This window comes from Myodes glareolus, chromosome 4, assembly GCF_982192425.1.
Source record: "Myodes glareolus chromosome 4, mMyoGla1.1, whole genome shotgun sequence".
NCBI classification, from domain to species: domain Eukaryota; kingdom Metazoa; phylum Chordata; class Mammalia; order Rodentia; family Cricetidae; genus Myodes; species Myodes glareolus.
This window is the reverse complement of record NC_142029.1, coordinates 14758950-14880246: the sequence shown is the minus strand read 5'-3', so window position 1 is coordinate 14880246 and position 121297 is coordinate 14758950. Positions and strand designations below refer to the sequence as shown.

At 49.2% G+C, this 121297-nt stretch overlaps 5 protein-coding genes and 1 long non-coding RNA gene across 13 annotated transcripts; 5 read left to right on the top strand and 1 right to left on the bottom strand.

The window, feature by feature from the left end:
• Nucleotides 1-19076: 19076 nt before the first annotated feature.
• LOC146894505 (uncharacterized) lies at nt 19077-24868 on the bottom strand. The gene is made up of 2 exons (XR_015001662.2): nt 24098-24868; nt 19077-21205 (listed from the first exon to the last, which is right to left on the bottom strand). It is a non-coding gene; the product is annotated as an uncharacterized LOC146894505 (long non-coding RNA).
• An 89-nt stretch (nt 24869-24957) lies between these two features.
• Nucleotides 24958-48463, top strand: Ip6k2 (inositol hexakisphosphate kinase 2). Of its 2 annotated transcripts, none has more exons than XM_048422999.2 (6): nt 24958-25111; nt 38866-39201; nt 41073-41295; nt 41937-42112; nt 46835-47010; nt 47693-48463. In XM_048422999.2, exons 2-6 carry the CDS (start codon nt 39000-39002, stop codon nt 48191-48193), a joined length of 1278 nt encoding a protein of 425 aa, XP_048278956.1. In that variant the 5' UTR covers nt 24958-25111; nt 38866-38999; the 3' UTR covers nt 48194-48463. The 2 variants fall into 2 exon arrangements, with proteins under 2 accessions (XP_048278956.1, XP_087761363.1); XM_087905237.1 differs by lacking the exon at nt 24958-25111 and adding an exon at nt 36061-36102.
• Nucleotides 48464-50649: 2186 nt separating this feature from the next.
• Nucleotides 50650-60617, top strand: Nckipsd (NCK interacting protein with SH3 domain). The gene is made up of 13 exons (XM_048423650.3): nt 50650-50918; nt 53327-53436; nt 53655-53859; nt 53993-54083; nt 54349-54839; nt 56068-56238; nt 56373-56459; nt 56539-56677; nt 56790-56870; nt 57058-57186; nt 57293-57385; nt 57529-57701; nt 59720-60617. Exons 1-13 carry the CDS (start codon nt 50748-50750, stop codon nt 59921-59923), a joined length of 2145 nt encoding a protein of 714 aa, XP_048279607.2. The 5' UTR covers nt 50650-50747; the 3' UTR covers nt 59924-60617.
• Nucleotides 60618-75518: 14901 nt separating this feature from the next.
• Celsr3 (cadherin EGF LAG seven-pass G-type receptor 3) lies at nt 75519-102515 on the top strand. 3 transcript variants are annotated; one of them, XM_048423154.3, is made up of 36 exons: nt 75519-79251; nt 81376-82026; nt 82379-82604; nt 82835-82950; nt 83325-83413; nt 83526-83683; nt 84265-84428; nt 84700-84825; nt 84920-85089; nt 85492-85677; nt 86799-86915; nt 87262-87433; nt 87586-87727; nt 87821-87941; nt 88268-88451; nt 88760-88861; nt 89083-89097; nt 90186-90280; nt 90464-90673; nt 90944-91139; nt 91343-91498; nt 91846-92017; nt 92546-92713; nt 92939-93065; nt 93159-93365; nt 93590-93764; nt 93981-94093; nt 94508-94587; nt 95065-95188; nt 95694-95810; nt 95905-96053; nt 96456-96565; nt 96889-97047; nt 97729-97932; nt 98772-99663; nt 100885-102515. In XM_048423154.3, exons 1-36 carry the CDS (start codon nt 75519-75521, stop codon nt 100910-100912), a joined length of 9954 nt encoding a protein of 3317 aa, XP_048279111.3. In that variant the 3' UTR covers nt 100913-102515. The 3 variants fall into 3 exon arrangements, with proteins under 3 accessions (XP_048279111.3, XP_048279110.3, XP_048279113.2); XM_048423153.3 differs by having other exon boundaries at nt 95062-95188; XM_048423156.3 differs by lacking the exons at nt 96456-96565; nt 96889-97047; nt 97729-97932; nt 98772-99663; nt 100885-102515 and adding an exon at nt 94873-94960 and having other exon boundaries at nt 95062-95188; nt 95905-96044.
• Nucleotides 102516-103593: 1078 nt separating this feature from the next.
• On the top strand, nt 103594-113832 carry Slc26a6 (solute carrier family 26 member 6). 5 transcript variants are annotated; one of them, XM_087905235.1, is made up of 23 exons: nt 103765-104377; nt 104701-104781; nt 104883-105124; nt 105307-105472; nt 105551-105690; nt 105860-105970; nt 106503-106651; nt 106774-106938; nt 107021-107173; nt 107486-107568; nt 107656-107803; nt 108039-108152; nt 108274-108351; nt 108627-108722; nt 108805-108911; nt 109083-109152; nt 110343-110435; nt 110531-110635; nt 111054-111146; nt 111882-112058; nt 112218-112272; nt 113178-113314; nt 113566-113832. In XM_087905235.1, exons 4-23 carry the CDS (start codon nt 105354-105356, stop codon nt 113578-113580), a joined length of 2208 nt encoding a protein of 735 aa, XP_087761361.1. In that variant the 5' UTR covers nt 103765-104377; nt 104701-104781; nt 104883-105124; nt 105307-105353; the 3' UTR covers nt 113581-113832. The 5 variants fall into 5 exon arrangements, with proteins under 5 accessions (XP_087761357.1, XP_087761359.1, XP_087761361.1 ...); XM_087905233.1 differs by lacking the exons at nt 104701-104781; nt 104883-105124 and adding an exon at nt 103651-103741 and having other exon boundaries at nt 103897-104377; XM_087905236.1 differs by having other exon boundaries at nt 104701-105212.
• Nucleotides 113833-115372: 1540 nt separating this feature from the next.
• Tmem89 (transmembrane protein 89) lies at nt 115373-116402 on the top strand. Its single transcript, XM_048424214.2, has 2 exons — nt 115373-115893; nt 116212-116402. The coding sequence occupies exons 1-2, from the start codon at nt 115600-115602 to the stop codon at nt 116395-116397; spliced, it is 480 nt and encodes a 159-aa protein (XP_048280171.1). The 5' UTR covers nt 115373-115599; the 3' UTR covers nt 116398-116402.
• The last annotated feature ends 4895 nt before the right edge of the window (nt 116403-121297 follow it).

Here is a 121297-nt window from a genome sequence, read left to right as displayed (position 1 = left end):
ATACCCTTACCGGAAAGAACAGTGATAATAGAAATTCTTTCCTATCTGCCAGGATCTCACTTCTTTGTGTTACTGTAATAACACAGAGGCTAGTAAGGGTGACAGCCTACTGTATTTCCAGGGTCTTTCCTAGAGAACAAAGGAAGCTAACAATATCATCTTCATTGGACAGAGATGCCTGACCAAAAGGCTGAGTAATAGGAACACCTATCACTCGAATCACCTATGTAGGTCCTGAGAAACGGATAGCTGACCCTCTACAAGCCAAAATGCCATGTTTCAGGCCTTTAAAGGGTAAATGGTAAGGCCAAGCAGTGGTGACGCACACCTTTAATCCCAGCACTTGGGTGGCAGAGACAGGCAGATCTTTGTGAGTTTGAGGCCAGCCTGGTCTACAAGAGCTAGTTCCAGGACAGCCAGGGCTGTTACACAGAGATACACTTGTCTCAAAAGGAAAAAAAAAAAAAGAAAAGTAAATGGTAGTGCATGCCCCTAATCGTAATGTTTGGGAGGCAGAGGCAGAGGCAGGTGGAGTTTGAGGCCAGCCTGGTCTATAGAGCTAGTTCCAGAATAGCCAGGGCTACACAACGAAACTGTCTTAAAACTTTTTTTTTTTTAATTTTGGGGGTCACTAAGGTAGGGGGTAGACCTGGGAGGATACGGAGGCGTGATCGAAGTTCATGATGTAAAATTCCCAAATAATCAATAAAAATCTTTTGACAAATAAATGTTTTATCTTTGTGGTTTGGGTGGTGATGTCGGTGTCTCATCAGTCTCAGTCCTGAAGGGGACAGGCCATGTGAAGACGGCTTTCTGTGTTAGGATATTGAACCAAGAGGTTAAAAATTTATCCCATAAAATTTCACCATCTTCTCAGTAATCATTAATGAGTTACTTAGTTTTATAACATTTTCAAATATGAAGATAAAAAAGGACTGTTAGGGACATAATGAATATTCAGGTCTGAATTGCCAAAATCTGGGTTGAAATGTCTTGTTTGTGTGACACCATCCATTGGTTAATAGGACAAATCCTGATGACCAGTAGTGAATTCCCTAACCCTTTCAGCCCTTGGGATTCCAGCAACAGTACTGTCTGCACCAGGGGATTGTAGCCCTTTCTACCAGTGCTGATGGAGCTCACGGCTTGTATTTTTGGGTCCCTGAGGACAGCAACTGTGGCCTTCCACTTTAAGGATGCTGCTTTTAGTGTCTACTGCCTTGGGCCATGAAGCAAGTGTGTGCTTGCTTTCTCTTTCTCTGTCTCTCTCTCCTCTTGCCTCTTTTTAAACAAAGGATGTAAACACATATGCATACAGCGCCTCTTCTTCTCCGCCTCTTCTCCCTCATGTCACATGACTCTGGCTACAGATGCCTCCTGGGGGAGGAAAAAGAAAAGGTTATATATTGGTGAGAGACTGGGACTCCTTAGAAATGTTCCTCTTTGCCGGGTGACTGTGGCACACACCTTTAATCCCAGCACTCAGGAGGCAGAGGCAGGCAGATCTCTGTGAGTTTGAGGCCAGCCTGGTCTACAGAAGGAGTTCCAGGACAGGCTCCAAAGCTACAGCGAAACCCTGTCTCGAAAAACAAACAAACAAACAAAAAATACTCATCTTCATTTCATGTCCCTTGAAAGGTGAGAAAAGTTGGCCAGAGATGTATTTTTGGCCTTGGTTGCCTTCTGTTAGGACGGTGGCAAGAATCAATTTTCCTGCTGGTATCTGCTTTTATGACCTTGATCCCATTAGGGAAGTCAGCAACAGTGCTGCAGTTTTCCACTTCGGTCAGCAGGGGCCAGGCTATCCCTGGGCTGCCTTGGGCTCTGGCCTCCAACCCAAGAACTCCAGTTAGTCTGAGAAATCTCATTCAAGATCCAAGTCTCCATCAGCCTCCAGACTCCGCCCAAGTCCCAAATGAAGGCCAGTTTTCCAAGCAACCACAGCCTTGGCGGTGCACCGCTGAGTGAGGGCAGACCTGAGTGTCCCCAGACCTTGGCGTTTAAGGCATCATCCCATTCTTGGGACTCAAGATGGTTCTGTTATGCTGAGAGATCCTGGTTGGAAGCTATCCAGAGAGCAGATTGAAATTCTTGTGCTGGGCCGCAGGTTGTCCCTCTGTGGAAGCAACAGATTATGAGAGAGCATACATCCACTCTGTTCCTGACTTTGCCTGAAGACCCTCCCCTACCAGCCAGGGGCTAAAGCCCAACTCTAGTAAGGGTAGGGAGGGTCCAGGGGCTGATACGTTTTTTCTAGTGCTCAGTTCAAGACTGGAATGTTTTGTCCCCACTTCCTGGCATAGAGTAGGCCTTAGAACTGGAAACCAAATAAAGCTAGTCTCACTAAACCTAACAGGGAGCGCCAGGCTCAGGCCCAGCAAGGTAATGCAGTGGGTGAAGAAGGCACTTGCCGTCAGACCTGATGAACTGAATTCGATCCTCAAAAAACACATGGCAGAGGGGAAGAACCTTTTCCTAGGGATTGTCATCTGACCTTTACTCCTTCATTCCGGGTTGTGTGTGTATGTGTGTGTGTGTGTCTGCTGTCACCAGCTCATGAACTTCCCCACCCCCTATACAAAATTAGAAATTTTAAACATTTATTTAAAAAGCCACAGAAGCCTGGCTCCCAATGTGAAATTAAGGGCGCACTAAGAGTGTGGGTGGGAGGCAGGCTCACCAGCTGGGCAGCTATCCAGCACAATGGGAGTCTTTCAGCTGGCCTCTCGGGGCTCTTTGCTGCCGAGAAGCAGTGGGGACAGAGTGTGCATGTCCTGGACGTGCTGGGAACCGCCTCCACCCTGGCCCTGTGGAATCCTTCTCTTGGTAATTTTCCTGTGTTTTGTTCTGGGAGAATATCCTAGCAATGATTTGTAGCAGCCAGCTCCCTTCCTGGACGACCCGTGATCTGTGGCTGTGAATAGGGATGGGGTCACAGGAGACGTGAATCCTGCTTTCAGTCCTGATGAGAACGTCATGTTTCAGCGTTGAGTTGTGTGTCTAATCTCAGACACCAGGGTCCCAGGGCGGACTTGAAGCTCTGGGAACCGGGAGGAAAGGGAACAGCTAGCAACTTTAGAAGCATAAAGGGAAGCGGATTCTGATATGTGCCTGGTCCCAAATCAACTTCACCTGCTTCCAGTCCCAGATACTAGCAAAGAGGACTTCCTACATCCCCAGCTATAGCCAGAGCAGGCAGGAAGCATTGGCCTAGCACACTCTAGTACAGAAACCAGATCTGACCCCACCAGGCTCTGGAGGGTCTGTCTCAGTATACCCCATCCATCCTTCTCCAAGGTCTTTACAGTATTTGCTGCCTTGCCTGGAGGCCATGAGTAATGTCGTGTACCCTTACAGTGACCCCACGAAGACCTTATCACATTTGCAGAGAGGAAAACAAGCCACAGGGTACCAGTGTCAGAATCCTTCCTACCCTCAACCATCCTCAGCTGCCCCATGATCTGCCCCCTCCTCTGCACAGCCTGGAGGCATGCTTGTGGACGCCATGCCCACACTGCCTCTCACTCTTGCTGCCTCTCATCCCTCCCTTCCCAGAGACTGCTGGTGACAACCAGTGCCTGTGCCTGCTCAGCAGAAGCCACCACGTCGACTCCCAGCCACTGCTTCAAAGGCGAGCTGCTTTTTTTATCTCTAAAGCTTTTTATTATGTTTTATTTTATTAAATTTGTCATTTTAATTTCATATATATGTACTATATGACACATCTCTGCTTCCACCAATCACTCCCAAACCTCTTCCCACTCCCTCTCAAATTCATAGCTGCTTTTTCTTTAAGTTCATATATATATACATATACATAAATACATTCATATATATGCACATACATATAAATATATAAGTACAACCTGCTGAATCCGTTTACTGTTGCTTATACGTGTATGTTTTCAGGGCTGACAACTTGGTGTTAGTTGGTACTGGATAAAGGCTACCTCTTTAATGATGCCTGTCTCTCCTGGTTTTCTGCCACCTCACGATCCTTCGCATCTTAAGCAGTTGTGACAGATAAATGCTGCGATCGCCCAGGGCTGTGCCCTTGGGCTCTCCTCCCTCCCTCCCTTAGAACAGTGATGGCTTTTATTACCATGCCGATATCTCTGCACCTGGGTGTACCACTGCCTGTTTGACATCACCGGGCTGCAGAGTGCAGAGGCTGGCTTGCCGTCACCGGGCTGCAGAGTGCAGAGGCTGGCTTGCCGTCACTGGGCTGCAGAGGTTGGCTTGCCGTCACCAGGCTGCAGAGTGCAGAGGCTGGCTTGCCGTCACCGGGCTGCAGAGGCTGGCTTGGGCATAAGTGCTCCTCAGTCATATCATGCTTTCTGTCCTGGTAACTTTCTGTCTTCCTCCCGCTCTGCCATGAGCCTCCAGTAGTCCACAGTGGGTCCCATCAGCTCTGTTGCTCTCTCTTGCTTGACTTTCATACTGGAGCCTGGCCCCAGCTTTAATTACTCTTCAGGTCAATAGCTAGGGTGAGTCATTCAGTCTATATATGTATATCTATAACTATCATCTGTATCTATATATCTATTTGAATGGAATGTCATGTTGTCCAGGATGGTCTTGAACTCACAATCATCCAAATCATCCAACCACAGCCTCCTGAGTCTGTTGTTCCCATTTAACTTGCCCTTCCTCTCCTTCCCCTTCTCCTTTTCTTCCTCCTCTTCCTCCCTCTCTTTCCATCCTTCCCCACCCTTTCTGTTGAGACAGGGTCTTGGCTGTGCAACTCTGGCTGTCCTGGAATTCACTCTGTAGACCAGGCTGGCCTAGACTTAGAGAACCGCTTCTATCTGCCTTCTGAGTACTGGGATTAAAGAACTGTGTTACCATGAACCTGCAAAACTGTGATGCAGAGAGATCTTGTACCTACTCAATATTATGGGATGAGAGATTTGGGTTGGTTGTTTTTTGTTTGTATTGTTGTTTTGTTTGTTTGGTTTGGTTGTTCTTTTTAAAATTTACATTTACTTATTTTGGCATGAAGAGACACTAAGATTTATTTTTAAGATTTTTTAAGATTTATTTTTATTGTATGTCTGTGTGTACTTTGTCCAAAAGTCTATGGATAACATGTGTGCAGTGGTCTGTGGAGAGTAAAAGAGGGTGCCTTGAAACTGGCATTACAGATGGTTGGAAGCCATCATATGGGTGTTGGGAATTAACTCTGGTCACCTGGAAGGGCAGTAAGTGATCTTAACCACTGAGTCATCTCTCCAGCCCCCAAGGCCGGCTTTTCTTGGACAGATGGTCTCAAGTATCTTACTAGCCTCAAATTCCATCTGTAACTGATATTGTCTTCAAACGCCTTATTTCTCCTACCTCTGCATCTCGAGTGCTGAGATTTGTAGCCACCCCAACTCAAATTGCAGTTTTGTAAGAAGAACAAATACTGTCTTGGACTCGGTTTAGCACACACAAATGCCTAGGTTTGACTGCCAGCACCCATAAAATACATTGCTGGGACATGCTTTTAATACCAGCACCCAAGAGGTAGAGGCAAGAGGATCAGGAGGTCGAGCCCACCCTTTGCTGCATGTGGAGTTGAAGGCTGACAAATATAAATGAAACTTTTCCTCAAAAATAAAAAATTAAAGACCAGGACCAGATATATAGCTCAGCTGTTGGGGATGTTTGCTATTAGCTCTAATGATCTGAGTGCAGTTTCCAGATCTGATTGGTGGGAGCACTAACTCTGGTGGATGTACTCCAGCACATATATGCCATGCCAATACGCATATACAAAATAAATCTAATTTAAAACAATTTTTTGGTTTGTTTTTGTTTTTTCAAGGCAGCATTTCTTTGTGTCGCCTCAGCCTCGGAGATGCCTTTCAGCCTAATGTAGCCTGAAACTCACTATGTAGACCAGGCTGGCCTTGAATTCACAGAGATATACCTGCCTTTGCTTTCCAAGTGTGTGTGTGTGTTTGCGCACATGCACATGTGTATAGTTGCCTATGAAGGTTGGAGGTGTCAGATCCTCCTAGTGCTGGAGTTTCAGACAGGTGTGAACCACCTGGCACAGGTGTTGGGAATGGAACAACAGTCTTCTGCAAGAGCAGTATGTGCTCTTGGCCTCGGAGACGCCTCTCCAGCCCCAGGGGCTTTATGAGTTTTAACTGAGTATGTCAAATTCCTGTAGGCAATTTCTTTCATCCCTGCCCAACACGCATTTCCTCACATCCCTGAAAACAAAAGCTGGTGTGAATTTTTTTTTTTTTTTTTAAAGACAGGGTTTCTTTATGTAGTCCTGGCCGTCCTAGAACTCAATATGTAGACCAGCCTGGCCTCAGACTCACAGAGGTCCGCCTGCTTCTGGCTCCCAAGTACTGAGTTTAAAGGCGTGCGCCACCACACCTGGCCCAGTGACTATGTTTGCTTGTTGGCTGCTGAGTTGCCAAGTGGCTTTCCATTATTATCCATTTCTTCTCAGATTATTTTTATCTCTGTGTCTAGATCTGTATGAATACAGGCCGTGTGTGCATCAGTGCCCACAGAGGTCAAAAGAGGGTGTTACATCCCCTGGACCTGGAGTTCCTGGCAGCTGTGAGTTTCCAGATGTAGACAGTGAGAACCAAAGTCAGTCCCTCTTCAAGAGCAGCAAGCACTCTTAGCCACCCATCTGTTTAGTGGTTTTTTATTTTTGTTTTTATTGAGTTCTACATTTTTTTTGCTCCTCTCCCTGCCTCTCCCCTCCCCCCTTCAACCCTCCCCCAAGGTCCCCATGCTCCCAATTTACTCAGGAGATCTTGTCTTTTTATACTTTCTACTTCCCATGTAGATTTTATCTATGTAAGTCTCTCTCAGTGTTCGCATTGTTGTCTAAACTCTCTGGGATTGTGGGTTATAGGTTGGCTTTCTTTGCTATATGTTTAAAAACCACCTATGAGTGAGTACCTGTGATAATTGTCTTTCTGGGTCTGGGTTACCTCATTCAAATAATGTTTTCTAGCTCCCTCTATTTTCCTGCAAAATTCAAGTTGTTATTTTTTTTCTGCTATGTAGTACTCCATTGTGTAAATGTACCACATTTTTCTTATCCATTCTTTGATCAAGGGGCATTTAGGTTGTTTCCAGGCTCTGGCTATGACAAACAATGCTGCTATGAACATAATTGAGCACATGTCCTTATGCTATGAACATAATCATGGCACGATTGAGCATCCTTTGGATATATACCCAAAAGTGGTATTACTGGGTCTTGAGAAAAGTTGTTTCCTAATTTTCTGAGAAATCGCCACACTGACATCCAAAGGGGCTGTACCAGCTTGCATTCCCACCAGCAATGCAGAAGTGTTCCCTTTTCCCCACAACCTCTCCAGAATACGTTGTTATCAGTGTTTTTGATCTTGGCCATTCTTACAGGTGTAAGATGGAATCTCAGAGTTGTTTTGATTTGCATTTCTTTGATGACTAAGGATGTTGAACATTTCCTTAAGTGTCTTTCAGCCATTTTAGATTCCTCTGTTGAGAATTCTCTGTTTAGGTCTGTACTTTATTTTTTTATTGGATTCTGTGATCTTTTGGTGTCCAATTTCTTGAGTTCTTTGTATATTTTGGAGATCAGACCTCTGTCTGATGTGGGGTGAAGATCTTTTCCCATTCTGTAGGCTGTCATTTATCTTGTTGACCATGTCCTTTGCTTTACAGAAGATTTTCAGTTTCAGGAGGTCCCATTTATTAATTGTTTCTCTCAGTGTCTGTGCTGCTGGGGTTATATTTAGGAAGTGGTTTCCTGTGCTAATGCGTTCAAGTGTACTTCCCACTTTCTCTTCTATAAGGTTCAGTGTGGCTGGCTTTATGTTGAGGTCTTTGATCCATTTGGATTTGAGTTTTGTGCATGGTGATAACTATGGTGGGTCTATTTTCATTCTTCTACATGTTGATATCCAGTTATGCTAGCACCACTTGTTAAATATGCTTTCTTTTTTCCATTCAATATTTTTTGCTTCTTTATCAAATATCAGGTGTCCGAAGATGTGTGGATTGATATCTGGGTCTTCTATTCGGTTTCATTGGACCTTCTGTCTGTTCTTATGCCAGTACCAGGCTGTTTTCAGTACTGTAGCTCTGTAGTAGAGTTTGAAGTCAGGGATTGTGATGCCTCCAGGAGTTCTTTTATTGCCCAGGATTGTTTTGGCTATCCTGGGTTTTTTGCTTTTCCAAATGAAGTTGAGTGTCATTCTTTCGAGGTCTTTGAAGAATTTTCTGGGATTTTGATGGGCACTGTTTAGTGTTTTTATGGCCTTTATTTTCACTATGTATTTGGTTTTTCCTGCATGTATGTCTATGCACCAATCGCTTGCCCCCAGAGGCCAGAAGAAGGCATAGATATCCTGGGGCTGAAGTTACAGGTGATTGAGTGCTGTCACGTGGATGCTGGTATCAAACCCAGATCCTGAGTGACCCTAAACACTGAGCCATCTCTGCAGCTCCCTGTTATACACTTTTTGTTGTTGTTTTGTTTTGCTGTTTGGTTTTTGTTTTTCAAGACAAGGTTTCTCTGTGTAGCTTTGGAGCCTGTCCTGGCTCTTGCTTTGTAGACTAGGCTGGCCTCAAACTCACAGAGATATTTCTACCTCTGCTTCCCAAGTGCTGGGATTAAAGGCATGTGCCACTATGGCCTGACCCCTCTACACACTTTTATTTTGGTTTTTCGAGACATGGTTTCTCTGCATAGCTGCAGCTGTCCTAGAACTCATTCTGTAGACCAGGCTGGCCTCGAACTCACAGAGATCCGTCTGCCTCTGCTTCTTGAGAGATGAGATTAAAGAAGGCAACACCATACTTGGCTACTGTTATTTTCTGTTTGTTTGAATAACTTCTACTGATAGAGAATTCTACTAAAGTGTATTGCGGCGTGAGTGCAGGCACACGTGCCTGTGCTCTCAGGAAGCAGTGGAGCGCATCTCCTTTGATTACTGTCAGCTTTCTTCCTTTGAGGCAGTCTCTCGATGAACCTGGAGCTCACAGTTTTAGCTGATATTTCAGGCTGTGCCACCACACCCAACCCAAATGGCAGCTTTGTAAGTGAAACGAGTATTGTCTTGTCTTGGGCTGCTGTAGCTCACCGATTAGCCAGAATCCAACAGTCATCGAGCTCCAGCGATCCTCCTGTTTCTGCTGCCCTGACATTTGGGTACAGGCATGTGCTGACTCACGCTGAACTCTTTCCTGGGCACTAGGAGCAGAACTCCAGTCTCTTGTCGCTGCTAAATCGTGCCTCCAGCCCCAAGAAACTTTAGGCATACAGCAAAATGAACTGGAAAGCAGAGTTCTCAGCCAGTAGTGGTGGCTGAAGTCAGCTTGGGAAATGTAGGTGGGAGGATCTTGAATCCAAGGCCAGCCTCAGAGACGTGGTGAGTTGGAGGCCTAGGCTTTGTGAGACTCAAAAACAAAAAAGCAAAGCAGAAAGTACAGAGCTCCATAGTTTGCTTGTGGTTCTCTGGGTTGTCCAGTGTGTCTCTTCAGGCTGCTGAATATCATGGCCATAGTAGCTTTGAAAGCAAACCAAAAATAGGACTCCTCACAATTGAGAAGGCTGAGAAATCCAAGATCAAGGTATTGGAAGATGTGGTGCCTGAGGAGGGCCCAGTTCCTGGTCATAGATGACACTTTCACACTTCAGCTCCACATGACTGAAGGTTGCAGCAGCTCCCCAGGCCTTTTGTTTAAGGGCACCTACCCTGGGCATGAGGAAGAGTTCTCATGTGATTACCCTTGAAGTTCCTACCTCCAAATACTATCGCATAGGTAATTAGGTTTCAACATAGGGATTTGTATGGAGAAATAAACATTCAACAACAGTGTATGAGTCCTGCAGACGTATAACGGTAGGTGTGGTCATGACACACCACATATATAATCTGAGTTCTGCAGATGTGTACTGGCAGGTGTGGTCATGACACAGCGTTTATATAATCTATGAATCCTGCAGACGTGTACTGACAGGTGTGGTCATGACACAGCGTATATAGAACCTATGAGTCCTGCAGATGTGCCCTGATAGGTGTGGTCATGACGGCATTGTACGGGACAGTTTCACTGCCCACACTCCTCGATCTTACCTATTCTTTTTTTTAAAAAAAATATTTATTTATTTATTATGTATACAATATTCTGTCTGTGTGTATGTCTGCAGGCCGGAAGAGGGCACCAGACCTCATTACAGATGGTTGTGAGCCACCATGTAGTTGGTGGGAATTGAACTCAGGACCTTTGGAAGAGCAGGCAATGTTCTTAACCACTGAGCCATCTCTCCAGCTCCAGCCTTATCTATTCTTATGCCCTCTCACACCTACTTTTTTCTCTTCCCTTTTTCCCCTCTAATTAGCAAACCCAGATTTTGTTCCGAATAGGAAACATTCTATATCGAGTCACAGACCCCTCCTGAAGCCATTCCTGTCTTCTCAGCCTTCTTGCATTTCAGGGCAGCCACGTTTATTCCGTGAGAACACATGAATCTCAGGAGGTTCTGGGATGTTTGCTTACCCAATAAAAGGGCCAGGCATGGCTAGTGTTAGCCTGCGCTGTGATTTAGATGCTGATGTAATATGTGGAAAGGATGCAGCCGTCCTGCAGTACTGGACCCTTGAACATGAGGACAGAAGCCAATAATATTAAGGAGGGTGGAGGAAAGGCACAGAGACTGGATCCTATTTGGTGAAAACAGGTGGTGTGTCCACCAAAGACTTGTAAGAGAGCATCCATTGCAGCCATATTCACAACAGCCAGAATCAGAAATCAACCTAGATGCCCACTAACGAATGCCCGGACGAATAACTGAACAGCTTATGTTATAATCATATGATAGAATATTGTAATACACTGCAACTAAAAGAGAAGTCTATCAGTATATACGTACAAAAGACAAAAACATGAATAGATTCGACAGATGCAATGCTGAACCGAAAAAGCTAGATGTGGGGCTGGGAAGATGACTCTGCAGGTGAAAATGCCCCCCCCACACCGCCTGATGACCTGAGTTTGATCCCCGAAGCCCGCATGGTGGAAGGAGAGAGCTGACTTCAAAGGTTGTCCACTATCTCTCTACTTGTGTGTTCATGCATATACACACAGTAAATAAATTTTAAGCTAAATGTGCTAGGCCTGGTAGCACACGTCCATGGTCCCAGGTACGTGGGGAACAGGAAAGAAGGATCCCATGAGTTCAGGAGTTTGGATCAGCCTGGCAATGCAATTTCCCATCTCTTTGAAAAAGAAAAAAGTGGAGGAGGGAAAGCCACATTTCTTTGTGGGCGTGGCCACTGATGGGCTGCCATGTCACCCTGGAAGTCCGCACACACCTCTGCATGTTGGCAGCACTGCTGACTGGACTAAGGGCTGGAGAGACGGCTCAGCAGCTAAGAGCACATTCCGCTCTTAGCAAGGAGTCCAGTGCAGTGCTCAGCACAAGGTCCTGTGTTTACAACTGTCTGAACTCCACTTCTTTTTTCTTTAAATTTTTTATTGTTTTTATTGAGCTATATACTTTCCTCCACTCCTTTCCCTTCCTCTCCTTTCCCCTTCTACACTCTCCCACGGTGCCCATGCTCCCAATTTACTCAGGACATCTTCTCTTTTTCTACTTCCCATGTATATTAGATCCATGTAAGTCTCTCTTAGGGTCCTCACTGTTGTCTAGGTTCTCTGGGATTGTGATTTGTAGGCTGGTTTTCTTTGCTTTATGTCTAAAAGCCACTCATGAGTACATGCAGTGCACAAAGCCTGTCTGTGCTCTATGTGCTACCAATACAGTTCCAAGTTTCGGGCAAGGGGCTGGAGATTGAAACACACAAAGACACACAGACAGAGAGAGACACAGACCTCTAGTCACTGGTAAGAAGCCCTTTATTCAATAGCACCACCCAACAGTCAGGTGGGCCAACAGATGAAAACCTTATCCTCTGATCAAGGCCAAGGCAACACGTGCTCGTGAAGCAGAGCTGGTAAATAACTTTGACACAGCTTTCAGTAGCTCAAATCAGAAGGAAAGTAAAGATCTCTAGCAGGGAAGAGCAGCTGGAGGCCAGGACTCCAAATGGTCCCAACAAGTACATATGATATTTGTCTTTCTGAGTCTGGGTTACCTTACTCAATATGATGTTTTCTAGATCCATCCATTTGCCTGCAATTTTAAAGACATCATTATTTTTTTCTGCTGAGTAGTACTCCATTGTGTAAATGTACCGCATTTTCCTTATCCATTCTTCAGTTGAGGGGAATTTAGGTTGTTTCCAGGTTCTGGCTATGACAAACAATGTTGCTATGATCATGGTTGAGCACACGTCCTTGTGGCACGATTGAGCATCCTTTGGATATATACCCAAAAGTGGTATTACTGGGTCTTGAGAAAAGTTGTTTCCTAATTTTCTGAGAAATCGCCACACTGACATCCAAAGGGGCTGTACCAGCTTGCATTCCCACCAGCAACGCAGAAGAGTTCCCTTTTCCCCACAACCTCTCCAGCATAAGTTGTCATCAGTGTTTTTGATCTTGGCCATTCTTTCAGGTGTAAGATGGAATCTCAGATTTGTTTTGATTTGTATTTCTCTGATGACTAAGGATGTTGAGCATTTCCTTAAGTGTCTTTCAGCCATTTTAGATTCATCTGTTGAGAGTTTTCTGTTTAGGTTTGTACTCCATTTTTCTTTCTTTCTTTCTTTCTTTTTTTTAATGAAAAGAAGACATTGCGGACAGACCAAGAGTATCTTTCTTTTCCTTTTTTAAAGATTTATCTATCATGTATACAGTGTTCTGCCTGAATATATGTATGCCTGCATACCAGAAGTGGGCTTCAGATCTCATTACAGATGGTCGTGAGCCACCATGTGGTTGCTGGGAACTGAACCCAGGACCTCTGGAAGAGCAGCCAGTGCTCTTAACCTCTGAGTCATCTCTCCAGCCACCCACCCCCCATTTTTTATTTGATTATTTGTTCTTTTGATGACCAATTTCTTGAGTTCTTTGTGTATTTTGGAGATCAGCCCTCTGTCTCATGTGGGATTGGTAAAGATCTTTTCCCATTTTGTCGACTGCCTCAATAACTCCACTTCTAGGTATCTTATGCCTCTGGCTTCCACAGGCACCTATACCTCTCCCTCTTTCTCTTTTAATAAAGTACATATTTTTAAAAAATACACAAAGTTGAGAGGGGAGTGCTGGGGAGAGGGGAGATGGATATGACCAAGATGTGTTACATATATGTATGAAAATTCAAAAGAATATCAAAATAATTTCAAAAAAGCATACTGTACGATTCCACACAAATTAATTTTAAAATAGGACTTTAAACCTCTTATTTATGACATCGGGATTAGGATTAGGTTAGGATTGCAGCAACCTCTTCAGGATAGGGGATGCTGAACGCTCTGTAAGGTGAAGACTCTGCCCAGAAAAGACTCTGAGAGCCGCTCCCGGGACCACTCTCCACCTCCATTCGCTTCACATTTGCTTTCTGTCATATTTCACTTCATGGTTTTATGTTTTCGTTCATTTACTTGTGTGAAGCTACCAATTTTACCGAAATAGATGAATATTCACAATTTTATAGGGTCAACTCAATATTTTCCCACAACCCTGTGTTGTCACCCTGCAGTTGTTTAGAAAGTTCCATTGATCTGTTGGGTAATTCAGCTTTGGTAAAACCAGATCTTTGGCTTTGACTCAGGAAATAATTTCATAACAAGCCAGTATGAGGCAGAGCTGAAGTTCATTGAAAATAGAAAGAAAGGTACTCAAGAAAGGGAAAGGCACAGTTGAGAGTGCAGTCACGGGCACTTCAAAATAGAATCCAATCAAATGTTCTTGTTTGCTTGCTTGTTTGTTTGTTGAGACAGAGTAGTCCCAACTGACCTGCAATTCACCATGCAAACCAGACTGGTGTTGAATTCATGGAGTGCTCCTTGAATCTATTTCCCGGTTTCCAGAGTACTGGATGTACCTAGACTGAATTTTTTTTTTTTTTTTTTTTTTGCTTTTCAAGACATGGTTTTTCTGTAGCTTTGGAACCTGTCCTGGAACTAGCTCTTGTAGACCAGGCTGGTCTTGAAATCACAGAGATCCGCCTGCCTCTGCCTCCCGAGTTCTGGGATTAAAGGCGTGTGCCACCACCGCCCGGCTGCCTAGACAGAACTTTGCCAACTCCAGCAGGAGTTATGTATTACGGGCAGCAGAGCAGAGGGAGCAGGGTACCTAGGGCCCAGAGGCTGGGGGCCACCTGAGCTCCAGATGCCTGACTAGAGCTGTGGCTTCTATAGTCTTTGTCCTGCTGGGTTTCAGTCTTGTTCAAGATTTCCTTCTATGCCTCCATTCTTCCCTTTGGAGTGCAAAGCTTCCCTCCATGTCATTGGGTTTTGGAAATATGTAATCTATATTTTGATTTTACCAAATGCTCCCCTGGATCCGTGGGAGTGACTGCTGAGCATCTGGCACCTCTCTAGTGTCCTTGGAAATGGAGGAACCCCCAGCCACAGTTGACCTTCATCATTGATTCTCTCCTCCAGTCACTTCCCATTCTTCCCATGAGTGAGGCCTACTCTCTCAAATGTGGTTTCTCGCCTTTGGGCCCTGCCCATAAATCCTGGTACCAGGCAACCACAGCTCTCTTGGGCTCAGAGTCCTTTGCCCCTGTTCTTTGCATGAAGGTGCAACGCACAGGACAGCCCGTGCTTACTTAACTCGATCCTCTCTGAATTCCTGGGACGCTAGGAATCACAGACCCTTGGATCTTATTTCTCTGCCTCCCTTGTGGGAGGAATTGTGTCCACCTTTGCAGTCACACCTGGTCTCAATACCCCTTGAGTATCAATCCAAATGGCTGCTTTCTGGAACCCTATAGCCCAATATTTTACGGAACCTTTGCAACATTCTGCCAGTGGTTCAATAATTGGAAGGTGGTACCCTATTTTCAACCTTTATCTTAGCTTCACTCCAATGTTAGCTTCCTCAGCAACAGTCTGCCTCTGCTACCAAGGCTGTTGCATGTAGCCAGGTCCTTTTCTGCCGTCAGCTATGTGACATCGCACCCTTTAAAAGTGCCTGCCAGGAAGAACTCATTCTCCCTGCCTCCTCTCTTGCCTCTTACTCCTTTGTCTCTCATTTCCTCTTGTACTAAGTCTGTTGTGTGTGGTATGTTTGTTTAGGTGCCCACTTCATGCAGGGACCCTACCCACACGCTCCACCTGCGGCAAATCTGCTTTCTAGTTCACTGGCGGCTTTGCCTTCCATTCAGTACTGGGGCTACCTGTCTCTGACCATTCCCCTGGTGCAGACACTGTGTGGGAATAGGCCATAGCCTAACAAACACTAGAACTCCCCACAAAGCACAAGACACTCCGGTCTGACCTATCATTTCACTCCGCCTGTCGCTTGCTGCGTAATTTCCCCTCTCATTGTAAGGAGGCTCATATGGAGGCACTCAAATCGCTTTTAACCAGCTGAGGACATCGGGCCAAAACTACAGACCTAGAGAGCTTTTGGACAGAGACCATGGTGTTAGCAACATGGATTTCCCCAGCAAATATGTGGAAGCCTGAGTTCTGGATATGGGTTTTACTTCTGGCTAGGAAAAGAGAGGTAGCCTTGGGAGGGACCTCTTAATTATCTTTTATTAATATCTTGTTGGCGATAATCGTCAGTTTGAAATCCTGCCTGGCAGAGGTGATCAAGACCCACAATCAGCACTACCAGCCACAATGCAATGCCAACTGATCTCTCACCTTCGTTCCATCCATGTCCGATATTTTCTCAAAATCCGATGATGAAGAAGAGGCCGAAGAGAGAGGAAAAAAAAGGAGAGAAAAGGAGGAAAGGAAGGAAAAGGAGATAGAGAGGGGAAAGGGGAGAGAAAAGGGGAAAACAGAAGTTTCCAGGTCCACACCCGTTTTCCCCTCTGCCCCCTGGGACCTGGCCTCACTGAAGCTAATAATGACCCTAGACAAAAATCCAACGTCACCCCATTTGTCAGTAGAGACCCCATAAAATGTGGGTGTGACCCCACTACAGGCAACTGGAATTTGTGTGGCCCCTCCAACTGTCTTGATACGTGTGTGCCCTTCGACCCCCATAAAGTGAGGCAGCCTCTTTAGTGCAACTGACTTCTATAAAAGTTACACTAAGCAACAAAGAATGTACAGTAAATGTGTCACAAGCCCACAAAGTTGACTGGAAGGCCACCCTGTCCTGTGTCCAACCCCCTGATGTAGGAGGCTGTTTGTTTGTTCCTGGCCGCCCAGACTCCTGAAATAATCACACAGAAACTATATTATTTGCAATACTGTTTGGCCAATAGCTTAAGCATATTTCTGGCTAACTCATATCTTAAATTAACCCATCTACATTAATCTGTGTATCACCACGAGGCTGTGGATTACAGAGTAAAGTTTCTGCATCTGTCTCCAGTGGGGCTACATGGCTTCTCCTGACTCTGCCTTCTCCCAACATTGTTTAGTTTTCCCCGCCTACCTCTGTACTGCCCTGCTATAGGCCAAAGCAGTTTCTTTACTCATTAACCAATAAAAGCAACACATAGACAGAAGGACCTTCCACACCAGTCCCCCATCTTTTTTTTTTTTTTTTTTTTGTAACCAATGCTTCTGACACATAGATACCCTCAATTGTACCCACAAAACGTGCTTTCTGACAGCCTGCTGGCTGGTGTATTTACTTACACACAGCCATTCTAATGAGAGAACCAGCAGTCATTTAGGTCCCTGCTGTCAAGGCTACCCACTTCCACGTCATTACCATTATAGCCCAAACTCAATTAGAGGAGGTAGGTAGGACAAACAGAGGCTTTGGGATTATAGCCACTACCATCATGGCCATTGTGCTGTGAGTGGGAGGGGCTGTGGCTGGAGTGGTATCACTAACACACAGGGCCAATCAGCAACACCTTTATCAGCTATACATATACAACAACAAACTGACCTCTCGGCTGAGGAATTGACTTTGGCACGGGTCATGTCACTGCTAGCATGTGACCCTAAATATCAGGTGTTTTGCTTCACACTACAAGGTTTCTAAAACCTCTTTAGAAAGACTTCAACTGACACAATATATATTAGGGTACCTGGTCGGATAAGTTCCTTAGCTATTCTATATTACTTTGGGAGCAAATTCATCATTTAAATGTAACTAGAGTCCCAGCCACATCCTTGGAATCTGACTTTTTGACTAAGGTTTGGAACAATTTAAAGGGACTTTTTAAAAAAAAAAATTATGACTTATTTATCTTTATTTTATGTGCATAGGTGTGAAGGTGTCAGATGCCCTGGAACTGGATTTTCAGACAGTTGTGAGCTGCCATGTGGGTGCTGGGAATTGAACCTGGGTCCTCTGGAAGAGCAGTCAATGCTCTTAACTGCCGAGCCATTTCTCCAGCCCCCTAAAGGGACTTTTTGATCCCTCCTGGATCCTTCCTTACATATGCACTGCTCAGCAGGGTGATACTGCTAATTCTTCTCTTGTTTAAGTGTCTCCACAGCATACTCATCAACAAAAAGTGGCTATCAGGGCGACCATCCAGGTACGAACAGCCCTTTATCCAGAACGAAGCCCTCCTAGAAAGTAAGGCATGCATGGCTTACTAAGATACAAATGGCTACTGCCTGACCCACCACCCTGACAACTTGCCAGAACTGATGCTCTTTGAGGGATGGTAGCCAAGTATGCGTAAGAGTCTGTTCAGCAGGTCAATCTAAGCACAGTTCATTATGCTGAGCGCTCCTGAGGTGGGGTCAACAAAGCCGGGGCAAGGCATCCTAGCTCCCACTGAGCATGCCCTATAAAAATAATAAAAGGGGTGGGCATGTGGGATGACTAAGCCCTGACGGGCCTGAGGGCCAGCCAACCTAGATTGGTCCTGACCGATATTAGGAGCATGTGCAGGAAATACTTTCTGAAAGCCAGCCTGGGTCTGCCTGAGGGCCCTGACAACAGCAACCGAGCCAAGGCGAGAGATGACGTGGGCCAAGGAAAAGCAGCCTAGTCACATCTAAAGATGTCAGGACAACAGCTCCTTCCCCTGGCGTGGGGCGGGTATATAAGGCATACCCCTTCCTTGATAAATCTAGCTTGTTGCTTTTACCTGCTCCTAGCGTCTGCGTCGTCGTTGACTGTGCCTACTTGCCCTTGCCCCCCTTTCCAAGGGAGGCCCGTGGTACCCCGAAACACGTAAACTGAACTTTATCCTCTGCTCTGCCAGTATCTTACCAGGTCCTAGAGGTACCGGACAGTTCCACAGAGCCTGGACAGCAATGAAACAACCAGCAACCCCAGGATGTGGTCAGCACCCCAGCTTTCTCAGGTCCCCAATATGCAACAACCCAGGTCAGCAGGAAGCAGTCTTGAGAACTCAGTACCCTCATCCCGCCTCACCTGCTACCCCTTTCTAACTCCTCACCCTTTTAATAATAAACAAAAGGGAGGAATGTTAGCATTCGGACATCTGCACTGCCTGTCCTTGGGGACCTGGCAGGATGTGCCCATGCACTTGCCAGTACTCAGGCAGTTCTCTGGCCTGCTCAGGGTCCTGACTACTCGCTCTCTGTGCACCTGCGCAATGCTCCAATTTAAGAGACATGCTCCAAGTCAGGCAGTGGTGGTTTATGCCTTTAATCCCAGCACTGGAGAGGCAGAGGCAGGGTGGATCTCTGTGAGTTTGAGGCCAGCCTGGTCTACAGAGCGAGTTCCAGGACAGGCTCCAAAACGACACAGAGAAACCCTGTCTTGGAAAAAAAGAGAGAGAGAAGTTCCACCCTCTTTTCCACAGCTCCTCTGAAGAGGCAGGCAAGCTGGCCTCTGTGCTTCTCTCTCCCACTTTCCATTCCCCTTCCCCAGTAAGCTCTCCACGCTGATGCCCTCGTCAGTCATCTCGCGCACGTTCACACCGTTTTTTGTTTTGTTTTGTTTTTGTTTTAATTATTACACCATGGTTAGATTGTCTCGAGTCTCAGAAGACGTTTGGAATTTTAAAACAATTTTGGCTTTTAAAAATGATGGGGACTTTTTTTTTTTAAATGGAAACTTTTAAAAATCAGAACAAACGAGCCAGGCAGTTGTGGTGCACGCCTTTAATCCCAGCACTTGGGAGGCAGAGGCAGGTGGATCTCTGGTCTACAGAGTTCCAGGACAGCCAGGACGACTACACAGAGAAACCCTGTCTTGAAAAAACGAAACAAAATGATTGGAACAAGTGAAGTTTATGTCATGAGATGGCCATAGCCTGAGGCGTGTGCAAGAGCAGCACGGTGTGCCCGCTGTAAAATGTTGAACACTTGTTCCCTGGATGGAGGTACTGTTTGGGAAGTGTATATTACTGGTGACTGTATAAAGGGTTTGGAAGTTTTTTAGAATTTGAACATTAACAGTTTCCAAGGGACTCTCTCTTCCCCCGTCTCTAGTTCCGTTTCCAGTAATTGAGGTTGTAAGCTGGCCCTGGATGAGCCGGGATAGGATTACCATCTGAAAGATTAAACCAGGAGCCGGTAAATTGGCACAAAGAGGTTAGGATAGTTCCTTTTGCCATAAAAGGGATTTATGGTGAGGTTCCTCGAGGTTTATGGGGGGAGGGGGAGAAAGGCAAATGTAGGTACTTGACTCTCAGCTCGGGAGGCGCTTCCTCTTCTCATGGTACCATAACTTTCTCTCCTTCCATCCAAGTTCTACACAGGCTGACCTCGCCCAGCTTCTGAGTTCAGATGAGTTCTGTCGGCCTGGCCCCAGACTCCCCCTCTTTTTATCCAGACTGAGTTACTGTCCCCTTCTAGATGGGAGGACTATCCCTCGGCTGCGTGTAGAAGGACCCATATTGTGCCTGTGGTATAGAGAAGGGTTTAGGGTTGCCTGGCCCTCTTCCTTGAATCGTGACTTGTTTTATATAACCTAAAACTTTATTATTCTTTATCCTTGGAATTTGAGAACTTTACTGAGGGCTGGAGAGAGGGCTCATCCAGTAAGCGGACTTGCTGCTCTTGCAGAGACCTGGATTCCCAGCACCCATGATCCTCTTCTTGCTTCGTGGGTACTGCACACACGTGGTGTACACGCTGACAAGCAGGCACACACATAAATAAAAATAAAATTTAAAACATTTAAAAGAGTTTCTCTTTCCTTTCCCCTTTGCGGGGGCAGGGGGCAGCCTTCCTTCTGTTTGCCTCTGTAGTTTGACTCTGTTTTGACAGCCCTTGCTTGCCTCTGTTTTGACAGCCCCCCCTTTTTTTTCTCCCCTGGAATTCCTGTGGTTTGCCTGGGCCTGACCTTGAGGTCTCTGATGCCTAATGCTTTTGAGCAATGAGCCTCCTTCCCTGGAGTGTGGGGCTATTTTCTCCATTAGATCACATTCCTTCTCCCAGCCAAACTTGCTCTTTCCTCAGCATCTTTACACCTGCCACATCTTCTGTTAGGTTCCCCTGGGTCATCACCTGCCTTGTCTCCTAATAGGTTCCCCTGGGCCATTCCCTGTGCAGCAGGACGCCTCAGGGTTAATCAGCTCAGACGTAATCTGCACAGAGGCATCTTTCCCTGCCTTGGGACTAAGGTTTGTTCTGTTATGGTCTATTGTATCCAGCCCTTGTCTTCTAGCCTTTGTCTTCCATTCCGTCACCTCACAGGGCACAAGTCCCATCATTCAATAAAACTCTTGCTAAATCCATCCCTGCCACATTCCCAGGGTCTAGTCCATGTTAGCCAATAGTAGGCACTTGGCAGAAGAAATGAGAATGAATTCACTACGCTAGGGTTACTTGTGCAGCTTTCTGCTCCACATGTAGGAGCCCTGGAATGGAAGCTTGGCTAAGAGAAGGTGGGACGATGGCCTGTAAGGACCTGAACCTGGTGCCTGTTGGGCCTCTACTCAGCAGTCATAGGTGCTGATACCACTGTCTGGTATTAGGGACAGAAACTGGGCTAGGCTTCCCAGCAATCTAGCTAGGATTTGTGGAGGCTTCTGAGACCAACCCTGGGGCTAGTCTTTGCTGCACTAGGGAAAGTACTGACAGCTGGCGGTACTGACAGCTGGCGGCTGTATAGGTTGTGAAAGAACTTAGAATTCACCAAAGACAGAAGAAGGCAGAAGATCGACGTCATTGCAGTGGCTCCTGCTTGGGATCCCAGCGATCAGAAGGCGAAGACCAGAGGAGTGGCTCTACTTTGAGGTCAGCCTGTGCTGTGTGGTGAGTTGCCTGAGCTGCAGAATAAGATCCCGACTCAAATCAAACAAAGAACTAGCAAAGAATGCCCCCCTACAAAAGAAAACAACAATGACAAAAAACAGAGCCATAAATCAGGCCCAAGCCTTCAAGAAATCCACTGCTCTTGGGTTCCCTTAAAGCCGTTACCACCATCACACACCATGGAGCCCGCAATTGCAGGCAATCTGCTTGTCTCCTGCCCCGCAGTTTCAAAAAACTGTTTACACTAAAAGTAGTTTCTGGGCCTGACTTTGTAAGTCCATCCTGCTCCCTTCTCTCAACTATGCAAACTGATTCTCAGGCTGGCTCATTCTCTTGTAACCTTGACTACTAAGCCACAGGGTTTGGGGCCACCAGCCTCTCAGACCAATCAAAGTTTGCTCGTGCTGTTTGAGGGCAAACTGAGTCTGCTGACTTTTCAGAGAATGGGAAGGAGGAGGAAGAGGAGGGGGAAGGAGAGGGAGGAAGAGGAGAAAGAGACAGCTGTATTGACAGAAATAAAAATTTATCCGATACACTGCTACTGTACAAGCATGGTAGTGAAGGAGAAATTCTGCACACACACACACTGGAAAGTCTTGTTTTTATGTTGGGATTTCTATGTAGGCCATCAAGCGGGCTTTCTTCTTTCTTTGGCAAAGATACCTTCTGTTGCCTAGGCCTCAAACCTGCTGTATAGAGCAGGATGACCCTGAACTTCAACCTCTAATCCCCCTGCCTCACTTCTTGAGTGCTGGGGTTACAGGTATGTGGAACCACATTCAGATCATAGATGCTGGCGAATGAACCAGGCACGCTAGGCAAGCACTCTGCCAACAGCTCAGCATGGGCAGTGTTCTAATGGTGCAGTGCCTGGTGGTTAGGTCTTATCAGGAAAGACAGCTGTGAAGGGCTCCTATCTGCGTAGATTGGCAGTTATCTTATTATTTTGTTGAGGAATATGCTATACCTTGTGGATTAGCTCTTCTCGGAAATGGCTGTCTACGCAAGGTGGGTGTGGGTCTCCAGTGGGTTGTACTTCTCTTAAGTGTCTGAGTGTTCATTAAAGAGAGGCCTAGAGAGAGAACTTAGTAGTTAAGAGCACTGGCTGCTCTTCCAGACAGCTCAGCACCCACATGGCAGCTCACAACTGTCTGTAACTCCCGTTCTAGAGTATCTGACACCCTCATACAGATATACATGCAGGCAAAACACCAATGCACATAAATAAATAAAATTTTTAAAGAGTGAAATTGCCTACAGGGTGTACATGAGACTGCTCTAAGGGAGACCGCAACCAGGACGTTTAGGACTGACTAGCCAATTCTGGTCCTGCTCAGAGAAGAAAAGGCCTTGCTCAGAGACCAGCCTAGCCTGAGGCAAAAACAGTCTTGAGATTGAGCTAGCACAGCACAGCCATCGGTCCCAGGATAGCATCTACAGTCCCCCCTTGCTCTAACCTCTCACTGTCAGTTTTCCCCCTCTATAGCATTTATCACTGAATACCCTGTGGCTTCTTTAAGGTAAATCAATTTGCAGGTATTTCTGGAACTTAGTTGGTCTTTGAGGTACTCAGGACATGTCTCTAAAGAAAACAAAGACACACCCAACCCCCACAATACTGTGTAAGGATCATAAACACCTACTTTAGAAAGGATGCACGGGCTGTAGATAGAGTCCCAGTGACAGAGTGCCTACCTAGGATACAGGCAGCCCTGAAGACACAGACAAAAAAGCCAGGGAGTGTACACCTGTAATGCCAGCCTTGGGAGCTGGAGGCAGGAGAAGACCATCGAGGGATGCGTGAGACCGTGTATGAGAAAGGAATGTAAAACACATTCAGTAAGATGATAGTTGCTATGGGGGGAAAGTAGAGTAGGAGAGACGAGAAAGGCAATGCCCAGTGCATGGGGGAGAGGGACAAAGAGGGAAGTCACCGTCTGAAGTGAGAGCATGTGTGAGTGCTGGGGCTTTCAGGCGTGGAGAGCAGCAGGAGCGCCATCCCTGAGCCAGAGGCTGCACAGGGCAGGAACGCCAAGAATGCTCAGAGGCTGACCTGGAGGCCAGCAATGGAGACCCAGGTAAGCGTGTGTAGGGAGTCCAGAGGATCTAGTTGGCTCTGGAGCATCTTTGGGGAGTGGCTACTAAATCATAAGCTGATGTGTGGAGAGTGGATTGAAGGCAGTGAGGGGAACAACAAGGGACTGGGCGAGAACTGTGGAGAGACGTGTAGGGCTTTAGATATGGAAGTCGAGGTCACATCAAACAGTGACCTTATTCTTGAGACAGACAACTTCCTGGCATAACAGATAAAGGCAAAACAAACAAAAATAGTCAAGGGGCACGCAAAGCCAGAGTGCAGGTTGTCTATCAACAGCTGAATCTCAGGAAGAGACTGAACTGCGCAAACATGTTTAGGGTTGGTTAACATGAAGCTGGTATTTGAAGTCATGAGCCTGACAACTGGGCCTGTTGCTTTATGTCTATAAATCCTGGCCTGTGGAAGGTTGGAGCAGGAAGACTGCTTAATTTTGATGTCAGCCTGAGCTACAGAGCGGGATCACTACTCAAATCAATCAATATTTTAAAAGCAAAACCATGAGCCTGGGTAAGTGGGTATAGACAGAGGGAAAGGTGTAAAAATAAAAAATCAGAAGAAGTCTAGTAAGCATAGAGCCATGAAAGCCTCGCAGAAGGAGATTCGCCAAGGAAGGAGAGTCCAAGAGGAATCTGCTGATGATATAAGTCTCTCTTGTCCACCTCTAAGAGATCAGGGAGTTTAAAAAAATACACATTTTTGTTTACTGTATTTCCTGCAAAGTGTAAGTACTTAACAATAAACACTTGAGTTTCAAAATGTGTGAGCTACACCTTTGCAAATGCCCAGGATGCAGAGTTGCAACACTGACCTTCTTTAGGGAAAGGCTAGTGGCCAAGTAGGAGGTTCGTCCCGGTGTCAGTGGTACCTGTCACGTACCTGACCTCACACTTACTCGTTCAGGCCAGAGTCCTCCTGAATAACTCAGGCTCCAGGACAAAGCAGTCTTATGTAACTTGTATGCTTCGGAGAGTAATAGACCTGTCTTCAGACCCACCAGTTTACAGAGGACTTTAAATCCACTCTTCTTTCCGGCACCCTATGGCTTTTGTTTTGTCCACCTGTCCAATCAACTGTTCATCTGTCAAATAACCATTTTTAAAAATTATTATAGTGTGTGTGTAGGTGGGGGCGAGCATAAGTCTGTCACAATGCTTTTGCAGAGATCAAAGGACAACCCGCGAGAGTTGGTTCTCTCCTTCCACCATGAGTCCCAAAGATTGCGTCATCTCAGTGCCCTTAACTCGCTGAGCCATCATTATAGTCATTTATTTCTCCATCGTCTGTAGTCATTCTTCTGTCCGCTCTGTATCGCTATCCCTGTATCCATCTTAGCGACTGTTCACGTGCAGTTTTGTCCATCCATCTGCTAGGGTGACCAGCTTTGCAGTTTGTCACAGAATGAATATTGATTGGCCTTGACATTCCTGTATCCTAGGAAGCTTCCCAGTGCAGGGCAAACCAGGACTGCCTGTTCATCTACACGTATCCTGGGCATTCGGCAATGGACCCGTTGGCACACAGCCCATCAGTTACTTCAACTACGCCACAGACTGGCCACCCTCCTCACCAGGACAACGCTCCGCCCCCTGCCTGCACGGGCCCCTCCCCCCCGCCCATTCCGGAAGCCCCCGAAGCGAATCCCAGCGCCCTAGCAACAGAGTCTTTCAGGCTGCCCAGTCCGCTTGCGCGGCTTCGGGTGCGAGCCAATAGCGAGGGGCGCCGGGAGCGAGGCTCGGGGGGCGGGGCTGAGCGCAGCCGCAGCCATTTTGGTGGAAGAGAAACAATAGGACGGAAGCGTCGCGGGACTGGGCTGTGGCCGCAGGTAACGCCCGCCCCACCGGGCCCGTGACCCTGTCTGCCCGGGTCTTTAGGAAGGAGGTTTTCGGTGCTGTTAGCGGACGGGCTTGCTGATCGCTGGGGGCTTGCAGATTGTTTGGAGAAGGGGTTCTCTAGCTGTCATTGTGAAGCGGTCTCCTCCGGTTTGCAGGGGGCATTGTGTCATCTGGTCGTGGGAGATGCTAGTGTCCGCAGTGAGCGGATGGCACTGGAGAGGGTCTGCTGGAACGGGGGAGTAGGAACAACGACAGTATCTTTCTCTGTTTTTGAAGCGGTCACCGGGAGGCAGGATCTTTTGTTTCATTGAGGTCCCCCGGCCGCCACCTCCCAGATCACTGAGGATGGGGTCTCTATCTTTGGATGAAGGGGTCATCCCTGATCCTCAGGTACTGTTACCTGGGCCCGCAGACGTGCAGCCATTTTGGGTATTGAACGTCAGTTGTGCCAGTCACTTCATCTTGGATTGGGGGGCAGGGAGATCTGCGCATCCAACCTTACTTTTTTTTTTAAGACATTAAAACGGATCCGAAGATGCCTTTTTTTATATACTGATGTTTCTGCCACGAGTGGGATATTCTTTCACATTTGATAACAAGGCTGCATCTGTCTTCTGCATTCTTCCTGATGACTTGTCTCGTGTTAGGATTTTAAATCAAGAAAGCTATACTAGCAGAAAAATGAGTGAAAATGTAGGAACTAGTGAAATCTAGTGCTCTTACATGCCAAAGGAAATAGAGCTAGTCATCGCTTGTAAATAAACATTGTTAACAAAATGTTCATAGAGCAAGGACAAAATAATTTCGAATAGTTTTGGGGAAAAGTACTGGAGGGTTCTAGAGGAAGTGGAAAGAGGGTAAGAGGTGGTCAAGGAATGAATATGATCAAAATATGCTGTATACATGTTTGAAATTGTCAAAAAAAATAAGTATTTATCAAAATAGAAAAACCCAAAAGGAAAAAAAATACTGAAAGTTTTTAACATGTCAAAAATGTTGCAGACAAAAGGGTTTTCTCCCGGCATGACATCTTAGGAGAAGGAAAATGCTTATTCACTAAGTTGTTGCCATGGAAAATGTATAATTGCAGGGTTTTGTTTTAATTTCAACCACTGTCACAGATAGAAATATAAAATGAATAGTTACACTTGACATGATTGCCTCTTAAATTGGGGGGGGTGAGTCAAGTTGATTAAACCATTGGCTGTTACTCAGACTGGTTTGCCTTTGCCTACATTCTGATTTTTTTAAGAGTAAAATTCAAGTGTGTAAGTAGACTAGACCTGTTACAATTTTAGAAACCAGTTTATTATATGTAATAGACTTGTGTTGTGTTTTGGAGCTTACTGGGGAGAGACAGATTCTGGTCTATACAACCAAGTATCTGAACACTGGACTATGCCAGAGGGAGTAATCGCTGACTGATGAATCTTAGGCTCCTTTGCTGGGAAGGTCAGGGCCTCCTGTAAGCCCCAGAGATGTCACTGGTATCTAGGCAACAAGGATGGGCTGAAGCGTCTCGGGCCAGCTTGTTAAGGTGAAAATTTTCCACTGTTGGCTCATAAAGAGATGCACTGGGGAAGAATTTACCTTTAAGGGAAGAGTTGTTTGTTTGTTTATTTGAGGCAGGGTCTCTTTACCTAGCCCTGGCTGGCTTGGAACTCACTGTGTAGAGCAGGCTGACCTTGAGTTCATAGATTCACTTTGCCCCTACCCTCCAGTGTGCCAGGGTAAGAGGCGTTTGCCCCACCGTGGGCAAAGGCAATTAGTTTATGTCATGGGATGATTATCTTTTAAACTCACCACGTTTTTTTACAGTAGAAAGCAATTAGAAAATTACTTTAATATTCCCAAATGCTGGAATTAAAGACTTGCACCACCACTGCCCGGCAACGCTTTAGTTTCTTAATTTATATGTGCGTGTTCCATTTTTCTATTGATTTATTTATGAAGCACCTGTGTTGTAGACTTTCTGGTTTTTGTTGATCATTCCTTGTTTGAGACCTTAGGCTGTGGTAAGTAGCTGGATTTGAAGTCACTCTTATTAATCCTCCCTGTGAAGAAGCTGGAAAGAATCACCAAGGTGTATTGAGAAATGAGCTCTGTGCCTAGCAGTGTCGCAGACTTGTAATTCCGGAAAGGACTGTAAGTTCAAGCACAGCCTGGGCGGTATAGGGAGATCTCCATCTTTAAAACCGTTAAAAATCTATTATTATTGTGTGTATATGTGAGGGGGGAGGGAGGGAGTACTTATGGAGGCCAGAGAACAATTCTGGAATTGGTTCTCTTTCTCTTGGTTTACATGGGTTTTGAGGATCGACTTCCAGTTGCCAGGCTTGTGCAGCAAGCACCTTTACCCCCTGAGCCATCTCACTAATGCCCAAGTTTTGTTCTTTTGCCACCAATATGAAACTTAGTTCAGGCTGAAATGGTAGGGATGATTATATGTCCGAAATCCAGTTTCTAGGTCAGAACAGGTAGTAAAATGTGAATTACAATAGAGAAAGCCCTGCCTTGCTATTAAATGCTCACCAAAAATAACTACTGCCGAAGTGATGAGCACCTCAGAAACTTGCTCACAAAAACCCAGAATGCTAACAGCTCCAGTTGCTGTCACTGTCACTGTACTGGGTCTCCGTGGTGCATGCCTCAGTCCTGTTTTCCATTTTGTTCCTGTCAAGTGTCTCCTCCCAATCATCTTACTCTGGGCTGGTGAATGTCAGGCTTCAGGTTTCTTGAATCTGTGTGTCTGGAGATTGCGCTCCAGTGTCTGCTGTCAGAGCTCCTGTGGGTAGTTGAAGTCAGCCAAGGTTTCTTCCTCCTGTTTTCTTCATTCCTTTTTAGGGATGGCTCCAGGGCCTGGTGCATGCTAAACAAGTGTGCTGACCTGAGCTACTTGTCCATTCCCCCCTCCCCACCCCCTTGAGTAAAGAGGCTGCAAATTCCGCTAACTGGTCTTGAACTTGCCGACATTCCTTGAGTTTGCCGACCTCTTGCCTCAGCCTCCCAAGGATCTGGGATTACATGACTGTGCCATCAGGGCCATCTTTTTCTGTCTGCTGTCTGTCATGGAAGGTTTACAAAATTTTTCATTCACTTTTTTTTAATACTTAGAAATTCACAGTTCAGCAAATGAGAAAATGTTTTTATACATTTATACATAGTGTTTTATACATTATACATAGTGTTTATGTATCCATTAATCTTACCACTCATTTAAAATGGTCTAAAGCCAGATATAACACCCCTATAATCTCTATACTTGGGAGACTGAGACAGGAGGATTGCCTTGAGTTCAAGGCCAACCTGTGTTATATAACAAGACTCTATCAGATATAAAGGGACAAGGAAAGGAAGAAAAAGAAATTGTTGACTAAAGCTCGTGTATTGATGGAATAAAATGTGTTATAGACCAGAAAGCAAACCCCCTGGCCTGGTGATTGCATCTTCATTTTGTGGACAGAAACGTCTATCGTTAGTCTGGGCTAGCTCTTACAAGGCAGGGGTTATGAGCGAGCAGACTCTCCCTTCCCACTGCTGACCCTTACAGCACCAGCTCTCTGGGCCATTTCACTCTATCTTAAACCCCTCCATTCATACTAGCTCACAGTACCAGGCCTTGTCTTGAGCTTTGCATTTCTCTTCTAGCTGGGGCTGCTTTGGGGCCAACAGCCTTTCCAATCTATAGCTGCACACACAAAAAAGTGCTGCCCCGTGGGCTGCAGGCACTTGTCTCAGCTCCCTTGGGAAATGCAAAAATATTACATCACCCTTTCCTGCTTCTTTTATAAGAGCAATAGACTGTTGTTTTGCAAGTATAAAGTGAACATTAGATAGCAATGTTTTCTCTAACTGTCCTCCCTACTCACATTTTAAGTTTTATTTTATTTTTCGAAGTAGTTTGCTCAAGACAATAGTTTTCTAACAGAGCTGAACAAAGAACTTTAGTTTTTTGCAACAGGATCTCACTGTGCCACCATGACTGGCCTGGAACTCGAGGCCAGACAGGGTACACGTCGATCTGCCTGCCATGTGCCACCGCACCCAACACTTCAGTTTCTGAGATGGAGTCTCACGTAAGAGATCGGCAGCCTTTTGGTGCTGGAACTACAGGCATGTGCCACTGTACTGCCTACCACTAAGTTCTTCTCTGCCCTAGTCTTGGATCATCTTTACACAGATGTTTGCGCTAAGACTGCAGCGATGTTTACCTTAAATTAATGTAATTCTAAGCCTGCCAGTCTCCATTCTGATGTCCACTTGTTTAGATGCGTTTTAAACTTAGTGCCTTTGTGCTGTGCTATGGTACCTTCTTGCCGTTTCCTAAGTAGGCACTTATCCTGAGTCTCACCCGATTAGAGAGTGCTATTAGAGCTCTTAGGTTTTGGTTTTTGTTGTTGTTGTTTTGTGTTGTTATGTTTCTTTGGGACAGGGTTTCTCCGTGTAGTTTTGGAGCCTGTCCTGAGACTCGCTCTGTAGACCAGGCTGGCCTTGAACTCACAGAGATCCGTCTGCTTCTGTCTCCCCAGTACTGGGCTTAAAGGAGTGCACCATCACCGCCCAGCAAGAGCTCACAGTTTTATCTTATGGTACACACTGGGGATTTGCAGGCTCAGCCTCTGTTCCATTCTAATGCAGGACAATGCCACCAACTCTTGAACTTGTCCACGTGTCCAGTGAGGGAAGGGGCAGGGGGTGGATGTCCTGTACTCCACCAGAGCGTCTTTTTTGTGAGGAGGTTTGCACGGCCATCCTCTAGCTTCCATGTGTAGGCGCAGACACTTGTGTGTACATATGTACACATTTTTTTAACAAAGAAATAAACTTGTATAAAATGTTTTTGATGCTAAAAATGAATGCCCTATGTTGGAGTCCAGAGATGAAGTCTGTACAGGGCTCTTGTGCCTGGTCTCTGTGCCTGCTGCTCTGGGAGGTGCAGTACCTCCGTCTACTGCTCTTAGAGATCCAGGTACCTGTTTTTCTGTAATGAGGCCTGGATGATAAGTGCCTCTTGTCCACACCTGTAAGGACAGTAATCAGTACCTGTCTGAGAGGGCTGTAAGAATGCAGGAGCCGTGTAAACATTAAGTGCTTGATAAACAGGCGTTCACCGTGGTTCATGCCTGTAATCTCAGCCCTCAGGTGGTCAAAGCAGGAGGATGGTGGGGTTTTTTTTTTCTCATGGGTGGGGCGGGGTGGGGGGGTGGTTCAAGACAGGGTTTCTCTGTGTAACAGCCCTGGCTGTCCTGGAACTCACTCTGTAGCCCAGTCTGGCCTTGAACTCACAGAGAGATCCGCTTGCCTCTGCCTCCGGAGCACTAAGACTAAAGGCTCACCACCGCTCAGCAAGAGAATGGTGATTTGAACGCCAGCCTGGGTGATATAGGGAGACTCTTGTTTCAAAAACAAAAAATGGCTGGGAATGTAGCTCTACTAGAAGTGTGCTAATCCCTGAATTGAGTCCCCGGCTTTACCTAACCTGAGTGTGGTAGTGCTCACCTACAATCACAGCATTTAGGAGGTTGACTTAGGAGGCTTAGATAGTCAGAGTCATCCTCAGCTACTTAGCAAGTGCAGGGTCAGTCTGGGCTACGTGAGATCCTGTTTCAAAGAAAGGAAACCCCCCAGTACCTCTCATTGCTGTTAAAGTCATGCCCCATTATTATTGGGCGTTGAGAAGTTGTTTTTGTTTTTCTCTGACCACTCTTGCCTTACATACACTTTAGGGGCTGTGTGTTGGGCCATAATCTTCACTTGCGAATGTGTGGGTCATTTCTCCAGGGCTCCAACATGGAGGGAAGTTCTTAGGCCCAGAGTATGTGCCATGCCACTGTTGGTTGTGGGTGGGTTAAAAGCCTTCAGGAGCTGATAAACAGCCGTCTTTGGTTATGTGTCAGCTTTGGAAATACTCCATCACTGTTTCTCTCTAGGTGCTAAAAGTGACATGTACTCAAAATTGGAGGATGTTTCAAGGAGTTTGAAATATTTATTCCACACATGTGGAGGTCAGAAGACAACTTATGGGGGTCAGTTCTCTCCACTGTGGGTTTCAGGGAGCTGAACCTAGGTAGTCACATTCAGCTGCGAGCACCTTTACCCACTGGACTGTCTTTTATTTATTTTTTTTAAAAGAATTTTTATGTGTATGGGTGCTCTGCCTGCATGTTTATCTGTGCACCACATGCATATATGATGCCTGAGGAAGCCAGAAGAGTGTGTCAATCCCTTGAGACTGGGGTTACAAACAGTTGTAAGCTGACATGGGGGTGCTGGGGATCAAACCAGTTTCTCTAGAAGAACAGCCACTGCTCTTAACTGCTGAACCCTCTCTCCAGCCCCACACTTAACTTCTTACCAGCTCAATTTCAAAATTTTAAATGGACAGTTGGTTGTGACACTAGCTGATACCTTCCTGTTGTCTCCCTCTCTCCCTCCGTTCTTTCCCGCTCCTCTCTTCACCTCCCTCCTCCTCCTTCCTTCTATTTCTCTCTTTTTATATTTTTTCTGAGGTAGGGTTTTACCATGGTAGCTCAGGCTGGCCCACTCACTGTCAGGCTGAACCCTGACTCTAGATCTTCCTGCCTTCACTTTCTGAGAGTCAGGATTAGAGAGGTGTGTGCCACTATACCCTTCCATCTAGTACTTTCTGTAAGTCTTTATAATTTAAACAGTAGAGATTATATAGCTTTTTGTTTTGAAACACTCCCCATCAAAAAAAAACCCAAAAAACAAAAAAACAATTGTACTTAAGTAGGATTGGTGTGAGTTAGATGGTACGCTCAGTGGGGGACCTTTTGCATCCTGAATATCTGGGACAGTAGATAGCCATGACATAGTGTGACCTGGGACAGTAGATAGCCATGACATAGTGTGATCTGTGACAGTAGGTAGCCATGACATAGTGTGATCTGTGACAGTAGGTAGCCATGACATAGTGTGATCTGGGACAGTAGATAGCCATGACATAGTGTGATCTGGGACAGTAGATAGCCATGACATAGTGTGACCTGGGACAGTAGATAGCCATGACATAGTGTGATCTGTGACAGTAGGTAGCCATGACGTAGTGTGATCTGGGACAGTAGATAGCCATGACATAGTGTGACCTGGGACAGTAGGTAGCCATGACATAGTGTGATCTGTGACAGTAGGTAGCCATGACATAGTGTGATCTGGGACAGTAGGTAGCCATGACATAGTGTGATCTGGGACAGTAGGTAGCCATGACATAGTGTGATCTGTGACAGTAGGTAGCCATGACATAATGTGACCTGTGACAGTAGGTAGCCATGACATAGTGTGATCTGGGACAGTAGATAGCCATGACATAGTGTGACCTGGGACAGTAGGTAGCCATGACATAGTGTGATCTGTGACAGTAGGTAGCCATGACATAGTGTGATCTGTGACAGTAGGTAGCCATGACATAGTGTGATCTGGGACAGTAGGTAGCCATGACATAGTGTGATCTGTGACAGTAGGTAGCCATGACATAATGTGACCTGTGACAGTAGGTAGCCATGACGTAGTGTGATCTGTGACAGTAGGTAGCCATGACGTAGTGTGACCTGTGACAGTAGGTAGCCATGACGTGGTGTGACCTGTGACAGTAGGTAGCCATGACGTGGTGTGACCTGTGACAGTAGATAGCCATGACGTGGTGTGACCTGTGACAGTAGATAGCCATGACGTGGTGTGACCTGTGACAGTAGGTAGCCATGACGTGGTGTGACCTGTGACAGTAGGTAGCCATGACGTGGTGTGACCTGTGACAGTAGGTAGCCATGACGTGGTGTGACCTGTGACAGTAGGTAGCCATGACGTAGTGGTGAGTTGAGGAACTCTGTGGAGCACCTATTCTATACTGGTGGGGTTTTCTTGTTGGTTATTTTGTATTCTGAAGATTCAAGAGTAAACCATGAGCCAAAAATGTCTTATATCGGACTGGAGAGATGGCTCAGCAGTTAGAGGGTGCTGAGTGCTTTTTCCACAGGATCCAGGTTTAATTCCCAACAGCACCTCTATAGTGGCTCACAACCCTCTGTAACTCTAGTAACAGAAAATCCAGCACCCTCTTGTGCCTTGTGTGCTTGCACGTGATGCAGACACCCAGCACCCCAACACATGCATACACAAGCAACTCATACATATAAAATTAAAAATTTTTAAATGTTGGACGCTGTGGCACAAACATTTGATCCCAATACTGTGAGGCAGATACAGGCAGATCCCTATGAGTTCAAGACCAGCCTGGTCTGTATAGTGAGTGCTAGGCCAACCCAGACTGTACAGGAAGATCCTGTCTCAAAAAAAAAGATAAAAAATGAAAAATAAATAAATAAATAAAACTTTCTTCATTGAACTTGTTTTCGAGCAGAGGTGACAAAAGGAGACAGGCAATATAAAAACATGGTGTGTTGTGTGGTAATCAGGAAGAGAAAACAAAGCAGGGTGCATGGTGAGTGGGGCTGAGACGGTAGCACTTTAGATAGAGCGGCTCGGGAATGCCGCAGATCACCTGAGCCCACTCACTTTCTGTCTCACTCTCAAGACTCCGGTGTGACTGTGGAAATAGTGGTTAGGAAACTCACAATATGTGACCCTTGTGTAATGAGTTACAAAGTGGATGTTGGTGGCATATATTTCTGACCCAGGCTAAGGTATTCTAAGGATTGTGAGCTCAGAGCTAGCCTAGGCAACATCTTGATGCGCACACACCAGTCTGAAGAAGAGCGCATGCCATTCCTGACAACTTGAGTTCAGTCCCTGGAGTGCACCATTTACTGGAATAGAAGACTGGTTCCCAAAAGTGCCTCCTGACCTCCATGCACACCCTGTACTGTGCCTACATGTTCATGATGAATGAACAGATGAATTACTGAATTAATGTAGTTTTTAAAAGTCTTTAAGGAAAAGGGTTGAGGCTCAGAAATAGGTCCATCCTGGACTACCAGGCAAAATCTTGTCTGAAAAAGAAGGAAGGAAGAAAAGAGAAGAGATTGAACCAGGCATTATCCACTTGACCATACTCCTAGTACTCGGGAGTCTAGGGTTATGAATTAGGCTGGGCTATGTAGTTAGGGTGTCTTAAACAAAAACATAAGTAGAAAAGCTAGGAAGATGACTTAATTTTGACCAAGATAGTAACTAGGCTGACCTTGGCACGTGATGGAGATGCTCAAAGTGAGGCGAGTTTTTACAGATTTATTTTATGTACACGAGTGCTCTATCTGCATGTACAGCTTTTTTGGGGGAGGCCATTTCGAAACAGAGTTTCGCTGTAGCTTTGGAATCTGTCCTGAAACTAGCTCTTGTAGACCAGGCTGGCCTCGAACTCACAGAGATCCACCTGCCTCTGCCTCCCGAGTGCTGGGATTAAAGGTGTGCCACCACTGCCCTGTACACTGCATGTACAGCTTTATGTGGGAAGAGGGCATCAGATTCCACTGTATATCATTGTGAGCCACTGAGCCATCTCTCCAGCCCCAGTAAGGCAATTTTAAGGCTATGATTTGATGAGTTTTTGGCATATTTATCCCAGTCCCATATTCTTGAAGCCACAAGGTAAAACATTATCAACTGTGAAATTTTGGGGACCTCAGTCAAGCCTGGCCTCCGCTTCGGCCTGTCACTGTGCTTTGTGTAGTTATGTACTCCTGCATCAGTGTAGGAGAGCCAGTGGCTGGCCCGCGGTGTAGCTGTGGGTTGTGTAGCTGGTCTGCTGAGCAGATGTAAGTGGTGCCTTCAGGCCTGTTGTGGAGATTTGAGTGGAAAGGGTTGTTTTGTACCTTTAGGCTGTGGTTCCTCACACAATCCCTGATGACTCCCTGACCCTGGGGCTTTCTTGAGGTAGAGTAAGTGGCACCTGTGGGTCCCATTTGTTGTCTCATTAAGTAAATTCTGAACTAGTGAGCTAAGAGCCCAGGGGCTTTAGTCACAGGTGTTTAGCTTACAGCACTGGGGAAAACAACAAACAAAAACCCAGTAAGAACTAAGGCACTGCTTCCACAGATCCTTAAACTGACGATTAATTGATCTTAGGGTGGGCTGTGCAGAGCATTGTCTACCTGCTCTAGGACGGGTCGTATTCTACTTTTACTTGTAGTTTCATGGACAACTGAGAGCCAGTGTGGAAAACTAAGCCAGCTGCTAAGACTGAAGCTGGGGTGCTGTAGATTGTTGTTGTGGTCTCCAGATTGCAAAAGCTTCACAGCAACCATGGCTAATCCAGGGATCCTGAAAAAAATGAATCTTAGTCTTTGGATGTTTATAAACTACTGATAGGCTAGCCACAGTGGCACATGGCTGTAATCACATTTCAGAGGCAGATTGCTGAAAGTTTCAGGTTATATAACAAGACTCTGCTTTATTAGAGAAAAAAATTAGTAACATCCTTCTCAAACTGCATGTGGAACCGAGAGCAGGTGTTTGGGGGCTTTTCTTTCTTCAGAGGTGTCCAGGGAGAAAGTTGATGCTTGCGGAAGTACAAGGGTACTTAGAATAGATGCGCCTTTCTCTTACCTTCTAAAAGTGAGACCTGTTGCACAGTGACATCATTCTTAAATTTATGTTGCAAAGTTAAACATAATCAAAACAAAAGAATTACAGAACAGGGCTGGAGAGATGGCTCAGAGGTTAAGAGCATTGCCCGCTCTTCCAAAGGTCCTGAGTTCAATTCCCAGCAACCACATGGTGCCTCACAACCATCTGTAATGGGGTCTGGTGTCCTCTTCTGGCCTGCAGGCACATACACAGACAGAATGTTGTATACATAATAAATAAAGAAATATTTTTTAAAAAATTATAGAACAAAATTTACCTTAGTTTTTATATAAAAAAAAAAACAAAAAAGCTACTGGTTACTACTCACTTGTTTGGCTGCAACTGGAAAAACAGAAGTCTACTCAAAATCTCATTTTACAGATCAGAAAATGATCCCCAAAGAAGGAAGGGAGCCGAGGGTTAGAGTCTCCCCACGCAGGTGAGTGGCACAGGCTGGCTCCACCCCACCACTGTCTAGAATCAGTTCTCTAATTCCACCTCACAGCTGGGAATTTTCTGTCATCAGACTTGGCTCAGGCAAGAATGAGCCTTATTTTCCCTACGCTATCCTGGGAGCATCACTGTGTATGAACTTCAAGAGAATCTAGCCATTGTGGCACACACCTTTAATCCCAGCACTTGGGAAGCAGAGGCAGGCGGAATTCAAGGCCAGTCTGGTCTATGGAGTGAGGTTTCAGGACAGCCAAAGCTACACAATGAGACTCTGTTGAGAGAGGGGGGCGGGAGGTGACAGAATTGCCGTATTATGTCTAACAACTACTGCACACTTAGACCTAGGAGGAAGTAGAGAGTCTTGTTTGGCCTGCCAGTCTCTGTCCACATCACGGACCACACTGTACAGAGATGGTGTGGAACCACTGGAAATTTTTCATTAGAGTGTAGATGAGAGATACCTGGGAAGATACTCTTCTTAGTTGAATGTATTTAAGAAGTAGTATGCAGTGTATGTGTGTGTGTACACTCATGCCACATTGTATGCATGTGTGTTTGTATGAATACGTATGTGTGTCCAGGTGCAGGTCAGTCTTCAGTCTTATTCCTCAAGAATTGTTCACCTTGGTTTTTCAAGGCAGGGCTTCTGGTCCTGGAGCACTCTGATAAGGCCAGGCTGTCTGACCAATGAACCCCAAGAATCTTCCTGTCTGAGTTTTCCCAGCCTGGGATTACAAGCATGATTCACCACATTCGTTGTTTCTGTCAGTTGTGGATTCTGGGGATTGTACTCAAGTGCTCAGCTTGAATAAGTTACTACTCAAGTCCTTTGCGGAGGCTTTAAAAACTATTATTTTAGTGTGTGTAATATATATTTGTATGATCAGAGATGTGAAGTTCAGAGAATAATTCTGTGGAGTATGTTCTCTCCTTCTGTTACATGGCTTCTTGAGACAAACTCAGGTCTTTAGGCTTGTGTGTTGGGCTTCTGCCGCCAGTGTTGAGCCATCTCTTTTTAGGGAAAAAAAATGGTTTCAAGGGAATTGAAACTCTGTTTAGTTTAGACTGGCCTTGAATTTGTGGCAGTCTGGGGTAGAAAGCCTCCCAACTTGCTTGCTGTCTTGTATTGCTCTTAGAGCAAAGGTAGTCTTATATCTTGACAAAGACTTTGGATTTTGTTTCCAAGGCCTGGACATTGGGGAGCATGTTGTACTTTGTTTAGTAAGTATGGTGCCTGACCCATGTGGTACTGGCAGGCTGATTGTGAGTCATTAGCCTTCCTTTGGTATTGCCTTCTCAGGAAGTCTTTTAGAGCCGGGCGGAGGTGCACACACCTTTAATCCCAGCATTCAGGAGGCCAACCTGGTCTACAGAGCTAGTTCCAGGATAGCCAGAGCAACACAGAGAAACCCTGTCTCGAAAAACTAAAGAGAGAGAGAGAGAGAGAGAGAGAGAGAGAGAGAGAGAGAGAGCCTGGGTGCTGAGGCATACAGAGCCCCATCTTCTGAAGAGACATGGCTTTTTCTGTTGGAACCTTAGAAATGCTAGACCTGAGCAGGAGGGAGGACCTGAGACCTTAGGTCCTAGGGTGGTTGTATTGGGACATCCAGCAGTCTAGGGTTCACTTGGGAGCTTTAGCCCTGAATGGACACTAGCTTCGGGTGTTTCCTAACCTTCCCTTATTAATTTGTAAGAGTTTGTCTCATGCAAAGTATCATGAGAGCCAAGTAAGAAGTCCATTAGCAAGCCTGCATGATAGGTGCTTTACCCGTGGTGAAGAGCAGCCGGCACATTGGCAGCAGGCTCTTCCTCTTCACTCCTCTTTCCAGGGGAAATCCTGAAACGGAGGTAGTTCTCACCAGTAAGATCCCCAGCAGTCACTGAAAGGTGGTGCAGTGGAGCCAAGTGAGGCTGCCTGTATCTGATGCTACAGTTGGGAAACCCAGCCAGCTTGACCTGAGTACACACGGTGTGTGCCCAATCAGATCTAAGGACCAGGCTGTGTGGACCAGGAGTGGACCAGGATGAGAGAGACCTGACAGCCCCAGGAGCACAACTTTAGTTTAAAGGTGTGCCTCAGCTTTTGGTGATCAGGATGGAACTGATAAAAATAGTTGGTGACCTAGAACACTCTGTGTCTTTTTAAATGGAGTTAGCCAGCTTCAATCAGTTGTTTTTAGATACAGACGTTAATCATTAAAACGGGTTCAGAGCTCCATTGCTAATAAGGTTAATGGGGCTTGGCTTTGGCTTTTGGCAAGGGGCAGTATTTGTGGACATCCTGAAGGAGTGGTTATTATTAAACAATGCGTAAGTTGGTTTTCCCTGTATTGAAATCTATTTTATAAAAATATAATTAGCAAAGTACCTAAGGTACCATTTACTTTTAAGTGTGACAACCTTAATTAGAAAATGGTAAGGTTTTATCTGAATACTGTGTTGGAAATTGTGCTTTTACGCCATCGTGGCTTTGTGTTTTGCTTGTTGTAGTGGCTTTTTAATGCTTTGGTGGTTTAGGGGCCCCTGGAGCTCATTCTTTACCCGCCAGTATCTGCCCCGCCCCTACTCTCCCGCCCTCTTCCAATGTTTGTCTCTTCTGGAAGGAGGCGGGCAGGGGTAGGCAGTGTGGGCGGAGCCCTGTGTGAGCTCAGGCTGTTTGTCTTCCTGCTGAGAAGGCCAAGGACTGACTGAAAGGCTGTTCTCAGGCTACTTCCAAACCTCATGTCATCATTGTGTTTGCTTCCGCCAGAGTGTCCTGGCCTGTACAAACCTAGGAGCAGAGAACAAACAGACAGACGTACCAAGGACAGACAGTAAACGGAGGACGCGCTGGCCGCTGGACCCCGCTGCCTCCCCTTTTTCCCTGCTGCCTGTGTCCGGAGGATGAGCCCAGCCTTCAGGACCATGGACGTGGAGCCCCGTACCAAGGGCGTCCTGCTGGAGCCCTTTGTCCACCAGGTTGGGGGGCACTCGTGCGTTCTCCGATTCAACGAGACAACCTTGTGCAAGCCCCTGGTTCCGAGGGAGCATCAGTTCTACGAGACCCTCCCAGCTGAGATGCGCAAATTCACTCCTCAGTACAAAGGTGAGCCCCCGGCTGCTAGCGGGGTCGCCAGGCTGCTAAGATGTAAGGACTTGGGCAGTGAAGGCCCTGGCAGCAGTCCTGGGAGCCCCCACCCCCTTCCGTTTACCCTTTTGTTTTCCCTTCTCCTTCTCCTCTTGGCCCTCAGCCCAGCACCTCACACCCTCAGTTCTCAAGCCCTGGTAAGATTGCTCAATTGTTTTGTTTTCTGGATTTGCTTTGAGTTTATTTTTGGTGGAAGTATAGTTATTTTTCATGTTCAGGTGTCTCCTGCTCAAGGTAACCCATAGTCCCCGTGTGGGGACAATTCTGGAAGACTTTAGGAGGATTTTACCCAGAATTCTTGCTGCCTGCTTTTTGTCCTCCAGGAAACCAGAAGCCCTGGTGATTAGGTAGGCTGGGAGCAGGGTTGAGTCAGATGGAATGCAGGAGTGGGAGGATTGTGCTGATTAGCTCAAGTCCTTTGCTATTACGGAATGTCCCCAGAATTGCTGTGTGAAGGCAACCCTTTGATTCACATGTAGTGACTTTTTCTTCTCTTTTTATTATGATGTACTTCAAGGGAACATCAATCACCAGCATAGTGTGTTCTTTCCTGGGGAGGAGGGGGAGCCTTTTATAAATCAGAAGAGAACTTATTAAGAAATAATTTTAAATATGTATTACCAGATATAAAAAAAAGCTAGAACAATTTAGATTCTCCTGTTCTTTAAAGACAGGATGGAGTGGGTTTCCTCTCTACTTGGAAATGCATGTGGCGGGACTGGGGGCGTTGGGGACCCTCACTTGGTCCTTTTCTGTTATTTTTTTCAGGACAAAGCCAAAGTTCCCTTGTTAGCTGGCCCCGTTTTTATCCCCTTGGTCCTTCCTTATGCCCACAGGGAAGTGTGGTCCCCTGATACCCCCCCTCGGCTCCTCTGCGCCCAGAGCTGGGGGCCACCTCAGAAGTGTCGTCTCTCTCTGAGCATGCATTTTCCCTGCAGCAAGCAAGCGGGCGGGCAGCAAGGACTGAGCAGATTGAGTGATCGTGGGGCAGAGAGGCCTAGAGGAAAGGTGTTCAGCCACTCGGCTGTAAGGCGCTCGTCGGCACCGCTGAAATGCTCCCACCTGGCAGCCCCTTCCTCAGAGACTGTCTAATTACACATGGCAGGTCCTAGAGACTCAAAAGGGAGAGCTGCTTTCAAGGCTACCATGTGTCTGTGTTCCTGCCCCCTCATCTGCTGGTGTTCATTTTGTTCTTTTGTGACACAAAACGACAAAAACCAATAAAAGCATAACTGAGAAGGACAGAAGGCTTGGCTCACCCACCCTTGCAGGGTGCTAGAGAAGCCTTGGCCAGGGTGTCTGTGTTGTGTGGTTTGTTTGCTGCTCTCCTTTGCTTTGCTCACGCAGTCGTCCCTCCCCTTCAGCGCACTCACCTGAAGGCGCACCTGTGTGTCCCCTGCTCTCGGGCTCTGCTTTAAAGCAAGCCTCCAGGCCGTCGGAGTTTCTGTGGAGGACATAAATTTCTTATAAGATACATAGAGTGATGTTTTTGTGTCTCTCTCAGGATTAGAAGAGTTACATAAAAATTAATAAACATTTTTAATGATGGAAAAATGTGTCTTGTAATTCTTTGGCCCTTGCCTTCCCATGTTGAGTGCATTAGAGAGGAAGTCTCTCGGCCATGTTTGCTCCCTAATTGCTTGTCTTGTGTGGTGTCACTTTTTTCTAGCTGTTTTGATATTTGTTAGGTTTGCAGATGAGTGTGGGGCCTCTGGCAACATAGAGACTAAGGAACAGGGTAAGAAACAAAACAAATGTTACAATCATGTTATCTAGAATGCTTTTTTCTGTGGAAATAAAAGTCCCTTCTGCTCCTCCCCCCCTTTCAGGTGTGGTTTCCGTGCGCTTTGAGGAAGACGAAGACAGAAACTTGTGTTTAATAGCATATCCACTAAAGGGGGACCATGGAGCTGTGGACATTGTAGACAATTCAGACTGTGAGCCAAAGAGTAAGCTGCTAAGATGGACAAACAAAAAGCATCATGTCCTAGAAACAGAAAAGAGTCCCAAGGAATGGGTGCGCCAGCACCGGAAAGAGGAGAAGATGAAGAGGTGGGTAAAACTGAGAGGATGTGTGTTGGGGCCTTGGTTGGAGTCTGGTTCCATGCAGCTAGGAGCTCATAGTGGACCTGTGTGTAGAAAATTCACTGCTGGTCCCACATGCCTGCTGTCTCTGATTGGCTCTGGGTTAGGTCATGCCATTTTGCATAAATAGCTGAATGGCAGCTGTAAAAGAGATTGACTCATTCCCTCCACAGTTACTTTGTGCGAGGCCACAGGCAGACTGGAGCCATTGCTTTACCTTAGGCTGCTTGCTGATGGTGGGGACAAAGGGATCAGTTAACCTGTGCTAACGTGAGGACCTGTGTGGACAGGACAGGTTGGCAGAACTTATAAAAATAGTGTAAAGTGTGTGTGATGTGGTCAGGTAGATGAACTGATCCCAGTGAGGTTTCACTTCGCGTCTCCCTGGTCTTGGAATCAGGAGACAGCATAACCAGAGGCTATTGCCTGGAAACGGGGAATAAAGACTGTCTGCCTCATAAGCTGCGGGGGGGGGGGGGTGCACGGGGGTGGAGGCTATTGTTACATCTTGCTATAGAATAGCAAATTAAAAACTTAAAAATTTTAATCAACTTTCATATTTAATTTTGATAATACATTATGATTTATTGAATCCTTATTCTTTATAGTCATAAGTTAGAAGAAGAATTTGAGTTGCTAAAGAAATCTGAAGTCCTATACTACAGTGTAGAAAAAAAAGGAAATATAAGTTCCCAGCTTAAACACTATAACCCTTGGAGCATGAAATGTCATCAACAACAGTTACAGAGAATGAAGGAGAATGCAAAGCATCGAAACCAGTACAGTATCCTTTGTCATAAGGTTTTCTTACCTTGGGGGAAATGAAGAGAAGCGCGAGGAGGGCTCGAAGAGAGAACTGGGGAATTGGTTGTTGTACAATAGCAGGTCTCTGTGTACTTCCACTGGACTAGAGCCGGGATTACAGGTGTCTGCCACTACACCTGCCTGATGTGTTCTATTTTGGGGTGTGGCTGTGTATTCTTCCGCACACGCACCACAGCATATGTGAGGTCAGATGACAACTTCCAGGAGTCCATTCTCTCCTTCCACCAAGAGGTTCCAAAAATTGAACTCACTGAGCTGTCTGATGGGCCTGTTTGGTTTTATGTTAGCTGTGATTAATTTCCACATTAGAGTTGTGCCCAAGATAATCCTGAGTCAATGGGTTCTGCCACCTCCCTTGTGAATAGAAGCTGCCTCAGAGTCTAAAGAAAGGAGCACAACAGGTCCCTGAGAACCTTGTGAAGAAGCCATCTTGTACCACATGGGCTTTAGCCTAGGTATTTCAGTCCCCGTTCACCAGTCTGCCGTACAAACCACTAAACTATCATTCCCTGGCCTCAGATTGTGTTTGTTTTGTGCAGTTCTGGGAGTCTAATCCAGGGTTAGATTTGGCAAGGACTGGGGACACAATGTGTATAGAGATCTGAGAGCAGTTTGCGTGAGTCTGTTCTTTCCCTCATGTGACCCACTTAACAGCCTCGCTGCCCACGCCCAGGGTCTCTTTGGTTTTGTTTTTTTTTAATTTTATGAATTGAAATTCCTGAGAATTTTCTTAACCTTTACTAGGAAAGAAGTGTTAAAAATTGAGTTCCTAAGTGCTTATCACTCAGAATTGGATGTTAACCTACTTGAATCGATCTCTTGCATATACCCAGTGCCCCACAACTGACATTTTTAAAGTTCTTTTATTTTTTGAGATTATAATTACATCATTTCCCCCTTCCCCTTCTTCCCTCCAAACCCTCCCATATCCTCCTCTTTGCTATCTTTCAGATTATTGGCCTGTGTTTTTCATTAATTGTTTTGTTACAAAAATGCATGTATATACATATATTCCTAAATATAACCTGCTCGGTGTGTATAATTTTACTTGTATGTATAGTTTCAGGACTGGCCATTTGGGATTGGACAACAGTTGGTGTGCGCTTTCCTGGAGAAGACTGTTTCTTTCCCTTCCAGCATCCCTCAGTCGCCTGTGCATCTTTGTGTAGCACTGAGGCCTTGTGAGCTTTACCCTGTTCTCTTTACAGTGTCTAGTGTTGTTCTCCTTGTTCGGCTCATGTTTGGCAGTGATGTTGGTGAAACTTGATAGGTGTGGCTTTTGACACTGCCGGGAGACACAGTCTCACATCAAATTCCCTAATCTTCTGACTCTTAGGGTCTTCAGCCCCCTGTTCTGCAATGTTACCTGAGACTTAGGGGCCGGTGTTGTTTTGTAGTTGTATCCATTGGAACTGGGCACCACAACTCTGCATTTTGACTGTTGTAGCTTTCAAAGAGAAGCTCCCTAAGGTCTATCTATGGTTATCAGGCTAGACCCTGGAGACAGGTGGAAACTGACTTTTTTTAGGTACAGGGCCTTGTGCAGGCTAAACAAACCTTACCACTGAGTTAATTTAGGTCACCTATTCTTGCTTAAACAGTTTTTCCCCCTGAATTTGATTCTGAAGCAAGTCTGATATACATGATTTTATCTGATCATATGTGTGTGTGTGTGTGTGTGTGTGTGTGTGTGTGTGTGTGTGTGTATGTATCATATATCCATAAAAGGTAAACATATGTTAGCATGAGGACCAGTTTGAGTCCCAGCATCCATATAACAACAGCTGGACTGTAATCCCAGTAGTGGGAGGGAGAGACAGGAAGATCCCTGGAGCTCATTAGCCAGCCATGCTAGCTGAATCATTAAGTACCATGTCTCAAAAAAGAAATGTGCAAAGTGATTGAGGTAGACAAGCGTGTCAGTAACTTCTGCTCTTCACATATGTACATACATGCATGAGCATGTACAGACACAGCCACAAAGATATTTTTTAAGTTAAGGATATTTTAACATTAATACTATTTTACTTTTCAAAAATAGTAATTCTTTTATATAAAATAAGTATTTTGCTGGATATGCTTGTCAGCACGTCTTTAATCCCAGCATTTGAGGTGAGGAGGGAAGGCAGAGGCAGGTGGATCTCTGAGTTCAAGACCAGCTTAGTTTACAGACAGAGTTCCAGGACAGCCAGGGTTGCATAGAGAAACCCTGTCTCAAAAGAAAAAAAAAGAAAGAAAAGAAAAGAAAAAAGGAAAGAAGAAAGAAAAATGCCTGTTTCATGTTCTTATTTCCCAGATTGTGTCAATAAATGTGTTTTTATTGTTGGTCTGTTTGAGGAAAGATCTGTGTAAAGTTCATGGGTGGTGTTGGATTGAAGTGCTGGAGACTTAACACTTTATACCATTTTTTTCTTCTTGGAGATTTCCTGTCAGAATAAACAAGGATCAGTGATAGGGAGATGTCTCATGTGGTTAGAGACAGGGCTTTGTCTGCAAGCATGAAATCCCAACACCCACAGAAGATCTGAGCACGACCGCTCAGGTCTGTAGCCCTATTGATGTGGGGCAGAGACAGGAAGACCCCTGGAACTTCCTCACCAGTTGGGCTAGCCAGTTAGTGAGCTCCAGGTTCAGTGAAGAAACTTGTCTCAAGATATAAGGTTTGGGAAGTGATAGAGCAAGGTACCGGACATCTGGATTTCTTTTGCACTGATACATGCATGTGCATATTAGAAAGGCATGGAGTTTTCCATGGTCTGGATTTTACTTAGTACATCCCTGTGGTATCTTGTACATATGACCCACTCCTCTCTTTCCAATAGGCTGATATCTGGATCTAAAGATTTGATCAGATGCAGGTTCAGTTCTAGGGCTACAAGCACGAATCCTTGAAAGATGGTATTGTCCGTTGGAACCATGATGTTTAGCTTTATTTTTCAGTCATTGTTTTTGAGCCACCTTTTTCATTAGATGGCTTCCTAATTTTGTTGGTCATCGACTGGAATTTTACAAAGAATAATCTTGAAGTGCAGTTGGGAAGAGATTAAATGCTCATTTTTCTTTATTTACCAGATGTTTGGAATAACTTATCATTCATAACATGGGTGTCTCGAGGCTGGTCCCACGAGTGGCTGTGGCAAGTCACCTGAGGCTTCACGGTCCCTTGGCTGGTGGGAGACAAACAGCACCATGCAGAGAGAGCTTGTGTAGAGTTTATTTAGTGGGTATTGGGAATGGCATAAGAGTAAGGGGTTATTATGGAGGGAGGGGAGAAGGGGGTGAGGAGGCAGGAGGCAGGAGCTTCACTAGCCCCAGAAGGTGTGTGTGTGTGGAGGGGGGGATTGGGAGTAGGCAGGGCTTATCTCTTAAAGGGACAGGGTACCCAGGTGACTGGCCAGGCCAGCAGATTACAACATTCCCGCCTTTCTCTTATAATAAAAAGGTGGGAAGTTAGTCATGGCAGGTTAAGGGGATTGGGATGGCAGGTCCTCAAGACTATTTCCTGCTTATTTGTGGGTGTCGAAATCTTTCTTGGAAGACCTGAGAAAACTGGGTGCTGGTCACATCCTGGAGTGGTTGGTTAGCTTTGCTCCTGTCCAGGATTGTGGATGGAACTGTCTGGTGGCTCTTGGACCTGGCAAGTTGTTGGTAGAGCAGAGGACAAAGTTAAATTCAGGAAGAAAAAATTTTTTAGGACCAGGGAATTGAGAGGGCTGTATCCAACCTGTTTAAAGTGGGTCCTTCAATTCAGCTCCGTGGAACTCAAAAGAATTCTTTGACTTTGTGAAAACATAAGTTTTAGACATATACATTGTATAAACAGCAGCATATTTATGTCAAAATGACTGTAACAGATGTTTTTGCACAATGAAAAGTATCTTTAGAAAATGACCAAAGAGAATTTACAATCCTGATCTGCCAGAGTTGGATTAGTAGCAAGTTCCAGGATAGCCAGGACTGCTAGACAGAGAAATCCTATCTCACAGAACCAAATGAACGAATGAATGAATGAATGAATGAATGAATGAAATAATGAATGAAGCCCGAGCTGGAAAGAGCTCACATTGCTGTTGGAGACCACTAAATCAGTTCCCAGCATCTGCTGTGGGAATTCATTCTGCCAATAACTTTGGGTACCAGCCTTAAGATGTGGCTTCTTGCCTGCAGATGTGATCTCTTAAAAGGAGAAAGAGAAGTCCTATACTCTCTTGGGCTGTGAAGGCCAGAGCCAGGCTGTATGAAGCAGCGTGTGGCTGGCTCTCAGCTTCCTCGATCCCATGAGTCTGTTCTCACCAGCACCCCTCAATAAATCGATATATATATTTGTGGTTCTCACTACAAGCATCCAACTCATAACAGCCTGTAACTCCAGCTCTGGGAATCTGAAGCAGTCACCCTCTCTTGGTGTGTGCTCACGTGCACAGACCAGTATAGATGCACAGTTACACAGACATGGTATGTGTATCTCTGGCTGGGAGCCCTAGGCCTGTGTTGAGTTCAGATACTGTCATTTATGCTAGTTTCCTGGCAGTTCAAGGGGATCTCTGAGGTCTCTCCTCAGCTCTGAGCTCCCTCTGTGGAAGACAGCATAGCCAATGAATGGGGTGTCCTGTGGACTGAGACTTCTTTAGTCATTACGTGCAAACACTTCCCTTTTGAGGTATTGTCCTTAACTGCTCAGAATTTATCTTACTGGAGAACCTAACTTCCCGTTATGAGGTACCTTGTGTCCTGGACCTCAAGATGGGCACACGTCAGCATGGCGACGATGCTTCGGAGGAGAAAGCCGCCAACCAGATTCGAAAATGTCAGCAAAGCACATCTGCGGTCATTGGTGTGCGTGTGTGTGGCATGCAGGTGAGGAGCATGCACATACTAATGAAGACTACAGGGTGTCCAATGGCTGTCCCCAAAGAGCTCAAATTTGGGGTCTTTCTCCTTTGGAAATTTAAAACTCCTCGCAGTCAGTTTTTCCTACTTTCCCATAATAAATACATCCAGTCTGCTTTATTTAAAACAACAGCAACAGATCCAGTAGGGCTATATCTCATGTGATAGAGTTTGCACCTAACACACCCAGTACCAAAACCAAAACAAAGCAGATTTCAGTGAGCTGAAGATATGGTAGAGTTTCTTGCATACACAAGGCCCTGGATTTGATCTCCAGAACAGACATGCACACACACAAATTATATATATATATTTTTTAAATCCAAGTTTGATCTTACCTGAGTCTGTTGCTTTCTGGTTAAAAAAGAAAGTGGGTATACCTAGTTGAGCTCTCTGAGGCTAGTCTGGCTGTCCGAGTCCATATGAATATATCCATATACTAGGATACAAAACTAAGCCACTCTGTTGATGTAGTTACAGAATAGAGTAGACTAGATCCTAGGTGATGGCATAGTCTGGGTGGGCGCTGGTCAGACAGGCGCTCCTGTGTGACTGATGCACTCAGGCTACAAGGTCTCCTCACCCTCCTTCACAAATGATGAGGTCTTGAAAAGCCTTTTGACCCTGACTTGCTGATCTCTTCCCACAGGTGTACCAGGCAGGCACTGGGCAGCTCATGTTCATGAACAAGTACCATGGGCGGAAGCTTTCCGTGCAGGGCTTCAAGGAGGCACTTTTCCAGTTCTTCCACAATGGGCGGTACCTGCGCCGAGAGCTTCTGGGCCCTGTGCTCAAGAAGCTAACTGAGCTCAAGGCTGTGTTGGAGCGACAGGAATCCTACCGCTTCTATTCAAGTTCCCTACTGGTCATTTATGATGGCAAAGAGTGGCCAGAAGTGACCCTGGACTCAGATGCTGAGGACTTGGAAGACCTCTCTGAAGAGTCGGCTGACGAGTCTGCTGGTGCCTATGCCTACAAACCCATTGGTGCCAGTTCAGTGGACGTGCGCATGATCGACTTTGCACACACCACCTGCAGGCTGTATGGCGAGGACAGTGTGGTGCATGAGGGCCAGGATGCTGGCTATATCTTTGGGCTCCAGAGCCTGATAGACATTGTTACAGAGATAAGTGAGGAAAGTGGGGAGTGAGCTTGTTGACTGTTTCAGTACCTGAGAGACTCTCTGTGCCCCCCTACAGCTGTGCTGTCGGGGAGGAGGCCAGTATGGCCAGGTGGTGGCCTCTGCAGCCTGGAGCTGATAGACAGTGGCCTCTGTGAACCCCAGCCTGAGCCAGCCCCAGCCGTGCTCAGAGTCTTTATTTATTTTAACTATTTCTTCAACATTCCACATTTGATGATGCAGATACCTCTTTCTTCCCTGAGTGTAAATGTTCTAATACAGATCTTTTTGTTTATTGTATATAGTGATGCTGTCATTCTTTCTAAGCATGCAGACTCCCAACCTGTAGAAGCCTCCATGTGCTGTGACCTCCCAGTCCGTGTTCCCACTCTGTAGGTTACATTGAAGCCATCACAATGGTTTGGCTTTATCCAGAGTCCCAGTTCAGCACCTTGCAGTCGTCGAAAAAAGATATTCCCTACGCTTACTTAGCCAGGTCTCCGTGGTTTACGCTGGCTGGATCTCTACCATCCTTACGTAGAAGTACAGTGGGCATAAGTTTCTCACAGCCCTACACAGCTTAAGGAGAAGTTGGACAACAGGCCCTCCAATCCTTGGGTTCTTGATTTCTCCTAGGTGTTGGTAGCAAGTAACTAATTGGCTAGACATAGTAATCTCCAATATCCTGGACCTGGACCGCATGCAGGGATCTCAAGGAGGCATTGGTCTGTGGTCTCTCCGGAGCCGTGAGCCCAGGTAGGGGGCGTGCAGGTAGCTTTGAGCAGGGTGCTTTGGGCTTCACCTGCCACCACTCCTGCTCAGCAGTCCCATGATCATGCCAGTCTTGTCTTCACAAAGACCTCAGCTCCACCCTAAGGTCCACTACTGCTGTGTGCCTCAAGAGCTGGAGCAGGGCAGGAGGAATCAAAACTTGGCAGAAACAGAATTGGTATGGAGAAGCCAAGGTCTGATGTCAAATTCTTGTCTCAGCTAAACCTTCCAAAGCTCTCCCAAGTCTCACTAGGCCTGTTTCTGCCGTGCCCAAACGAGATGAGTGAAGGCTTGGTGGGGTCGGACTCAGGAGGCAGACGCAGTGGGATTGCTGTTAGTTTGAGGCCAGTTGGGGCTGCATAGTGAGATCCTGACTTTAAAAAAGGCCTGGGTACATAGTTGCATACACCCTTAGTCCCAATACTTGGGAAGCAAAGGCTGGAGAATCATTGTGAATTCGAGGCCAGCCTGGTCTACATAGTTCCAGGATAGCTAGAAATACATAGTGAGACCTTGCCTTAAAAAGAAATAAAAACAGAAATTAAAAAAAAAAACCCTAAAGTCTGATGGTGTATGCATCCCAAGCTCCCTCCCTAGATGCAGGCTTTCAGGGGAGAGTAGGCCACTCCAGCTCCCCTGATGTCCTCTTCAGCTGGGATTCAGGGATGACAAGTGTTTCAAAGATTTAGAGGTCTGGGCTGACTACAAAGCTGAAAGTCAAGGATGCTTTATCTTTTTCTTTTCTGTCTTTTTTCTTTCCTTTGAGACAGGTCTCACTGTGAAGCCCAGGCTGATCTTGAACTTACCTTTCTCCAGCCTCTGCCTCCTGGATGCTGGAATTACACTATCATTCAGAATTCAAAACACCTTCTCCAAACCCCATGCATTCAATCCCTACCCTGTTAGCTTTCTGCCCCTCACCCCTTTTTTCGGGAGAGGGCCATTTGTGAGGTTGAGGCAGGAGGACAAGTTTACATAACATACTGCCTTGAAAAGCAGGAGATGCACACACAGACGAGGGGGAGAGGGGGAGAGAGATGAATGAATATGACCTCAAGATCATAGACTTGGAATCCTTTGTGACAACATAACAATGATGGGTAGAAGAAGTTGGAGCTTGGTCCAGAAGCGAGTGCTTAAGCAGAGAACAGCTGCAAAGACAGGACAAGAAGGAAGGCAGCCAGTGGCCCAAGGGGGTGCGTGTGTAGGGAGCAAAGATGCCTTTCAGACAGTACGACCTGGTTTTGTGTCTCATTCTCCACACTTGTCCACCTCAGTGACAGAGCAGGGACTTGGTGCTAAGGCATTGTGAGGCCTAGACACGCTGAGAGGACCCCTCCCCGCGAGGGACTTACAGGTGTCTGATCAATATTCCTCAAAGCAAAGCGCCACCACCCGGTCTCGGGGGACACACCGGCTGCAAGCAAGTCCTAGGCGCCTTCCCCAGGAGGTGGGAAAGAAAGCAATACTCTCACCTGTGTGGGGAGGGCGAGGTTGGGGGTGGGGAGAGATAACCAGGCAGAGGGAGATAGGACCCGGAACCACCTGACTTGAGTCTGAGGTTCGAGCGTCCAGAGTCCCTGCAGCAGCACCCCGCCCCGCCGAACCTCTCAGGGCCGCCAGGGGGCGCGGCGCTCCAATGCTGGAGCCGACTCGCTTCTGGGGCGGGGCTCTGGCGATCGAGCATGCGCACGCGTGGCGTGTCACGGGGCGGGGCGGGGCGAGCGCAGCGCGCCGCGGCTCTCAGGGCCTGGCTTCCCGGGACCGCAACCTTCGTCGAGTACCCAGCCCCGGCGCTACCCGGCCCGGCCCCATGTACCGCGCGCTGTATGCGTTCCGCTCGGCGGAGCCCAACGCCATGGCGTTCGCCGCGGGCGAGACCTTTCTGGTGCTGGAGCGCAGCAGCACCCACTGGTGGTTAGCTGCACGGGCGCGCAGTGGCGAGACCGGCTACGTGCCGCCTGCCTACCTGCATCGTCTGCAGGTGAGTGTGTCCCTCCCAGCCAGGCCTCTCGCTCGAACCCCTTCACCGGTACGCAGAACCGATCCAGGAAGCCCAGCCAGGTTCTCCAGGACTTCTACCAGACAGGGAGTTTGAGAATCTGACCTTAAGTCCCAAGAGTCCCAAGGACTGAGACCCCAGGAGCCATCAGTGCCCACCGAAGACTAGGCCTTTGACATCCAATCGCAGGCCTAGAAAAAGCTTCATTCAGAGACTGGCACTCCAGGCACCCCCGTATCCAGAATCAGAGCCTCCATATAAATAGAATTCCTTAGCTGGACCCAGAGACTCAAGTCCCCAAGACCCTTTTTATTCCCCTTTACCAAGTCCCTAGGATTCCACACTCTCGTCTCCCTCCCCGCCCCATTTGGAGTCTCTACCTTTACATAAAGACCACCGTGCCCTCCACGGACACTGTGCCATCTGATTCACCACCTGTTTCCCCAGTTCTCAACCCCAAAACCCTACCCACACACTTGGACCCCAGAGTCATAGGCACTCCTATCCCTTATCTGATCCCCAATTCCTGTAATATCTCTGTATCCCGAACTCACTCACCAGTCCAAGGACTGTTCCCCCAACCCTCCTGGAGCCAAGGCCCCTGCTGGCAAGGCTCCCTGGTACTGCCTCCACTTCCCCCAAGCCCCCAGCCCTGACTTTTCGGGTCTCGGAAATCTGGGGAGCTCACTCAATCCTGGAATGGGAGCTGCCCACACTGTGAGGAAGTGAGCCTCCTCCGTGGCTTCCCCTGTTCTGAAGATGGCCTGGTTTCCTTCCAGTGGAGGCTGCGGCTCCAGTTCCTGTTTCCTCGGGAGTAGTCCTGCAGTTGCCCAGTTCTTCTGTAGGAAGAAGGGGGGCCCTGCCCTGGTCCCTAGCTATGGAAACATCCTGTCCCAGCCCAGTCAAGGACAGAAATAATATGCTAACGTTGGAATTGTGGTCTGGTCTTACCGAAGGGGAGAGACCCTTGGTCCTGGGGGCTTCCTCACAGACCCTCAGTCTCACCTAGAGGTACTTGGGGTCAGTTGGATCTGAAATGTGTCATGCCCAGCCCAGCGTTCTGAGCACTGGGGTCTTGTCGGGGACCCCTAGAGGACGTCCTGCCGCTTCCTCAGAGCCTGTGGATCTGCTGCAGCAGCCAGGCCAGTAGGGCTGGGAGTTCAGGGAGGCAGGAACAGCCTCTGTACATCTCTGTCTCACTTTTACTCTCCCTGGCGTCTGACTTTCTTCCTCCAACTTTCCCAGTCTGTTGAGGAGCTGTGTCTTCCTGCTCTGTCTCTCACGGCCTGCCTCTGGGGCTGAACTCTCCACGTCTGTCATATTGTCTGTGTATACATGCATTTTACTCTTTTTTTGCCTCCCCCAAACCCCATCCCTTGTCTTCTTGCTCCCTCCACCCCTGCACCTCTTAGGCTACATAAAGGACTTTGCAGACCCCTGTATCCATCCGCCCCCATCAGAGACGCTTCTTAAACTTACTATGGAACTAAGCGTGATGGCGCATGCCCACAGCCTCAGCATTTGGAAGGATTACCAGGAGTTCCAGGCTAGCCTGGGCTTCCAGTCCAACTTTGGCTGTACCAATTCTCATCTCAAAAAACCAGTCACCCAGCCAGGCAAAACAAACAACAAAACTCCACTCTGGAGCATGTTCTCTTCTGCTCTGGGGTTCCTGTGTACCCTGGTGGGCCATGTAGGATGGCCAGTCCCACAGCTGTAGCCCACATCTCCCTCCATGCCAGACTGTGGAGTAGAATGAACTCCTGGGTTATGGAGGATGATAATATAGGTCAGGATCCAGGCCTGTCTTTCAAGTTCCGTCTTTACCACAGCACAGAGTGGCTTCCCAGAGGTGGACAGCTTGGGAGGATGAAACAGGAGGTTCTTTTGACCCATTCTTCCCTTCCAGTTGTCTGGAAGGGCTTTGTGGGGACAGGGTTGTTTTGGAGTGTGACCTTGGTTTTGTGAAGGACCAGCAGCATCCAGAGAGACTGATTAAGGATTCTAGACACTGGAGTCTTCACTTTGGCATCTTGCTCTGGGCTCTGAGCCAACCCAAGGATAGGCTAGGTGTACATGCCTAGTCCCAATCTGGGATTTCTATGCTTTCCTTCTAGACCTATGGTTTTCAGAAATGGCTTTGTCAAGCGTCCTGTATGGGATAAAATCCTGGGAGGGGGGGGGTGTAAAGTGCCATCACAGAGTCCACCCTGTGCCCCTGCTTCCTGAGTCGTACAGTTTGAGCATTTCAGCCCATACGCCATTGTGGCTGTCTGCTAGTGTCCAGAATTCTCGGATTCAGTGGGTCCTCCACCTAGTTCCAGCCCAGACTGGGTCTGGGCTGATCAACCCCACTTAGCCCCCAGGTCTAACTGCTCACCTACCTTTAGGGCATGGAGCAAGATGTCCTCCAAGCAATTGACCGGGCCATTGAGGCTGTGCACAACACAGCCATGCGCGATGGTGGCAAGTACAGCCTGGAACAGCGTGGAGTCCTTCAGTGAGTACCTGGGAGGTGAAGGTAACACCTCGCTTGATCATGGTGGTGGGTGGGCTCCCTATGGGGCCGGGGATATTGAAGGAGCAGTACTAGGGTGAGGATGAGGTACCACAGAACGGAATGGAAAGGTGGAAGTACGGGGGCCTGTACTAAGGTCCCAGCATCCCACAGGAGTAGGGAGGAGCCTCCCCACCGTTATATGTCTGTCTCTCTATCAGGAAGCTGATCCATCACCGGAAAGAGACATTGTCTCGAAGAGGTCCCTCAGCCTCCAGTGCTTCCGTTATGACCTCGTCCACCAGTGACCACCATTTGGATTCTGCCGCATCTAGGCAGCCCAATGGCATGTGTCGAACTGGGTTTGAACGGCAGCACAGCCTGCCCAGTTCTGAGCATCTTGGGACAGATGGAGCCCTCTACCAGGTATGGAGTGAGGGTATCTTCTAGAAGAAGGTGTGTGGGACTAAGACTTTCTCCAAAGATTCGAGAGGTCCATTTGGTTCACAGGGGCAGCTAGCAGCCTGTCTTCCCCCTGACCCCACTTCTGTTCTCTCAGGTCCCACCACAGCCTCGCCGAGCAACACCTGCCACCCCACCCCCACCAGTGAAGCGCCGAGATCGTGAGGCCCTGGTGATCTCAGGGAGCGGTAAGAGGGCCGGGCTGGGGTGATTGGAATGGGAGTACCCTGTGCTTGGGATGGTTGCTCTGCCCATGTTAGATAGATAAATGGGAGTTCTGAACGCAGAGAGACTATAGAGGCCCTGTGTTTGGGCAGTTGGGGCTCTAGGCTTGCCGAGGAGATAGGGCCTCACCGTGGAACTGGGTCCTGTACCAGGGTCAGGGTCTCCTAGGTGGGGAAGCATGCCCCCCCCAATGGGCTGTCCCAGCGTAGCAGTTACTTTTGTCCACAGGTGGCCGGACCACAGTACCCTCTGGGGGTAGTTCTGTGTCCAGTGGCTCATCAGTCAGCAGCACCTCCATGGACACACTCTATACCGGTTCCAGCCCCTCTGAGCTAGGTCCCAGCTGCTCTCCCACACCTCCACCTGTACCTCGCCGAAGTGCCCACACCACTGTGTCCCAGGCCCAGCCCTCTCCCTCCAAGGCACCGTCTCCCGAGCCCCCTGCAGAGGAGGTGGCAGCTGATACAAACTCAGCCACGGATGACCTGGAAACTCTGGATGCCCTGAGCCTGGAGACCACAGAGGAGAAGCCAACTGCTGAGACAGTTGTGCCAAGGACCATTGGGGCAGAGCTGATGGAGCTTGTGCGGAGAAACACTGGTCTGAGCCATGAATTGTGTCGTGTGGCCATTGGTGTCGTGGTGGGTCACATACAGGCCACCGTACCAGCCAGCTCACCTGTCATGGAGCAGGTCCTCCTCTCGCTGGTAGAGGGCAAGGTGAGGGTGGGCAGCGTGGCCAAGGAGCCTTCCCACCCTCAGCCAGCTTGCTAGTCCCACCCCGCTCCTGCCCTCACGTGTGTTCAGGCTGTCTGTGACAGGTATTTGCTGGGCTCTGGCTCTTGGCTCTCATTTGGCTGGGTATTGGGGTCATTTGAGTTGACCCACAAAAGAGAAAGGGAGGAAGAACATTCTAGACAGACATTCTAGACAGAGGCTCAGCCTGGACTAGGACCTAGAGGCTGGACAGAGCTTGGCTCACAGGAAGGAGGAATTGGAAGACAGTGGCTGGCGTGGCTGGATCAAAGGAAGTGTGGGAATGGGAGGTCTGGGAGCAGGTGAGCCTGAGGCAGGGGATAAGACCAGGATGAGGTGGGAATAGGGGAAGCTTCCTGCCACCTGGAGGGGTTTACCGCCATCTGCTGGGCCTCCATCTGGGTGCAGGGAAAGAGTCGACACAAGGCATAGGTGAGAGCAGTACCTTGCCAGCTTTGGACGTGTAGAGAAAAGTGCTTGGTGAGCTAGGTTCCAACTTGGATGGTAGTGAGTGAGATGTGGGCGTTTCAAGATGGCTGTGGTCCCACGTCACAATTAGGACCCTGGCGCTGGGTGTGGTGGTGCACGCCTTTAATCCCAGCACTCAAGAGGCAGAGGCAGGCGGATCTCGTGAGTTCAAGACCAGTTTGGTCTATGAAGTGAGTTCCAGGACAGGACAGCCAGGGCTATACAGAAAAACCCTGTCTTGTGGGGGGGGGGGGGAGTCACTGGTCAGGGGAAGGAATGGGGGTAGCGAGTCCTGGCAGCTGATGGGTTTGGGTGGGCCAAAGGTGTTTCCTTAGGCTCCACCTGTGGTTATGGTTGGAGTGAGTAGAAGGCTATAGACCAGTGGTATATAGGCTGGGCTGGGTGTAGCAGCGAGTGTCAAATACAACAGGCCTGGTGTCGTGTGGAATGGGAATCAAGATTCTGAGCCACCTCTCAGGAGGGACAGAATCAATGCCCGCTGCCTCATGGGAGCTACTCGTCCAGTCTAGAGGGAGAGTCAGGATGTTGGCGATTCCCACAGCTGTGTCTTAAACAGGATCCTGTACCAGGAGGTCAAGTCTGGAGTTAACCTGCCCAGTGGGAACTTCCATGGGACCTCAGCTCAGAGATAGACCTTGGAGGCTTCCTGGAGCTGGTGATACACAGAAATCTTACTCAGCCACACTTTGCCCTGTTCCCCCAGGACCTGAGCACAGCCCTACCCTCAGGACAAGTCTGCCATGACCAGCAGAGACTTGAGGTGATCTTTGCGGACCTGGCTCGAAGAAAGGATGACGCCCAGCAGCGCAGCTGGGCGCTGTATGAGGATGAGGATGTCATCCGCTGCTATCTGGAAGAGCTGCTGCATATCCTGGTATGGGTGGGGACCCTCGGGCCTCCCAGCATGGGACCGGTGACTCTACCCTGTGCCATCCCTTGTTACTCCTTAGGTCTCTTCTGCCCACACATGCTCGTCTCATACTGACTCTCTTTTCCTCTTCCCTACAGACTGATGCAGACCCCGAAGTTTGCAAAAAAATGTGCAAAAGGAATGAGTTCGAGTCTGTCCTGGCCTTGGTGGCCTATTACCAAATGGTACGTGTGGGACGAGGGAGTGGGCACAGAGGGATGCGGGCAGGAGTTGGGGCACTGAGCACACAGCTTCTTCTGCCAGGAACACCGAGCATCACTGCGGCTGCTGCTCCTCAAGTGCTTCGGCGCCATGTGCAGCCTGGATGCAGCCGTCATCTCCACACTTGTGTCCTCCGTGCTGCCTGTGGAGTTGGCGCGAGACATGCAGACCGACACGCAGGGTGAGGTGGGGTGGGGGCCGCTGGCTGCCAGCGGGAGAGTGTTCCCACCATCTGCTGGGGATGCCCGGCACTCTGGGACTTGCTGACCACCTTCCCTCCCTCCCCATCCCAGACCACCAGAAGCTCTGTTACTCGGCTCTCATCCTGGCCATGGTCTTCTCCATGGGAGAGGCGGTGCCCTATGCACACTATGGTAAGCATGCAGATTGCTGACCAACCAAAGCCAAAGGTAGGACCCACGCAGGGCCCAAGGGCTCAGAGATCTGCTGACTATGGCCTAACAAGAAGAAGGTGTTCCCAGGGCTCACAGAAAACCAAGGAGGCTGGATTGTGTGGGGAGGAAAGGTTAGGTCTGTAGATTTCTTTATGCTCCTTTTCAGAACACCTGGGCACGCCCTTTGCCCAGTTCCTGCTAAGCATCGTTGAGGATGGCCTTCCATTGGACACCACAGAGCAGCTGCCAGACCTCTGCATGAACCTGCTTCTGGCTCTCAACCTGCACCTGACAGGTGGGTGAGGCCCTTCTGGAGGGTGGCCGACCGAAGCGGGGCTCTGTGGGCTCTGTGGGCTCTGCACCCACACTCTTACCTTGTGTTTATCCATGTGTTTCCTCAGCTCCTGACCAGAATGTCATCATGACTGCCTTGAGCAAACACACCAATGTTAAGGTCTTCTCTGAGAAGCTGCTTTTGCTTCTGAACAGAGGGGGTGAGAGCCTAGAAGCCTGCATGGGTGCCACTTCAGTGCCCTGTGACTCCGTCACCTCCCTGCCTTGACTTCCCTAGTCCTCCAGGATGACTCCGGGACCCCAAGTGGGGCCTCCTTTACTCCTGTGAACTTTTGCCTTCTAGATGATCCTGTACGTATCTTCAAGCACGAGCCACAGCCACCACACGCTGTCCTCAAGTTCCTGCAGGATGTGTTCAGCAGCCCCACCACCGCTTCCATCTTCTACCACACAGACATGATGGCACTTATTGACATCACTGTGCGGCAGATTGCGGACCTGTCACCTGGAGACAAGGTGCCTGCAGGTTGCTGCAGTGGGGATGGGAGCTGAATGACAACCAAAATGGGGTGAATGTGACATTGAGTGGAGATGAGGGGGCAGGACGGCGGCTACCAGCGCCAGGCCAAGTGCCAGTGGAAGGCTGCCCAGAGACCAGGACAGGTATGTCAGAATCCATGGCAACCTTCTGTGTGGCAGTTGGAGCAGGACGCTGGAGAGAGTTGGGGTGGGGGAGATGAGGAAATGGGGTTTTTGCAGAGCCTTTGAGGCTGTAGCTGTGTCTTAGGATTGCTCCTCAAAAGAGGAAGTAACTCACTGCCTTCCTGAGTGAGGGCTGATTGGAAGCCAGGAAGCCCGTGGCATGAGTGGGTGGCGAGAGGACATTTGGGTGGTGAAATAGGTCAGGTTGGGGCTGTGTTGTCCATGGACCCAGCAGACCTTGCTCCTGAATTAGTTTTGAGCAGCTAGGTGTAAGGAATGCCAGTGATTAGTGGAGAAGGCCCAAGAACTTTCTGAGAGAAGCCTCGAGTTGTGTTTTGAATGGGTGACAATTGAGAGCAAGGGCTGGGGATAGCTCAGTTGATAGAGGGCTTGCTTTGCATCCATGAGGCCCTGGCTTCAATCCCCAGAACTGAAAGGAATAAAATATTTAGGAGACACCTGTAAGATGTTCAAGCGCCAGGGCACCAGGGAGGCTGTGGGTGAGTTGGGACTAGAGGCCTACGGGAGTTGTCTGTTCAGACATGTGACAAAGCTTTCCAGAGAGTGTGGCCACCAGGAAATTAGACAGGTGCAGTCAGCAAGACTCAAGAGGCTCAGCTAAGGAGAAACCCAGGAGCCAAACCAGGCGAGCGGGAGCAATCCCCAGACCAGTGTTTAGAGCAGGAGAAGATGGGGCAGAGAGGTAGCGTTTGCGTTTGCCACATGGAGAGCGGTGTGACTAGCTGGCCTTGCCAGTGCACCGGAGGATCGAGTCTGAATGGAAAGTTTGGGAAATTTTGAAGTTACTGGGGGAGTGGAAATGAGGAAGGACTTGGAAGGAAGCAGTCAGTGAAGGGAACCCGTTTTCTGTACAGAGAGACAGACAAATGCAGGCAGGTGCTCAAAGGAAACAACAGGGTCAGAGAGGGTCTTCTAAAGGTGGGGGGTGCTGGTCCGTGCTCTGACCTAGAGGGAGTTCTCCAGTGAGTGTAGAGAAATGAAGCATGAAATGGAGAGAGAGGACCATGGCAGGAGGTGAGCAGCAGAGGCAGGGAACACACAGTGGTGGGCTCTACTGATCATTCTAGTGAACACAGGTAAAGGTGGTCCTGAGAGCTGAGGACAAGGGGGTCAGAAAGCACAAGACCACCTGAGGTTCCAAAGACCTAGAAAATAGGCAGTCGTACTGTAAGGACAACAGACACAGCAGAGAAAATCAGTGGGATTGGATACGGGGGGGTCAGGGCGCATGCATTGGGGCCTGAACTTTTGGATCAAAGCAGTGTTTCTTTCCTGGAGTAAAGGGCGTGGGAAGGAAGCCCTTCACCTTGGGGACATTGGGGAAGATGAGGAGGCTGGTGGTAGATGTGTGGATCTGGGTGTCTGAGATAGGCAGGAGATAATAAGCAGGCAATTGGCTGCTCCTGTTGGATGCTCACAGGACAGATCTGCGTGAGCTATATGAGAGTAAATTGCTGTTTGGAATCGGGGGTGTGGTTAGATCTTCTGGGGCAAGAGACAGGGAGAAACCAAGGATTCTGACTGACATACATGAAATTTAGGGGACCTAACACCATAGGACTGGCAGGACTTCCCAGGGCAGCCATATTATGGGTCTCTGTGGCTGGAGTAATTAATTCATTCGCTCATTCAACAGCTCTGAGAGCCATTTAGTGTTGACTACATTCTGGGTCCTAGAGATGCAGTTCTGGTATTTGAGAAGTGAAGCTGCTTTGTAGTCGTGAGTCCGTGGTGCAGAAGTGGCCAGTCCCTCCCTGAGAGTGATTGCAGTACTTCTCTGGGGTCTCTGAGTCAACCTGCTCTTCCCACAGCTGCGCATGGAGTACCTGTCCCTAATGCATGCTGTGGTTCGCTCCACATCCTACCTGCAACATCGCCACCGGCTGTCAGACCTGCAGGCTACACTGCGGCGCATCCTGGCTGAGGAAGAGGCCTCACCCCAGTGCCAGATGGACCATATGATTGTCCAGGAGATGTACAAGGAATTCCCAGAGCTGGGAGAGGTCCCCAGCTAGCATTTCTCTTTTCTCCCTTCTCTGCAGCCCAGGACAGGGTGCAGGGAACGCGGGGGCTTTGCTCTAAGAATGTTCTGCACAGACTTTATGAGGGGATAAAGAATTCAAAGGAACCTGAGCCAGGCCCCTTACCTCAAGTAGAGTCAGTGTAAGGGGCCAAGTGTTGGTTGGGGACCACAGTCTGGGGATTCTACTGGGGCAGAGGAAATGTGCAAGCTGAAGGCCCTCTGTTTGCTGATAGGCTGCCTCTTCAGCATGCCACCCCCATACCCATGTGCATAAGTCCTGCTGCTGCTCCAGGCTGGGCCACCGCCATCCCTACCCACTGCCTGGTCTGAGGCTTGGGCCTCAGTGAGCCATGTCCTGGGGGTGAGGGGAGGCACCTCCCGCCAGCTCTGTTTTTTGCCTTAGCTTTGCAGTGAGTGTCGCTCATGTGCAACCCTTACCCCTTAGGGACTGCTGTCCCCGGACTCCTACATTCAACCCCAGAGGCCTTGGCCAGGCTGCTGCCTTGAAAGCGGGATCTTCGAGACAGGCCATTCATCCTGGAGCCTCAAGGAGCAGGATGATGGTGCTGAGAAAGTCAATGACAGAATCTATTTTCTCTAGGAAAAAAAAAAAGTAGACTGAAAGCCATGTGTATTTTCCTATGTGCTACAGCTCTCCTTCCAAAATAAATTCTAGGCATCAGGAATTGAGCTTCCCTGTATGATCCTGGCATCATGGGTGGGGCAGATGGGGTCTCAGGACCTCACCGCTCTAGCTTATACTGACATCTGCAGGCCAGAGAGGTGATGGGCCTTGACAAGTTCCAAGGCCCTGTTCAGCCTCTCCTGGGGTCCAAGCCAGTGCCCCTGGGACACACTTGTAGGTATCTTTTGAGTTTCTTTTATACCTTTTTGCTGACCGTGGTGGCTCACACCTTTAATCTCAGCACTTGGGAGGCAGAGGCAGGTGGATACCTACAACTAGCCTAGTTTACATAGTTCCAGGCCAGTCAGGGCTACTCAGTGAGATCTTCTCTCACCAAAAATAAAAAATAAAGTTATCTAGTCCTGAACAGTTACAGCTATTCTCTGTTCCTTCCCTTCTCTGTCCTCCATGTCCCTCCCTCATGCTGGGGATTAAACCCAGGCCTCACACGTGCCCTGCATAACTATTCTAAAACGGAGTAGGCCGTGCGGTTCTCCCAGCTCTCTCTCCCTGAGCGTGCTGGCCTTTATTATTACTATTTGGTCCACCATGATCTCTTGTAACCTCAGCAGAGATCTTATCAGTTCTGTATTCTGACGGAATCTGTTAACCAGGACCAGGATGGGGTCAAGGGTGCACTCCTGCATTCTTAGAGGCCAGAGATAGATAAAACCTTATTTCTTTCAGATCAGCATGGTAGCTCCTATTAAAGTGGGTGGGGGAAAAGTAAGGGCCCACAGACTAATTAAATCTGGTTCTTCAGGTCTTTCTTACCTGAGGTCCATATTCCTTATACAAATCTACACACCCAGAATTGTATCAGGGTATTGAAAGGCAGGGACTGGAGAAATGACTTAGTTTGGATTCCTGGCACCAATGTAAAGAGCCAGGTGTGGCAGGTACTTGAGTTTGATCCGCAGGACCACAGCAGAGAAGGAGCTCCTGCAAGCTCTCCTCCACCTACGTGCTCTGCTGCGTTCTCATGTGCACTCACACACAAAATAATAAAGTGTATTTTACAAAAATGGAAGGTGGAGGGAGCTGGAGAGATGGCTCAGTGGTTAAGAGCATCTACATTCTTGGGAAGGATCCCAGTCCAATTCCAGCACCCGCATCAGCACCGCATTATACAACCTGTAGACAACTCCTCCAGCTCCAGGGGATCCAGTGTCCTCTTCTGGCTTTTTCAGGGACTGCACAAACACTCAGTATCTATACATACTCATGATTAAAAATAAAATTTTTCCCTTAAATAGAGGAGCAGTTAAGAGCCCTGGATGCTCTTGAAGAGGGCTTAAATTTGGTTCCCAACACACATTTCCAGGATATCTGGAGCCCTGTTCTGACCTCTGCAGGCACCAGACACAAATGTAGTGGACACATACATATATTTTAAAATGTAAATAAAAATTTAAAGGTCCAGAGCAATAGAGAAAAACATGTTACCACCCTCTAGCCTTCACACTGTGCGCACACACAAAATAGGCAGTAGATAGAGGCTCAGGGCAGGGCCTCAACCCGTTGCTCAGGAAAGTGTGGCAGGAACATTCCATAGGAAACCTGTGGGGCAGAATCTCAGCGATATTCCAGGCAGTGTTCCTCCTTAGCCACTGGCTCTGTCAGATTGCTGAGCTTGCAGGCTCCTGGTGGAGGGACACAGCCTGCACCCTGCACATCCAGAGTTAATGATGCTGATTTTCAGCCAGCCCTGTTTTCACTGGAGTGCTGCAGGCGGGAAACCATTGTTCTCAGGAGACAACGCAATTCAGTGAAAAGCAGAGGGTTCCCGGGGAGCTGAGGAAGGAATATCAGACCACATCCCACATCCGCTGTTTGCTGTGCTTTCTGTCGTGATGTACACAGAGACCTTGTGGGTAGAGCCGGGCTGTTCTGTCCACTGTCCTAGGGCTGGCTCCTAGATAAACAATGTAGAGCTCCAAGAAGGCCACACCTACATTTGCAGGACTGTCCAAGGGATCCTGCACATGTCAGCTGGGCGGTGGTCATATGGATGGCTCATGCCTTTAATCATCACAGTACTCCAGAGGCAGAGGCCGGTGGATCTCAGTGACTTTGAAGCCAGCCTGGTCTACAAAGCAAGCTCCAGGACAGCCAGGACTGTTACACAGAGACACCCTGTCTCGAAAAACAAAGCAACACCCAGAGAGAGAGAGAGAGAGAGAGAGAGAGAGAGAGAGAGAGAGAGAGAGATGCAGAAGTCCTAGACAACAGTTACATAAATACTGGGTCATGTTTCCAAACATTCTGGGAGAGGGACAGGACTCCTTCAGCGAACACCCTGGCGATGATCTCACAACACAGAATTGTAGCCATAATGGTAGATTATGGTGAGCCAAAAGACTCCTCTCAGTAAGGGAAGTCAGACACACCTCTCCAGCTGCTTGGAAGGATAGATGTGGGGTGTGACTAGGCAGAGGAAGAGGGACAGAGAACCCTGCCAATAAAGGGCAGCATTTGGATAGGCTTAAGAAGCAAAAAGGAAGCCAGGTGTCGTACACGTCTTCAGTCCCAGCACTCGGGAGGGAGAGGCAGGCAGAGGCAGGCGGCTCTCTGAGTTCAAGGCCACCTAGTCCACAGTGCAAGTCCCAGGATGGCCAGGGCTACTTAGAAAAAACTTGAAACAAACAACAGCACAAAGACCTGACTTAATGAACTGAGATAGTGACAATCCAGACAAGAAAGGGATATCACCGGTGCTTGTGCTCGCTTAGTCCCTGCCTGCTCCTTCCCTCCAAAGGCAAGCGTTGATAAATTCTATCATGGAATCATAACATAAACTCTGGCTTCTGTTTCAGCATTTGTGGTTCATTTTCCATAGTATATGACTGCAGTTTGCTTATTCCCAATGTTGCCTGGAAAAACACTCTCAGCTATGTATTCACTATTGATTACAACTGTAGCCAATTCAGGATACAAGGTTAGCTCAAAAAAAAAAAAAATCAGATATATACAGGTAATAAATGGGCTGAGAAAGAAATCAGAAAATTATCACCCTTCACAATTAGCCATAAACAACATAAAATATCTTAGGATAACTCTAACCAAAAAACTGAAAGACCTGTATGACAAGAACTTTAAGTCTTTGAAGTACAAAATTGAAGAGGATATCAGAAAATGGAAAGATCTCACATGCTCATAGATAGATAGGATTAACATAGTAAAAAAGGCAGTCTTACCAAAAGCAATCTACAGAGTCAATGCAATTCTCATCAAAATCTCAGCACAATCGTTCACAGACCTTGAAAGGATAATGATAAACTTCATATGGAGAAACAAAAAGCCTAGGATAGCCAAAACAACCCTGTACAATAAAGGAACATCTGGCGGCATCACCATCCCTGACTTCAAGTTCTACTATAGAACTACAGTAATGAAAACAGCTTGGTATTGGCATAAAAATAGGTGGACCAATGGAATAAAATCAAAGATATTATTAACCCTGATATTAACCCATACACCTGTGAACACCTGATTTTTGAAAAGGAAGTTAAAAATAGAAAATGGAAAAAAGAAAACATCTTCAACATATGGTACTGGTATAAATGGATGTCAACATGTAGAAGAATGCAAATAGATCCGTATTTATCGCCATGCACAAAACTCAAATCCAAATGGATCAAAGACCTTAACATAAATTCATCCACACTGAACCTCATAGAAGAGAAAGTAGGAAGTACACTTGAACACACTGACACAAAAGATCACTTCTTAAATATAACACAAGTAGCACAGACACTGAAAGCAATAATTAATAAATGGGACCTCCTGAAACTGAGAAGCTGGGGGCTGGAGAGATGGTCCAGTGGCTAAGAGCGTTGGTTGCTATTCCAAAGGTCCTGAGTTCAATTCTCAGCAACCACATGGTGGATCACAACTATCTAAAATGAAATTTGGTGCTCTCTTCTGGCAATCAGGTATACATGCAGGCAGAACACTGCGTACATAATAAATAAATCTTTAAAAAAAGAAAGAAAAATAAACTTGGATGCTTCCTTCTGTAAAGCAAAGGGCATGGTCAACAAGACAAAATGGCTGCCTGCAGAATTGGAAAAGATCTTACTAACTCCACATTTGACAGAGGGCTGATCTCCAAAATAGACAAAGAACTCAAGAAACTAGACATCAAACTACCAAATAATCCAATTCAAAAATGGGGTACAGCTCTAAACAGAGAATTTTCAACAGAAGAATCTCAAATGGTCTACAGATACTTAAGGAAATGCTCAACATTTTTAGTCATCAGGGAAATGCAAATCAAAACAACTCTGAGATACCATCTTATACCTGTCAGAATGGCCAAGATCGATATTACTGATGTCACTGATGATAGTTTATGCTGGAGAGGATGGGGGTTAAGGGGAACACTCCTCCATTGCTGGTGGGAGTACAAATTTGTACATCTGCTGTGGAAATCAGTATGGTAATTTCTCAGAAAAGTTGGAATCAGTCTACCTCAAGATCCAGCAATACCACTTTTGGGCATATACCCAAAAGAATGCACACTCATACCACAAGGACATTTGCTCAACTATGTTCATAGCAGCATCATTTGTAACAGCCAGAACCTGAAAAAACCTAGGCACCCCTCAACCGAAGAATATGTAGTACATTTACACAATGGAGTACTACTCAGTGGTAATAAAAACAACGACATCTTGAAATTTACAGGCAAATGTACAGAACTAGAAAAAAAAACCCAAAACATCCCAAGTGAGGTAACCTAGACCCAGAAAGACAAATACAGTATGTACTCACTCATAAGTGGACTCCAGACATAAAATAAAGGCTAATCAGCCTACAGTCCACAACCCCAGAGATGCTAAAAACTCTCTTCCAGAAACAGATGAAAGCAGATGCAGAAATCCACAACTAACCACTGTACTGAGCTCCTGGAATACAACCAAAGTGAGGGAAGAGCAATAGTACAATAAAGGGATCAAGACCATGATAGGGAAATGCTGTGGGAGCTCCTTCCACTTCTTCTTAAAGGCCAATAACCTTTAAGATATCAGCCCACTTGGGTGTGGTCTCTTATACTATAAATGCAGCTGTAAGCCTGTGCTCACTCTCTAGCTTCCTGCTCTCATTTCTGGCTGCTAGACTCTGTTCGTGCAGAGGCATGTGATCTAGGACAGTGATCTGTAAGTCTTCCCTAAATAAATAACCCTTTATTATACATGATTTTGAACTAGTGTGAGATTATTTTGTATCTTCTGCCATCATCTGGCTCCTGAACATGGAGACCAGTTCACACTTCTTGGGATTGGTCCACCAGCCCCGTGGCTCACTGGGCACTGACTCTCCTGCCCACGGCTTTAGCTGGCCCTCAGGCACAGCAAGTTGCTGCGCAGTGCTCCCTGGCTCGCAACCCACACACTGCCGCCTGTGATTCCTGCAGGGCTCACAGTCTGTAACTCAAACTGACAGAAAACTTTGGGTTTTCTCTTTATCCTGGGCCCCAACTCTCAGAATCATTTGATTGCCTTAATAACTGTTCTTAATTTGTTAAACAAAACATTTTTTCAGTTCTTAAGTAAGCAACACATGCTGTTCGCTGCAGCTAGTGTCTCCTGCTGGCCAATAATGGTTATTACACCTGCTCTAATTCACTGTAATTACTTTATGACATGTAAAATCTTGAAAAACTACAAAAAATGACTGATAACATTCAGAAGTTCAATAATTATTTTTCTTATATTATGGATGGTATGGTGCAAGACTTATGCTATTTTCCTTTCCTTTAGTGATTCTAGGAATTAGCTTTGTTTTCAATATTATCTCATTAAAACATGGTTCAACACTACAATTTGACAAAATTATCTGAAAGAATTTGTGCTATTGAATCTAACTGTTGGAATCTGTTGGAAAGTTATAATATGTCCAAGGATGAGACATTATCTTTATTGAACAAGTTGGAATTCTTAGTGAGGACGCTAGAACAGACAGTGAGGACATTAGGACAGGAGATTCAGACTTTAAGAAAGGCAGTAGTAAAATGATTTGAAAAGATAGAGTAATTTATTGAAATTGATGAGCAGGGACAGAAGGTACAAGGACAGGGTTCAGCCTCATCAGTACATGCCAGACCCCTGGATGACTTACACAGAGTATCAACCGCATATCCAGTAATTTCCTCAGAAATACCATCTGGCACAAAGAACCCTAAGGTAGCCAAAGAATATGCATGGGAACCAATACATATGAATGCTCTAAAAGAAATAAAATAAACAATACTTTTTATGGGCTACATTCACCATTTGTCAGGGAAATGGTGAAAACATGGGCTTCAAGCACTAAGGCTACTCTACACAATTGGCTTCAATTAATCTCAGTGGTCCTAGAAAATGGACCTCAGCTGCTTTGGAAGTGTTATTTGAGAGAGGAGGCAAAAATTTTAGAGCAACAGGGGAAAACAAAAGGATTTGAGACTTTCTAAGATCAAATTCTTGGGGAGGGTCATTACTCTGATTCTCAGAAACAGGCTCACTACCATGAGTGCACCTTGTCCCTTATGCAGCACAGCAGCTTTAAATGCATGGGACAGGATTCAGGAACTAGGAAAGATGACTGAGTCATATTTTAGGGTTAAACAGGACCAGAAAGAACCTTTTACTGACTTCTACAAATATTAACAGAGGCTGTACAATTAAGAGTGACAGACCCTAAAACTAGACATGTAGTAATTAAATCCTTGGCTTTTGAAAATGCCACCTTAGAATGTAAGAGGATCCTTGGGCCTTTAAAGGTTAGATCAGCCCCCATAGATGAATGGATCTTGTATACAATGGATGTTGAAACATTTGACTTTAGTACTGAAGCTTGGGTAGGAGAAGCGGGAAGAAGATGGGACCCAACAACAATGATTCCACCTGGTTGATATGACATCATGATGCTGATAGCACTACTATAAGACCAGTTTTGGGGTATAAGCTGTGGAAATGGTGCACCTTCTTACAATGTTCTGGCCATAACTCCAAATAAGAACTTCAAAATAAAGAAACAACAAAAAGACCCCATCGACTACTCAGAGACCATTTTTAATTATATAAAACAGCAATCTTTTTTTTAAAAATATTTATTTATTTATTATGTATACAATATTCTGTCTGTGTGTATGTCTGCAGGCCAGAAGAGGGTGCCAGACCTCATTACAGATGGTTGTGAGCCACCATGTGGTTGCTGGGAATTGAACTCAGGACCTTTGGAAGAGCAGGCAGTGCTCTTAACCACTGAGCCATCTCTCCAGCCCATAAAACAGCAATCTTGACACTTAACCATCATTATACTTTTACAGGATCCCATAGAAAAAACATCGTCCCCATGACAGCAGGAAGCAATTCTAGAAAGTGTCGTCCCCTCTCCTATCAAAATTTGCCCTCACAGTTAGAGACAATATTTAGGGGTTGATTGTTACTTGGGGGTTGGGGTGGAAATTATGTAGGCCTAGAGATCTCAAAAAAAAAAAAACAACAGGAAGATTGAATGGGATAATAGATAATTACTGTAAACTTATTCACACTAATAATAATAATAATAAATAATAATAATAGTGAGTAATAGAGTGAATACTTGTGAACTATTTTTTATGGACAGTTTACACTGGTATAGTTTCTTGTGTATTGATACAAGTTCAAATTATATATTATTTCTGTTTACAATATTTGTACACTTATGCAAAGTTTTTTGTCATATTGTATGCATGCATGTTTCTACCTTTGTTTAAGACATTATGTATATTGATACAATTTTAGGATATATTTATAACATTGCATGATATATTTCTATCTCTGATAAGATATTTATACATTGTTTACATTTTGATGTCATTGTCCTCCTTTACTGCACAGTTGTTTAAAAATTGTTTAATATTCTGATATGAAGTATTAATCTTTAAGTTATATAGGTATTAAGTATCATAGGTCAATAGTCATTCATTTTTGTTATACTTTTAGTCAGACTAATAGGTTCTTTAGATACATAAAGATTGTATTCTGCATAGATGGGTAACCTTCAACCACTTCAAAGATCTGTAGAACATGGCATTTAAATAACTTAGGATTCTGTTGGCATGAGACACAATTTGCTCCTGGCAGCACCAATGTATTCCTGAAAGAGTGTTGAGCACCAAAGACACTCCACTTGGAGTTTGTCTTCTTTTTTGGCACAACTGGCCTTTGGGCAAGAAACTGCCCATGCCTCAACCACTGACAAAGTACATGATGTCCAGACTGGACAAGAAGGATACAAGAAAAAAGACTGCCAAATCTTGCCAAGACAGGGCAAGATGGTTTTATAAAATTCCCTGCCTCTGAAAATGGTCTGTCAGTTAATTTAGGCCTTTGCCAAAGTTGGTTGCTTCAACATTGCAAATGAGACTTTTGCTGATTGTTCAGGCAGTCAGTCAGTTGTCTCTGTCATCTATGGCACATTTTTTAAGCTGCTTGATTGCACTTCCTGCCTACTCAAGTAATATTATCTCCCTTCTCAGGCCTTCGATGGGGTTGAAGATAGTTACTTGTAGTTACCGTCCTCTTATGATCTAGCTAAACCATTTCCAATACAAGCCTTAGACTCTTTAGGATAGGATGTTTATTAAGACATTTAGTATATGCTCCTTGATTAATATTGTTCATGCTGGTTGTAACTCTAATCTTATACTTGATATATGTTCCTAGTGTGTATAGTTTTTTTTAATTTTTATTTTTCCATTCAATTATTTATACTTCCTTCCCTCCTCCCGATCCCCCGTGTACATAGTTTTGTATTGGGTTTGGAACTCTCTTATTTAAATGAAGAGGGAGGTGCTATGGGAGCTCCTTCTGCTCCTTCAGCCAATAGCCTTTAAGATACCAGCCCACTTGGGCGTGGTCTCTTGTACTATAAATGCAGCTGTAAAGCCTGTGCTCACTCTCTTGCTTCTGGCTCTCACTTCCTGCTGCTGGACTCTGTTCCTGTTCCCTGTTAGTGCAGAGGACTGTGATCTAGGGCAGTGATCTGTGAGTTTCTCCTAAATAAATAACCCTTTATTGTATGTATTTCTGAACTAGTGTGGGATTATTTTGTATCTTTGGCCATCAGGGAAACCCACAGAATCAGTTTACCTGAGCAAGTGGAAGATCACTCATTCCACACTGGCAGTTGGAGAACCTGCATAGGACCAAACTAAGCCCCCTGAATACAGGTGACAATGGTGTGGCTTGGGCAGTATATGGGGCCACTGGCAGTGGGTCCAGGATCTAACTCTAATGCATGAACTGACTTTGTGGAGCCCATTCTCTATGGAGAGATACTTTGCTTAGCCTAGGCACGTAGAGGTGGTGGGGGAGCCTTGCTCCTGCCTCAACGACGTGATGATGGGACAGACTTAGTTGACTTTCCGGGAGAGGCTTTACCCTCTCTGACGAGTGGGTGGGATGGGGGAGCAGGAGAGGGAGGAGGGGAAACTGGGATTGGTATGGAATAATAAATAAATAAAGGAAATATATAAGAAACAATAGTGGGGGCTGGAGAGGTGGCTCAGCAGTTAAGAGCACAGCCTGCTCTTCCAAAGGTCCTGAGTTCAATTCCCAGCAACCACATGGTGGCTCACAACCATCTGTAAAGAGATCTGGTGCCCTCTTCTGGCCTGCAGGCACACATGCAGACAGAATACTGAAAATACTGTATACATAATAAATAAATAAATCTTCTTTTAAAAAAAAAAGAAACGGGGGCTGGAGAGATGGCTCAGTGGTTAAGAGCACTGGCTGCTCTTCCAGAGGTTCTGAGTTCAATTCCCAGCAACCACATGGTGGCTCACAACCATCTGTAATGAGATCTGGCGCCCTCTTCTGGTGTACGGGCATACATGGAGGCAGAATGTTGTATATATAAGAAACAAATAAATAAATCTTTAAAAAAAAGAAAGAAACAATAGTGGCCAGTTTTGTTTTGTTTGTTTGTTTGTTAGACAGGGTTTCTCTGTGTTGCTTTGGGGACTATCCTGGAACAGGATATCCTGGAACTATCGTGTAGACAGGCAGGCTTCAAACTCTCAGAGATCTGCCTACCTCTGCCTCCCAAGTGCTAGGATTAAAGGCGTGCACCACTGCCAGCTTTTGTACATTTTATTATCTTCTCGCTGAGACAGGTTCTCTTCACTATGTAGCCCATGGTCTTGAGCCACTGACCCTTCTGCCTCCATCCTCCAGTGCTGGAATTAGAGAACTGCACCACCACACTGGGCCTCTTTTTATGCTAGGTTTTAAATTCAGGGCCCTGTGCAGACTAGTCAAATATTCTGCCTGCGCTACAGCCCTAGTCCCAATTTTTGTCCATTACAAATAATGCTGCTTGGAGCAATTTCATACATGCCTTCTTGTCGTTCATATACTTTATTGGGTGACTGGGTTGGGAGTGGGGTCCTAACACTAGAAATATAGAATTACTGTCAAGAAGCTGACATATTTACCCAAAGTATTTCTACAAATGTAAATTCTTGTGGTGTCTGTGAGTTCTAATGCTTCCTGTCTTCCCCAAAGTTTGGTATGGCTGGGGATGTACTTGTATAATATGCACAAGGTTCTGGATTCAATATGGAGTGTGCGCGTGTGCACTCACACACACACACATACAATCAACTCCTTTTGTGATTTTTATTCTGGTCATTCTGGTCATTCTGATACAATTTTTTTTTCATTTGTATTTCCCTGATGACTTAAAGACATTGAGCTCCTTTTCATGGGTTTCCTGGCTAGTCAGTTATTCAGTTATTCGGAGCTGTAAGGCTAATTCAAATCTCTCTCTCTCCTTTTTTTTTTTCTCGAGACAGGGTTACTCTGTAGCTTTGGAGCCTGTCCTGGAACTAGCTCTTGTAGATCAGGCTGGCCTCGAACTCACAGAGATCTGCCTGCCTCTGCCTCCCAGGTGCTGGGATTAAAGGCGTGTGCCACCACCACCCGGCTGGCTAATTCAAATCTCTTACCCATGTATCTATTGATTTGTAAATTTTGTATATCTTTTACTGACTTACATATGTATTCAACATATGAGTTCTTAGATTTTATACTTACAATAAAGTCTCCCTATCTGTCTGTCTGTCTATCACCTATTCATCAATCCATCAAGATCTGATGTTTTTATTTGTCCAGAGCATTTTATGTTCTATTAGATATCTTTACTTTAAAGCTGGGCGGTGGTGAGGCACACCTTTAATCCCAACACTTAGGAGTCAAGGCAGGTGGATCCTGATTTCGAGGCCAGCCTGGTCTACATGGCAAGTTCCAGGACAGAGAAACTACACAGAGAAACTTTGTCTCCAAAAAAAAAAAAGAAAAAGAAAAAAGAAAACAAAAAACAGAAAACAAACTAAGCCAGGAGTGGTAATACACGCCTTAATTCAAGTACTCCAGGCTGTGAACAGGCCAGCCTGTTTTTTATAGCAAGTTCCAGTTCAATCTAGGCTGCATAGTGAAATTCTCCAAACAAAAACGGGCTGAAGAGATGGCTCAACACTAAGAGCACTGGCTGCTCTTCTGGAAGACCTGGGTTCAAATCCAAACATTCACAGTGGCTGACAACGGTCTATAACTCCAGTGTCAGGGTATCTGACACATAAATATCACATAAATATATATGCAAGCAGAACTCTCACACATAAAATAAAAAAAAAACTAAAAAAATTCCAGTTCACACATATAGGCATCTCCCTAGATTAGTAACAGTAGTGTGCCTGTCCCTAAACCAACACCCTACAATACCTTTTCAAGTCGATGTCTAATAGAAGTTGAATTCCTAACTCTGATTTTCTTTAGCAGTGTGATTTTAAGTATTCTTAAAAACATTTATTTACTTTTATGTGTATGTGTTATATACCATGTTAACGCCTAGAGCCCATAGAACCAGAGAAGGGTGTTGGATCCCCTGGAACTGGAGTTAAGGATGGTTGTGAACCACCATGTCGGTGCTGGGAGCTGAACCTGTGTCCTCTGCAAGAGCAGCAAATACTTTTTACCACTGAGTCATCTCTCCAGCTCCTGTCTTGGGAATTCTTGTCTTTATATTTCAGAATCTAGTTTATCAGTACACACACACACACACACACACACACACACACACACACACACACACAGGTCAGGATCATTAGATTTCCCCTAAAGCTAGTTGTAGGCATTTTGAATGGCACGATGTAGGTGCTGGGAGTCAAACTAGAATCTTCTGCAAGAATAGTAACAACTGAGTCATCTCTCCAGCCCCTTGTCCAACAACTTTGTTAAGCCCACTTTAACAATTTGCCCTTCTGAGGCTGGAAAGGCAGCTCAGCTGTTAAGAGCACTTGTTGCTCTTACAGAAGGCCCAGGTTCACTTCCTAGCACTCATGTGGTTGCTCACAATTATCTGTAAGGCCACCTCCTGGGGATCTGATGCTTTATTCTGACTGCTGCAGGCACCACACACACATGTGGTGCACATTCATGCATGCAGGCAATACACTCATACACATAAAATAAATCAGATAAAGACGATTTGCCCTTAGGTTCCCTTGGATTTTTTTTTTAATTTTAATTTTAAGACAGGGTCTCATGTGGCTCAGACTGATCCTGGATTCCCTGTTTATCTGAGGACCTTGAACTTCTTTCTGATGCTCTTCCTTTTATATGGGTTCCAGGGATCAAACTCATGTTCAGACTTGGGCATCAAGCACCTTTACCTGAACCATCTAGCTGCCTCTTTTTTTGTCTTTCCAGAAAGTGCGTTAGGAACTACTGCTGTGGGTTGGGCATAGAAGTGAGTGCATATGAGAAAACAGGATGAGGGAGCCCACAGACTGCAGCAGCCCTAAGAGGACGGGTGGAGACAGCTACACGAAGGGAGCCGCACCGAGTGCGGTCTGTAGTGAACGCCATGACTCAGGGTGGAGGCTAACCACCAGCCCTGTTGGAAAGGGAAACGGAACTCGATTTCCCTCGGTCATGGTGCCTTTGCACATTTGCCCACGCGGTAAGAGCCAGGAAGGTTCCTTAAAACTGCTGCTCAGGCATCTTGTATCGGAGTCCAGATCCCTAAAGTCTTTCAGGCGTTGCTTCTGTGATCCCAGTTCTTTTCCTCCTTGTTCGACCTCAGATTTGTGCTTTTCGCTAACTTCCACTGAGCGGCGGGCACGGTCAAAACCAGGTCCCGCTCCTCTCTCTTCTAGTCGGGAACCGCAATCCTTTAGTGAGGCTGCAGATACTCCGCCGCACTGACCATGTCACCTGACATGGAACTCTGTCCCTGAATAACTTCTATAGACTCAGAGATCCAAAGCACACTGAAGCCCTTGCGCCAGATATTAACAGTCACATGGGGTACAACCCGCGTGAGACCGGCTTCCCGGAAGCAAAGAAACTGAGAAGCAGGAGAACGCATTGATTGGTTGCTGGTGATGTCATAGCTACCATCTGGGGGCGGGCCAGAGGTCTTGGCCAGGAGTTCTTGCACTATTTGAAGCAGTAACCACTCAGCCGGGGGAGCCGCACCCAGTGTAGCGTTCTGGAGTCCTGGGCCTGACTTCTGTCTCGGTGTCAGAATGCCAGAGTGCTCCGAACCTGGCTTTGCAGCTCATTACCGATGCCTCGTTTGGAGGCCGACAGGTGTAGCGCGCCTTTTGGATTATTTCTGCTGTCTATCTTGGAACCCTCGAGGCCCTCCTTCCTCCCTCATACAATGGAGTCCTCCGAGAGGGGCGGGGTCTCCCATTGTGCCAATAGAAACAATGACTCTCTGATTGGAATGCACCGCCTGTACTCGCTTATTCTGTGACGTCTGTTGCGCCACATCCAGCTATTGGTCAGTTGAGATGCGCGCGTGCCAGGAGTAGGACTGAAAGCTAGATTGAACCAGGGCTAGGGAGAACTGAGTTTTTCTGTCAGGCTCTTCAAGGGGTTAAAGGATGCAGTTGTCGCAGGCGAGGGGCGGGGATCTGAGGAAGCTGGGCCCACCGCTGTGGTGCAACCCTGGGTTCCACGTGGCACCCCAGAACACTGGAAAGAACCTTAGTTTGGAGAGATGCGGTGTCTAGCGCAGGAGCCCCAAGTCTGGGCGATTGCTAGCGACTGTCGAGGCAGAGAAGAGCTGGCTTATCCTCCTGCCTCAGGAGGGTCATTTTCAGATCCTGCTCTGTAGGGGCAAACAAGGAGATATTTGAGACGTTTCATAAGTTAAACTTGTTAATAAATAGTTTACGCTATTGTTTGAACTGCTAGTGACCCGGGCCTGTGTCTGGTCATTATCGTCCCTGTCACAGGATTCTATATGGTAACGCTGCTCAGAGCGGTGCAAACACTCAGAACATTATGAAAACACATTTTAAAACCAAAATTGGTGTTAGGGTTCGGACCTAGTGCTCTGGAAGGGAGATGAGATTCTCAGTCTAAAGAAAGGCTAGGAAACCAAGAATGAACGGCACTTTAGCAGGAGAGGGAGGGCGGTAGCGGAGTCGCGGAGAAACTCCCCGCTCCTTTCAGCACCGTGGGCAGCACTTCTGTCCTCAATAAAGATGGCGGCGGCGCCTTCTATAGCCAGAACTGCCATGCGCAATGGGTTGTACCACCGGCTTTGGGGCATAGGGGCGGAGGTGGAGCAAACCATTAGAGCGGCCGGGAGCCATGTTGGAGCGTCGGGAGGCGACAGCAGCGTCGGGGATGCTGTGGTGGGGGCGGCAAAAGCCGGGGCTGTATGCCAAAGGGGCTCTGGCCGCGGAGTAGATGGTGCCCAGAGAGCAGTGGCGGCGCGGAGCGACAGGCCGAGGGGCGGACGGCCAGGGCGGCGGCAGGGGCCCAGGAGGGGGCCAGAGCGGCGGGGCGGGCCCAAGGCCCGGACCCGGGCGGGGGGCGGCGGAGGCCGTGCCGGGAGGCGGGGGGTGATGGCGAGGCGGCCTCTATGGTGGGGTCTCCGGGGACCGTCGACCCCGATACTACTGCTCCTTCTCCTCTCTTTGTTCCCTTTTAGCCGAGAGGAGCTGGGGGGCGGTGGGGACCAGGGCTGGGACCCAGGGGTAGCTACTGCTTCTGGGCCAAGAGCGCAGATCGGCAGTGGAGCCGTAGCTCTTTGTCCCGAGTCTCCCGGCGTCTGGGAGGATGGAGAGTCTGGCCTGGGAGTCAGGGAACCTGTCTTCATGAGGCTCCGAGTAGGTAGGCAAAGCGCCCGGAACGAACGAGGGACCCCTGAGCAACCAAACGCGGAGCTGGTGGTCCAGGCATTGGGTAGTCGGGAGCAAGAGGCTGGTCAGGGTCCAGGATATCTGTTATGTTGGCATCCAGAGATCTCCTCTTGTGGGCGGACAGGGCCTTTACGGAGAGGTAGCCTGCCGCTCGAGGCTCTGTCCCCAGGGAATCCAGATTTGGGGAACATCACTCCCCACCCTTCGGACCTTCTGGCTCAGCCTGACGGCTCCAGGTCAGTGTCCTTCCAGCGTAATGCTAGGAGAGCCTTCCGCAAGAGAGCGGAAGCCTCTCGCTGCTGTGGGAAACTGTGGGCTTCAGGGCGCAAGGGTCAGGGTGAGAGATCCGTGACTTCTCGAACGGAGAGGGGAGCCCTTCGGCGGAATTGCCTCCCCGGCTCTCTAAGATCTGACCTAGGGGAGAATTCAGTACCACGTGCTGTGAGGACAGTTCCTACGCCAGATTCAGCACCACGCGAGCTACGGACAGCTCCCGAGCCGGCTCCCGAGCGCATGCGCTCCCGCGGTCCCTTCCGCCGCCGTTTCCTCTTTCAGCGCCCTGGGCCGCGCCCTCCAGGGTTCCAAACTGGTTCTGAAGCCAAGCAAATACCCTCCAAGAACCAGGGTCGGCTCCGGCGTGCCGCAAACCGCCACCCGCAGTTTCCTCAATACAACTACCAGACACTGGTACCTGAAAATGAGGCAGCGGGCACAGCGGTGCTACGCGTCGTGGCGCAGGACCCGGACCCAGGTGAGGCCGGGCGCCTAGTCTACTCGCTGGCGGCGCTCATGAACAGCCGCTCGCTGGAGCTTTTCAGCATTGATCCTCAGAGTGGCCTCATCCGCACGGCGGCCGCTCTGGACCGTGAGAGTATGGAGCGCCACTACCTTCGAGTGACCGCACAGGACCACGGCTTACCGCGCCTCTCAGCCACCACCATGGTGGCGGTGACAGTAGCTGACCGCAATGATCACGCGCCAGTGTTTGAGCAAGCCCAGTATCGGGAAACACTTCGTGAGAATGTGGAAGAAGGATACCCCATCCTGCAGCTGCGTGCTACCGACGGCGATGCGCCACCAAATGCCAACCTGCGCTACCGCTTCGTCGGGTCGCCAGCTGCACGCAAGGAGGCAGTCGCCGCCTTCGAGATTGATCCACGGTCGGGCCTTATCAGCACCAGTGGCCGCGTGGACAGGGAACACATGGAAAGCTACGAGCTGGTGGTAGAAGCTAGTGACCAGGGCCAGGAGCCGGGGCCACGTTCAGCCACCGTTCGAGTGCACATAACTGTGCTGGATGAGAATGATAACGCGCCTCAGTTCAGCGAGAAGCGCTATGTGGCACAGGTGCGTGAAGACGTGCGCCCTCATACAGTGGTGCTACGTGTCACGGCCACGGACCAGGACAAGGACGCCAATGGTTTGGTGCACTATAACATCATCAGCGGCAACAGCCGTGGCCATTTTGCCATCGACAGTCTCACGGGTGAGATCCAGGTAGTGGCACCTCTGGACTTTGAGGCAGAGAGAGAGTACGCTTTGCGTATCCGGGCTCAAGATGCAGGGAGGCCACCTTTGTCCAACAACACAGGCCTGGCAAGCATCCAGGTGGTAGACATCAACGACCATACGCCTATCTTTGTCAGCACACCCTTTCAGGTCTCTGTTCTGGAAAATGCACCCCTGGGTCACTCAGTCATTCACATTCAGGCAGTGGATGCAGATCACGGGGAGAACTCCAGGTTGGAGTATTCTTTAACTGGTGTGGCACCAGACACACCCTTTGTGATAAACAGTGCCACTGGCTGGGTCTCTGTGAGTGGCCCTCTGGATCGTGAGTCTGTGGAACATTACTTCTTTGGCGTAGAGGCGCGAGACCATGGGTCACCCCCACTCTCTGCTTCAGCCAGTGTCACAGTAACTGTGTTGGATGTCAATGACAATCGGCCTGAGTTCACCATGAAAGAGTACCATCTTCGGCTCAATGAGGATGCAGCTGTGGGCACCAGTGTGGTCAGTGTGACCGCAGTGGACCGAGATGCCAACAGTGCCATCAGCTACCAAATCACAGGTGGCAACACTCGGAACCGCTTTGCCATCAGCACCCAAGGTGGTGTGGGCTTGGTGACGCTAGCTTTGCCACTGGATTACAAGCAGGAGCGCTACTTCAAACTGGTGCTTACTGCATCTGACCGTGCCCTTCATGATCACTGCTATGTGCATATCAACATCACAGATGCCAACACACATAGGCCTGTCTTTCAAAGCGCTCATTACTCCGTGAGCATGAATGAAGATCGACCAGTGGGTAGCACTGTGGTGGTCATCAGTGCTTCTGATGATGATGTGGGTGAAAATGCTCGCATCACTTATCTTTTGGAAGACAACCTGCCCCAGTTCCGAATTGATGCAGACTCAGGGGCCATTACACTACAAGCTCCACTGGACTACGAGGACCAAGTGACATACACACTGGCCATTACTGCTCGGGACAATGGCATCCCACAGAAAGCAGATACCACATATGTGGAGGTAATGGTCAACGATGTAAATGACAATGCTCCTCAGTTTGTGGCCTCCCACTATACAGGCTTGGTCTCGGAGGATGCTCCACCTTTCACTAGTGTTCTGCAGATCTCAGCCACTGACCGGGATGCTCATGCCAATGGCCGGGTCCAATATACTTTCCAGAATGGGGAAGATGGAGATGGAGATTTTACCATTGAGCCCACCTCTGGCATTGTCAGGACTGTGAGGCGGCTGGATCGGGAATCAGTCCCAGTGTATGAGCTGACTGCTTATGCGGTGGACCGTGGTGTGCCCCCACTTCGGACTCCAGTCAGTATCCAGGTGACTGTACAAGATGTGAATGACAATGCCCCTGTCTTCCCGGCGGAGGAGTTTGAAGTGAGGGTGAAGGAGAACAGCATTGTAGGCTCAGTGGTGGCTCAGATCACTGCGGTGGACCCCGATGAAGGCCCCAATGCCCACATCATGTACCAGATTGTGGAAGGGAACATCCCTGAGCTGTTCCAAATGGACATCTTCTCTGGAGAGCTGACAGCACTCATAGACCTGGATTATGAGGCTCGCCAGGAGTATGTGATTGTGGTGCAGGCCACATCTGCTCCTCTGGTCAGCCGGGCCACTGTCCATGTGCGCCTGGTTGACCAGAATGACAATAGTCCTGTGCTCAACAACTTCCAGATTCTCTTCAACAACTATGTATCCAACCGTTCTGACACTTTCCCCTCAGGCATCATTGGGCGCATCCCAGCTTATGACCCGGATGTCTCTGACCACCTCTTTTACTCCTTTGAGAGGGGCAATGAACTGCAGCTGCTGGTGGTCAACCAGACCAGTGGGGAGCTTCGACTCAGCCGGAAGTTAGACAACAACCGTCCACTAGTGGCCTCCATGCTGGTAACTGTAACAGGTGAGGGATGCGGGATAGGCATGTGACCTAAGGATCTTAACTTGTCGGGGTTCAAACCAGAATCCCTAAAGTGGTGGCTTTCTGTACCCAGTAAGATTCTCATAGACTTCAGTTCCACTTAGGTTCTTTTTGTAATGTGTATATATATATATATATATATATATATATATATATATATATAATGTATACAGTATTCTGTCTGTGTGTATACCTGCAGGCCAGAAGAGGGCACCAGACCTCATTACAGATGGTTGTGAGCCACCATGTGGTTGCTGGGAATTGAACTTTGGAAGAGCAGGCAATGCTCTTAGGTTCTTGGACAGTCTACAGAATCCTTAAAATTCTAGGGCATGAAAGAACCATAAGTAGCTGTTCGTATAAGAATTGCTCCTCTTTCCTTTTTTAAAATTATTTATTTATTTATTTATTTATTGTTTTTGGTTTTTTGTTTGTTTTTTTTTAAGACAGGGTTTCTTCGTAGCTTTGGAGCCTGTCCTGGAACTAGCTTTTGTAGACCAGGCTGGCCTCGAACTCACAGGGATCCACCAGCCTCTGCCTCCTGAGTGCTGGGATTAAAGGCATGCACCACCATCACCTGGCTTGCTCCTCTCTCTTTAAAGAAGGAAGGGCAGAGGTTCTTTGTGATGCTCTTGTGTTTCTAGGAAAATCCAGAAAGTTTATTCATTTCATGCCCAAATTTAGATAAGGGTTACTTTGGGTCTAGTCTCCCCTCACTTACTTCAGTGGTCAGGAAGAGCAGCTAACTTTGACAGCTTCAGGCAGGGATTGGGTCCATGCTACTATCCAAAGGCTGAGGACCTTTCCTTTTGGAAAATGTCCAGCGATCCAATAGCTTTCATTTCCCTGGACTTTCACAAACCCTTCCCTCATAGAAGGGCCCAGGTGGAAATACCCTTGAAGTATCACCGTCTAGAAGTGACAGAGGCTTGGAGAATCTTTTCTGTCTCAGCTCTGGCGCTGGGTCTCCTGGCACTGACAGAGGAGGCGAGGTCTTCATTTCCTTTCAGTTCTCTCTACAGCCAGTCTTTATGGACCACCCACACCCAACACGTGCTTGATCTGAGATGAACAAAGCAGATAAGTACCCGACTTTCCTCTCAGGATGGACACTGAAATCACAGAACCCAGGACTAGAGTGTTAGGTGGTTTGAGGAGGATACAGTGTGGGTATACATCAAGGTCCATGGAGCTTGCTGATCCAGGAGAACTGCACTGAGTGTTCGCTGGTCCAGGACCTCATCTAGTGCCTTGGGGGAGCAGTTGGTTGGCAAGAGATTGCCTTGTCCTGGAACTTATTCTTTCTTTTCTTCTGTTTTTGTTTTTATGAGACAGGGTTTCTCTGTGTAGCCCTGGCTGTCCTAGAACTCATTATGAAGACCAGGCTAGCCTTGAACCCAAGATCTGCCTGCCTCTGCCTCCCCTGTGCTGGAATTTTGTTTTGTTTTGTTTTGTTTTGTTTTGTGAGACAGGGTCTCACTATGTAGCACTGACTTGAACTCACTATGTAGATCAGGTTGGCCTCAAACTCACAGGTATCTGCCTGCCCCTGCCTGTCTCCCATGTGCTGGGATTAAAGTCCTGCACCACCACACACCTGGCCTTTGCCTCCCCCATTGTTTCTTGCAGGGAGTGTTCTGCTGTTTCTGCTTCAATGGGGGAAGATGGGAAACTGGAAATGGATGACCAATGGTCCTGGCTTTTTCTCTTTCTATCTTTAGTGGGAGTAGCCTATCGATCACAATGACTAGGAATATGAATTACTGAACACTTACAGAACTTCTTGTGTGTTAGTAGAATACTAACTCATTGGTAATTGTGGGGGCAGGGCTGGTGGAGCTCCCTGGTGCTAAGGGCCAGATCTGAGCTGGCTAAATTACTGACTCAAGCCTCTCCCCGTGTTGGGGAAGCTGGAGTAGGAAGCAGCAGCCAGTTGTTACCCTGATGCTGGGAGACACGGTGACTACTAATCCTAGACTTGTACCTTGTTAGGGGTCAGTCTATTGGCTCGTAGGTCTAGGTAATCACTGGCCCCAGACCTCTTGTGTCCCAAGGAGAGGCAGCTACTGACCCGAAACTGATCGCTGTCCTTGCCTCTACTTGCAGATGGCCTGCATAGTGTTACAGCACAGTGTGTGCTGCGTGTGGTCATCATCACGGAGGAGTTGCTGGCCAACAGCTTGACTGTGCGCCTGGAGAACATGTGGCAAGAGCGCTTCCTATCACCGCTGCTGGGCCATTTTCTTGAAGGCGTGGCTGCAGTGCTCGCAACCCCTACCGAGGACGTTTTCATCTTCAACATCCAGAACGACACGGACGTGGGGGGCACCGTGCTTAACGTGAGCTTCTCGGCGCTGGCTCCTCGAGGGGCTGGGGCAGGCGCTGCAGGGCCCTGGTTCAGCTCCGAGGAGCTGCAGGAGCAGCTCTATGTGCGCCGCGCCGCCTTGGCTGCCCGCTCGCTGCTCGACGTGCTGCCCTTTGACGACAACGTGTGCTTGCGCGAGCCCTGCGAGAACTACATGAAATGCGTGTCAGTGCTCCGCTTTGACTCCTCCGCGCCCTTCCTGGCCTCGGCCTCCACGCTCTTCCGACCCATCCAGCCCATCGCCGGTCTGCGCTGCCGCTGCCCGCCTGGCTTCACGGGAGATTTCTGCGAGACTGAGCTAGACCTCTGCTACTCGAACCCGTGTCGCAATGGCGGCGCGTGTGCGCGGCGCGAGGGAGGCTACACCTGTGTGTGCCGCCCGCGTTTCACCGGTAAGTCAGGTGCAGCGCCGGATGAAGCCCTGGCGACGTTTAGCGGCGGGACTACGGAGTGCGTGTGAGCACCGGGCGTCCTTCCTGAGGCAACGGTTAGGGGCGCGGCTGAGCCCAGCCGGCAGAAAGCCTAAAGCTCGGAGAGAAATAGAAACCCTAGGCTAGAGGCGCTGAAGGGGAGGGGTCAGGGGCGGAGCGACGAGGCTGTGGGCGGGTCCGCGATGGAGATAGACCATTTGAGGGCGTGCTCACAGGCAGCTCAACCAGTCAGAGGCCGAGGGGCTTGGCCTTGAGACTCCAGCCTCCGAGAGCGTGGGCGGGGCGTGGTCCTCTGACCCGTGCTGTCCTGCAGGCGAAGACTGCGAGCTGGACACCGAAGCTGGACGCTGCGTGCCAGGCGTCTGCCGCAACGGGGGCACCTGCACCAACGCGCCCAATGGCGGCTTTCGCTGCCAGTGCCCCGCGGGCGGCGCTTTCGAGGGCCCGCGCTGTGAGGTGGCCGCACGCTCCTTCCCTCCTAGTTCGTTCGTCATGTTCCGCGGCCTGCGGCAGCGCTTCCACCTCACGCTGTCCCTCTCGTAGGTGCCCGCCCCGTGTCACGGCACATCTCTCCTCTGTCCCTACCTATGTGACCCTGAGCCATATTGCTGACTGCCCAGTCCTGTGGTTCTTCCCGGACACCACCCTCTTCCCTGACCTCTGCTGGGATGCTCTGGCATCTCCCATGCTCTGTTTGCGGCTCAGCTTGAGCTGGTTTTCAAAGGGTGTGAGCTGTCTGCTCCTAATGGTCCCGGTCCATCTCCCCCAGGTTTGCAACAGTGCAGCCCAGCGGACTACTCTTCTACAACGGACGTCTAAATGAGAAGCATGACTTTCTGGCTCTAGAGCTTGTGGCTGGCCAAGTGCGGCTTACATATTCCACGGGTGGGTGCTCCTGTGGATTTTTGTGACAGTGAGTGGGGTGCATGTGTTCCAGGGATGGCTGGCAGAGTCAATGCGTGTGTCCCCTCAGGTGTCCTTAACTGAGCACCTGAGCACACTCTTCAGTGCCAAACAGATAACAGTGAGGACTGGGCTCTGTGGCCGCTCCCTCAGGGAAGGTCCCTCTCTCTGGGAAATCTGTGTTTCCATATGTGTTCAAGGACTCTGTAGTCCAGCCAGGGTGGTCACCAGGGGATATGGTGATCCAGTTATTCAACAGGACCCTTTGAGTACCTGTAAATTTATGTAAATGTGCTGAGATGGTGCCACTCAGGAACTCCAGACAACATGCCACGTGCATAATGGGTTCCCCACAGGTGAATCCAATACGGTGGTGAGCCCCACAGTTCCAGGAGGCCTGAGTGATGGGCAGTGGCATACCGTGCATCTGAGATACTACAATAAGGTGGGCACCACCTCTGCCACTGTATGGGTGGGCAGTGCGGGGGAGTCAGGATTCTGAGTTCATCTCAGGAGTTATCATAGGGGCATTGTTGATCGGTGTGCCTGGTCTTCAGCCCCGGACAGATGCCCTAGGGGGTGCTCAGGGCCCTTCGAAGGACAAGGTGGCTGTGTTGAGTGTGGATGACTGCAATGTGGCTGTGGCGCTGCAGTTTGGTGCTGAGATTGGCAACTACGCATGTGCAGCTGCTGGTGTGCAAACAAGCTCCAAGAAGTGAGGCCCCCACCCCCCGCTCCTCGTGTTCTCTGCCGACCAGAGCCCACCTTAGCCCTTCACATAGTTTGCCAGACTCCTTGTTCTTTTCCCAGACCAGCAGATCAAAGACACTGGAAGCCTACTCAGTCTAGCCCCCAATCCCAGATTCTACCCCTGGCTTCTGGCTTCCACACAGTCCTCAGAAAAAATCCCTAGGCATTCTGTCCTCAAAAATCTCTACATACCTTAAGTCTCTAATGACACACATTGTCCACTAATCTCATAAACAGCCCCTGAGACCATTGAGCCTGCTGACGTCACCCCTCAATCCCTCTTCTCCATCCCCCACCCCAGCCACCCAAATGCCTTCCTCTTCATCATTGTCTTCAAACCAAAGTAGCCCACCTTTCCCCGACCATCTGCCCATCATGGTCTTCTTTACGTCCTCACAATTGCATTCTTAACTCTTTGCTCATCCTGGTCTTACCTTCTCGGGCTAATCCCCCTTCCCTTAGTTCTATCCCCTATTTCTGGTAGCCCCCAGGAGCAACCCTACTCTGGCCCCAGACCCACCAATGACCCAGACTCCTGACCCCCAGGTCCCTGGACCTGACGGGCCCTCTGCTCTTGGGGGGTGTCCCCAACCTTCCCGAGAACTTCCCCGTGTCCCACAAGGACTTCATTGGCTGCATGCGAGACTTGCACATTGATGGCCGCCGAATGGACATGGCAGCCTTCGTTGCAAACAATGGCACTATGGCAGGTAGGCCCAAAGGCTACTTGTCCTTATTCATGTCCCTTTGTCCATCATGAGGAGGAGGTGGGGGGTTGCATGGGATGGCTCCACATTGAACCCCAATCCAATACTACATGGCAAGATCCGCACTGTATCTGGCCTGTAGGGCCTTACTCACACTATGTCCTTAGAACAGGAGGATGAAACTGTGCATTTTCAACCGCTGGGCTTAGCATCCTGGCCAGCACTCAAATCCTCACCCAGCCTTCTCATCTCTTCCTCGTCCTTTTCTCTCCAGGCTGTCAGGCCAAGTTGCACTTCTGTGCCTCAGGCCCCTGCAAGAACAGTGGCTTCTGCTCAGAGCGTTGGGGTGGCTTCAGCTGTGACTGTCCAGTGGGCTTTGGTGGCAAAGACTGTCGCCTTAGTGAGTGGGCATCATGGGGCAGGAGGACCCTGCAGGGTAAGTAAGGCCTGTTCTTGGGATAGGATCTGTAACCCTACTTCTCTTCTGTCCTCAGCAATGGCCCATCCCTACCGTTTCCATGGCAACAGCACACTGACTTGGGACTTTGGAAATGACATGACTGTGTCCGTGCCATGGTACCTGGGACTAGCATTTCGAACACGGGCAACAAAAGGGGTCTTGATGCAAGTACAACTTGGGCCACATAGTGTGCTCCTCTGCCAGGTATGTCTGTCCTTCCAGTCCTTCGCTCTTCCCCCTCTGCTAATTGCCAATGCTCCCCAATAACTGGGTTTGAACATATAACATAGTTCTCTGTCAGATGTCTTAACACCCTGGACTCTGCTCTGAAGAACCCTGCACGTGGATTCTTCCCTATCAGAACGTTCTCTGCATGCTCAGGGCACACACACAGCTCTTTCTTATAACTGTACCAACTCATGACCCCTGGCTCTGCCCTTTGCCCCAACCCATGTCAACACCACGATATCCCCGAACAGTGTCCTATGCATTGGGCATAGGTTTGTCTCTACTGTTCTAACACATATTCCTGACCACTACACCCCCTGACCTCACCTCCCGGCCTCATTCTAATCTAACCTTGGGGCTATGTGTTTCTACTCACAGCTGGATCAGGGGTTGCTGTCTGTGACACTAAATAGGGCTTCAGGCCATGCCGCCCACCTCCTGTTGGACCAGACAACTGTCAGTGACGGCCGGTGGCATGATCTTCGGCTGGAATTGCAGGAGGATCCAGGAGGCCGAAGGGGCCATCATATCTTTATGGTTTCACTGGACTTCAACCTCTTCCAGGTCTGACCTCTGAACCCAGGGTAGTCTGTTCTCAGCTTTCCAACCAGACTTAACATATGTGACCCCACCTCTTGTCCAGCTCCTTTCCACCCCTTCGCTACCAACTCCGATATTCTCCTAGCCCTTTGCTTTGATCCTACTCCACCAGCCACGTTGTTCTGTTAGGCAGCCGCTCTTGAGCCAGGTAGGCTCCCTAGATTTCTGGCTTGATCTTGTGGTACCCCTGTAAGTCAGGACTTTGACTTTGCCTGATTCCCGGAAACCCCTTCTGTTGTCTTCCCTAATCTCTACCTACCCCAAGCCAAGCTACTGGAATTTTAGGGATGGAGAGATAGCTCAGAGGATAAAGCACCTGCTTAGGCAACTGTAGGGACCTAAGTGCCAGGCCCCAGAATCTATGTACACACTGGGCAGGCATAGCAGCTGCCAGTAATCCCAACACTCAGGAGGCAGACGGGAGATCCCCTGAGTAAGCTGGCTCACTAGGCTAGCCAGAATTGATGAGCTCTGGGGTTAGCCGTCTCAGTTAATGAAGTGGGGAATGGTCAAGGAAGACATCTGGTGTCAACTCCAGGTTTCCATATGTATAATGTACACACATCATTCACCCATACACATATGAACATGTATATACACACAAGCACACTATATACTCATATATATGCTCAAAAAATAAGATCATGGAATTACAAGGTTGGTCCAGGAGGGAGGAGCCTGTCTGAGCTTAACTCTTTATTTATTTATTATTTATTTATTTATTTTTATGTTATGTGTATGAGTATTTGCCTCCATGTACGTATGTGCACCATATATATGTCTGGTGCCCAGGGAGGCCACAGGAGAGTATCAGAACCCTTGCTATGATAGGGTTCTGGGCATCAAACCCAGATGCTCTAACAGAGCAGCCAGCCCCGAGCCAGCTCTTAATTGGAGCTTTTGTGTTAGCTGTCACCCTTGCCACAGCGACTCATACTTAGGAACAACTTATTTTCAAACCGTTCTTCTGATACAGGGGACAAAGCATGGTCATACAGGACTAGAAGAAGCCATTCTGACTCTGGGACATGACAGGGGTTTACTAGGTGCCCCTTCCCTCCGTGCTGACTGTCCCCTCTTTCTAGGACACCATGGCTGTGGGGGGTGAGCTGCAGGGCCTGAAAGTAAAGCAGCTCCATGTGGGAGGCCTGCCCCCCAGCAGTAAGGAGGAGGGTCCACAGGGTCTGGTTGGCTGTGTCCAGGTGAGGATCAGCATGAGACTATGATAGGGGTCACTAGGGACCGAAAAGTAGCATTTAACCCCATGTTGGCCTGGGAGGGGGGCTGGATGACTCAGAGAGATCAGAGACAAATCAAACCTTCCTCTGGCAGAAGTCTAGCTTAGGTAATCAAGGATCATCTGGAAGACATGGCAGAAACAGCACAACAAGGAATCCTTGTCGGGGGCTGGATGGGGATATTTAGGGAGGCCTTGAGTTTTGTGGAAGGGACAGGGGGAGACTGCATGTCACGGATCGACAGACTGTGTGGCTGGTTCCATAGGACTGCCTTGACATGAGTCTCGCCATTTTCTCTCTCTGTCTATAGGGGGTCTGGATTGGCTTTACACCCTTTGGGTCCTCAGCCCTGCCACCTCCCAGCCACAGAGTAAATGTGGAACCTGGCTGTGTTGTGACCAACGCCTGTGCATCTGGGCCCTGTCCACCGCATGCTAACTGCAAAGACCTCTGGCAGACCTTTTCCTGCACCTGCTGGCCAGGTGGGTGTTGAGAGAGTTGGAGAAGGAACCAGGAGCCATGGAGAAGGCTCAGGAACTAGAGGACCTAGGGCAGACAGGAACTGAGAGGGTAGAACCCTGCCTCTTTCCATGTTCTTTGACCAGTGTTCTGATCTTCCTGACCCAACCTGCAGGTTACTATGGCCCAGGTTGTGTGGATGCCTGCCTCTTGAACCCTTGTCAAAACCAGGGATCATGCCGGCACCTTCAAGGAACCCCCCACGGCTATATCTGTGACTGTCCAAATGGCTATTTTGGTCAGCACTGTGAACACAGGTGAGATGCTTGGGACTAAAATGGTGAAAAGACCTTGTGGGAGCAATCAGGGTCACTGAAATATGGATGCACTTTATCTCATCTCATTCCCAGGATGGACCAGCAATGCCCTCGGGGCTGGTGGGGAAGCCCAACCTGTGGTCCCTGCAACTGTGATGTTCACAAGGGCTTTGACCCGAACTGCAACAAGACGAATGGGCAGTGCCACTGCAAGGTTTGCCTAGGCTCCGACCCCTGACCTTTAACTTTCCCTTGGATACTACCTATGATTCTTGTCCAATTTGCTGTCCTCTGCCATATGACTTGGGCCCTAACTTCCTAATCTGTATCCTACAATCTAGTTGCCACCTCTCACCTCTCATGCTTGACTTCTAAACCCTTCCTTGTCTCATCTGAGGCAAGTCTTTCTAGCCTATGAGCTCTTTTGAGATTTTTTTTTTAACTTTTGCCCTTGATTCCACTCATCCCCAAACCTTTCACCTAAGAGCCTTCCCTGAAGCCTAACCTCTGATCTCAGGCCCCTGACCCACCCCTAAACAGGAGTTCTACTACCGACCGAGGGGCAGTGACTCATGCCTCCCTTGTGACTGCTACCCTGTGGGCTCCACCTCACGCTCATGTGCACCTCACAGCGGGCAGTGCCCCTGCCGTCCAGGAGCCCTTGGCCGGCAGTGTAATAGCTGTGACAGCCCCTTTGCAGAGGTGACAGCTAGTGGCTGCCGAGGTAAGCAAGTTCTGTTCACCTCCATCTGTCGAGATCTGGCTCCAGCATGCTAAGGGACCGGTGGCACTCCTGGCTTCTGGAGGTGGTGGGCTCTGGGAAGCTACTCCTGAGACAAGTTACACCCGGGAGCCCTACATTTACTATGCATGCTTGGCTGACTTGTCATAGACTTTAACAGGTCAGCTCTTTAGAAGCCAGCAGGGGAGTGATAGACTTTGGGCCTGGGCATGGGAGTGTGGAACAGCGTAGGTATGGTGTTACTTGCCTTGGAACCTGACCACCAGGCTCAACACTCCCTTTCTCCCTAGTACTCTATGATGCCTGCCCCAAGTCCCTGAGATCTGGTGTGTGGTGGCCCCAGACTAAGTTTGGTGTTTTGGCCACAGTACCCTGTCCCCGGGGGGCCTTGGGTGAGTATGTGGTGGGCAGCATTGTTGCCGAGGGTGGGGCAGGTCTGTTTTCTGATTGTTACAGCCGCCTCTTCCACCAAGTTGGGTGGTTTTACCTTATCTCTGTAAAGAGATGGGAGTAGGGTGGAAATCCATGTGGGCCCCTTATACTTCTTAGGGGCTCTGGCTCCCTTCCTGTACTCTCATTAAGCCTCCATCTGTTTCTCTTGGCTTCTGGGCAGGATTACGGGGTACAGGTAAGGGGTACGTGTTTGCTCAGGTGCGCTGCCCCCCTCCCACTGCCAGAGCTTTTGCAGACCCCCCTCCTGCTGCTTAAGGTCTTTGCAGACCCCCTCCCTGCTGCCTGAGCTCTCTAAAACCTACTCCTGTCCTCCTGGAGACCCCTACCTGTGATCTGAGGACCCTAGGAACCTTCTCTGGTGCCTGAGGTCCTTAAGGATCCCACCCCATCACCTGGGGATCCTTCAGATTCTTTTCTATGCCCTAAGTCCTTGAATATGCTTCCCTACTTCCTGAGGTCCTTGTAGGGTTCCTCCTATGGGTCAGAGTCACCCACCAGCTTCTCCTTGCTGCCTGAGGGCCTCCCAGAACCCTCCCTGCTGCTTGAGGTCTCTGCAGTGGCTGAACAGAGATTGTGTGTGCATGCTCACATGTGTGTCCCTCTGTGCCTGTGCATGTGTCTGTGAGTCTGTCTTGAGGGATGGGGTTCTGAATTTAAGTTAGGATCTCTTGCTGGTGGACACAACTCATTCAGCTTCTATCCCAGCTGCATAGACAAGGGAAGGCAGTGGGAATAGAGTCTCCATTATGGTGGTTCAAACTTGTGTGAGAACCCTCCCCCACCTCACTCGGGTCATATGATACTCCTGGATGATCTTGTCTGTGTCAACATGCTTGTGAGTATACAAGAGAGCAGCGTTGTGTGTGTGTGTGTGTGTGTGTGTGTGCTTGTTCATACGTCTGTGTGTGTAGCCAGTGAGCATTGATGACTTGTGTATGAATTTTGGCCTGTATGAGTGAGTGGTGAGTGTGTATAAGAGAATGTGTGTATCGTGTGTGTGTGTGTATGTATCTACAGTACATCCTTAGACTTTTCATCATGTGGTTAGTGGTAAGAATGCTTCTCAGAATCCTTGGGAGAACTGAGCAACAAGCTATTGGAAGCCACCTGGGTTTAGGCTGCAGCATCTAGGCACCTAATCATAAATGTTCATCACTCCGGCCCATACCTCAAGGCTCCTTATGAGATAGAAGAGGGTGCTGTGACCACCTCCCAGCAAAAGTACCCAGGCTCCAGGCCTGACCAGAGATTGCCTGCCCCCAGGTGCTGCGGTGCGGCTGTGTGATGAAGACCAGGGTTGGCTGGAGCCTGACCTCTTCAACTGCACCTCGCCTGCCTTCCGGGAACTCAGTCTGCTGGTGAGACTCTGCCCAGCTAGTGCCCTGCACCCAAGACCTTCGGGTCTGTGGTGGACCCAATATAGACCTCAGCCCTTGATCTCTTGGGCATTTCCTAGTTCTGTCCAAGCCTTTCGCCCTGTAAGGCTTTTGAGAAATGCCTACAGGACCACAGAAAAACCACCGCCATCCTTGTCCTGGCAGCTGGATGGCCTAGAGCTGAACAAGACAGCACTGGATACCGTGGAGGCCAAGAAGCTGGCTCAGAGGCTGCGGGAGGTGACTGGCCAGACTGACTACTACTTTAGCCAAGACGTCCGAGTTACTGCCCGCTTGCTGGCCTACTTGCTGGCTTTTGAGAGCCATCAGCAGGGCTTTGGGCTGACAGCCACACAAGACGCCCACTTCAATGAGGTGGGCTGTGTTCTGTCTGTATTCCCTATTCTATGCCCTGATCTCCAGCTCCATAGTTCCTCCTCTCTAGCCTCCTAACCCTGCACCCCCAGTTTATATCCATCCTAAGCTCCAGGAAAGTGAAGGTCCTAAAATTTCCCTCTTCCCTGTCCACTTCAATCCTGCCCTCTTGCCTCTCAGGCCCCCGTAATACCCGGCTAAACCCCTCATGTCTAGCCTTTGTACACCCTTACCATCTGGGTGAGTCCAGCTCCATCTCCATCCTTCTAGAATCTGCTGTGGGCCGGTTCTGCACTGCTTGCTCCAGAGACAGGAGACTTGTGGGCAGCCCTGGGGCAGCGAGCCCCTGGGGGCTCCCCAGGAAGCGCAGGGCTAGTGCGGCATCTGGAGGAATATGCAGCCACACTTGCGAGGAATATGGAGCTGACATACCTGAACCCTGTTGGACTAGTCACACCCAATATCAGTGAGTGGTAGAGGGGACCGGAGAAGGGCAGGGGGAGCTCTGGGGCTGGTGCTACTGCCGTGCCTATTCCTCCTCCAACCCCTGCCCTCATACCAAGGAAAATACAGCTTGTGAAGCTCAGGTGTAGCATGGGCAGAGTGGGACTGTAACCCTGGGCGGAAAGGAGGTCCTGTACAGATGTTATCCATCTTTTTCTTGGGCAGTGCTCAGCATTGACCGCATGGAGCATCCTAGTTCAGCTCAGGGAGCCCGTCGTTACCCCCGCTACCACAGCAACCTTTTCCGGGGCCAGGATGCCTGGGATCCCCACACACATGTGCTATTGCCTTCCCAGTCCCCACAGCCATCCCCATCTGAAGGTAGGAACCCTTTCTGTGACTTCTGAACCAGGTCACCTTATTGCCTCCCGAAGCCTGATAGCATGTCACCTCCTCACCAATTCTTTCCTTGTCAGACCTCCCCTAGCCCGTGGCTGCTGTGTGAGACCTTCCCAGGGTCACCGCCATGTCCATATACACTTCGCCATATTCACCTTACCGCCTCACTATCTTCCCATGTTCCTTCATGGCCCCTGCACCCTCTACTCCTCAGTTTCTGGATGTGTGTAGAAGGGATCTCTGTGCTTGGATGCTGGGCTGGGTTCAGGGTTAGGTCTGTGGGTGTTCATGGTAAGAAGTCACGGTGGCTCCTTCCTTTCCTTTGGCAGCTCTGCCCACAAGCAGCAACACAGAAAACACCACAGCCTCAAGTGTGGTCTCCCCAACAGCTCCCCCGGAGCCTGAGCCTGAGCCTGGGATCTCCATTGTCATTCTCCTTGTGTACCGCACCTTGGGGGGGCTTCTTCCTGCCCAGTTCCAGGCTGAGCGTCGGGGCGCCAGGTACCAGGCATAGAGCTGCTCCTTGTCCCCTCAACCCTGAGCTTTTTGTGAGCTTCTACCCCTCCCAGCATTCCTTTCCTCAATGGGCAGATGAGCAGGTCTGCAGGTAAACAGAGATGGCCCTGTGCACAGCTCCAGGGAGCCTGCTGAACTGAGTTCCATGTGAATTTTCTTCGGTTATAAAGAGCAGCAGAGGTGCAGGGGTGACAGATAGAGACATATATGGGGATATAAGGGTACATGATCTGGGGATAGATAGGCCGACTGGCTGATAGAGAAAGGCATAGCCAAATTGGTTGGGGAAGGTCAGATAGAGATGGGAGGGTGGAAGAAGGAAGGGTTTGAGGCTGACAGTCACAGGCCAGTCCAGAGCTGTTCAGGCCTTAACTCAGTCTAGGCAGTGAGTCTGAAGCCCCTGGCAGCCCAGCAGAGGCTGGGTCCTGGTCAGTCATGGCAATTGGTTTGGTGGAGAGGTGGGCAATCAGTCTTTGTTCAACAGTGTCCAAGACCAGATGGGTGTCTCCTCAGGCTCCCCCAGAACCCTGTTATGAACTCCCCGGTGGTCAGCGTGGCTGTTTTCCATGGACGCAACTTCCTAAGGGGTGTTCTGGTGTCTCCAATCAACCTTGAGTTCCGCCTACTACAGACAGCGAATCGGAGCAAGGCGATCTGTGTGCAGTGGGACCCACCTGGCCCGTGAGGACCCCACTCTGGAAACCTTTTGTCCCTGTTAACCTCTGGGAGGTGCCCCAGCCTGTCCCCAAGGCCCCATTCTATGCCTCTGTGCCATTAGGCCCATGAGGAATGCTGTTCTCCAACTCCAGGCACCCTCTCCCTCCCCCACCATCTCACAAATCTCTGCCTGCAATGAAACACATCTGGATGGAAAGGTAGATCTAACTAACTCTCCTCTGGATACAGGACAGACCAGCATGGGATGTGGACAGCAAGGGACTGCGAGCTGGTACACAGGAACGGATCCCATGCACGGTGTCGCTGTAGCCGGACAGGCACTTTTGGAGTCCTTATGGATGCCTCTCCCCGTGAGGTAGAGTTGCGTTCATTGACCCAAAGAAGCGGGAAGTCAAAAGGGCAGGAAGCTGTCTACCCAGCATTCCAGTGACCATCCTTAACTCCACAGCGGCTAGAGGGAGACCTAGAGCTGCTGGCGGTGTTCACGCATGTGGTCGTGGCCGTGTCTGTGACTGCACTAGTCCTGACCGCGGCTGTCCTGCTGAGCCTGCGCAGCCTCAAGTCCAATGTGCGTGGGATCCACGCCAACGTTGCAGCTACCCTGGGAGTAGCAGAGCTTCTCTTCCTGCTGGGAATCCACAGGACCCACAACCAGGTGCAGGGCCAGGGCCTGGGGAATGTGTCCAGTGTCTCCACCTTTCCCAAAGCTTAGGAACTAAGATCAGGCATGCCCAAGTTGAGGTCCTGGTTTGGGGCGGGACACTGGCAGGAATTAAATGCTCTTGTTAGGATCATAAGTGGAAAACAGATGCGTGGGGTGGGTCAGAGATGCGGAGGGCAGGAGAGGTCCTGACTGTGGTCTCTTGGTCCCGCTCTCAGCTGCTGTGCACCGCGGTTGCCATCCTCCTGCACTACTTCTTCCTCAGCACCTTCGCGTGGCTCCTGGTGCAGGGCCTACACCTTTATCGGATGCAGGTTGAGCCTCGGAATGTGGATCGTGGTGCCATGCGCTTCTACCATGCTCTGGGATGGGGCGTCCCTGCTGTGTTGTTAGGTGAGGTCTTACCCATCAGCCTGTGATCTCCAACCTCCGCCTATCACTTGGTCTGACCCCATGCTATTTCCCCCAATCCTATCGTGATCCCTCAACCTTTAGCCCCCATGCCGTGTACCAGGGAGGATCCTATTTGCATTTATCCCGTTTCCTTCACATACTAGGAGTCAGAATTTAGAATATACCTCCTTGGTTCTAACTCTTCTCTTTCCAAAGGCCTCGCTGTTGGACTAGACCCAGAGGGCTATGGGAACCCTGACTTCTGCTGGATCTCCATCCATGAACCTCTTATCTGGAGTTTCGCTGGCCCTATCGTTCTTGTCATTGTGGTGAGTGTCCGGCTATTGGTGCCACTGTGTGCTTCATTTTCAGGAAAGAGGGAGGAGACTTGGAGCAAGTGATGGAGTGGCAGGTGGCAGGGTGCAGCATCCTGGACTGCTTCCGTCTTGTGTCTGGTCACAGTGAACTCCCACTCAGCTGGCATGGAAGTGGGGGGTCAGTTGGGTCCAAAGACTTGGCTATTTCTCGTGCTGTCTCCATTTCTCTCTGTGTCACTGTCACAACCCCACTCAGCTTCCCTTTTCATCTCTGACTCTTTTGAGCTCTTCTGTCTCGTTCTGAGTCATACTCTCCCCTCCCCTCTCATTTTCTCGCTCTCCATGCTCAGGCTTGCGGTCTTGGTCTCTTTCTGTTTCTTACTGTCTCTGTCTCTCTCTCCCCGCTCCACCTGACTGTGGGTGTAGATGAATGGGACCATGTTTCTCCTCGCTGCCCGCACATCCTGCTCCACAGGGCAGAGGGAGGCCAAGAAGACCTCTGTGCTGTGAGTTGGCTAGTTGAGGGAAGTAGGGGTCCTCAAGATGGCAGACTCCTCCTGGGTGGGCTCTGGTGGAGGTTGGGCTCCAAATTCTGCATGAAGGGAAGTCCTTCCTGCCTTGGCCTGTGCTCCCTCTCTGGCCTCACACGGACTTTCGCTCTGTTGTCCCCCAGTCCCTTGGGTCTCCCAGGATTCCTCCACGACCTGAATGTTTCACTTTACCCCCTGTTATGTGTCTGCCTATCTCCTGTTGTCTCTCGTGGCTCCCTGACTCCATTGTCTTTCCCACAGTCTCTCAGGGTTCCCTGAATGCTCTCCCGGTTCTTTGCGTGACCTGCCCATCTTCTTTAGTATCCTCCCGAGACTTCCATGTTCTTGTGTGAGGTGTCTTCTTCATGTACCCTGTCTGTCCTCCTGTGTCCCTACATAAGCCCTGCTTGACCCTGGCGTGTCCTCCTGTGTCCTCCCATGTCCTTACAGCAGGACCCTGCGCAGCTCCTTTCTGCTCCTCCTGCTGGTCAGCGCCTCCTGGCTCTTTGGCCTCCTGGCAGTAAACCACAGCGTACTGGCCTTTCACTACCTCCATGCTGGACTCTGTGGCCTTCAGGTACCTTTGGTGCCCCTCTCCTATCCTAGACCCTGATAGGGTTTCAACAGCCTAGCCCTAGGTATGGCATTGCCACCAGGGCCGGAGCTCATTCTGGCTGAATGACTATGCTAATCCTAAGCCAGACACTGACCCTGGCTACTGACCCCAGGCCTGTAAATGATACCCAAGTAGTCACTGAGATCAGGCTGAGAGCTGATCCTCGGCTGCCCTTCGCCAACACTGCAGCTTCTGACCCCTTGCTAACCACACTAGCATTGACTTCAGCCCCTCCGGCCATTTGGCTTTCTCATTATGAGTCCTGAGACTTTCTCTCACTTTCTCTCAGATTCTCACCCTTGGACCACTGAGTCAACACTAACCTGTACCCTCACATACTGATACTCCCATCTTCGCTGACCCACAGTGACTTTTATTGGTCCCTGATTGATGCCCTGTCAGCTGTATTCTAAGCTTCTGTCTTCTGATCTCTCAGTGACCTTCACTGACCTTCACTGACCCACAGGGCCTGGCTGTCCTGCTGCTCTTCTGTGTCCTGAATGCCGATGCTCGGGCTGCTTGGACCCCGGCTTGTCTAGGCAAGAAAGCAGCTCCTGAGGAGACAAGACCAGCACCCGGGACGGTGAGAGACTGCTAGGGCTGGAGGTGGGGATGGGAACCCTAGGATGCCTGGATCTGAGGCTTCTTCAGAACTAGCTCATACCCCTGTCCTTCAGGGGTCTGGAGTCTACAATAACACCGCCCTCTTTGAGGAGAGTGGCCTTATCCGCATCACTCTTGGTGCCTCCACTGTCTCTTCCGTGAGCAGTGCCCGCTCCGGCAGGGCCCAGGACCAGGACAGCCAACGGGGCCGCAGCTACCTCAGGTGAGTGATCATATATGACTTAGTCTAGTTCCATGTCACCAAGGGTTGACCTTATCAGATCCTAGGGAGGGTGACCACCTGGAACTCTGCAGCAGCCCTACCTGTTGTCTTCTGATAAATAGTTCTAGAGGTACCCTCGGCCATTCCAAATGCCACAGGCCATGCACTCAAAACCAACCTCGACCATTCCACATGCAGCAGGCCATGCACTCAAAGCCACCCTCGACCATTCCACATGCAGCAGGCCATGCACTCAAAGGCTCCCTCGGCCATTCCACATGCTGCAGGCCATGCACTCAAAGCCACCCTCGGCCATTCCACATGCAGCATGCACTCAAAAGCTCCCCAGCTTCCAAAACACCTTGTCACAGTCTTCTCTGATGGAGGATTCTGCATTTCCAGGGACAATGTTCTGGTTCGACATGGCTCAACCGCTGACCACATTGAGCACAGCCTCCAGGCTCACGCTGGCCCCACTGACCTGGATGTGGCTATGTTCCATCGAGATGCTGGTGGAGTTGGAGCCCTGGGTCAGGGAGGAGGGGCGTAGAGGGTGTCTTTATGATCTGTCTTCTCCTACCCCAAACTGGGGGCAGTGGCTAACTGGATGGGGCAAGGTCCTCTCAGGTCACTGCCGCAGAAGGCACCTACCCATCCTTGCTTGTTTAGTTCACCCTTGATTAATTCAAGCCCTTATGTCCCCCCAAAGCTCCATCCAGCCCCCACCTTAATCTTCTTGCTGCCTTGCTTGCCCACCTCCAGACCCTCAGCTAGGGACCTTTCCTTATCCCTCAAGTCCCCTGCTGCTTCACTTTCCTCCTGACCTTCGCCCCAGGTGCAGACTCTGACTCTGACAGTGACCTGTCCTTGGAGGAGGAGAGGAGTCTATCCATCCCTTCTTCAGAAAGTGAGGACAATGGCCGGACGCGAGGGCGTTTCCAACGTCCACTCCGCAGGGCAGCCCAGAGTGAGAGGCTCCTTGCCCACCCCAAAGGTGACAGATACTTGCTGATTCTGTGGGTGATCAAGGGACTCCCATGATTCACTGAGATGTGATGTAGAGACCTTACCATCTCCTATGATTCCCGAGCCTGACCCGCAGGGACCCTATATACTGTTCCCATCCAGATTTCTAGGAGTGCTTGGGGACCCAGGAGCAACCTGGGCGACAGTATTGAGGCCAGAGATGTTACAGAGTAACTTGTCCCTCAGCTGCCTAGCATCCCTGTGGTTGGGGGTTTATCTTGATCCTCCTGACCTCAGCCATCAAACTTCCATCTCATCTACACCCTTCTAGCTGAGGATGAAGGTTCCGCAGTAAACCTTCCTTTAGGGGCTCCACTGATCTGAGAAGGGACACCCTCCTGTTCCTATTCCTTTTAAAAATTTCTTTTATTTTGTATGTGTGTGAGTACGTGTGATGCCAACAGTCCTTGGGTGGAGGTCACAGGCCGACTTGTGGTAGTCAGTTCTCTCTTCCATATGGTCCTGGGAGTCAAACATAGGCTAACAAGCTTGCTGAGCCATCTCTCCATCTCTCCCTTTCCTATTTCTCAATGAGGACAGCCAGGGCTTAAAGAGTCGTTAGGTCCAGGGTTCACGGAGTCTGGTTCATGGGTCTTAGAAAACACTGGAGTCAAGCCTGAGGCTCCTGTAACCTTCTCTGGCTTCACAGATATGGACGGCAATGACCTCCTGTCCTACTGGCCAGCCCTGGGAGAGTGTGAGGCAGCAGCACCCTGCGCTCTACAGGCCTGGGGCTCTGAGAGGCGCCTTGGACTAGACACCAACAAAGATGCAGCCAATAACAACCAGCCAGATCTGGCTTTGACCAGTGGAGATGAAACCTCCCTTGGCCGGGCCCAGCGGCAGAGGAAAGGTAGGCCTTTTCCTAACCCTTTGGCCTCGCTATAGGAGTCCTGAAGACTCGATGGGACTTGAGCTTCCTGGTCCCAAGTACGGAGGTCATCTTGCTCTACTCTGACAGACTCCTGCTCCTCAACCTGCTTCATGGTCCCCAGAGACTGCCTGCCCCCTCTATATCCTGGCTTGTACTCCTGCATCCTCAGAAGCCATCTTCCCTCTGCTTCTCCATTCCCATTCACTTTGCAAAACCATAGAAGCTGTGAGCCTTGGAGTCCAGAGCTCCTGCTCTGGTCCAGGTCCTTGTCTCTTACACTGGCTGTAGCGTCCCCGAGGTTGCCTGCTCTGGTTCAGGTCCTTGTCTCTTACACTGGCTGTAGCGTCCCCGAGGTTGCCTGCTCTGGTTCAGGTCCTTGTCTCTTACACTGGCTGTAGCGTCCCCGAGGTTGCCTGCTCTGGTTCAGGTCCTTGTCTCTTACACTGGCTGTAGCGTCCCTGAGGTTGTCCTTGCACCAGCCCAAGAGGGTTTTGCCCTTGGTCTTACATCACAGAAACACTGGAGACTGCTTCTGCTCCAGCCCAGGGGATTCCTACCCTTTTGACCCAGGCCCGTATTTCCAGGACTTAGGGTTATCCCGCTTCTTACTTCTTGGAAGTCTGCCCTGACCCTGCACGGTGACTGCCCTAGCTTGACCCACAAGATTCCTTTCTCCTACTCTGACCCTTGTTCCGCTGTCTGTGTAGGACCTCTGGAGTTTCCTCTTACTTGTGCTACAAGATCCCAGGAACTGGCACTTCCTTGGCTGGATCCCTGCCTGCTCTTTGATACATAATCTGTCCCCAATTCTTCCACAGGCATCCTAAAGAATAGGTTGCAGTACCCATTGGTGCCCAAGACTCGAGGTACTCCTGAGCTGTCCTGGTGCCGTGCAGCTACCTTGGGCCACCGTGCTGTGCCAGCTGCCTCCTATGGTCGCATCTATGCAGGCGGGGGCACAGGTAGCCTTTCACAGCCAGCCAGCCGCTACTCTTCCCGAGAGCAGCTGGACTTGCTGCTAAGGCGACAGCTGAGCCGGGAGAGACTAGAGGAAGTTCCAGTTACTGCCCCTGTTTTGCATCCCCTGAGCCGGCCAGGCTCCCAGGAACACCTGGATGCTGCACCAAGCCGCCTAGAGCCCAGAGATCGGGTCAGCACCCTACCACGGAGGCAGCCACCCCGGGACTACCCTGGAACTATGGCTGGACGCTTTGGGTCACGGGATCCACTGGACTTAGGGGCACCCCGAGAATGGTTGAACACACTGCCCCCACCCCGCCGCAACCGGGACCTTGACCCACAGCACCCACCTCTGCCCCTGACTCCACAGCGGCAACTCTCAAGGGACCCCCTCTTGCCATCTCGGCCCCTGGACTCTCTGTCTAGGATCTCGAACTCTCGGGAGCAGCTGGACCAGGTGCCTAGTCGGCATCCCTCACGAGAGGCCCTTGGACCAGCCCCACAGCTTCTCAGAGCCAGGGAGGACCCCGCCAGTGGCCCTAGCCATGGCCCCTCCACGGAGCAACTCGACATCCTCTCCTCTATCCTTGCTTCCTTCAACTCCTCAGCCCTGTCTTCAGTGCAGTCCTCAAGCACGCCCTCGGGCCCACACACCACTGCCACGCCTTCTGCCACAGCCTCTGCACTTGGGCCTTCCACACCTCGCTCAGCCACATCCCACAGCATCTCGGAGTTGTCACCAGATTCAGAGTAAGCAGGGCCCAGACACCTGTTCACACTCTTGTCAGCTTAGAGCAGCTGCCCCACGTACCCACCCCCGAGTTCCACCGTAGAATGAATTGGGAGTTAGCCCATAGATACGGGCCACTCCAGGCTCAGCACAGCCAGGAGGCCACATTAGGAACAATTCTAGCAGAAGATGGGAAAAGGGCTAGCTGGAACTTGCTTACACATTCCAGAAAAGTGCCGCCAAAGACTGAAACTAGTGGAGGGGGCAGGCAGGAGTCAGGGCATCAAAGTATGAAATAACCTGGCATTTGCATGAGGCAATGAGGGGACTCTTTGTTCAGATGGCTGTGCCTAAGAGGACATATGGAATGTGGCATATTGTGCCAGATTGAGAATAAGTCATTTGTTCATTATTGTATTCCATTGGCATGAGACTGCTCCCACCTGTGGGTGCTGTGGGATTAGGCACAGTACAACTGAAGTGCCCACAAGGCATCTGTGGGGTTGAGGATGCCAGAGACACCCAGAAGTGGCTGGACACACAGGAATCCATGAAGGAATGGGGGAGGAGGAAAGAGCATTGCCAGACCCAGCGCCCCACAGGGGAGTTACCAGGTCTAAGAAGACAATGGGGAGTTGTCAGTCAAGGAGAAACTGCCAGGTCAAGCTCTGGATGATTGGGAGGGAAGTAGGCCTCTGCATAGGGCAGGGGACCAAGAGAACTGAGCAGGGCCCAACGCTGAGAGGACAGAGGAGGTAGGAAGCAGGGGCTTAGGGGACCGGAGCTCTAGAGGGACGCTGAAAGGGAAGGGTGAGGAAAAGACAACCCACCCGGGTCCCTGCAGTCTGGCCTTGGCGGCTGCACAAGTACCAAAGGACTGAGCAGGGACTCAGGCTTCAGAGACACTTGAGCTTCGGTTCCATCTCTCATCTCCTTAATGAGATGAGGCACAGTTCAAGCTACACAGTAGCTCTTCATCTGTAGACTCAGTTTAGAGAAACAAACTCCTTGGGATGCGGAGATTTGTGGTATTGTCTGAATTATGGATGCTTCATGTAGTCTCTGCGTAGGTGGTTTCCTAAGCACCGAGACCTAGGCAGCCACTTGCTAATGGGTCTAGGCTGTGGAGGTCCAGATGGGTATTTGGAGGGTGCAGAACCATGCATGGAGTGGGCATGAGAGGGCTGAGGGCTGAGAGGGAAGTCGTCTTAGCCATGGCTTTCCATTTCCACATTCAACAGAATTCCCAGAAGCGAAGGTCACTCCTGAGGGGCTGGCAGCAGATGAGGAGCCACCACGGGCAGCAGAGGATTTGGGCCGATGGAAGAGACTTCGTGACTGATCCCAAGGCAGCCCTCTTCAGGCCCTCCTCAGTTCAGGGCAGTGTGACAGTCCCATGCATCTGTGAGCATGAGTGTGACAGGTGCGGGTGGGGGCTGGAGGGAGGACTTTTATACATTTTGTACCTTTGTAACCAGAGAGATATGCTTATGTTATTTTTCAGCTCTTCTGTGTCCCAGGGGTCCGAGACTGGGCTGGAAGGGGATGGGGGAGAGATGCAGTTGGCCTCATCTGGGTCCTTTTCTTTCATCTTACGGGTGGGGTGGACAAGTGGGACACTTCCCCTGCCTCTTCCCCACGTTGATCTGAACAGTGTTGGGGCCCAGAGTGCAAATTTGATCTTAGCATTTTCTCCAGTGCCCCACAGGCCAAACTCCAGTGTGTGGGGGTTGGTCTTGCAGACAGGGGTCCTCCCACTCCCTCCCGAGGGCTTACTCGTGCCCTTACTCCGCTATGTGGATGTGTATTTCTTGGAGTCCCTGCCATTTACTGCCTTAAGACCCAGGACTGATGCTGTGGGCGCTGGGAGAGCAGCAGACGTCATGTTTACAGATCAAGGCTTCCCTTCCTCCCTTGGGGAGGGACTCGGGCCTCTAATCAGACATTCCTACCAGGGTGTGAGTAGAGGGGACTCTCCTTTGTCTCTGCCTCTTCCCCGCTTAAGTAACTCCAGTCTGTGGTGCCATTGTTCACTACACTGCCCCCTGGAGGGATGAGTGGGAGGGTGAACAAAGGAGCAGAAACAAGGGAATCCAAGACCCAGAATGTAGGTGCCACCGCCTCCCACTGTTTGCAGGATCCTCCCTGGCACCAGGCTGTAGCAGTGACTGCCCCACCTTCTGTTATTCCCTCATGGAGGGAAAAATGACTGTTAGGATCCTGTTCACAAAACTCTTCTGTTATTCGTTTGATGTCCACAACTGGGGACTTTAAATTTTTGTTACTTTGTTTACAGGTCAAGATTATTTTTTTAAAGTTTTGGTTTTTATTTACTGTCTACAATGTAAAACAGTGAAGTTTCACACTTTGTTTACAGTTGAGAATGTTTTCCCGTTTGTTTACAAGTGAAAGGTAGGAGAAGTGGGAGAAGGGCTTAGAAGACCCACCTGTGATATCTCTGGACCTGGTCATCTCGAGGGGGGCTTCTAACCCTGACCTTTTCCAGGTCAAACGTCAGTTGAGTCTTCTGTTTAGCACACCCTGAAGGAGGCTCAGGGCTGGGGATCTGTGCAAAGGCCACTCACCTCTACCCAGTGTATACACTTGGGGCACAGTTTCTGAGATTCAAAACCCCACTTCGCTGTCTGTGCCAAATCCCACCAGCGGTTGCTAACTCTCCTTACCCAGACTGACCTGACCTCTGCCCTGAAGGGCTAAGTGGCCTGTCAGTGGGAGAGTGTCCTTGCTACGTCCTAGGTTCTGTAGATGCCCGTCTCTGGGGTTCCCCTCCAGCACAGTGGCCCTCTTTCCTGTCTGTGTAAATTGTTCCGTGAAGCCGCGCTCTGTTTTGGGAATAAACTTCTATAGAAAACACTGGTTCCTCTTTCTGTTGCAGACGTAGGGATGGTTGCTAGAGTGATTCACCCAGAGTGACCTTGGAAGGAATTTGAGCCCTCCTCCCTCCAAAATATCCAGTTATTTTTAGTTCATTTCATGGCAGGTTTGGACCAGATTCCTATTGCTTTCTGAAGTATGGCCTTTCACCTTGAGTTTGGACCTGAAGTTAGAGCATAGGAGCTGGGCAAGAGAAGCCTCTTCTGGGGCTAGGCAGCAATGGGAGGGCTTCCTGATTCCCAGAGCCTGATCTGTGGCCCTGCCCATTTGTCTAACCAAACCTAGGAGTTGCCTTCCCAGTGTGTACCTTACTCACCCACACTCTGACCCTTCCTGGTCTCTCTGACTTAGATCTGGCCAGAAGCTTGGAAACTCAAAGGAGCTTCCTTTCCCTTCAAAGATCAGTCTGGGGGTGGGTTTCCCTCCCAGACCCAATTCCAGTCTAGGCAGCCAGAATCCAAAGGGAAGCCTTGAGAAGCCAGAAGTGGTGGCAAATGCTTTTGACCACACCTTTAATTCCAGCCCTCGGGAGGCTGAAGCAGGTGGATCTCTGATAAGGAGGCCAGCCTGGTCTAGAGAGAGTTCCAGGACAGCTGAGGCTACACGGAGAACTTGTCTGGTGGGTGGGGCGGGCCTTGAGGACCACTGTGCCAGGTCTCAGAGGGAAAGTCTGGGGGTGGTGCGCACAGCTTGATGGTCCCCGAGAGACCCTATAGACCCAGATCTCCCACAGTTGAGGTTAGGGCCCCAGATTACACATCTAAGCATCCAGATCATTCAAGGATTTCTCCCCTGCACTACCGGGGCCCTTCACAAAGCCAGAAGGTAAGATCAGATCCATCCATTCAGGGACCCAGAGCCACGGGTCTTTGTTCCAGTCCTCCAGCTCCGGGCAGCTGGTTAGCTAGCTGAAACCGACTGGAGTTACGGGGGGGGAGGGGGGGGAGAACTTAAATTTGGCCTCTGGGAAGGAAAGGGTTAAACCTTCTTTCTCCGGGCTCACCCACCCGCCCCGGGAGTATGACTTAGGTTCCGCCCTCGAATTCTCATTGGTCTGAGCATGTACATCCTGGCTGTGGAGCGTGATGCCGGCCTCGTTCCCGGCCTGGCGCCACCTTCGCGCCGGCAGTGGCCTCCCGCGGGAGCTGTCAGATCCGCGGCACTCGAGCTATCTGGGGGCCATGGGGCTGTCCGATGGGTCCGGTGAGTTTCAGGGCGCCGCCCGAATTCAGCGTGTCCACGATGTGTTAGTACTCTGACTCCCGGCCTAGATCAGTTCTGAAAGGGAACCGCCAAATTCCCAGAAGGCATCTCCCGCCTGCACAGCCTCGGTTTACCGCCTTGCCAATTTTCCGCAGGTGGTTGTCCATCAGCCGCGAGGGATGGGTGCGGGATCCGGCGCGACCCTAGCTCTTGAGGGTTGCACCGAAAGTCCCTGGAGTCCTAATGAGGGGGCCGCAGGGAGGTTGCTGCCTGCCAAGGAGCCCAGGTCTTGGAGGTGCGCCGGCTGGGTGCCTGGGCCCGGGAGGCAGACCGCTGCAAGACAGGTTCCAGACAGTCCCTGGACCTGCCGCGGCCTGAGTCCGCGTGGTTCTGAGCCCTCTGGTGCTGAGGCCTTTGTACCCTCCCAAAGGGCGGTGCCAAGTATCAAGGATCCGCCCCCGGGCGCGTGCTGCCTGGTAAGGGGCGGGCCCTTTAAGAAGACTTAGTGCTCTCGAAGGAGAGGAGAAGGGGCCCTGCGGTCTCTGCGAGCCAGAGGTGTACAGAACCTCTGAGGATCTTCTTTGCACCTTCTCTGCTCCCTCCAACGTGGATACTCAGATTAGAGGCTCTTCCCAGGTGAGTTCCTACCCCTCTGGTGGGATCCTCTCCCCTGGTTATAGCTGCTTCCAGATCACAGCTGACCAGTGAAAACTTTCCCCAAATGTTAGTTCTCCCGCCAGATTTACCCCCACCCCCGAAATTCGCAGAGGAGAGCTACATTCCTTATGGAGTCTCCCCAGCTCAATTTCTTCTGAGAGAACTCCCCAGATGAGAGAGAACCTTTCCCTTTCCCCCAGCCCCTATTCTTTGGTAAAGTTTCTCCCAGAGGTGCCTCCCGGTAGGTAAGGGATTCACCCCCAGGTCAGAAATTGCCTGGCTGGTGATGGCTGTCTGGGCAGGGTTCCCTCTAGGTTGGACTGGCTTCTGAAAACTCCTGTTTCCAGGCGAATCTTTCCTATTTCAAGGGGGTGTCGCTGGAGGTGAGAGCTTGGACCCTGAAGCTTGAGGTGCCTAGGTGGGTTCTGTCCTGAACCCTGGGGGCAGTATTGCTTACAGATCTTACATGCTCCCTGCCATTCAGGGTCTGTGGTACAGCTGGAAGCGGAACTGGACAGGAATTGGTTCAGGGAAGGCAAGGGGCTGAGAAGTAGGGGCTAGGAGAAATTGCCAGTCTAAACCTGGACCCGGACCTGGACGTGGACTTGAAGTGGTACTCAGTGCTGGGCAGCCACACCTGAGCTGGATGTGTAGGTCATTCTCATCCCACTTTCCCTCCCGGAGAGACTTTGGCCCAGAAAGCGGCTTCCAGCAGCCAAAGTTCAGGTACTGCCCCTGTCTGGGTGTGAACACGGGGCCCTCAGAGACCAGCAGGGTTGGCTCTATCCTTGATCTTTGAGCCTGGAAAACTCAGGTATGTGACTCTGTGGACCTAGGTAGAGTGAAGGAAAGGTTGGGACAGGGGCAATCCTCAGTGTATGTCTATGTCTGTGGTCTCACCCCTCCAGACCACGGGACACAGCAGACACAGGCACTGCTGTCTGCCACACAAGAAATGGAGCCGCAGAGGCGAGACTACCATGTGGAGAGGCCTCTGCTGGACCAGAAGCAGCTAGAGGATCTGGGACATTGGGGCCCGGTGCCCAAGACCTACCAGTGGCGAACTTGGTTTCGGTAACGATGAGGGGTTGAGGTATGGGGTGTTCTGGCAGGCCCCGAGTTCTGGCTCTAATGAACTCTTCGTGTCCCCAGGTGCTCCCGTGCTCGGGCCCATGCACTTCTGCTCCGTTACTTTCCAGTCTTGGGCTGGTTACCCCGCTATCCTGTGCGAGACTGGCTCCTGGGTGACCTATTGTCTGGCCTGAGCGTGGCCATCATGCAGCTTCCGCAGGGTGAGCTCCCTTCAGCAGCCTGGACTGCAAGCCTTGTGGTCTGTGAAACGTCAAACCAGGAGCCACGGCCTCTGCTCTTGGAACGATGGCCCCTGAACCCAGGGTTTGGATCCCCCTACCTTTTTGAGACCCTACTCTCCAAGTCTGCATTGCACCCTTCTACCTGCAGGCTTAGCCTACGCCCTCCTGGCGGGATTGCCTCCTGTGTTTGGCCTGTACAGTTCTTTTTACCCCGTCTTCGTCTATTTCCTATTTGGTACCTCTCGACACATCTCTGTGGGTAAGTGGAGTCAGGCCTAGCTTTTCATAGAGGCCATCTTCTTTGGAGGGGAGGGGCAGGCTGGGCAGGGCAGCTTGGGGACTAGGGCAGTGTGGGTGCTAGACCACTAAGAGAATGGCATATGGGTCACCCCAAGAAGTACTAGGGAACCGACTGTAGGGATTCCAGGTTCAGGATATCTCAAAGCCCTGGCTTCCGGGTGGATGAGGCAGTCCATGGGGCCAGAAAGTTCCTAGAGGCCTGTCCAGCCTGTCCATGATCCTTCTCTTGCTCCCTGAGAGTCTGGGTCGCAGAACACTGGACACTGGTGAGACAAGGTGGTGAGATGGGGGCCAGCATTAGCCCAGTTAGCTTTAGAAGCCTGTGAGCTCAAGGTTTGCTTCTGACCTTGGCTATATCTAACCAGTACCGCCTCCGTTTGCACAATCGTAATCCAAGGATATCTATCTGCTGGCCTCTTTAATTAAGACTGGGGCTCCAGAGCAGGACAACATCCTCTTCCCTTCTGACTTGCTCTGTCCTGCCCCTTCAGGGACCTTTGCTGTCATGTCTGTGATGGTGGGTGGTGTGACAGAATCCTTGACTGCGGATGAGTCCTTCGTGCAAGGCTTGAATGCCACAGTTGATGAAGCCCGAGTGCAGGTGGCCTACACGCTCAGCTTCCTGGTTGGCCTCTTCCAGGTACGGCGCCGTCCCCCTAGCTGCCTGGACTTACACTGTGTCCTCCTGCTGTTCCTTTATTCCCTCTGATTCCGCTTGCCTTTTGATTTCTGCCTCCCTGACGTTCCCTAACTGGCCAACAGGTGGGGCTGGGCCTGGTGCACTTCGGCTTTGTGGTCACCTACCTGTCGGAACCTCTGGTCCGCAGCTACACCACAGCCGCCTCTGTGCAAGTCCTCGTCTCACAACTCAAGTATGTGTTTGGCATCACAGTCAGCAATCACTCTGGGCCACTGTCCGTTATCTATGTGAGTGAGGGTGAGGGCAAGGGTGGGTAGGCATGCTGTGCCCATGATCTCGAACGCCGGCTGTGACACCTCTTTTCCTCAGACGGTGCTGGAGGTCTGCGCGAAGCTGCCCAAGACTGTGCCCGGCACCTTGGTCACGGCACTTGTAGCAGGAGTGGTGCTTGTGTTGGTGAAGCTGTTGAATGAAAAGTTGAAGCGCTATCTGCCCCTGCCCATACCCGGGGAACTACTCACGGTTGGTTCGTGTACCAGGGAATGGTGGTCAGAGGAGAAGGTGGGATATTAGGGTAGATCCGGTCGGGATACAACCTCAAGGTATTTCAGGGCCAGATGGAGTGACCACTGTCAGGGTTTCTGCAGCAGAAAGCCCTAGATTGGCTTCTTACCACCCTTGACAGCTTATCTCCTTCCTCAGATGGTAATGTTTACCTCTCAGCCTATCCACAACTTCTCATTCCTCAAAGATTTTGTTGCCCATAATGGTTTACGCTTCTCCCTTAGGATACTGCCAGGACCTCCCTCCCCTAATTCTACCCTTTCTCCACAGCTCATTGGGGCCACCGGTATTTCCTATGGTGCAGAACTCCGTGAAAGATTCCAGGTAGACGTGGTGGGCAACATCACCACAGGGTAAGCTCTGGTTCTGTCAAGGACGGGTGGGGCGGAGGGGCAGCTAGAGCCGGGACCATCCTCTGACCTCACAGGTGTTTCTCCCAGGCTGATACCCCCGGTGCCACCCAAGACAGAGTTGTTTGCCACCCTCGTGGGAAATGCCTTTGCCATTGCTGTGGTGGGCTTCGCCATCGCTATCTCACTTGGGAATATTTTTGCCCTGAGGCATGGCTACCGCGTGGACAGTAACCAGGTCCGTGATGTGGGTCATGCAGGTGAACACTGGGCCACATGACAGAAGAGAAACAGAGAAGGGTTGGGCTGTACTTAGAAATGACAGGGGGCAGGAGAATAGGATGTTTGAGACAACAGTCAAACATTGGAGGCCATTGAGTGGGGATGGGAATTGGGAGTATGTCAGCCTAGATATGCCAGGAGAGTGATCCGGCATCCCTGGTAAGACTTTTCACACCGCACTTCCCCCACAGGAGCTGGTGGCCCTTGGCCTCAGCAACCTCATTGGCAGCTTCTTCCAGTGTTTCCCCGTGAGCTGCTCCATGTCTCGGAGCCTGGTACAGGAGGGTACCGGGGGCAACACACAGGTGGGCCTTGTGTGATCATGTGTGTGCATGTGCGCATGTATCCATCTGGGTATGCATGCTGTTCTGCCAGGGTGGTCCTGCTCCTCCTCACCCTCACTCCCTGCTAACTCCCACCCTGTAGGTTGCCGGAGCCGTATCCTCCCTTTTCATCCTCCTCATTATCCTCAAACTCGGGGAACTCTTCCGAGACCTGCCCAAGGTGAGCCTCTGCCCCTCCCAGCCAGCCTTCAGAGCCTCGGCTTGGCCAGACCCAAATCAGTCACTCTAACTCCATCTAAGGGACTCAGAGATACAATTGAATCTGGAATTAGGGGTCAAGGGTTGGAACTTTCTTATCAGCTCCAAGGGGTTAAGGTTGGTGTGGGGTGGTAGCTGGCTGTGCGCTTGGCCAGCATGGGTAATCATGCCTGGGTGGTGGAGGCTGTCAGCTTTTAGGAATCTCTTAGCAACCCTGGTGACATTGTCCCGCTGCAGGCCGTCCTGGCAGCTGTTATTATTGTGAATCTAAAGGGCATGATGAAGCAGTTCTCTGACATCTGCTCTCTTTGGAAGGCAAATCGAGTGGACCTGGTGAGAAGCTTGGGAGCCCAGCCCTGGGCTTTGGGGCCTTTAGTGCCAATGGACCCTTTGACCTTTGACATTTTGTTATCAGCTAATCTGGCTGGTGACCTTTGTGGCTACCATCCTGCTGGACCTGGATATTGGCCTGGCGGTTTCCATAGTGTTCTCCCTGCTGCTCGTGGTGATCCGAATGCAGCTGTGAGTCAACCATTTTTGGTACTCCCAATTCCAGCCTGGTGAGGGAGTAAGTTTCACACCGGCTCTCCACAATCTTTACATCTCTGGGGACACCCCAGGTTCCTCATTCCCCTCTCATGGCCTTTTCTTTGCCTCCTTCTCTCCATCCCCACCCCCCAACTCTCTCCTCAGGCCCCATTACTCTATCCTGGGGCAGGTGCCAGATACGGATATTTATAGAGACGTGGCAGAATACTCAGGGGTGAGTGGCACGGCTAAATGGGAGGTGGAGCAGACAAGATAAATGGGCCCTTTTTATTCCCTCCACATGGACAAGAACACTGGGGGATGGGCTGGGAAAATGGCTCGCTGGATAAACTGTTTGCTATACCCAACTATGAATCCCCTGCACCCATATTAAATACCAGGCATGGCAGCATGCATGTCTGTGACCCCAGTGCACAGAAGGCAGTGACAGGAGGATCTCTGGGGCCCTCTGGCCAGCTAGTCTAGCCAATTGGTAAGCCCCAGGTTCAGTAAGAGACCCTGTCTCAAAGGGGAAGAGCCATAGAGGAAGGTAGCCAATGTCTTCCCATGCAAGGTGCACACCCAGACACACACACACACACAGAGGAAGCATTTTGACTTTTGTTCTTCGAATTTGAAGAGAGGAGTTTGAGTGTGTGACCCTATTCATTGTATGAGTGACTGGCTCAGTCTTGGAGCCAGACTCATAAGCCCTATGCTGTAGAATACCCCTGGGTCAAAAGAATGGAATAGTGGTGGGGGGGGGGCACAGAATGTAGGGAAGGTTATTTCCTGGTCTGCTCAGTGGGAATAGAAAGTCCCCGATTGCTAGTTTGTAAGAAACCCTCATGTTGTGTCATGCGAACAAAGGCTTTGTGAGAATCTGGAATAAATTAAGCCCTATCACTTCGGCCTGGAGCCCTGAAGGCCGAGTGCAGTATGATTAGGCAGGCTAAAGAGTAGAGTGAGGGGTCTAGGTGTGGGAGACATGAGGGGAGCAGGCAGCTGCGTGGGGCTGGGAGGCGGCCCACATGGTCCAGGCCCAAATGCCCAGGGAAGACCTGAGCTGTGGACGGAATGGATTGAGAACTGGGGAAGGTGGGAGTGGAATGCCAGGTTGGGGTGGCCCTTCTGTCTGTCTGCATGCAGAAAGCAGCAGAGGGCAGGGACGGGAGACTCGGGAACAGGGGAGCTGAGAGCTGAACCCCAAAACCTGGTGACAGACAGGGGAGTTGGGAGGGACCGAACCTGCGCAACACAGGGAGCTAGGGTGGTGTAGCCAGACATATGCCTGGACTCCTGAAAGGGTATCGGCCACAGCCTGGGGCAGAGGGTAGCAGGCTGTCTAAGAGAGGCAAGCCGAGTGAAGAGGATGTGGGAGAAGGCAAGGAAGGCTCAGCCACTCCAACTCCACCTCATCTCCAGGCCAAGGAGGTCCCTGGTGTGAAGGTCTTTCGCTCCTCAGCCACCATTTACTTTGCCAATGCTGAGCTCTACTGTGACTCACTGAAACAGAAGGTGAGGCTGGGGTCCCCCTGTTTGTTGTGGGGGGGGGTCTGAGTGCCGCTCATCTCACCAAAGGACCCGAAGCCTACCTCTGACTGTGTCTCTAGTGTGGTGTGGACGTGGACCATCTCATCTCCCAGAAAAAGAAACGAATCAAAAAACAGGAGATGAAGATAAAGCGAATGAAGAAAGCCAAGAAGTCCCAGAAGCAGGTGGAGCCCCCCTCATCCCCTCAGCAGCTCCTCCTGGCCCAGCCCTACTGGGGACCCAACCCTGAACCCCAGCCATTTCATGATCCTCTTTGGCCTTTCTCCCAGTCTGGTCCTTGTCCCGTTTCCTCACCCGTCATTTCTCTTCACTACTCTTTGTCCCTCCCCCTTCTCCCTCAGCACCTTGGAGACCCAGTTTCAGCCCTGGGCAGGACAGGGAAAGCTCCGGAAATGTTATACCCCTCGCCTGTATTAGTCACAGTGTGAACCACAGTGGGTCCCTTTCCGTCGTTACAACGCGGGCCTGCAGCCTAGGTCCTACTGCGGCTCCTTGCCCAACGCCAGGGGCAGTACCAAGTCTACCTGGCATGGTTGTCGTGGCACTTGGGATGACTTTCCTATCACCCCTCTTCCCTCCTAGGATGCCCCTTCCAAGATCACCACAGTTTCAGTCAACGTCAACACTGGCTTCGAAGACATCAAAAGCAACGATGTGGAGGGTTCCGAGGCCAAGGTGAGGCTACCAATGGGAGAAGGGAACGGCCCAGAACAGCAAAGATGCAGGTGTCGACACACATTGCATGAGAAAAGCCACTAGTGTGGGCTTGAAAATGTTGGGCTAACGATGGGAGGAAGAGGATGATGGCTCAGACACTGTAGGAAGACCCTTGTGATACCAGATTCTCTCCTGGCTCGTGTCTATAATCTCAGACTGACCTAGATTTTATAGACTGACCTTGAATTTATAGATATAACAAAACCCCACAGTCTCTGCTTATGGATAGAAAGGGCTTGGGAATATTGAGGGGGAAATACCAAGTTCAACCAAAGACTCAGACATGGGATAAGGGGTGTGAATGAGTGTGGGCACAACAATGCCTGTAGCCATCTTGTCTGTTCCTAAGCTCCTAGCCACTCCACTCTGTTTAGCTAAGGATGGGACATGATCTCCCAGCACCCTCCCTTCTTGTGTCTCTATTAAGCTTTGGTCCAGAAAGTAACAAAGCGGTTTGTGCATGTTGGAGTATGCGTTCCTATGTCCCTACATGTCCTTCCTATGTTTATAGACTCACCTGTCTCCTTTCAACCCATGTCTGTGTCCTTATGTGTCCCATGCATGCCTTCATAGATCTGCATTTTTACATGCATTTATAGCTTCTATCTGACTCTGTGTGTCCCTGTATACCAGTGCATACCCTGCCTTTGCTCTATCAGGGATGGCCCTTTAGCACATCTGTATCCCCTGCAGGTGCACCAAAGGGAGGAGCTGGAGGATGCAGTCACCAGCAGTCAAGAAGATGTCAAAGCCCCAACCGTGAACACACTGAAGTCCCTGGGCCTACCCCAGCCAAACTTCCATAGTCTCATCCTAGACCTGAGCACGCTATCCTTCGTGGACACCGTGTGCATTAAGACTCTGAAGAATGTAAGGAACTGTGGGCGGGCTCGGACCCCTTAAGCCTTCACGCTGACCTCATCGCTTGCCTTGAGCCTTCTGAAGCCCCCCAAACGAAGCCCTCTGAGCTCCCGCACTAAATCTTGCCCAACTGCTGCCTTCTGAAGCTAGTCCTCTTTGTTGCTGCAGATTTTTCATGACTTCCGGGAGATCGAGGTGGAAGTGTACATCGCTGCCTGTTACAGTGCGTTGGCTGGGGATAGTGATAACAATCCAGACAGAGGGTGGGACTCTTCTGGTCAAGGGTTTGTCAGACGGCACAGGGAAAATCTTCTTCTGAAACTGCAGGCCTTGGGAGTCAGGAGCCAAGAGTCAGGAGTAAGGCTAGGGAGATGACTCAGTGGGTAAGTGCTGAGCTCAGAGGGCTCAGTGCTGCCCACATATGAGGACCTGAGTTCAAGTCCCACAGCACCATGTAAAATAAGCCAGACATATCTATGCATGTCTATAATGCTAGCCTTTGGTGGGTGGAGACAGATGGTTCCCAAGAGCTAGCTGGTCAGCCAGTCTCAACATTCACAGCCCTACACACACATACACAGACATATACACAAACACACAGACAGACACACAGACTTACATAGACATATAGACACACACACAGACATATACATAAACACAGAGACAGACACACAGACTTACATAGACATATAGACACACACACAGACATATACACAAACACACAGACACACAGACTTACATAGACATATAGACACACACACAGACATATACACAAACACACAGACAGACACACAGACTTACATAGACATATAGACACACACAGAGACATATACATAAACACACAGACACACAGACTTACATAGACATATAGACACACACACAGACATATACATAAACACACAGACACACAGACTTACATAGATATAGACACACACAGACATATTCACAAACACACAGACAGACACATAGACTTTACATAGACATACAGACACACACAGAGACATATAGACGTGACTGGGTTTCTAGCTCTAAGTAACCTCGGATAGCAGGGGTCAGAGAATCCTGTGGGTGCCTGGGGACTGGGTCTCCTTGTGATACTGAGTATCAGGATCTCCTCCTTGCCCACAGGTCCTGTGGTCACCCAGCTTGAGGCTGGACACTTCTTTGATGACTCTATCACTAAGCAGCATCTTTTTGCCTCTGTCCATGACGCTGTGACCTTTGCCCTCCACCACCAGAAGCCTGGCCCTAAGAGCCCTGTTTTGGTAAGCTGACTCTGGCCCACTGAGCAGTTTTGTTAATCTGTTGCTTATCCCCACCCTGACCCCAACTCCAGAGAGTCCATGCCATTGCCTAGGGCTCTGGCTACACTGAACCTATTGCTCTCCCCTCCTGGTGTGTGTGTGTGTGTGTGTGTGTGTGTGTGTGTGTGTGTGTGTAGGAGTGCTGCCTTAGGAGCAGGGCTTCATATATGTCCTTTGGAAACTAACTGAAACTTCCTCTGCCGCCCGCACAGGCCACCAAACTCTGACTCTGCTGCTGGAGATTGCCTACCTCTAGAGGTTGTGACAGTTTCACCCTCATGAAGCTCCTGCCTCTGGGTCACTTCAGGTGCCACCCAGGACTCCGGTCCATACCCATACACATAGAGCGCATGGATGTCCTGAGTTCAGTGCTACAGGCCTGGGGCAGGGTATTGCATTCAGGCTGGCCTTGGCTGGGTGCTGGGAGGGAGCTGATGTGGATTTACAGCTCTGGGAATAAATGTGTCTGTCAAACTTCAGGTCCTGCTGTGGTGTGGTCAGGGTGTGGCTCGAGCGTCGTCCTCAACTCAGACTCCCAAGCCGTCTTAGAAACACTACAGTAGACATCTGGGGTGGGGCGGGGGAGACTCAGGAAGGTCAGGGCCAGGCAGAGAGCATGCAGAGCGGGGCAGCTCCGGGGTTCAGACTGGATTGGGATTCTACAAACTCAAGGTTCTCTTCCATTTCTCATAGACTGCCCTTTAGTTTTAGTTTTAAATGGAAAAATAAATGGAATCAAAATCGTAGCTCAGGACTTAGCTATTCCCAAGGATAACCTGATAAGAGGCAGAGCTGGTGCTTCTGGGGGATGTGGAGTGAACCCCTGAGCCTTCAGCTAAACACCAGAACCATTCTCAGGGTCCACTGCTGGGCTTAAAAGTCAGTGTTCACTCATAAAGCTCAAGCCTTGAGATTGGCTGGACACCATCGACCAAGAACTGGCTGATTTCTGGCATAAGACACCAACTGAGCATGTGAGGCCGCTGATCCTGTGGGGAGAAGGATGGGGCAGTGGCCCCTGATGGGTGAGGAAGCCACAGCCTCCTGAGTGGCCTGCTGAGTTAACCAAGCAGACACATGGAAATGTCGAGAACAATGTAGTACCCACATCACCTGCCCAGAACACATGAATTTCCCTATTCATCAGGTGCGCTCCAGGTGCCAAGCTCAGTGTTAGGCCCCAGGCAAGTTCCCAACAGCACACGAAGGCTCCCTGCCCTCCATATATCCCAGGCACCCTTGCCTGTCCCTATTTTTATCATGGCATTTGCCTATGCCTGGCACTGTAGTGTTTACAAGCCAGCTCTGCTCCCGCCAAAACTTCAGCCCAGGAAGGCAGAGCTTGACTATTCTGTCCAGCAGCATTCTGGCCCCAGGCTTGGACAATTGACAGATATTGTTTGATGAAGACTTGGAGCCAGAGGTATGTCCCGCGCTACCGTCTCGCCAGCAAGAATGACGCGGCACACTTAGGATCCTTCTGCAGAAAAGCTTTAATGCGTCTTGAGAGAGAGAGCATAAGCTCCCCTGGATCTCAATAGAATGGGATCCGGGCCTTTCCATTCATTAGAAAGCACATCTTTCCATTTAACCAAATCCTTGAGCCGCTGTGGATCCGAACAATGTGTTGCCGCATTCTGGCCATTATCATCCAAATTTTAAAAATTTATAGTGAACAGAGCCATGACAATGGCCACTCTTGGCGTTGGGGGCAACTCCTTCATTATTCCTCCTTTTTGTTTAAGTAGATAAGATTTTAAGGAAGCGCCGGAGGGGCGGTTGGGGGAGGGCGCGGCTCATAAGGAGGCGGATGGGCCATTCGGGATGACCTTCTCATGGCCCTATCGCTGGAAGACCATGCCCCATTATGGACTGGGTATGGGAGGCTGCTGGTAGCTCCCCTGCACTCTGGTTTACCAGCCTGGCAGTTGCTAGCCCAATAGAGGACGTTGAACCTTAAAGACATAGGCATCGGGTGCTTAGATTGCGGGGAGGGGGGGGGATGATAGGGGAGTTGGAGGCCAGCATGGAAGAGGTGTTCCCATCTTACCTAGTCCACCTGGGAGGATGGGCCCCAGCCCTAGACCTGCACTATTAGCCCCCATGTCCCATCATGCGGCCCAACTATTTTGAAAGGCTATGGGCCTAGCTAGAACCTGCTGCCTCAGCGGGGCCTCCTCTTGGGGGAGGGGTGTTTGCCGGTTGCCAAGGTACCCGGGTTCCGGCCTCTCGCAGTAGCCACAGCCATGCTGTACTCGCTGTTCTTAGTGCCATCGCTGTCCCTGCTGGTGATGCCTGTCCCTAGCCATGCCTGGTCACGGCCCCTCTGGTACCAAGTGGGGCTGGACTTGCAGCCATGGGGCTGCCAGCCAAATGGCCTGGATGGCTGCAGAAGCAGTCTGGGCTGCCCTGGTTACTGGATGGCCCTGGGAGGAAGCCGCGTCTACCCCGTGGCTGGCATCACGATCACCACCACGATGATGCTGGTCATCAGCCGTATGATGCTGCACCGGTGGCGTTCTCAGGTCACTAAGGATCAGGTGAGTACAGCTCACCTTGTGGGCCCTCCTGCCTGACCTTGTCCTCACCCCTATGTCCTATCCTTGCGTTTCAGTGGAGCCCACGTCTACAACCAGTCCCTCCCAAGCTGTTCCTCAGGGCCAGTACTGACTCATGTGCCCCATTTAATACTCCCATCCTACATTCAGCCTCATGGGCTCCAAGACCACCCAGCCCCTGGTAGCTCCCACGGCCCTGTCTCTCCAGCCTCTTTGGCACGGCCCCGCGTCTCTTCTCTCTAGCTGCTTTGCTGTCCATCCTGGCCCCCTCCCATCCTTCCTCTGCTGTTATACCCTCAGCTCCCACAGGTGACTCCCAGTCCCTGCAAACACTGGAAACGGCAGGCAGCTGTCTCAGACCGCACCCTGGTCCTCAGGGTCCTTCACATGCTGGATGCCATCCTGCTCCACATTGAGGGCCACCTGCAGCGCCTGGCTTCCCAGGAACAAATTCAAATAAAAGGAACTCCCACCCAGTCTGGGTGACCCAATATATGCTCCTCTTTCTCTGATTGTCAGCTGGGGTGGGGAATGGCCCAGGGCCCTATGCTGTCGTACCAGCCTGTGTATCGTGGGACTGTCTAGACCCTTCCACTGTTAGAGGCAGCAGCAGGCAGAAGTTGTGGTGCACAGGATAGACAGGCAGGTGGTCCCAGGCATAACTGCCCTCTCAGTGAGGTAGGCCCACTCCCTTGTTTCCATTTCAGGCAGGTGGATGAGTAAACAGACCCACCACCAGAAAGCAGCTGGCTCCAGCTCCTTTGCAAGTCTCTCCCCGAGAGGTCACTGCCCCAGGGTCCTTAGGTCCTTGACTCCTACCCAAGCTCCCAACTCTAACCCTATCCTCACTCCCAGCTCAGCCCCTAGAGCCCCAACCTAGGTCCGTCAGGTATCCCTACCTGCCTTCATTTGTGAGGCAACTTCAGATATTACTGTGGTGCCCAAATGACTTCAAGGTCCCAGCGAACAGGTGTTTATAGAGTCCTATGTTTTAGAAAAGAAAATCCCAATTACAAACCAAAGAGAAATGGAAGAAAATAAAAACAATGAGAAAAGGCCAGGCCAGGGCTGATGCTCAGTTGGCAAGTTCTGTGCTTAACGTGCACAAGGCCCTGGCTTTGATCTCTGAGAAGAAACATGAGAAAAATCACAACGAATTTAAAGGAGTGTGTGTGTGTGTGTGTGTGTGTGTGTGTATGTGTGTTTCAAGACAGAGTCTAACCGTACAGAGTCTAACCGTACAGCCCTGGTTGGACTTGATCTTGCTGTCTCCCCCACTGCTTCCTCTTTCCAGGTGCAAGTATTAACAGTTTGTGCCCCAACACCTGGCTAGAAAAGGGGTTTAAACTGACAAATATTGTAATACTAAATCCCGAAAAAAAATTCATGGCAACTTCATGATACATTCCTATAATGTTTTTCCTGCTATAGCTCTTTTGGTTTTTGGGGTTTTTTTGGTTTTCGTTGTTGTTGTTGTTGTTTTTGATTTTTCGAGACAGGGTTTCTCTGTAGCTTTGGAACCTGTCCTGGAACTAGCTATTGTAGACCAGGCTGGCCTTGAACTCACAGAGATCTGCCTGTCTCTGCCCCCGAGTGCTGGGATTAAAGCGTGCAGTGTGACTGCCCAGCGTATTTTTCCCTCTTGAACCACCTCCTTGTTCATAGTTATTTCATGTAGAAGCCACTACACTTTTAATCCCAGCACCTAGTGGTTGGGGCAGACTAAATTCAAGAGTAGGAATTGTGTGGAAAACTAGATGCAACGGTGCTCATAAAATCCCAGCATTTCTGTGAACTGAAAGGCAGAGTCTGGACACAATATGTGACAGAAATAAGAGAGATCCTGCCTCAAAAGGAAGGCAAGAAACTGACTCCCAAAAAGTTATCCTCAGACCTCCACAAGTACACTGTGTTATGCCACACTGGCCTGCTCATGTCCTCTCTGTCTCACACACACACACACACACACACACACACACACACACACACACATGCACGCACACAAATATATGTAAATAAATTTTAGTTTGAGAGATGGCTTGGTGATTAAGAGTGAGTACTACTCCTCCAAAGGACCTGACGTAAGTTCCCAGCACCCATGTCTGTCAGGTGGCTGACAACCAACTGTAACTTCAGTTCCAGGGGATCTGTTACCTCCAGCCTGTAAGTTCACTCACAGTCATGTTTACATAACCACCCACAGACATACACACATACACATGACTAAAACTAAAATAAATCTCAGCCAGGCATGCTAGTGCAGGCCTTTGATATGAACATGCAGGAGGCAGAGACAGGTGGATTTCTATGAACTTAAGGCCAGTTTGGTCTACATAGTGAGTTTGAAGTTAGCCCAAGTTACACAGTGAGACCGTATCTTGAAAAAGAGAGAGAGAGAGAGAGAGAGAAAAGAAAGAAAGAAAGAAAGAAAGAAGGAAGGAAGGAAGGAAGGAAGGAAGGAAGGAAGAAAGAAAGAAAGAAGACAAAATAATAACAACAATAAATTAAAAGTTTTCTGTTTTTATCTTCTGGGTATGTGTGTTCTGCCTGCATACTTCTCTGTGTTCCACATGCATACCTGGTACCCAGAAAGGCTAGAAGAGGGTGTTGGATCCTCTAGGACTGGAGTTACATATGGTTGTGAACCACCATATGGATACTGGAAATTGAACCCAGGAAGATCAACCAGCATTTTTCATTTTGTTTCTTTGGTTTTTCAAGACGGGGTTTCTCTGTGTAGCCCTGAATATCCTGGAACTCACTCTGTAGACCAGGCTGTCCTTGAACTCAAAGATTCACGTGCCTCTGCCTCCCAAGTGTTAGGATTAAAGGTGTGCACCACCACTGCCCAGCTTCAACCAGCGCTCTTAACCACTGAGACTTCTCTCCAGTCCCTAAAATAAATCTTTTTTTAAAATGCGTATTTTTAAAATAGGATAACCCATTTATAATTTAGGAGGTGATTTTTTTCATACAGAAACTAGGAAGATAATTCAGCCTTCTCTCTAACATGGAAATTTGTATTTTATTGATTGTTTCGAAAAGTTATTTTGTTTCTCCTAACTCATTATTGACAGTGTTGCATAAATGTTACACATGGGCTGCTGGTAGCATTGTTGTTAAATTTTGTGCCTGAGTGTGTTGAAAGGTGAGCGTGTGGAGGCCAGAGGTCAGTGTTGGGTAATTTCCTCCATTGTTCTCCAGCTGACATTTGAGACAGAAAATGTCAGCTCAAGAGGAATCTGAGGGCAAAGGGCAGAGACCCCGAGTGAAATGAGGACATGTTAAGTTGATTTATTTTTAGTGTGTGTGTGTGTGCGCGCGCGCTTACAAATATCTACCATGATGGGTACATGCGACAGAGAACAGCTTGCAGGAGTTGGCTCTCTCCGTCTACCATGTGGATTCCAGGGGTCAAACTCAGGTCATCAGGCCTAATTGGAAGCCTCTATACCCAATAAGCCGTCTTGCTGGTTCCTAGGTTATCTTAACTTTGCAGGTTTTCTACAATGACATATCCATGTGGACATGTTCCTTGAGCCCTTCTCAAGGCCGGAGAGTGAAGGACATTGAAGACAAAGCTGCATCAGCCTCTTGCAAGGTCCCCTCTGCATCCTACAGGGTTTGATGAGTTTGCCTGCTTGCTGGCCCTACACAATGGATGTGAGCATGTATGAGCTGGTATGAGCATGTATGAGCGGGTATGAGCATGTAGGAGCGGGTATGAGCATGTAGGAGCGGGTGAGAGTGGGTATGAGTGGGAATGAGCATGTATGAGTGGGTGTGAGCGGGTGTGAGCATGTATGAGTAGGTGTGAGCGTGTATGAGCGGGTATGAGTGGGTGTGAGCAGGTATGAGTGAGTGTGAGCATGTATGAGCGGGTGTGAGCATGTAGGAGTGGGAATGAGTGTGTATGAGCATGCACTCCATGGGTGCAGAAGACCTGGCTCCTCCTTCACCTGCTCACAAGCAGAACTGCGTCTGCTGTCGAAAGAGACTTGAAAACACAATTCCTCTGGTGCAGGGACTATGGCCAACTGTGGTCTGGGACCTTCAGGATGAGTGGAGTGGACAGAGGAGGGGAGAGATCTCCTGTCAGGACAAGCACATGCAAGCAAGTGGCAGAGACCCAGATTGCAACCTGTGCCAGATCTAGGGTACTCTGATTCCGAGGGGAAGAAAGTGCTGCGGGGAGCAGGAAGGAGAGACACAGTCAGTTAGTGGCTCCTAGGGGGGTGTGGTAGGCAGAAAAATGGTCCCACAAAGACATTCATGTCCTAGTGCCTAAGGCAGTAGGTGGCAGAAAGAATTTGACAGATGAAATTAGAGAGAAGGATCTTAAATTAGAGGTTTTATAACGGATAATTTTGCTGGGCCAATGTAAGAGGGGTGGGGGAAGCAGGTGAGGCAGGCAGGAATCGGAGCTATTCAGAGTAAGAGGTCCTTTATCCTGAACCAAGGGTTAAAGAATTAAGGTGGCATCAGAAGCAGGGGCAATCAGGCACCAGCCAGCAAGGTAACCTACAGTCAAAGGATTGAAATGCACCAAATGTGCCAATCTTAGTAAGCAAGAGCACAGATAACTTCCTACAGCCCCCAGGGAAACGTGGCTCTGATCTGAGTTTCACAGAACCCATATCAGCCACAGAACGGTGAGATAACAAGATTTTGATGCAGTAAATCTGTATTGCTCCAAGTACTGAATTTTGGTGTGGCTTTTTTTGTTTTTTTGTTTTTTTACCGGTGCTAGAGTTTTGAACCCAGGGCTCCACGCACGCTAGGCAAACACTCTATGACTGCTCTCTACCCCTTAGCCCAGGACCAGCTCATTCTTGCAGCCGCAACAGAAAAGTTGTGAAGAAGTGACGCAGGTAGAGCAGTAAACCACATTAATCCCCGTCCTGGGGGAGACTGAGGAAGACCCAGAGCTTGAGGGCAGCCTGGGCTACACAGCAAAACTGTGGAAAAACTGATCAATAATAAAAACTAGTAAGAATATAGATACCAAGAATTAGGTTCTGCTGCAGCAAGTTCTAAAAATGTGGGCTTTGGAATCAAGCAGTGGGCAAAGGCTAAAGAAGACTGAGAGAGACTGACGAGACGGCCATGGAAAAGACACCTGCTGTCAAGCCTGACGACCTAAGTCCCATCCCAAGTCCTGTATGGTAGAAGGAGAGATCTAACTCCTGCAAAATGTCCTCCGACCCTACACATGTAGTGTGGCATGTATGTGCCTACACACAATAAATATGAATGTAACAAAATTTAAAAATGCATATTGAGGAAGATTATAGAAAAAGCCTAGATTGTCTTCAAACGTTAGATGAAATCTTGACTTGTGGCTCAGTTGGCAGAGTGCTTGCTAACCTACAGAAAGTGCACACCC

Bases quoted from the DNA above. Each gene is read 5' to 3' on its own strand.
- Celsr3 (XM_048423153.3), top strand. From the start codon at position 75,519: ATGGCGAGGCGGCCTCTATGGTGGGGTCTCCGGGGACCGTCGACCCCG. The intron at 82,027-82,378 runs GTAAGTCAGGTG...GCTGTCCTGCAG, and splicing joins GTGCCGCCCGCGTTTCACCG to GCGAAGACTGCGAGCTGGAC. The intron at 96,566-96,888 runs GTGGAGTTGGAG...CCTTCGCCCCAG, and splicing joins TATGTTCCATCGAGATGCTG to GTGCAGACTCTGACTCTGAC.
- Ip6k2 (XM_048422999.2), top strand. From the start codon at position 39,000: ATGAGCCCAGCCTTCAGGACCATGGACGTGGAGCCCCGTACCAAGGGC. The intron at 41,296-41,936 runs GTGGGTAAAACT...TATTCTTTATAG, and splicing joins AAAGAGGAGAAGATGAAGAG to TCATAAGTTAGAAGAAGAAT. The intron at 42,113-46,834 runs GTATCCTTTGTC...TTAACTGCTCAG, and splicing joins AAAGCATCGAAACCAGTACA to AATTTATCTTACTGGAGAAC.
- Tmem89 (XM_048424214.2), top strand. From the start codon at position 115,600: ATGCTGTACTCGCTGTTCTTAGTGCCATCGCTGTCCCTGCTGGTGATG. The intron at 115,894-116,211 runs GTGAGTACAGCT...TTATACCCTCAG, and splicing joins CTCAGGTCACTAAGGATCAG to CTCCCACAGGTGACTCCCAG.
- Slc26a6 (XM_087905231.1), top strand. From the start codon at position 103,624: ATGCCGGCCTCGTTCCCGGCCTGGCGCCACCTTCGCGCCGGCAGTGGC. The intron at 111,147-111,881 runs GTGAGGCTACCA...TATCCCCTGCAG, and splicing joins TGGAGGGTTCCGAGGCCAAG to GTGCACCAAAGGGAGGAGCT. The intron at 112,059-112,217 runs GTAAGGAACTGT...TTGTTGCTGCAG, and splicing joins GCATTAAGACTCTGAAGAAT to ATTTTTCATGACTTCCGGGA.
- Nckipsd (XM_048423650.3), top strand. From the start codon at position 50,748: ATGTACCGCGCGCTGTATGCGTTCCGCTCGGCGGAGCCCAACGCCATG. The intron at 56,239-56,372 runs GTATGGGTGGGG...TCTTCCCTACAG, and splicing joins AAGAGCTGCTGCATATCCTG to ACTGATGCAGACCCCGAAGT. The intron at 57,187-57,292 runs GTGGGTGAGGCC...GTGTTTCCTCAG, and splicing joins TCTCAACCTGCACCTGACAG to CTCCTGACCAGAATGTCATC.